The sequence below is a fragment of the Poecilia mexicana genome, unplaced genomic scaffold (assembly GCF_051168715.1).
Source record: "Poecilia mexicana isolate PSO_F unplaced genomic scaffold, ASM5116871v1 scaffold_13, whole genome shotgun sequence".
NCBI lineage: Eukaryota > Metazoa > Chordata > Actinopteri > Cyprinodontiformes > Poeciliidae > Poecilia > Poecilia mexicana.
Genome location: NW_028263382.1, coordinates 13,598,955 through 13,722,539, shown reverse-complemented (window position 1 = coordinate 13,722,539; position 123,585 = coordinate 13,598,955). Strand labels below are relative to the sequence as shown.

At 41.1% G+C, this 123,585-nt stretch overlaps 1 protein-coding gene and 1 long non-coding RNA gene across 2 annotated transcripts; both read left to right on the top strand.

The window, feature by feature from the left end:
* The first annotated feature begins 20,852 nt into the window (after positions 1–20,852).
* Positions 20,853–49,385, top strand: LOC148155774 (uncharacterized). Its single transcript, XR_015765148.1, has 3 exons — positions 20,853–21,496; positions 21,833–21,928; positions 46,842–49,385. It is a non-coding gene; the product is annotated as an uncharacterized LOC148155774 (long non-coding RNA).
* Positions 49,386–57,504: 8,119 nt separating this feature from the next.
* On the top strand, positions 57,505–123,181 carry epha4l (eph receptor A4, like). The gene is made up of 18 exons (XM_015009831.2): positions 57,505–57,751; positions 59,279–59,346; positions 62,404–63,067; positions 83,842–83,997; positions 91,508–91,843; positions 102,174–102,298; positions 102,388–102,547; positions 104,405–104,516; positions 107,391–107,449; positions 107,928–108,041; positions 108,474–108,659; positions 113,290–113,351; positions 114,511–114,720; positions 114,825–114,974; positions 115,273–115,469; positions 117,430–117,588; positions 118,217–119,433; positions 121,617–123,181. The coding sequence occupies exons 1-17, from the start codon at positions 57,655–57,657 to the stop codon at positions 118,329–118,331; spliced, it is 2,970 nt and encodes a 989-aa protein (XP_014865317.1). The 5' UTR covers positions 57,505–57,654; the 3' UTR covers positions 118,332–119,433; positions 121,617–123,181.
* Positions 123,182–123,585: the final 404 nt, after the last annotated feature.

The window sequence follows — 123,585 nt, the reverse complement described above, 5'->3', positions numbered from 1 at the left end:
GCCAAATGTTCAGCCTCATGTATGCGAGGAGTTTGCTGGTGGGTATAAAAAGTGTTTGGTTTCTCTGTACCTTGGCGTCATTAAGAGAAATATTCGCTTAATGACACGATTGAAAAAGAAAAAGAACGATTTAGCTGCATCACGGAAAAAAAACAAAACAAACTAACTAAAATGACATTCATGTCCTGATAAGTCGGTGCACATTTTTGAGCAGAGCTGTACATATCTATTGTTATTCCGTGGTGTGTGTCAGCAGTGTTATGGAAAACTATTCAACGCGGTCCAACAGAGTGGCGGCTTCAAAAGTACTTCACCCATAAAACTTCCAGAAGCGCTTTTGTTTTTGTCCTTCAGTCTGCACAGACTGACGCAGCCCTTTCATTCCCATGATATATAAATATTTTTTTTGTATTACTTGACAAAGCGATGTGACGTCACGTCACGTGTACAAGCGCATTATAATTTCTATTTATAATAAAAGAAAACCCCTGAAAATAGCTGATGTTTTGATCTCTTTTTTTTTTTTTTTTTTTTTTTTTTTTGCTAAATGGACTCTTTGTGCCATTTTCGTTTCGTGCTGCAGCAGAGGAAGAAGAAAGGCGAGCGAATGAGATTCCCCTGTAAGGACGACTGAAAGTGCACTCAGAGATAAATGTGTACTTTTCAAGGCGGCTCGTGTGAAGCTTTCAAACCAAAATAGGCCTGCGATCAGCAGACACATCAGAGTTGACGCTGAACACAGCAGGCTTTCTCGCGGATGCAGACATCTGCATTGGTGTTTATTAATACCCCTCTCCCCATACTTACTGTAACAAACTAACTTTTGTTTTGCAGCCTCTCGACGCAGAGAGCGAGCCTTAAAGCATATTGTACAAACAGCCGGCACCCTCCGAAACCCCCCCAAAAAACCCCATGCACCGTGCTCACATCCACAAGGCCCCCTCTGTGTGTGTTTGTGCTCCACATGCATTCATACTTTCTATTCACTTATATAGTGTTGTTTCTGTGAGCGCATGTGTTCATGCAGCCCGAGGGTGTTGAGCCTAATTATAACATTCTTCTGATTAATCGTGTCTGCTCGCCGGCCGGCCGGCCTCGGAGGGGCGGCGCCGCCGTGCGCAGCTTGTGCAGCAGGACCACACACTCTATAAATAAAGTCTGAGTCAATAACAACGCCGAGGATCACTCATAGTCTTGTCAGCTCTGTTTGCTGAGCCTGAGTAATTCAGCTAATGTGAGAACACTTGAGACACACACACACACACACACACGCACACACACACACACACACACACACACACACACACACACACTGTTTGCTTTCTTAATCAGTCCATACCATTAAAGATGAAGACAAATCACACCTGTTGGGTTCCTAAATTGAGACATTATTTTAATTAATGAACACTTCCCTGCACTGAGAAGCCCATTATTTCATTAATGCACCCCCGGGTGTAGTTGTAAGCAACTATTTTAATGACGTCTCAAACGGCCACATAATGATAAATATTTTAGACAGAAATCCAAATCAAACAAACTAAATTTCCCCTCTCATTAGATGTTAATATCAATATTGTGAAACAACACACACTCTATCCCAATGGCTGTTTCATACATTTGTGTGTAATTTTTTTTTTAGGAAATTCCAAAAAGGAAAAAAAAAATTGTAGTTGGCAAACTCTATGAGCTGTTTTCTGTTTGCTTGACTGATTTATCATCACAGTCTGAGTGTGTATGTCTGAGACATAAACAAACAGACAGATGTGTTGGCACCCCTTCTAACAATGTGTAAATGTCTTCTCAGTACATGGTATTCCAGTGCCATAATCTCACACTGAAAAAATGTTGAAAAATAAATCTTTTTGTTCGAGTTCATTTCATTCAGTTAGGAAACAATCCCAGGCTGAGAAAATAATCCTTGTTTTTGCTGCAGGCACACTTGTTGGTACCCCTTCTGCACTTCTGTTTTGGTATTAAGGCACACAGAGGGATCTGCAGACAATCTCTGCAATCTCCTGAGTCCCATGTTTTTTCTCTCCTCTCTTCAGCTCACCCAGAAGCTTTTTTCTATGGCCCTGTGAGGAGTGTTGGCAAGGTGTTTTGGGTCATTATCCTGTTGAAAGACCCAGAGGAAAATACTTTTTCATTTTCCTGGAATATTTGAAATCACCAGGAATTTGAAAAAAAAAAAAAAAAAAAAAAACTCACACACTCTCTCTGTCTATCCGTGGCTCCTCCACCACGCTCAGCAGCGATTTTCCAAAAGTCCTTTGGTTCAAACCAAACTCATTTGGAGCATTTGTTGCTTAAAGCTTAATCTTATTTTTATGTTTTTTTTATCTGACCGAAGAAGACAGTTCCAAGTTAAGAACCCAGCAGTTTAGCAAACTCCACATGTTTACATTTCTGTAACAGAAAAGTGACAAACTTCTCTGGGCCTTCCTGGGGTTAATTTTTACTTTAAAAAACTGATGAGACGCTGGAAAAGACTACTGTTGTTTGCTAAAAGGAGTTAGCCTATTAGTAAAGCCCTTGAAGCCTAAAATACCATCTCAACAATTAGCATCTTTGTTCTCATGTTCTTGTGCCTGTACATCTAATAATTTAGCTGTGTAAGGGATTTTTGAATTCAAAGCGTTGCTTACTTTGTCAATGTATGGTTTTAAGTTGCCATCGATTAATTACTGGAGATGCAATACACTTGATTAAAAATTTTAATCGCGTTCCACCGGTATTCAAAATATTTAGATCGTTTTTTTTTGACAACTTTGTCATTGAGCTCTTGAAGACAGATTTGAATCTGTAGAAACCCTCTGCAGAAATCAGAGAAACAAAATATTTGAAATGAAAAGCCCAACACACTCTTGCTTTTGCTCTAGTGAGGGAAGCTCTCACAGCCGCGTCGCACCGAGTGATCCAGCATTTCACATCGCAGCAGACAGGCCCCCGGGTTAAAGAATTTGTTTTTCTCTCAGTGTCGTGATCCGACGTGACCTCCAGAATGAGGCTAGCAGCTGCCTCTGTCATTCCCGCCGCTGTTGGACGTGTGTGAGGACCGGTTCTGATGGCCCAGGTTTCTCCATACGCTTCTGACCAGCTGCCACTTGGACGGTTTCTCTCTCTGCTTGTGTGGATTTAGCCCAGATGTTCTGGTCTCCTTTCCTGGGCACAGTGAGCATCTGATAGCAACTCTCACATGTAGATGGGAAAACCGTCATCATGCACCCTCCTCTTAAAGTGGCATCAAGATTAAATTTAATTTAAAACATACAGAATTAACTTATCTTCAAAAGAACATTAGCTGCACCTCTTCCCGTCTTTATTTAATTGTTCTCCTCAGCCCCGTTGAATCCTCATTCCTGCTCTGCTTCTGCACCAGGTGGAAGGAAGTACAGGGACACGTCCTCCAGCTTTACCCCTGTACACACACTTAACCCCTGACAGCCCCCCTGCATTCACACACTCTGTCATCGCAGGTCCCGGCTGCTGTTGACCTGAGCACTAACACATGCTGGGGACAACTTAACCTCTGGACCTCCAGACAGAAAAACAGATTGACAGAGGAGAGGGCAGGAGGAGGAGGAGACGGGATCAGGCAGAGACAGAGATGCTTGAGCAGAAGCTGAGTACTGGTATCCATATTATTGTCTGATTTCATTTCATGCATCAGTAGAAAATCTCAACATCTGTTCTCCAAACTCCTCACATACAAATGTACCAGTCAAAATCTTGAGTGTTTCTAACTTGTATTTTCTGTAACTGGTCAAAAGTCTTTTTTTGTCATTTTTGTAATTTTGTAGAAAGATTGTCATAGGAGTAGAACAAAAAAGAGGGCTGCACAATAAGTGATAATAAGTTTAGGAATGGGGAAATAATTACTTTTAGAAATGTAGAATTTTTGCCCCTCGCTGGATGAAGATAGATAAGGATGAGTTTCCTTCTCACATTTCATGACAAAACCCCGTGGCGTCTAATGCTCTCTTTCCCTGGTAGATGGAAGAACGAGATGGAAATTAGTCAGGAATTCAAGCTTTGGCCAAAAACGGTCAGAGCTGAAAAAAAAAAAAAAAAACCAACAAAAAAAAAAAAAACTAACAGCAGAAATCCAGAAGAATTGCAGCATAATGCAATAAAATAAGTCCAGCAGAGGTTGTTGTAGCTGAAATTCACCCATCATTATCTGGAGGACTTCAGAGAAATTGACTTAGTTCATCGTGAGGAGCAGGAAAATCAGCTGGTAGGTTACATCATCACATGTTTGTGCTGGTCTCTCTCTTGTCGAAACTCGTCATTCAGAGATAAAGACGAAAAAAAATAATTGACACTGTGAGGATGTTGACGTTAAATCAGGTTGTTTCAACTGAAATCTTAACTGAAACATCAGAAAGTGCAGGATGACCAGGGTGTAACCCTCCTCTCACCCAGTGACAGCTGAATAGGGGCACCGGCCCTTCACTTATTGAAATGTTTAACAACTGTAATGTTCGTACCAACTCTTTAAGAGTCTGATGTTTATGCCTTAAGAGAAAAAAAAAATCAGTTTTATTTATTGGTTTCTTATTGAAACTAGTGAATCCTTTTAAACTGGCAGCTTCTTGTATGAACCTTTACATCTGTTGTTGCTGTTTATATTCTATTCTATTCTATTCTATTCTATTCTATTCTATTCTATTCTATTCTATTCTATTCTATTCTATTCTATTCTATTCTGTCACCGGTCCAAAACCTAACTACCAGAATAATGTCAAATTCCATGATCCATTGGAGTATTGATGGTCCCTTCCTGCTTTAGAAATACTAAAACTATTTCTCCACCACAGATTTTCACTAAAAGTTCACTGACTTTCATGGTAGCTGGAAGATAGAAATTAGCGTTTTAACCTCTCCTTTAACGGTATATTATTATCTCAAAGCACCACTGAGCTTCACAGTTCTGATAAAATTCGAGGAGAAAGTCTCATTACCCCTTTTTACTGGGAATTCATCAAATATTTAGTGCTGGTGTTTTCCCTCTGGGCTTAAGCAAAGCTTCAGCATGAAATATGTTTAAAAGAAAAGAAGCAAAGAAAGCTTTTTTACAGGGATGACCAAAGCTGAGAGAGTCGACTTATTTGCACTTTTCCACTGTTGCTTTGTGTGCTTGGGATAACCTGCAGCTGTAAAAGTCCTCGTTTAACTTTCTGACTCCTCTGGTGAAAAGCGATCACACACTTTTTTTTTCTTTTTTGCTTTTTCGACAGGTCACCAAACAACATCACACAGAGGAAATTAATTCAGACTGGGCCAGTTTTCTTTTCTGCATGAATCAAACAACAACAAATCCACTATTTATTATTCTTTTCTTCATGAAAAAGCTCGATGCGTTACGCGACACATCTGTGCCACCGGCATCACAGAAGCGACCATGCAAGTTTCCTAAGCGACTCGCTTGAATCCAGTCCGGACCTGACGAACCTGCAGATTCTCTCGTTTACGACCCAGTCCAAAAGAAAAAGTGGTTCCATATCGGCTTGTTTAGGGCTGGTTTCTGGATTTACAACCTGCTAAACCTCAAAGGACTTCTTCCTCTTTTGGACTTTTTTCCTGTATTTTCTCTCCAAATTCATTCCCCAGATTTAAGTCACAGAGTGAATGTATGTACATATACATAAAGTCTGACAAGTCAAACATTTTCCATGCTCAACATTCGATTTTCCATGCTTATCCAGACTTGAACGATGATAATGTTCCTCATTTAACGTGGCATAGGAACCTGGTGCACCAAGCTGCCAGGCATGAGATATCAGACATGTTTTCCTACACATTATACAAATGATGCATTATGTTCGCAAACCTTAACTGGAACACAGTTTCTTTAACACATACTGCCCTTGATACACTGAAGTTGTCATCCAACATTTATGTCAGGAAGTAACTGGTCCAGGTTCACGTTCTGGACCAGAACTCCAATACTTTCTGACCTTATTCCTGAAGCGCCAACAGCTGGTGAATGTTGATAAGTATCGGTTACATAATGAATATCGATGCTCAATAATTGACCTCTCCTTGTTTTGTGAAAGGAAGACTGCCTTGATTCATTTTTTTATGGTCTCACATGATGCTGTGAGTCAATGAGAGAACAGGAAAAGAGGTTTGTGGACAATATGCACAGTGTTTTGTAACTGTCTCAGCGGAAGCTCAAATGCAACTTGCACGTGTTTCTCTGCAGAGGAAGGAGGCAATTTGGGGACGGTGACGCATATCGCGAGGAAGAGCTGGAGGAATGAAGTCAGCTCAGAAAGACAAGGAGATACTGGTTAGGACAGCAAGAGCCACGTGACTCGACGAACACAAACACGGAGTCGCTCTTCGGGTCCGGAGCAAACAGCTTTGACCCAGCTCAGATGAAACGTTATCGAGAGCTCCAGCCTCTTTTCTGCAACATCCTCCAACTTCCAGAGTGTTATCGTCGCGACACAATAACACGCCACCAGGCAAACAGAGTTTTGCCTGCGGGCCTGGACATTACAGCACTGAAAAGTTTCAACAGGCCTTGAATTCATATCTAATGTCTCCTGACAGTCATCTAGACCAACATGGAGGCATCTGTCGGCAGACCCGGCTCATGTGGGACTCTCTCATTTCAGACTTTTACTCGGCTTAAGCAAACATTGGCAATTATATTATTTCCCCTGCTTTTTTCTTTCTTTTTTTTTTTTTTAGAAAAAAAAAAATCACCATAAATTTTGTTCACTTTTGGCGATGAAACCAGCTCTGGTAGCAGCAAAAACAGCTGGATAGAGAATATATAAGTAAAACATACATACCTTACATAGATAAGCCAATTGGGTAATAGAAAAGTTTAAATCATAAAAGTGGAATAAAATAAATACACTCAACAAAATGAAAAATTAAAGTCACAATAGTAAAGCATTTCTCTCCCCTCCCCCTTCCAGACTCAACAGACTTGCTGCCTCCACCATCAATTATCCCCTCAGAAATTTTCTTTACAGAAAAAGTCGCATAACTTGCCTCCTTTCATTAACAGCAAAATAACAACCATTAGAAGCAATATTACTACATCACTGCTTTGACATCAAATAATAAATTCACAAACCACTTGTTCAGCAACACAGCCTCATGTATGTCTCATGCTGAGCCACTTAACCTTATCCAGCTGTCCAGATAGATAAGGTTTTCTTGTTACAATTTTCCAATGGTTGCGCTCCTTGGCAGCAACATTCGGGACTTTAACAGTTCTTATACAAACAGGGTGTGTTTAGTGGAGCGGACTCACTTCAGCTATTTCAAGCTCTTAAGACAAATCACTGTGACTCTTCTAAGATATGCGATCTTTACAATATAAATGTATAAATCCTCACCTAAAAGTTGACATGAAGGCTTCACTAGAAGAAGTAGAAAGCAGTTCAGTGGAGAAGAAATGTATAATTAACAACCACAACCTTGTGACATCATGCTTTACCCAATGAATCGCCGATAAATCAATTAAATTTATGTTTCCAAAAAAAGCGCGCCTGATTTAATTTCCGATTTTCACAGTGCAAAAGAAGCTGCAAAAACAAGACTTATATTTTAAAGTTACGCAAGTTTTGATGCCACAAATGCAGGTTTTACTGAAAAAAAAAAATCAGTAAATTAAAATCTTGCAAAAAAAAGATAAAGGATGCTGAAATAAGGAATATTATCTTGGAAGAGTTTAACTGGTTCCAATCAAGGAATCATAATGTTCCTTAAATTGTATTTTGCCTTTATAATGGGGAGAACTGATGTGGCTCTCTGCCCAGGGTGGCATGGTGCCTGGAGGGTCCACTGGCATAAAAAAAAAAAAAAAAACGCTTGTCAGTTGGAACCAAAATGTCTTTTTTTTATTTGTTGTCCAAACAGTAAAGGGTCCCTCCTTCCAACATTTGCACTGTGAGACAAAATGGATGAAAACAATTGTTTGGCAGTGATGCTGAAGTTAGTGTGTGATATGAAGATACCATGAAGGATTATTCCACTGTTTGTTTTTATTATCTCAAATTCAAAACTTCAAAATATCTAAGCAGGTCAAACCTAAGCTGGGTCTTTTAATAGTGGACAGAAGTTTCTAAAAAAAAAGAAAAGAAAAAAACAAAGCAAGTTAAAATGTATTCTAGGGAGCATTTATAATGACTCCTTTGCGTGTCATCTGTAGATTTCTTCTAGTAAAACACAAGACTTGCTTTGCCCCGATCAAATCCTTTTTAGTTCTTCGTGTTATAAAAAGTGACTGTTGTTTGTGGAGTGGAGTTCCTCATGGGAGTGTGTGTGTGTGTGTGTGTGCGTGTGTTTGCTTATATGTGGTGTGTAAAAAGATATTAGCACCCTGGGCGGGATTCATGGAAGAACCAACACTTCCTGCTTGAAGCCAGTCAAGGTAATTAAGTTCATAGGTCACTGTGTGATTACACTACCACATCAAGAGGGAAGATGAATCCAGTTGATGTCTGTTCATAATTTATGTAACTTATTTCCTTTTGTCTTTTCATGAGCTTTGTGGCATTGCTCTGTGACTGACAGCAGCGCTCCAACGAGTGCATATGTTGAACTTCATGAGCGCCTCGTGGCTCCGGATCGTGCAACAGAATCGCCCAAGCTCCACACAGCCAGCATTGTGAGGCTTGGCCTGCAGTATGAGAATAACGTTGCAGCGCTGCGATTGTGGTTACATCACGGTGATGAGTGTGAAAGCCGAAAAGACAGGGATAGAAAATGAGTAATGAAGATGCGGGGCGAATTAGGAAGGAGAGAAAGGCAAAACAACACACAGAGGGAAGGTGGTTGTGAGCGGCACTACGTCACAGAGGCGTATTTACAGCATGCGGGGGTAAATTGGTAATCCCTGAGAGAAAGGGGGGCGGTGGGTGCAAGAGAAAACCCCAAGATGGAAAACAGATTGACAGAGACAGATGTAAACAGCGGCCAACATTTTTTTTTTTTTCTTTAGGATTTTGCCCACTTAGAGAAATATTGTGTCTCTGCAGAGTTCGTGGAGCTGTGGGAGAGTGGAGAGAGCTGGGAGGTATGCCGAGTGTTTTTCTGGACAAGTATGGGATGTAAAACTCTGGAAGTGGGATAGCAGCTGAAGCTGTCCATCGAGCAATGAATCAGGATGAGGTACCGTGAAGCGGAGGCCCTTACAGGAGCCAGATGGGCCCCTGGCTCGACCCAGCTTAGGCTGAAACTCTACACACACACAAACAAGATGGAAACAATGGGCTCTTAAGTTTTAAAAACAGGCAAATACAAAAAGACTCCTATCGAATACTTTTATTAGGTGTACGGTGCACAACCAAAAGGAATGCAGCGGAAGTAAATACAAGAGGCCTAAATAATCTGTGTGAAAACTAAAAATGATTTAATATTTTAAAAAAGATTTATATTTTGTGCTCCATGTCTCATCAAAATCCTCTGGATTTTTGTATTTTACAGCTTTTATGCTCAGTTGAAAACACTGTAGATGGACTTATGATCAGTTTTTAAAGATCTCCGTTTGATCTTTTACGTTGTAGAATTTCTGTTTCTCCTTCCACAACCAAACTTTCATGTCTGCAGTTCTAGAATTTGAAACATTTCATTTGTCTCTGAAAACTGACTATGTGCAGTTTCCAACAGCAATGAGAATTCAACAAAATTACAACTACTCAAAATTTTTTTAGAGATGCTTCTTTTGTACGATGCTTAGTCTATTGTTTTAATGTGTAGAAGAAAAAGTTAAATTGGCAGAAACTGGCCTTAGAATAATATAAACATAGCTTAAAAATATTAAATGACATTCTGGAATGTTGTCTTTTCTGTTTTGTTTTTTATTTTAGATTTAAGAGTGAGGGAAAAAGAATAACTTTGTTGTATCTTCTCTTGTTACTTTGAGAGCCAGAATTCACTCATGAAAAATGATCTTGCTCGTCTTGCAACAGCAGCTAAGAGATCAGCTTCTCTTGGGTTTAAAATACCAAAAGAAGCACATTTTGTTGGATCCAGACTGACCCAATGACCCTTGTCATTTTCTTAAGATTATTTATGAGTTATTACACTTTTTCCTCATGTGGAAAATGCACAGTTATCCAGAATAATGATTGCATCATCTGCAAATAGCTTAATCATCATCATGCACCAAAGTATTATAAGATAAGATATAAAATGTAAGAAATGCGCTCATTTTCTCTAGTGGGAGTGACTTCCATCAGCCTTGCTCCTTTACCTGACCTGTAGTTCTAAATCTCTGATAAGTAAAGAGATTTGTAGGTCTTTTTTTAACCAGTCACCTTTTCATGGTTTTGTTGGGATGAGAATAAACAACCAATCCAGCGTCAACTCTCTCAAACAATGCAGGTTTGGGATTCATCCTATTTCCATTCAATCAAGGAAAAACACACACATGCACACGCGCACACATATTGAGTTGCATCTAATTTTCTTAATTGATCATTATGCGAGCAAACAGCCAAAGCCATTGCTCAGTCGTCGTGTTTTACAGATGCGGCTGGTGATTTTGACAGATGGCGTTGTGGCCACAAAACCAAGATATTGTCAGCAGGCTGGAAATATCTAGACAGCGACCACAGATTAATGCTCAGCTTTTATTGAGAATTGGAGTGTAATGAGATCCAGTGGCCTTACAAGGGAGAGCAGAGAGCAGAGAAAACAGAAAAGGGTTGACACGAATGAACTGCAGTATTACAACGCTGTTATTTTTTAATCTTAGTGGGCTATGTTATCCTAAGGCATAACGTAACCCACATATTATGCCTTGACAATATAGGAGTTACATATGTCAGGTTAAAATATGAAAGTATATACATAAAAATATAAAAAGTAAATAAATAAATAAATGAATAACACACATATCAATCTACATATTGACTTAAGCTTAAATGGGGGCATTGCAAGAATTTCAAAATTCATATAATTTTGAACTTGAAATGACAAAAAAAATACGTGAATTTATGGTGGCAACAATTTTATTTAATGACCTTTTTTTCTATGTTTTTAAGACAATTTAATATGAGTTTAATTTAATGATTTTAAAAACACATCAAGTGTTGAAGTGGTAGTTCCTTGATGAAACAATAATGTCTTCAAATAGAAGACAAACTAAAAACATTTTTCTAACTGATTCAGATAAATGACTATGTAAATGTGGCAGGTTTGGTTTTGATGGCCTCCAACACTCTTGCAGAAGGAAAACATTAATGTTCCAACTAATGATATGATTGCAGAGTTTAGCATCTGATGTGGCATTTGGTGTCTTTTAATTTGTCTTTTTTTTATATATGTGTATATGAATCCACTATTTTCACAAAATAAGTTAAATAAGTGGCTTTATTCATTTTCAGGGACATATAAAGAATCCTGATTTATATTTGAAATAAAGAAAAGACAAACAATATCCGCTGAAAAAGACATATTTGCAAATAATTCTAAGATAAAATCATGCTTGAAGTGCTTCTATGTTGAATATATTGAATATATTCAATTGAATATATTGAAGAATTTATTGTTAATAAATTCTTCTCGTGAATGTGTTGTTACAGTGAGCTCACAAATTCCCTACAGCCCCAGAGTAAAAATCCAAACCTGAAGAGGCAGCATTCAGTTTTTATGCTCCTCTAATCCGGAACACATTTTCAAAAAAACTGCAAAGCTGCTCAATCTATTTTTTTTCTTTTTTTTAAATCAAGACTAAAAACTCATTTGTTTAGCATTTCCTCTGATTAACAATAATTGAAACTTAGATTAATTCATCCCTGGATTACAACATTTTATTGTTTCTCTTTATTGTGTCCCTATAATGTAATTGTTTTATTTTTGTTATTTGTTGATTTTGTTATGATTTTTCGTTCATGTAAAGCCCTTAGAGCTGCCTTGTTGCTGAAATGTGCCGTGTACACATTCTTAACTTGACTGCTCAACACTCCCCTCTGCTGGATAAATGGTGTAATTCTTTTTATGTACAACAGAAAAATATGGAGACTAAGAGGAATTTTAGTTGACTTCTCCCCAGGAAGAAAGGTAATGTAAATGCTTTAAAAATTTGTTGTAAGTGTTGCAAGAAAAAGTAAGGAAAAAAATTCTATAAAAATATACATTTATTAAAAAATAACTGTAATAAATTCATGAAAGAATGAATGAAGCAAACAAACAGCCACATTGGACTTCTTTCAGCAGAATTGCACCGTGGTGACAGCGCCCTCTAGTGTAGATTAAAAAAAATAAAACATACACAAATTAGCGCAGTCGGTACTGCATTAACATTTCTATAAACAGACATCCTCTGTTCCGTCTGCTTTCTGCCATAAGATGAAAAAAATGATGCTGTACCTCCAGGATATCATCAGTTGTTCCAGATAAGTTTTAAATGCATTAAGTAACAACAAAATCCTTTTCTAACATCATCATCTATGAGGTTGAAGAAATCCCCCATGCTTTGATTTGATTATATTTTTGACGCACCTCTATTTCTAAAGAGACTTTGATTCCCTGGATATTTCTCACGCTTGGCATCTACAAAATACTTTGCTTCACCATCCCTCCCAGTTTTTCCTAATACGTCCACCAGATGGCAGTGCTAACATGCGGTTGATCTGGGCCGATGAACCCGTTAACCCATTTGCTCCCCCATGCCGCAGCCCCCCAGTTACAAAAATCCTCAGCCTCTCAGCGCTGCAACGGAAATATGAGCCTAGCCTATGCTGTTTCAAGCCTGACATGCTGAGCTGCCTGACTGACATGCTCAATGGTCATGGACGTGTGTGGATGTCTGTATTTCTGTGAATATTGCATACTCAGATTCCAAGATGGTTTGCTTTGCCCAATCTCCCTCCTTAAAGTATGCACAGACTCTCACCTGCTTTCTGCTTTGCGATGCATAGATGTGTGTGTTGCCTCTGTCTGGTGGGTGTCCAGACTGCTAATGCCTCACCTTCACCTGATTAATCTGAGTTCAGCCATCTGCCCCAGCTGGTCTGCAAACCCTCTGATGTCAGGGACTGCATCAGAGAACTGCAAAGCAGAAAGACCTTTTTGCTTTGAGGTTTAAAAAAAAAAAAAGAAATATGAGCAAAATTTTAGTTTTTATCTACTAGGCTGGCAGGGTTGGGATGGCATGAGGTGAGGGATGTTCTCATAGGTGAGAGAAATCTGAGCAGCCTGAGACATGGCTGATTTGTCCTGGCAGATGCTTCGACAGAAAGTGGAAGACTTTTCTGAGCTGGTGACAAACAGAGAGCCAAAATGTGCAGAATTTCTTCCTGCCAAGCAAAATCAGCATCTCCAAAACCTGTCTGGGTGTTGTCTAGAGAGCTAATGTGGATAGCCAACACAGAGAGAGTGAATTATAATTCAATGAGACCTGGCCGGTTTATCAAAAGACACAGTGGGATATAACCCTCCATGGTGAAGGAACACGGAGGAAGAGAATTATAATAGTTTTCTTCTTGCCACTGTTCCATAACATCCAGATTTGCGGACTGTATGACAAATCATTGTCCTGTTAGCAAATCCTCCCACATGAGCTGTAGTTCCACAAACTCCTCCAGAGTAACCATCGGCCTTTTTGCTGCTTTTCTGTTTAATGCCTTGTAGTCAGTTGTGCCTTACTGGGAGTCGATGGGAACCAATGCTTTTGTGAATTACCCATCACTATTCATTGTGTTGTGTGAACAATGTCACTCTACTCTGTATAAAAATCTGTTATAATCAGTCGTAACCTGCGGGACAAGTTGTATGGTGTTGCTTTTAGTTTTCAGTTAGTGGAATAAACGTGTTCAGAAAGACTGGACCAGCAGGAGCAGGCTGACTCACTGCTGAGCTAATCCCTCTTCTAAACTCTTCATCCATCTCTTGTTAAAAGCCTCCCCCTCCCTCAGATTCACGGCGTCATCATTTCCTAGTTTTAGCCAGACCTTCGTGAACTGTAAGCTTTAAACGAGAAGACAGGAGGACGATGAGGAGTGTTGGGATTCAGCTCTTTAAGCGCGGTAATGGCTGCTCCTCCATCATGCGGAGCCTCTCAGGGCCCTGCATCGGAACAACACGGTGTGCAAGTGGTCCACAGAAACACGAAGATAAATTAATCATCCGCTGTGTGCATCCATGCACCTCTTTATTCCTCCTTGCCTGCTTCTTCTCACAGTCTCGTGCAAAATCCCTGTTTCTTTGCGAGCATTCCTTTACTTTTGTGCCGTCTTGCAGCTCTGCTCGTCACCCCCCCAATCTGTCTGTCTCAGCTGCAACCCTCCCCTCCAGCGTGTTTTACTGATGTGTAACGCTGACCCACTTTAACTAAAGGCAAGCGAGGATGAAGGAAGCAGCGACTGGGGGAGGATGGAGAGACTTCACATCTCTCCTCCTCTCCCCCGCTGCTCACATCCCATAGTGCTATGTTTAAGGTAAATATTTTTACAGCATCGCTCATCACAAGGACTTCTGAGACGGGCCCCCGCCCTCGCCGCGAGTTCAAATATTCATCATCTCTCTCCTCATCTCCATGCTACTCGGTGTGTTTAACCCCCACGGGTTGTCGTCTTCAGTTGTGTCACTCCCACTCTTGCTGCCTTCGCCCCTGCTGCTCACGTTTCACGTCTCCCTTCCTCAGCTCCCGTATCCCCCTGCGTCCATATGCTCGTAGAGCGCCGTTCCGAGGGAAGCGGCGGCAGCATATGTGTGTCATGTTTGGGTCTCACTTCGCATGCAGTTAACACATCAGGTGGGAGCCATATGCGCAGCAGTGGCTCACTTGTATTTCAGTGGGATTAGAGAATAAAGGAGCAGCGCAACAATATATAGGCCCTCCATCAAGACACATGTGTGACGGCACTGAGGCTTCTTGCTGGAAGCTTAAGGAGTAAATCTTGTCTTCCACTCGATGTTTCATGGTGCTATAGTAGCTTAAGTTCAACCTACTGCCGGTTTTATTGAGAACTGAGCTGTTACATTAACAGAAAGTGTTCGGCCTCCTTTAATCTGATACCCTTCAATAAAATTCAGCGAGACAATATGGCTCCAGAAATGACCTATAGTACACAGAGTTCACATGTGAACCTAACAAGACTCCCACCTAGACTGAAAGCCGTCAAGAGGCCAGTGCAAACTCTGGAGGAGCTTCAGGAATTCACAGCTCAGGTGGAAGAATCTGTCTTCAGCCTTCCATAAATCTAATCTTTATGAAAGAGAAGAAGAAAACTTGAAAGAAAGCCAAAAAAAAAAGGCAGTTTTCTACACGCCAATCCAGGTGATGCACCTCTTAGAACGTGCTCTTGTTAGATGAATCCAACAGTGATCATCTTCCTTTTCTTCAGTAGGTAGAAGCAGGTTGGTCAGAAATGATGGAAAGATGGATGGAGCTGAATGCATAATATATCTGAAAAAAGAAAAGCATTTCTGATGAATTCTTAGGTCTCCGTTTGCAGGTACCTAAGCGTTTGCTCCCACAAATTTCTCCAAAGCTCCTCCTTGGAGCTGAAGTCAGATTAGAAAGTCAAGTTTCTTTGAAGTTATTTTCAACATTTTTATAATAACTCAACATAAAATAGTTACTTGATTGTGTAAAATGACTCTGTGTGTCTGGAACATACATAATACTCTCTGTTTAAGTGATTTTCTGTATTTGAGCAACAACTGAAGATCTCAGTAGTCCCCTAAAGAATCAGTGGACCTGAAATGAGAAGTCAAAACTTGCCTGAGTTTACATTAGTCAGTTCTTTGAACAAAGGCCTGCTTGGTAGCAGGTTCGCTTGACCCTCTTTGTGGCATTTGTTATAGCACTGCTGTTCTACAGCAAGATAAGCTCTCTTTTACCTACGTTATCTTGTTTATGGTAAAACCAGAGCATCACAATCACTGTGCAACGGCATTTCTGGCATATTTCAGGCATGCATTCCTTCCGTCTCGCCCCCTGTTAAGGAGCGTCCAACTCATGACAGATTCAAGTCCGCAGGTGGACAACAGCAGCTGATGACAACCAGATGAGAAAAAAAAAGATTAAAGGAAGCATCTGGAGAGATGGGTGGAATGAAAGTCACGTGGATGGAGGATAGAAGAGCACGTGGCAAACCTGCCTCTCCGGTCTCTCGCTCAATAAATATTTCATGCAGGGGACTAAAACCAGCGCTGTGAACTCTGAGGAAGTGTGACAGCTGGAAAAGCTCTGAAGACGGCGGCTTACAGCAGCCATCTAGGAGCAAAATGATTGGAGAGCTGCGACATGGGAGAGTTGTTTTGGGTGATGGGAAGGAGAAGACAGCGAGAGTTTGTAGATGACTGACAGATAAACGTGATGTGTACGGACAATAAGTTGGTTGTAACAGAACAAAATGATAGTTTTCTTTGAAAAATTCATCTAACAACTCCACTCTTTACATTTGCCATCAATCCTTATCTCAAAACCGAAATCTCAAGGATTTCTCAAGGATTTGTCTAAGATTTTTGTCACACACACGCACACACACACACACACACGTTTGTTTTGCTATCTTTGTGGGGACTTTCCATTGACTTCCATTCATTTCTACTCATTTCCACAGCCTAAACCTTACCTTTACCCTTTTCCTAACCCTAACCATCACATACCTAACCCTAACCCTAACCAAAACTCAATTCATACCTTAGCCCTAACTCTGACCCCTGACCCAAAAACAGGGTTTCCCCTCGTGGGGACCTGAGCCTGGTCCCCACGAGGAGCGATTGGTCCCCACAACGTAGTATATGTCAGGAAAATCGTCCCCACAAGGTATTACAAACAAACGCACGCACACACACACACACACACACACACACACACACACACACACACACACACACACACACACTCACACACACACACATCCCGTGGGCAGGAAGGAGTCCTGAAATATTGATGTGGGCCCTCCTGTTGCCGTAATGAAAAATCGTCATCCGATAAATGTTTCATCCCTCCAGATGCATCACCTACCCATTTTTAACAGATGAGGCAATTCGCCGCAGAAACACAAAGACTGGGGAAATGGGCCTTGTCACATTTGTTGCCCTCAGCACTCAGCTTGGAGGAGAGGCCTGGGGGAGATTTTGCTGCTGGAAGAAGCAGATCAGCTTCTGACTCATACATGTGGAGTTTCAGCTGTTTGATACAATAGTAACAGAAACAAAACCCTCCTTCTGTGTTCACACCGTCTGACTCCGATTTGGTCAACTGTCCCGGCAAGTTAACAATAGAGTGAGGATATTGTGGGACAAGGACACGACTCCCCCACTCAGCACCACATCCACTACATTTACAGCAATGTCGCCTACGAAGCTTATTCATGTCTTACCAGATTAGACCGGTTTTACACTTCTGCGGATTTTCTGTCAAGCTTTACATTTCACACAGGAGCTTGAGCGTTTTACCTTAGTCTTAACGGAACAACAAAAAACATTTTCTTCTAGTAGCTTTTAGACATTAACATTAAAACATTTATTTGAACAGATAGATGTAATATAATTTTTGGTGGAATTGAGAATCTACATCGAGGTTTCACAAATTACAAAATAGTTTAGAAAGCACCCATAATCAGAGTGGAATAATTCAGTTCAGGTTTGACCGAGCTAGGCAGCTAAACCCAGAATTAATGCCCATTTCTTATGACCGGAAACAATATTGACTGTTTGGAGTGACCCAGCCTGAGTCGAGGCTTGAATTCAATAGAGAATGTGTGGAGGGAGTTAAAAATGAGGGTGACGATAAAGAGACCTTCCACGTTTAAAGATTTTAACTCCAGTCCAGACTCTTCAAAAAACACAGAAACTGCCCTTTAAATAGACACAGAATCATAAACTACGATTCAGACACCATCTTCATTCTCCTCATGTACCTGTGGTGCACAGCACTGTCTCTGACAATCCTTTCAATCTGCAAAACCCAGACAGACACTAAGTGCCTATTGACTGGATATGCTGCAACAATGGAACAATGGGATCCTTGTTTGCACAATCAAAATATCTCTTCAGTTGTCACCAATAACAAAACCTCACAAAGCAAATTATTCATACATAAACGTAGCAACACAGCTTCAGCTTATCTGTTTTACTTTTAAAGTTTTTTAAATTATTTATATAACATTTGGAGCTACTATAGAGTTGCATGTTCCATGAATGGTTATAGAAACCATCTTGTTGGCAAACAAATGTTCTGTTTCATGACTCACCTTTCAAGCAACATTTGAAATGCTGCCATTGTTAGGAGTTGCACAATAAAATGGCACAGACATAACAAAGCAAATAGCAGATACCTGCAGTTAATTAATAACGACATCGATAAAGGATGCTGGTGAGTATAAAAACTTTATGTTTTGACTCGCAAACTCAAAGTTTACATCTGGTAACCGCTGAGACTAAGAGCCCGTCTATCGGAAAGCTTCATGATCTCTGCGCATCTTGGATGACACACGTCATGACTGCTAAAGTGCTCATTTAAAGTTTGCACACTCGAATGTTCCACCATTCCACCGTGGAGACATTAAAAATAAGAAGCATAACGGAGGAAATTAACGGAAAAACAGGAATCATTTTAGCGACGCCCTGTCTTGTTTTAAACAGGGACTTCTGCTGATATGGCAGTGATTTATCATCCCAGGCTTGTAAAACCATCCAAAGCATGAAAAACAACAAGAGTGTTTTGATTGTTTGCTAGGCGGGGCCGCTCCGGGTCAGATTACTGCAGACATGTGTTTGGAGCTTATTTTCCTCCTCAGTGACCATAATTAGACAAGCCTCTCTGCTCCCTCGCTTGCACAAGTGAACGTGTCCTGTAACTGGAACTCCACTGGGCTGTTTCCCCCCCTAAACTTTTTCCAGACTGTGAATGACCTAGAACCAGTTTGATTGGCAGTGCATGAAAGTTGAAATGCAAACGCAGTCTTACGTACACAGCATGCTCGTATTAAAATGCATCCAAACTTATTAAGATTCACAAAGGAAAGTCGGATTCTGCCTTTATGGTGTTCTCTGTCTCTCCATTGTTATTGAGTAGAAACCCATTAAAACCGGGCTAAGACTTGGCAAGCTTGCAGAATGATGCCAATACGACTCAGCTGACATTGTCTGTGCCCTTGGTGCCTCTGCTGTTTGTGAGTCTTGAAGGGCTGGAATATTGGAATTCAGCTGATTTCCTCTGGCAAAGACACCATGCTCCTCCAGCTGGAGTTTGACACAACGCGGGGGAGAAAGAGTAAAACTGAAATGATAAAATTAATTCAACTTGCATTCTTAGAAACAATAGTAGTAATCAGGATGGTCTGAAAGTTATGAATAGCAAAAAAATAAAAAATAAAAATACCAGTGGATTCAATCCTAAGAGGCTGAGAGCAGCGAAATGCCCTTACAGAACTCTCTCTCTCTCTCTCTTTTTTTTTTTTTTTCAACATGGTTAGCATAATAATCTGTCACTTCTGAAAGGTCAATATGACAAGCGCTCCAGGGAGCATCACATGGGCCTCTAGCCTCCAACGGGCTCTAAAGGCTAACTCTTTGCTATGGTGCATTAGCGATATTCTTGCCACATCTGTTTCTTTTTTTCATAGTAAAAAGGAATGAGCTGCTCTTTGGCTGATCTCTGTAGTTCTGCAGTTCATTTAGATCCTGGTTACCATCAGACAGGCTGAACCAAACAACTTCTGGAACCTCCTGGAAGGTGGGGACTGATGTCTCTATCTGAGAACCACATGACTGAAAAGATTTTTCATTGTTTCCTTCCAGCTGAAACACTTTTAGCCAAAAGAAGAGTCAGACTTGTAAATTTGGAAACAAAGCTGATGACGACCCAACGCTCGGTACCAGAGAGTCCTTCAGTCTTTTAAAGGTGAGTAAAGCAGCGGCTGGTTGGAGACTTTTGCCCGTTGCTTGCAAGGGTTAGCATGCAAGTCAAATACGCATTTCTTCTAGTATACACATAATGAAAGAGAATGCTTTGTGCAAGGCAAAGCACACCTTTTGCAAGGTGTGAATGCATTCATACCCTTTGAACATCCTCTCATATTGTTACATTACAGCCTAAAATCTCTGATGTATTTTGGGGGGACTTTAATATGATCACCAATACCATCCAAGTTTAGATTTTTTTTTTTTTTTTTTTTTTTACAACTTTTCACTGCCTCTACAGCTGCATCTCTTTGGATTACATCCCTCAAAGCTTTGCACATGTGGAGATACTTGCACAAAAGTTATGTCTGTATGTTTAGTGTCATGTCCAAACTGGTTTTCTTCTACGACTGCCCTGTTTTTTTGGATCCAAGTGCTTCTCCGTCAGCGGATCTGCCTTGCTGTCCGTGCTGATGATTTCAGTGTGGTCTGTCTTATTGATGCAGGTTTGTTGTGAAGAATCATCCTTCCAGTTTATTTATTTTTAATATTTGTTTATATATTTAAAGGTTTCAGAAATCTTGTGTTTGAATTTTTGTGGCTTATTCTCCAACACAATTGCTTCTGATCTGCTTTGAGAACTTGTTATGATTGTGCAAGTCACCACTAAGCCAGAGGTGCTGTACAGTGAATGGTCTATCATACCAATGGTAAACATATTGAATACATGAGATGGCTAAAGTGCAGTGAATTCAACATGGTCATTAACATGACTCCTTGAGTATATGAACTTTAAAGAAAAGATGATGCTTAAATGACTATGTTTCTGAAGGCATTTTATTTAATTAAGAAAAACAAACTTAGATGTATTACAAAAGGTCATGGCAAATCCATGTCATGTCACAAGCTGTAAATGAAAAAAATTCTCTCTATAAACATCAAAGTGTTCTTCAAAGCCCCATTAAATCTGAAAGGACAAGATACCTGGGCTGTGGCATGAGTGATTAATGTAGAACAGTTTGAAGCTGCCCTCAGGAGGAGACCAGGAGAGAGCTACCGAGACTAAACAGACCTGCTGAGCCACATTCCTATTTCTACCTGTACATCTGCAAACCTCTTTCAGTTTAAAATTAGTCCTTAGCCCAGTCCAGCGCTGATGAGGGAAATTATTCGAGGCAAACAGTGAGTTAAAAATGTTTCTTTCGGTGTAAGAATACAGAAAAAGGAAAGTAGCCCTCGAGAACTGTTAAGGTCATATACTTTTTAAGATATGTATTTGACATCCAACTATAAAACAATAGGCTAGAATAACTCAAGGCAGTGGTCATATCTTATTATGCATCCTAGAAATATGTAATAGTTTGGAGAAGCACAAAAGCCAATCTTTTACAGCACCTTTAGTATGTGCATCCTCATTAAACATTCCTCTTGCTTATTGCTTACTCTGAGTGCAAAACTGAGAGATCTTTTCAGACTCATTCTGTTTCTTGTCCAAACTGAGAATTTCCAGAAAACCAGTCAGTGTGTGAGCAGACCAAACAGGCCTCCAGAGGGTGACAGATGACCAGAACTGAGGGGGAAGTGAGACCCTGGGATGGGCATACAAACCGAATACGAGAGAGCTGGATACAAAACTAATTTCACAATGAAATGGATAAAATGGGTAAAACGATAGTGTTCTTTTGTTTTCATGGACTAAATGATGTACTTCTAGATGTGAATAAAGATTAAAATCTTTGGTTGTTCACATTGAGCTTAAACTGCCAAACAAACTACCGTAACATTGTCTTACACAATGACTTTCGAACAAGAAGAATATAGTAGAATCTTCCTGCAAAGTCTAAGTGAAGCTTAGAATGACAATAAAACATGCTGAATGGCTGGGGGTCACTGAAATGAGTTTCTATGAGCTGGTTCATGGTAGTAAAATATGTTTTTATGACACTTAGAATGTTGTGCTATAGCGTTAACATTTCCTCTTGATTGTACTGTAAAATAGGAGGCAACACTGACAGTGCTGTTCATCCCATGCGATTGGCTGATTTACATTTCCTGTCAAGAGGCAGTCGAATGAGTGTACCTAATAAAATGGCAGGTGAGTACATGTCATAAAGCGCAATGCTGGGACATTTTCCAACATGTTCAGAAAATGTATGGTTTGTGATGCAGCACCAGATGAATTCGGAGGTCATAATGGAGCGTTATTTACTTATAGCAGCAGATCTTCACTGAAACACAAGGCAGATACGTAAAGGGACGTATAAATGTCAGTGCTATGCATTGCATACAATAATGACAGTGGCAGAAGGTAAAGGCAGCTCAAACTTTATTTTGCTCCTCTCCCTTTAGAAACCATGTTGTGCTTTATGTCATTCCCTAGCCACCTGATTTTTCAGCATTTTTGTTTTGTTTATGTGATCAGCTGGTGTGATGAATCCTATCAGAAGGAGAAATGAAGCTTCCTGGTAAAAAAAAATATAAAAAAACAAATGTTTGTTTTTATCCAACAGTATAAAATTGATCTGGTGTCGATTTTACTTATGCATAAAATAAACCCCTTTGGAGACAAAAATGCCAATGATGTAAATCTGATTATATCTTGTCATTCTGTTTTGACAACAGAATGACAAGATATGCCCTTTTATGCAAGCCACTTGCTGGCAAACGAGTCGGAATGAATAATCACAAGTGGCTGTAACAGCCACCAGCGTTCCCAGAGGGCTCCTGCAGCCTGGCAGCACTGTTGTGTGACCGCATCAGACAGCAGCCATGCATCACAACAATATGGCGCTGGCACTCTCTGGACACATTGACACAACAGATAGCCAGGCTGGCAAAGTGGTAATCGTGCCCACCCTCTGGTATGCCTGGCAAAAACACGATCTGAAAGAGCAGCAGACCGGCGCTTCGGGCATGGCTGTTGGCTTGCTTTGGCGTTTTTAGCGACGGTGTAATGAGTATGTGATTGATTGGGACCACAATAGGGATTCATGTACTCAGAGCGGTATACAGAACACACCAGGCCCTCTCGGATTACAGGCCTCGTGGGTTCTCGCCAGATTAAACGGTTACATTAAACAGCATGAATAAAAGATTGAAATTATTCTCTTTAGAGCACAGCCACAGGAGAAAACACTGGTGTGTTTCCGGTGGGGATTGTTAGGAGGAATGCTTCATGCGTTCCTGTTTCCTCTCTAAAACCCACATGCTTGAAATAACAGTTTCTCCCTTGGACTATTTGTGCATCCCTGCACCGACAGAATCTAAATATATAATTAACAGCTACAAATTGTACAAATGGGACATCCGGAACATGATTATGCCAATGTTAAAGGTTGTCTTAGTCATTTGGATAATTGCATTTACATGCCTGAGGCGAGATTCTGCTTGATGTGGAGAGGGCACTGCCACCTGAGCTGATTCAGAGCATCCAGGAGTCCACTATTATCATGTTTTAATAAGGACGTTTGCAACCGTGGTCATCAAGCCTTCAAACAAAGGGTGACCTCAGACTGCTTTTATGGTTCTAATTTGTCTAATTGGGCCTAAAGTTCATGAGCTCATGGGTATGAGGCATCTTATTAAACTACACACAGGGATGGTGGGTAAAACTAGTGGGCAGCAGTGGTGCCAGGCAGGATCCCCTTCCCTCCCCCCCATTACATCTTCATCTGATCACTTAGCAAAATGAACTGGCTGCTCACATGGCATGGCGATATTTCACACGTTTTTACCAGCGTCATAAATTGTACGGCCATTTTACCAAACACTTCCTCTTGCTTTGCTTGTTTTTATTTATCAACATTACAGTTCAGGAAGGGTTTTACAATTTTCTGTTTTTTTTTATGCCAGTTTGTAGCCCAGCCTTGCCAAGATCCAAGACTCAAAGAGAAAAAAAAAAAGCCTGCAGCCTACAAAAGGTTATATTTATCGCTACATCAAGGAGAATTAGGAAATAAAATAAGCATCCGGTTGGTGGTATCCCTACTGGGGATTTATCAAACTGTCCCTATTGATCTTTAATTCATCACTTGATCCTGGCCAACAGGCTAACGCAAGCGGAACAAGAAGTTGGCTCGGGCCTCAGATGATGACTCGTACATAATCAGTGCCCGGCAATCAAGAGGCCGTCCTTAATATTGACAGTCACAGTAAAGCTTCCCTCTGCTCCCTTATTTATTTACACAAGGGTCAGTTAAAGCCAGCCCCGCCTCTGACTCAGGCTGGTCAGTTGGTTAGAGCGAGCTGTGGTCTCAGGAGACCGTAGAGGTGAAAGGGTCACAAGGTCAGGGATTTGGGGACTCTCACGGCACAGCAACACACAATTGTTCTTTTCTAAGCTGCGAGGGATACGACTGGGGAAAGATTTACTTATCAGTCAGTTCATCAGCCGACAGCCACAGAATCACAGGTGCAGCTTGGTGGGGGACTGGCTTAGAGCGAAGCAACTTAATCAACTTACGAGACGAGGCAAGGACATTGTCTCCTGTCTACATTTATTCTCGGATTCATTCAGTGTTTGGATACTCTTGGGTGTGATATGTACAGAATTGTAAACCTCGTGAAACGGAGGCGTCCGAGGCAATTTGTGAGGGAAAGGGACATTTTATGACTTATCACATGCATTTGACATTTCTTTGTCTCCTTTCTGAAAAACAACATGGAAAACAGAAACACACACATGGTCAGTTCAGTTTGTTTCTCTCTTGCACTAAAGACATGTAGGTGATGCTTGGTCCTAAGTTAGAAAATTTGCTTATTATCAGCAGACAATTTCACGTTCTTCTGGTGGTTTTTATTCTTTAACATATTTGTTTTCTGACATCCATCATGAGAAGCCAAAATCTTACTGGTTTTATGCAGAACTGCCGACACACCTGCTGCACTTCATTTGACTAAACCATGAGAAAACAGGTCAAACCAAACAACTAAATCTAAACAAAGAAGCATGATTAAGATTATTAATCTAATTTACAAACTCATCTGCATAACTAAATGGTCTGCAAAATGAAACATTTAACAGTAATCCTCCTGGATCACCTGGTTTTTTCAAAGTGGTTTGAAAAGTTTGTACCAAATAAAACCCAACAGATTGTTTGGAGTCATTACTTACGGCATTCACTCCGAACCAGCAGGGGGCGGCAGCAAATTGCTTGTGTTGAGTTGTTGACTTTACAGCAGTCTCTCATGTGGAGCATGCTGTGACAGTGGAGAGAAAGAACTCCCCTCTTACAGGAACAAACCAACAGCAGAACCGGAACCAGGCTCGGTACCAGCAGCCATTTGCCATGATCTGTTCTGGACTGCCAGAACAGCAGGAAGCCATTTTGAAGGTTGCTCTTTGTTTTTAAGGCCCAGTCCCCATGGGTTTCTCAATCACTTTGGATTAAATAAAAATATTTGTCTGTTGTGATATGTAGAGATGATGTTACAAGGAGTGTTGCATTATAGTACAGTTTTTAAGATAAATAAAACATTTTTATGCATGTAGCACAAAGTAAGTAAACGGCTAACTGTAGCAGAAAATAATTGTATTCAGCCTTCCCCCCCCCCATCTAATTAAAAGTTGCTTTCAATTACGGCAATTTATGTTTCCTCTTGGTTTTTGTGTTGATGGTGTTAAATCGATTAACTGGGATGTAATCCAGTTTTCTGACGGGTTGCATTTCCGTCCCAGTTTCAATGATTTATCCCAGCCCGAGCAATAATGTCACCTTTCACATTCGACCTGTCAACCACTAATTACCTCTCTGTGATACGAAGCGGAGGGCGCAGACAGAAAAGCAGCGATCAATCTCGCCTCTGCAGTCACACGTGTAAATGTTTAGATGTTCGGCCGTGTTACTTCTCACGTTAACTCGCATCCATTAGCGAAAGCCAGCATGTCTATCTATACTCCTGCTGACCTGATGGGCCTTTATCAGTGGGAGACTCTGCACCTGGTTGGTTGATTCTTGTGTGTGTGTGTGTGTTGGTGTGTGTGTGAGAACGGATCAACCTTATGTGTGAACATTCACATGCTTTTCAGACATGGATGTCGGAGTGCAAGTGTAACTTCCTGAAGGAGAGTTTGTGATTGTTTACATGCAACAGGTCAGAAAGGGAGACACTGAAACGCTGATGAGATCGTGACATAATAACCAAAACATAATCCCCCCACAAAACACACACTCCTGTCGCTGTGGAATGCCATTTTTCAGCCAGCATGACTCCTGTTTGAATGGGGGAAGGAAACATCAGTCTGCCTTGATAAATGATGTTGATCCAGGGCCAAAGGATCAAGGCGACTGTAATGTGATGTAAACTAATGAAGAAACAAAGACGGACACAAAAGAGAGTAGAAAAAAAGAGATAAAGTTGGCAGTAAAGTCACAATGGAAAAGGGGCAGGAGGGAAAGGACAAAGACTGGATGTGAAGTAGAAATAATGGGATTGATGGATTTTAAGATGGGCTAAAACAGAACAAGGCAGGAGGGGGAATCAAGAATGTCTGGAGGCCACACTTATCTCTTTGAATGAAAGGAATGCACACGCATACACACACAAACACCAGCTAAATTAAGATGTGCACCGAGGGAGAGCAACAGAAAATCAATGAGCAGTTTAACACCCGTCCTCCAGGAGGTGGAAGAACACCTTCAGGCTATGACGCAAGCATGTGTCCGTGTCGATCCGTGCTCGCATGTACATGTGTGGGGACTCCCGTGTGATTTTTAGCTCCGGGGTGTAACTTGAGTGTGGACATACACACCAACACACATCCTCAATCAACCTCCCCTCCTTCCTCCTTCCACTGCTGAACCCCCAGCAGGCATGATCACCCGGCTGCCTGGAACGTCAATTATTTAAAGAAAAAAAAACAAAAAACAAATGTGTTCTGTGGAAGGGCGGTCAATGACTGAGCAGTGGGGTGTGCGTACCTGAAAGAAGAAGAAGGAATGCACATTCTTGGAAAAGGCATAAAAAGAGGCACCAGCAGCAGATGCAGGTGTTTTGCATGGCCGGTAAATAAATGAGCTCATGTGGATGGACCGTTTTCACCAATTCTGTCTTTCTTTTCTTCTTTGTTTCATTGTCAGTCACAGATGAGGTATACTGCCCCACAAATTCTGATCTGCAATCTTCCTGATGATGGACTAAAATATGCTCAATGGTCCCAGATGATGGACAGAAAACACCATTCTTATGTGTCTGCATATCTACCATTCAGTGTAAATGGACCTTAATGGAGGCTGCGGAGGAGGCGGAGAGTGTCGATGTTGGCGTTTCTTTTTTCTGTTGGACGGATTTCCAGATTTTCCTTGTAGTGATGACCAGACAGATTGGTAAATGCAGATGAAAGAAGCAGACCATTCTTCTACAATTATGTCTCTGGTTTGGTGGCTTGGCTTCGGGTTTTCAGCGGGTTCCAGGTTTTCACCGGTGTTTGGTGGCAATCAGTGGAGAGGCTTTTCTTTGGCGGAGGAGGCTAACTGTCGGGTTGGTGGGACATTTATGATGTTGCACCAAGCTGGCGGGTGTACACTGTGTGTGTGTGTGTGGGTGTGTGTGTGTGTGTAGGGGTGAGAGTTTGGGGGTAGGGATATAAGTGTACTGCCAGGAAACACCAGGCACATGCTGGGTGCCTCCAGGCTCATGAACTGCTCATAAAGCATTATTTGATTCAGGTGTGTTGAACCAGCAGGTACACTACTGGCTATTGAAGACTGTCTTTTGACACCATGGATCTAGGCACACAGAGAGAAGCAGAATTGGTACCACATCAGATAATTGATGAACAAAGCAACCTGGAGGCTCGATTACTGCAGCTGAAACAATTGGGTAATGTTTAGAGCAGGAGCCTTCAACTCCTGTCCTCAGGGGTCACTGTCCTTCAACTTTTTGATGTGTTCCTGAATCAAACAGCTGAACTTCTTCCTCAGTCTGAAGAAAAGTTGTCTAGAGTCCTGAGAATGAGCTGATAATTTGATTCATGTCTACTGAAGAAGAGACGCATCTAAAAGTTGCAGGGCAGCAACTTTTAGCCCCTGAGGTCTGGATTTAAAGACCCCTGGTTTAGAGAGCACTGGTTTTCTCTACTCACAAAGCAAATGACTCAAATGGGAAACGACCCATTAAATAGTCAATAGAGGAACTCAGTGCTGTAAAAGATGCTCCGGAGTGCCCTGGAATGCTTCACCCTGTCACATCTTTATTTTTGAACTAAACACATTTTAGGTGCTGAGCTTCTAAACATTAAAAGCATGCTGACATTTTGTGGAAATCATTTGATAAATTGAAAAGTAAAGTGAGCATTTATTCCCTGCTTCTTTGTATCTTTTTCACATCTCCTGTACCTTCTCCGCCCTCCAACTACACACACACACACACACGCACACACACACACACACAGACTCCCTGGCTGACCTCAGTGTTTAATCATCATCCATTAGTAATTAGGAGCTGTTTCCTGAGTGTGTATCCAGAGGCTTGCTGAATAAAGACTTTAGAGGAAATAATAATAAATAATAATCAGACTGAACCAATTAAGACTGATTACCTTCTGTGTCACATTGGGTGCTACACACTGCTCTGGTCTCACACACACATGCTGCACTTGGAGCACTTTGTGCTGACTTGTGAATATTTATATACACCGTTCGTTTGCAGCACTCACACACACACAAACGCGCGTGCTGCTGGGTTTCGCCCTAAATATAGTCAATACTATGCTCCAGTAAATGGTGTAGTAGTAATTGGGATCCCGTGGAAAACTTCACTCCTCATGGAGGCTCAATCTGACTCCAGCAAAACCAGGTCTCTGTCTCTTAGGATTAGCCCCTTTCAGTCTCGGTCTTAGCCGGAGACAATGGCAATGTGGCATGGGATGGATTAGCAAAATGGGTGGAGCGGGCCGGCGTCCCAAAACGTGATTAAGTATTTGGTAAGTGACTCTGAGCGGGACTCAGGAGATTTGAAAGTATCCGCTGAGGACGCTGTCTCCTTTCTGATGGTAAATAAGGCTGAGAGATGCATCTTGGGGGGGAAAGGGGACGACAGTTGGGAGGAAGATGCACAAGATGTCAATAAGAAATATGTGGCTGCTTTTGTTTCAGCAGATCCCCTCAGGCTGACACTGGTGAAGGTATCAATCCGCAGATGCACTCATGAACTCACCGTTCAACACTTTCCCCCATGCAGAGCTCGAAATTCACGACGAACTCGGTCTTTTCTGCATATGGACACTTTCTGTGCAATTAAAGCAGAACTATGAGCTCATTTTTCCCTACTTCCTAAATAAAATTTAAAAAATTCAGTGTGTTATCACCTCTGCCATTCTGCCTGACTATTTTAATGGCTTTTTAATGGTGTGGCGATTGTCATCCGTCAGTAGCCCGTGGGGCTGTCCCCAGTGGCAGATTTGGCTCCAGCAGCCACAGCCAGTCCTCTAGAAAGCACCATATGGTGACAGTTAGCGCCGACATATAGAAATGTAACACATCCTCCTGGGAGGAGGGTGGCAGTTCCTGTGGATGTGAAGTGTGTTTTATGAGTGAGAGTGAACGAGAGCAATCTCAGAGTAACAGATTGGCTTCTGGAGATATCAGTCTCTGCATTATATGAGATGATTAGATGAGTGCCTCTGATTTGTCAAGATGAAACCCTTGTAAATTAGAGCGAGGCCGTGTAGATTTAAAGTGTTATGGTAATATGTTTGAAATTAGAGTAGAGAGGGGCTGGATGCAGTTGATGAGAGCAGTAAAGAACTGGTACAATTAAAAATTCTTGATGGGGGGGGAGAAAAAAAACCTAATCTCATAGATTTAAGTCAGAAGTTTTTGCTTTTACTCAGAAATAAAATTAGCTCTGATGTCAAACTCCTGCTTCTAATGAGTTTTGCACTTTGAGAAAATGTATGAAGTGATCAAACTTCAGATTTATAAAAACCTAAATTCTGTCTCAAAGGATTTGATGATTACACAAGATAATAAAACAAAAAACAAAAACATTAACACAGAAATATCAGGCTTCTAAAGAGTATGCTGCACACAACCCAGTAAGTGTTCCACTCACCACTTATTCAGTTGGGGCTCGTTTTGCATGAATTACTGCATCAATGTGGCATGGAAACAATCGCTGTGGTTCTGCTGAGGTGTGATGGAAACTCAGGTTTCTTTGATAACACCTCCGTTTTTTGATCTGGTCTCTTTCATCTTCCTCTCAATAACACTCCATACAGATTTCAGGCCTGTTTGGTGAGCAATTTAGCATCATCATTACTCCTTTTGCTGCTACACTCTTTCCTATCTCAATTTTTTTCTTCCACTCAACTTTCTACAGCACTCAGCTTCTTTAAAAATGATCTTTTTCACCTACCCTGCTTGTGGATGAGGTCAGTGATTCTCTTTTGGACATGTACGTCTTTTGTAGCTAACTGATCCAGACTGAGAGACAATATGAGCTTTTAAAATGTAACATTTTTACAATATTCTAATTTCTGAGACACTCAACTGCATTATCTGCAAGCTAGAATCAACAAAATGATGAGTAAAGGGTTAAAATAGGTGAGGTTGAAATGAATTTTCACTTTATGAAGTGAGTGTCAAAAGTTATTGAACTTTTGTACTTAATGAAGAATTTCAAACACTTCCTCTATAAACTTTTATGTACATTATTTTTTCAATTTACTAAGTTCACGTTGAACCTTATTTGAAATATGAACCATGATCTAAAGATATTCCTAATTTTATGTCAGAATTGTGAAAGTATCTGCTAGCATTGTGAAGTGAATATTTTTTTTGTTGCAGAATTTCGCAATCCAAATGTTTCTGCTCCAGCTTGAACATCTTCAAGGAGTCACTTTAAAGTCTTTATTTTGGGAGAAAAGTGTCTCTGAATTGCCATAGAAGTTTTCAATCTTAAAAGAAGTCTCAAAAGACACTTCTTCTTTTATATGGAGATAACCTACCTGTTATTCCACTCGAGCCTCTGTCATCAAAGCTGTCTTTCTTCTCCTCCCATCCCGGTCTCTCTATCCTCTTCTCCATCACTTTCTCTGGCCTGTCAATTTATTAAATAGGCTGAGGCACCGTAGCATTGATGTTGATTTCATACATGTCACGCGACACAATTACTTTAATAGTGCCATGAATAGATTTCATGGAGAGATGGTTGGATTTGTTTGAGAGGCAGTTGAGGGACAAAGGGAGGCTGTCATCTCTGTTTGGCCTTCAGCTCCAGAGCTCCTATTAGCCGATGCGACATTTTGACAGTCCTGCCATGAATAAAGAGATGATGTCTTTACAACTTTTTTTTTTCTTCCAAACTCTTTTCTTCCGTATTTAAGTTCATGTTTCATTGTATGCTTTTATTTTAACATTTTTTTTAGGCACTGTGTACGTGCTGTAGCTAGTGAAAAATCACAAGAATGAGCATGAATGAACGAAGACGGGCAGGTGGGAAACAGCTTCTTCAAATCTGCAGAAAATTCAAGTACAGACGGATTTATTGTTTGCTCAGACTGCCGTGATTTAAAGTGATCCTGGAGCTGCAGAGGTCGAGGTGTTCTTTTTCTAGCACATCATTCTGGCGCGTAGCAATTATCTATCTTGCTCTTTGCTCTGTTTTTGAATGTAGCAGCAGCGTAAACTTGCTGTGCTGCTGCCTGGCTCTCCGTCAGGATGTTGTTAACGGGGAGGATGGAGGATTTTTTCTTTTGCTTTCACTACCTGCCGTGGCAACCAGAAGCGGGTCTCTGCGCTTTGGGGAGTTTCACAGTGGACTGTTTTTTTTGGACGCCACAGTGCCCACTCTGGTGCTGAAGAACCTCTGTGTGAGGATAAAGAAAGAAAAAGAAACAACCTCTGCTGTGCTGACAGGATTAGAACAGTTGACACATGTAACCCTACGCTACTGCAATCACTCACTCATTCACCCTCTATTTCCGAAATGATAAGCGAGGGAACAAGTTGTGGTGATTAGAAAGTTGGGAATTTTCCTCCCTTTGTTCAACATATTACAACTATACGGTTTAAGAGAGTGTAGATTTTTGTAATATCTACTAAAACTTCAAACAATTAAATACGTCTTTCGATGTAATTTGATGGCTTTTTCATGTCTGATCTTGAAAACAGGTTTGAAACTAATTGAAGTCATGCTGGTTCTGTAACGGATGGCTGTGCATGTGTCTGCAGGTGACAAAGGTTGGTGTCCGTCCTCATTTTAGATCCCCTTTAATTACTCTCTTGTCCTGAAAGCCGTTCGCCTCCAAGCATTAACTCCAGCTGGGACGGTGAGCAGGAACGGGCTGGACCGAACTAGCTTAGCTTGATCCCAGGTATGTTAATCTAGGATGTGGTCGAGATATATATTTTTTTAAAGCAATCTGTCTATTAGTTCAGCATTTCTTGGTGGAGAGGTTATAGCTAATGCGTTACCTGAATGAATAACTTTTGATTTCGTCACTTTGTGTGAAAAAATAAATAAAATAGAACCCCTTCCACCCCCACACCCCCATAAACAATAACAACAACAACAACAACAACAAACTAGAAAACGTTAAAAGAACCATCAAACATTCAGAATTGGAATCCTTTGGGACAGAGTTCAAATAAAAAAAATAGCTTTTAGCTGAATGTACATGCTTACTTATACAAATAGCAGTAACATCTGATGTTAGTACTAACCACGTGTGGATGGACACCATGTTTTAAACGCTTCACCCATTCATTTCTACTGGAAAACATATTTACAGGAGTTGTAATATTTAAAACAGTAGCTAAATGAATAAACACCAGAAGTGGTAACTTGCATGTCCAGAATGAGCTGAATGTTGTTAAAATGTAGTTATATTATATTATTATGAGAAAGAAAAACAAAAAAAAAAAAAAAAACAACACAATACTTTGAATCCATTTAAGCCTTCAAGCAAATATCATTTGCATAATTCTTTAAGTAAATAAAATATAGTTATCAGCAATGCAGTAAAATGTCATGCAAATTAAATCAGCTCACATGCTGAATGAAATCCAAGAAGGAAGAGGCAGTGCAGACACGGAGTGGGGAGACTTTGGCGTTGGTTGGAATATTTGTCTCTCCGGTGACCCCACTCCCATCCGTCATGGTTGGTAAACAGACCTCTGACACGCACCGACACTCCACCAGGACCCTGATCATCCCCAACGTGCTGAGATACGGGTGGGCTTCTGTGGAAAAACCAAACGCTGATATTGAAGGTTTAAGCTCGATACTGATATCGCTTTGGTGGATTTGAACTTTATGTCAAGTTGTGCAAAAGAAAGGGAGTTAAGGTGGAGGCGTGAAAAGAAGCCACAATTTGTCAGAATAACACGCACGCATGAATGAAAAGATAAACGCACACTTCCTCCTCAGTGTGGGGTCAGTGTGGGGTGTGAGGTGACTGGCAGTTTGTTGTCACATTCATGACAACAGCAAAAGGGGGTTTTCCCACCACCTGGCTTAAATTAGCACAGATATATATGTCCTCAGAGGAGGAAGGGGGGGTAAAAAAAAACACAGCCGGAGGAGAGCAAGTCTGCATGCCACAGAGCAGTGGCAGCACAGAGGTTGCGCTCAGCAGTCGCGGAGCAGTCCGGTGCGTGACATGCATGATTAAATGAGCAAAGCATCTGCTCTCCTTCTTGGCCTCTTGCAATAACAAAAGCTGATTTGAAAATCCGTTGCCTGAGGCCGTGGTTCACGGCTCATATGTAGCTCAATGCGCCGGAGCTCCGCGCCCCGGACACTCCTCAAGTTTTCCTCAGTGATGAATATAAGGAAAACCAAACCATCTATGTGTTCTCCTGTAAAAATAATCCGTTGTTCAGGTCCTTTTGCTGATTTCTTTATTTAGATGATTTGGGAAGCAGTTTTTTTTTTTCGAGTCGTCTGACTTTGTCCATTTTGTTCAATGAGGTGAAGCCTTCAAATAGTGTATATTTTGTTGCTTTACTTTTTTTTTTTTACCTCAGTTTCGGTCTTCTTTTGTCATTTAATGTCCTTATAGCAATCAGCTGAAAGCAGACCCGGAGGTGGGACTGTTTAGTCAGCTGCTGTTTTTACAGTTAAGTTAACTGGAGTCATTTTTCTGTACTTGCAGGGTGAAAACAATCCCAAAGACTCATTTCCTGGGATTTGACTGTAATAACAAAACAAAATGTATATAAAAAAAAAAAAATCTATGAATTGAACACAAAAGCCAGTCAAGCATTGTGTGGCTGTCCTTTGTTGATGGGAAACAAAGACATAGGAAAACAATGTTCAGGCATCGCCGTACTATACGTTCAGCAGTGTAGCGTACACAATGTTATCGACACGTTACATGAATTTGCTGGAAATCAAACAGAATTGATGATACAATGACTCAGATATTGTGTCCTAATAATAAAATAACTCAATCTCACTATGCCATATAAATGCATCACTATGTGTACACCTGGGGACACATGCAGAGAACTGAAATATCATTCCTACATGATCAGTTTAGAAATGAATGAAAGAAATTGATAACATAAAATGCTAACGTCACAGACAAAGTTACATAGCCAGTGCTCACAAAGCAGAACACTGTGAATTCCACACACCTTGTCCCATTAAACACACATGCGGAGTGGGAATGCATCAGAAGCAACACACATACTTTAAAGCGGAGGCTCTTTACATCCCTTTTATTTTCTCTCTTACTTGGATTCATGTCGCACGTTTTTAATACGCCGGTACATATAGCAACATAAGGAACAATCTTACAGTAGCTTTAGGTTTAATCTTCTGCAGGACTTTAGACTGTGAAAACTCCACATCCCCCTTCTGTTTCAGTGCTCCAAGATTTGTGCATATTTAAAGCAGCATGTCACACACAGGCACAGACCAAACAAAGACGGCTCATGTTTCATGCATATATCTGCTCCGTTTGCATGCGCTTTCTCATTGAGGTCAGACAGTCAAATCATGGTAGCGAAGGGACAGAGATTTATAGCCAACCACATGTTTGTATGTGTTTGTTTACATGGTCATGCCAGCTCCCAGCACGGCGGCCACGCGTTGCACCGACACATTTAGTGGAATGCCCCAGTCTGGCCTGATAAACGCCTGAGTAAATAGAAAGGCGGGGATAAAAGGAAGTGTTGGAGTGAAGATAAAACATAAAGCAAATCATTGGTTCATCTCCCTGCATACCCAATCCTATTTTTACAATAAATCTTGAGTGGATGTTGTTTTTTTTTAATCAATCTGTTGAGCTGCTTTTTTTGTCTAAAGAAAATGGTCCTTTTTTTTACTCTAATATTTTCATCGTGATTTGATGGATGCAGATCTTTTAAACCAGTAGGCTGACTTCACATAAGTAAAAAAAAATGTTTCTCATGTCTTCCTTTGAAAAATGACGAGCTGTACACTCAACCACCAAAGCAGCTATTCCAAATCAGTTTCATGTTCAGTGGTGAACGTTGCAGCAGAAAAAGAATACATGCGCATTTTTTTGACACTTTAAATGTAAAATTTAAATTGGTACAAACAATGGATTAACTCTGAAGTTGATTTTTGTTTTTCTCTGAGCTGAGTTAGACGTCAGGAGCTTCACAGCAGGAACTTTACTCCAGAGATGGCTTCTTCCCAGCAGGTTCCAAACTAGCTTAATGCCCCCTCCCACCTGAGCTTTCTCACCCTCTCCAGTCTTTAAATCACGGCTCGTTATCAAGCCGTTAGTCCTCCTAATCCTTATCCACTCTAATAAACACCCCTGTGAATGCTTATTATATCTGTCAGTGAAGCTACAGTGCAGTGGTGTTAAAAAGCATTCCTCTCTGACATATTTCTTCTATTTTTGCCTTTTAATCACATAAATGTTTCAGCTGATTAAGCACTTTTCACTGGCAGTTCATAGTTTCTAAAAGTAGAATGGGTAGCAGGTCTTTTTGTTATCAGGCTCGTCTCCTGTGGAACCAGCTCCCAGTTTTAGTCCGTGTGAGGGGAGACACTCTGTCTACTTTTGAGACGAGGCTTAAAAGTTTCCTTTTTGATAAAGCTTGTAGTTAGAGCGGCTTAGGTTATCTTGAGCTATCTCTGTAGACTGCTGGAGGACACACTGACCACTTCTCTCCACTCTGCCTTATTTTCTTCATAACTTATACATTTGGCCCATGGTCTTGTTTAGCTTTGTCCCCCTCCCGGACAACGCCATCGGCTGAGCTGCTCCTGCCAGTAACTCAATGATCTGACACACTTGACTGTGTTTGTATGTTTCACTCCAAAATAAAGGAACTATTCTAATTGGTTCATTTTTCACTCCATAGATTTGTCTGCTGTCTCAGAGCTTATCTGCTTAACTGGGTTTCTTTCTTAGATAGTTACTGAAAGAGGTGCTGCTACATAGAAGGTACTCCTGGTTCAGTGTTTCTGTGCTTTTTATTTTATCTGTATGCTCTGTTTTCTCAGTCGCCCAGTTGGTGGCGGCAGACTGCTGCTCACGCTGAGCCGGGTTCTGCTGGAGGTTTTGTGCTTTTAAAACTTTTCTTTCTACTTTCGCCACATATATGAGGGACTTTGAATTCGTTTATATGACTAGATTCAATTGTAGATAAATTGGACATGCTTGTTTTGTGAGGAGTTGTTTTTATTTGTCCCCCTGGATGAGTCATCAATGCGCTCTTGGAGTAATTATGGTAGACCAGCCACTTCTGTGAAAGCTCACCCTCTCCTTTCCCAATATGTTGAACTGAATGTAAAATGAAGAAAAAATTTATTAATTAAAAATAAGGACAAAATACCTGAGAAATATCCAACAACTTGTGATATTTCTCACATTCTGGTCATGCAGCAGAAACCGAATACATGTAAATATGTAGCAGCTGCAATATTTCTGATATTTACACTAAACTGTTCAACTGATCTTGAAGGTTTTAAGTTGACGAGGACATGCTGCATGCATGTCACTGTAACACTTGAGTTCACTTAATAAACATCCATTTATTAAACAGAGAGGGATGCTAATGAGAGGCCGTTTGTAGCTCAGGAAGACAATGAAGGAGCAAACACTGACTGTCTAAGATAAAAGGGTTCTCAACGAGTGGGAACTAGCAGGATGGACCAGCAGTGTCACTCTCACCTCCCAAACCACGGTTCGAATACACTGTCTTGCCTGTCGTTATCTCCACATGAAGAGGAGATGGGTGGTCTGGGAAAAGGAGGGGAGGGCAATAAAGCACAGAGATCTTGTTGACAGGTAGTTGCACGATGGGCCAGACTCTGTCTGACAGGGCTGCCACAGAAGTGCTGTTGACGTGTCTTGTTCTTTGAAGAGACAGCTGGACTCCCATGTTGTAGTCGTCAGTCCAGGAAGCAAGTGAGCATCTCTCGTGGTGCCACGGCGCGCTACAGGAACTTCTTGACATGTTGTGATGTGGAACATTGCCTTCCTTTGGATCGACTCAGCAACGCCTGGATCACAGTTGGGGAAATAACATACCAAGCGATTTTTTCCCCCCAACTGTCAAAGGAGGACAAAGCTTGGATGCATGTTATGAGAAAACATTACCATATGGATCCTGCATTCATGTCCCAAACATCTGCTTTGAGACTGCTGTTTGGTAGGGGACACATTTTTTATTAGCATTAGCATACTCCATGTTTTTAAGACTAAGACTCCTTCAATGCTGAACATTTTTTAATCATGAAGCTGTTTCTGCACTGCTGCACACAGTCTTGGATCCTTCTGGACGTCTGTCTGCCTTGTTTTTGCGCAGGCCGACCTTGATGGCATGGCTGGCTGGCTCCTGCTGCAGTGACAAAGAGTCGGAGGTTTTCTTTGGGCCCGGGCACTGAAACCTAATCGGGGTTCCATATTAGCAGGCAATGAGTGAAACAGTCATCAGTAGCGTTTCAGAGAAGCACTGGAGCTTTAACACCTACTGTAACGCCCAGCGCCGCTTCCTGCCCTGGATTACACTGAGGCCTTGGGCATACAGTGGATGACAACACAAGCGAATGCTGAGACTTTGTTTTTCCCCACTGCGCTTTCAGTTTCCCACCCACTCAAATTCACACAGAGCTTATCCAAACTAAGGTGTACTTCCTGCTCACATGGACCTACACACACAATGATACTCAAGCAATTTCGTATCCCACTTAATAGGTACTTGCTATAATCTGTTTGTAAGTGTTGTTAATGGACAGGCAGCAGAAAGCCTAAAGTATTAGCGCTCAGTTCAACACATGCACAAACACAAGCCTGCTGATGGAGAGCCCCTGCTATGTGCTGGCCTTGTTTTAGTCATTACTGTGAGGAAAGTGTAATGGTAGCCCACAGACACGGACAGAAACACACACACGCACGCACGCACGCACGCATGCACGCACACACACACACTCTCAGTGTATACAGACACATTTAGCCTGTCGCTGTACATGGTCATGGCGACGGAGCTTTAAATTTTCCACATATGGTCATGTTGCAACCATACACTTTATTATACTTATAGTTATTTTTTATGATATAGGCCAACTTCATATGGAACAATTTTGAAACTGAAGGAAAAAGATGTATAGTTTTTCATTTATTCTACCAATAAAAAAAAAAAAGACAAAAGTGCAGCATGCATATGAGTTCAGCCTCCGTTGGTGGTGTCAGCAACATGCTGTGGGGAAGCGATGGCCTAGTGAAAATCCAAGTCAAAAAAATAATTGAGATTTTGTGGAAACACTTCGAAATTTGTGTTCACAGATACTCTTTGTCCAATCTGGCTCAGCTTGAGCTAATTTTCAAATAATGAGCAAAGATTTTAGTCTATAAACTAAAATCTTTGCTCTGGTAGAGATGTTCCCAAAAACATGCGGCTGGAATTGCAGCCAAATGTGGTTGATATTCATACTTGCTTGGTTGCTACACGATCCTGAAAACTCTGGAATGACATTGATGATTTAAATATTTTCCAGGCCTGGATAAATCCACAAAGAAAAAAAAGAGAGAATATGGAAAAATATTAGTACTTCCAGACTTTATTTCCATGTCACCATAAAGACTAATCCATCCATTAATCAGTTGGTTCCTCCATCAGTCAATACATCAATCCATCCATCCGTCTATCCATTCATCCATCCATGGCCAAATAAAAAACAACCTTTAATTCCTTTTGAATTTATGAAAAATGGCTCCAATTCCAATTGAAAAAATAAAAAATGTGACTCTGGAAAATACTTTCTTAAATATGGAAAATCACTTAAAATCTTAATAAGTCGTATGGCTGTCTTTTCCAGACCCTGCTGGATCGGTGAATTTGGAATTTTACTTTTTTTTTTTCTCTAGCCAGTGTGTCAGAAGCAAACACACACACACACACACACACACACATAAGACCACCTGTCAAACAGCTAGTCCTATCTGTTATCAGCATGTCTTGGCCTGTCATACCAGCCTGTCGTCTGCAGCCCGTGTCCCAGAATGCTGACAGATAAGCAGCGTGTGTATTTCTGCGTGCATGTGGCTGAGTGTGTGCCAGTCAAGCGTCAGTGTGCACTTTTTTAAAACTCATCCACCTTTAAGGGGTTCCCACGTTCTGCTGGGTTAATCTCAGGCCCTCTCCTTCTGATCCGACCAACTGGACAGCTATCTCTGTGCAGACGACACACACATAGGCAGACTTCCCCACCGCTGTCAGGCGCCTGCAAACACAACCGCATGCTTCCAAATCAGATCACGAAGACACGCGCTAAGATGACATATTGGTGTAGACATAGTTGTAGCAGAGAGACAAGATGCTAAACCATGACATCAGTTTGCTGCAGTACTTGATGGCAATAACTGAGCATGAAATAAGGCTCCGCAAGTGAAACGATTACTTATCAAAGGGCATACTGGTTTTATTTCATTATTCGTTTTTTCACTACATGCTTTTTGATGTTGCTTTAAGTTCATGGAAATACAGAGAACACTCTGCTTTACATAATCCCCAAAAATATATTCAATTCCAACTACACAGAAGTGTTCGGTTCTAAAGCCTTCCATGTTTAAAAAAAGAGAGAAGTGAATAACTGAAGAGGGAGTGGTGAGAAATGTTTCGTCATTCATTCTTAGTCCTGAACATTAAAAGCAAATTATATCAAAAATTCAAGCTGCCACATGTTTTTCTGTCCTTTCAAATGATTGATTTTAGATTTTTTTTTCTTTTTTTTTAAAAGGTGTTTGTCAATGCCAGACAAAGGCAGGAAAAAAAGCTGCCGCATTATCAATGTACATTCAGTCAGATTAAAATGCTGTGACAGTACCCGAAGAGAGCTTTCTAGAATGAACTGAAGGAAAGAAGAAGTTTCTCCACAAGTGTGAAAGACTTTGTGTCATTTGGTGCTATGCAATGAAACATACGGACATTCCTTGAATTAAAAGAAGCTTGTTTCTCTCTCAGGCGCAAAAATGATGAGGCACTCTTGCTAATTGTCAGGAAATTCAATTAGCCACATTCAAAGTTGGTTGGCTACGACCTGAATACAATGTTGGATGAAAAAAAAAAGAATCTTCGTCTGCTTTTAACTGGACTCAATTGTAATTTATAACAAGCTTAGCAAGAAATTAGAATAATTCTGCAGAATGAAACAATAAGCAGTTTAGTGCTGGTTGCAAAAGCAAAGTAATTATTTGAAAGTGCTTTAACCACAGGTAGTCAGATCCTGCTTCTCGCTTATTAGAAGTCAGGAAAACTGTTACTCAGATCCCTATTCCCTGATGTCACTGAGTAGAAGAAATCTCATTATCTACACAATATTTTGCCCCCTTTTCACAGGCTCTTCTTTGACTGCCTCTACTCTACCTTGCCCGCTTCACAAGCATTTTCACTACCATTCATTTTTCCCCAGTCGTGACTCTGTACTGGTAGCAACGCCTGTGGACACATGACAAGTCTGGAGATGAGTGGAGCAAGGCGGGGTGGGGCGGAGCAGCCAAAGTAGAGCTAGTGGAAGCTAAGCACAACTATTACATAAGGATAAAACCTTGTTTTTCTTCAAAGCGCTATTCTCCCGACAACAAATATATATTACACTGCAGGACCTCAGGGAGGAGGCAGCGCTGCACAATTTCTCACATTATTTGTGCTGTAACCACTAGTGACAGAGGTAACAAATAAGTAAAAGAAAAACATACTTTACCTAATGCTGCTTTAATGTGGATTTGGTTTCAAAACCCTTTTGTATATTTTTATACAACATTTTGGCTCACTTTTAGCATAGCCTGCCCCTCACTTTTAACTGTTACTGAGCAGTTCTAATTGCTTTCCAAGTGCACCTCATTACCTTACGAGCAGAGAGAATTAGCAACAAAAAGAATCCACCAGTAAAATAAAGGGGATGTACTTAATGTGTGTGTGACAGAAAAGGTTGCACATTACTTCTTTTTATAAGTGCTATAATATTCTTGTTCATTATATAAAATGTTTTTAATAAAGACAGGCAGTGTGTGCTACTCTTAAAGGAGATACACAAGATGGCTTTGGAATTATTTCATTAAATGATCTCAAAACACTTTCAATGAGTTAACTAGGCCTGATTTAATTTAACATCCCTACCTAAAGGCTGATGAAAGAGGGTGGTTTCAGATTGGCGGCATGGAAATATGCATTATACATTTTGAAAAGACGGTCATAATCACACACAAAGCATGAGTGCTTTTGCAAGGCACTGTCAAGTATATCATGTTTATATGGATTTGAGTAGAATCAGAATATGAAGAATGCATCATACTGATGATGTAATATTGATGGGTGAGACAGATTGGGCAGCCCGGGGGAATCTGGTGTTTCAGCGCACACAGTCACACTCCAACAGGGAGCCAGCAGAAGTGGAGGAGAAGGCTTCATGGTACTCTGAGGTGGGTGGCACTCCTCAGTGACTCTCAGTAATAAAAGTCCAGTGTGATTTGTAAAGGCCCCATTGTGGCTTCGTTCTGTTTCTCCATGAGGGGAGCATTCCTACCAAATTGGACAAAAGAATTTTAATGGGGCGGCTAATGGACTGTGATTAGATAGGAGAGAGAGGGAGAGAGAGAGAGGGGAATAGGTGGACCTCGCCGGGAGCGGCCAGGATGGGGGTGGAAAGGCTACGACGATGGGGATGGTGAAGGGTTGGGGGGTCTTGGGTTTCATCTATTCAGGGAGGGAAGGGGCGATGGGCCAGAAGATTATCCCATTTACCTGCAACCTTTAAGGGGGAACTGGAGCGGGGGTACAGAGAGCTTCATTGCAGAGTTTAGGTTGTGAGGGGGACACAGGGGACGCCACTACAAAGGTATATTGGAACATATAGTGGTGGGATGGATGGGAGCCCAGCTGCTTTTAGCTGTGAGTGGATTCAGTGTTGCTGAAGTGGCTTAATGCAACACTTACTCTTTTTGGTGCAGGTCCGTGCAGCAGGTATTACACAGGGAGATGGTAGAAACAAAATTCCTTTTGGAGTCTTATTTTCTCTGATCTGGTAAAAATGTAGTTTCTGGTCAATGTTTTTGTCTCTCTTTTTTTTAAGCAGTAAAAAAAATAAAAAATATGATTACAGTAAGCAGTTACTGTAATCATCTTGAAGGAGATCTCTGTGCTTTAACCTTCTTCAGCTTCTCTTTTGGATTAGCATGAACTGTCAACTGCTGTCACTTTCCATTAAATCCTAGGTGACATTTTTACAGTGCGGTTAATATAAAAGAAGCATGATCCACGTAGCTTTAGATCGTCACATAAACTGATTACACCATCATGGAAGGTGGAGTAAACAGACTTAGCCACAAAACACTGTTAGCCTATTTTACATTTCTTTGCAGAGATGGCACTGAATCGTGGTATCATGCTGGAATTCACTGAGCTCCTGAGAGACCCATTATGTCAAAACATATTTGAAGAAGTGGCCTGCATGTTTGTCTGGTGGATTGTACACATCTAAGGCCACAAAAGTAGATGGAGAACAAATCTGTTTTTGAATTAATGTGAAAGACCTTAAATGATAGAATCCAAATATAACGGTGGCAGCAAAATACGAAGAACTTTACAAAACCTAGAGCAAAGAATGAAATATTTCGTCATAAGCAGGATTGCTAACATTTTGTTATCTGTAGGTATTTACTGTTTTAGAGGTGGCCAGAAACAAAAATGCACACATGAAACTGAATCTCCACTATTTGCCCTATGCAACCAGCAGTTAGCTGCTAAAGGAAGTTAGAAACACAGCAGTTTATGAGTTTTTGCTAATTTTTCAAACAGGGAAGCCATATTTGAAGCTTGGGATAATGCGGTAGTATTTTGCTGACATAAAACATCCTCTTAGTATTAACTCCCAAGCCAGAAACACACTTGGACTGCTGTCTAGGCAGTCTGAAGATCACTGATAACAAAGTCAAGTATTGTTATTACCACCTGATTTTACCTTTGTGCTCACTGTTTTACTGGCTGACTTTAACCTCTCATTAGCTCCTCTTTATTTACTAAGACAGATTTTGCTTCATGGCATCTTCAGTTCAATTCTAAAATTGCTACAATTTGCTTCTAGTTTACTTTTTGAATAAATAAGAGTGAGGGATAAAATAATTTAGTCATTAAGTATGTGTAATTTCATTCTTTCACCTTATTTCACTTTTTTCCTTTCCCACATGAAAAGACAATGCGAGCGGCATTGTCTCTGAATAAATGGACTTTCTTGTTTCAGAGCAGCAGTTGTGTATGCGTCTTCTTTTCCCCGGTTCCTCCTGAGTGAAATGACTTAAAATGCCCTGCCGTCACAACAGCACACACAGCACCGCAGACAGAAAACACACACTCTGCTCTTACCGCCATGCAGGTAAAGCTCAGTGCTTTACCTAAACACACACATAGATGCACTGTCATTCCTTTTCAAATTGGATAGAGACACTGCCATGCGATATTTACATAAGTAATAACAGTCGGCTGCTTCGGAGGCCAGCGGCTGCTATCTCACAGCACAGAGTCGGTAATTGCTATTTTGGCAAAGAGGCGACTTGTGTGTGTGGCAAAGCATGACAGTGTATGCGCATGCAGGCATCAGCAGAATGAGAAGCACAGTCAGAGTGTCGAATTTGTCAGGAATTTTTACTTATGTGTGTGCACATGTTTGCCGTCTCACCAAATAGCTTCTTTTTCTTCTTCTTCTTGATTTGCAGCACATGCCTGAATGACTGTTTGTGTTATTTTGTGTCCAGTGGGAGACAGCGGGATGCCTGTGTAGGCCGCGGCTCCACAGTCAGATGTTTGGCGCTGGCCTGGCGCAGCTTGTTATCAGCACATGCTATCCCATGCTGGAAGTGAGCTGCTGTGTGTTTTAAATGGTTGCTGTGGCGGCTCCATTGTTTATCTGCGTGTTTGAATATTCTTATTCCATGCAAATATGTGTGCAGCTGTCAGTAGCATGGGATGACTTTGTCTCTTAGTGAATACATTTATTTAAACATACTTATAGGCTTTTTGAAAATCATATCGGGTGTTTTTCAGCAGGAAGTGCACCTTAATTATATATATACTGCTCAAAAAAATAAAGGGAACATTTCACTTTAATTTTGTGTGGCTCCAAATCCAGGCCTCCATTGGTTAATAAATTTGATTTCCATTGATGATTTTTGTGTGATTTTGTTGTCAGCACATTCAACTTTGTACAGAACAAAGTATTCAATGAGAATATTTCATTCATTCAGATCCAGGATGTGTTATTTGAGTGTTCCCTTTATTTTTTTGAGCAGTGTATTTTTTTCCCTTTATTTATTTCCAGTCACAGAAGAATCATTTCTTTATCCAGAACACCCATTTACTGATGTCACCAACTATACATGTATGTGTAGCATGCACAACTTAAGTCACGGCACAAACTTCTATATATTTGAAGTGACAGGCCAACATAAAGTAGAGTACAAATGTGAAACAGATTCAGAATTTTACAAGATGCTTTGGAATTAAGTATTTTGTGGCATATAATATTGTCATGTTTCAACAAACGCACCATCACATGGTAATGGTGTGTTCAGGGTAGTAGTGTCATGCATGTACATGGTATCATCTAAATAGAGCTCCTTCTTCCATGTTTTCTTTGCCTCCTACAGGCTCACTGCCAACCACATGCTGCTACTTTGTTAGTGGAAATGGGGAAAAAGAACAAACTTTTTATTCTATATGAAGAAATGTCTTTATGGGAGTAAATGGTATACAGTCATACTGATATGAACTTGAACCAGCAGATATTCATAATCGAGTGAAAACTACTTTCTAAACACGCAGCTGGAGCTATGCTCACATCAAAGCACATCTATATGGTGTGATGATGATGGTATGATGGTCAAAAGGTAAAAGCTAGAGATTTTCCTTTTTAGCAGTGAAATGGATCAAAATGTCCTTTAGATGGAATACAAATCCCAGAAGAATTGATGATGTATTTGTGGAAAGTTGGTTTGGGTTGAATAAAAAACATACACCGCACTTTTCAGATGAAATAAAAACTGTGTTCCTTTCCCCCTTTGCAATAATTAATCATAAAATCACAATAAAATACATTTCAATTTCTGGTTGAAACATTTCGGTAATTTGACAGGACGCTGAATTTGTGAGTAATCCTCCATGCGCTGACAGCATCCCCTCCTTTGCACAATTCAATAAGCTCTTGTAAGTGTCACTGTGCAACGGCGGAACGCCATAGCAACCAGTCCACCTTTCTGTGATTACCACGCTCAGCTCTGCCTCACACTCCCCTGCTATCATTGCACATCATCTAAAAACAGCCAGCGCCTTTGTGGACCAGCAGCATGAGACTGACAGAGACATATTCAATATTAAGATCTGTGTATATCTGTGCAGGGTTAGATAAACTCCTGCCGGGTGATTTTAGAGTGAATGATGCGCAGTTGCAATGTTGTGCATTTTCTCTAAACATTCAAAGAGGATACGAGGATAACATGAGCAGCAAAGGCAGATAAGCCACTGAGAAATCCTAGCAGGCTATAATTCATAAACTGGTTATGATTAAACAAACTTTGTTTTTCTAACCGTTCTTTGGTATTTATCTTACAACACTCATATTGCTTTTGGAGAAACCTTTCAGTTCAGTAAAATTATGTACCATGCACCTAAAAGCTAAAACCTAGATTTTGTTTTTTAAGAAATTGACTTTATTTCAAAACTCTTAACTCAGTCCTCTTGAGGTAGCTCATATTGGCATTTGTTGTGTTTTGGATGATTCTGCTGTTGCAGAAGCCTCACAGTCAGAGCTTGTATAGACTTTGCTGCTTGCTCCGGGATTTGTTTCCTGTATTTTTATCTGCACATTTTTCAGAATGTCAATTCTGAAAAATTCAACATATTTTTTTTATTTTAATTTCTTTTGTTTTGATTGTCAGAGAACTTCAGCTGGAAGTCACATTCATGGCGATGGAGCTGCCCCAAACCCCACTCCAGAACTTGTCTTTTAAACATTTTTAAGAGCAATTCTCTTGTTAACCACCTCGTCATAATTACATGACAAATGGAGACAAATGATTGTCTGAAAGTGTTTTGCTGCGTTCTTGCAGTCTAATTATCTCACTGATGGTTGACATCAGTTCATCTTCAGAAAGTGAGGCAGCTGTTTGAAAGGAGCTCATAGCTGCACATTTTTTCCTAAAGTTTAGAAATGTACAACAACTGAGTCTTATGTAACCTACAACATTAAAAAGCCAATTATGGGAAAGTGGGATATTTAAGACCCCTTAGTGAGCTTAAACATCTGCATGAAGTTTCTTTTGTTACTGCTTAATTAAATAACATCAGTGTGATTAAAGTGTTAGAGTAGATATTGTTGAGTTGTGTTTGTACCCTTGTTTTTGCCTTCTTAATTACATCTTTTTAATTCGCTTTGTTCTCATTTATTGTCTTTTTAATTTGCTGAAATTCCAATAAAGCTGTTCCGATTAACATGTTTTTCTGCTTTCGTTGTCAGAAAGCAAAATTAGTCTGGAGTCTTGACTGAAATCTAACTCTGACACTGTTTTTTTTTTTTTTTGGAACACTTAGAAATGATTGTGCCAAGAAGAATTCTCCATAAAATCAAGAAAAACCCCTGAACATCTTCTTCATGAGATTGTCATCCAACAACATAGAGTCTTCAGTTAGAGGCTTCATCAGATGCGTTCTAATACAGACTGCTACAGGAAATGGATTCAGCCCAGCCATAAGCATCTTCAACAACGTTTTGAAAAATAGAAAGTATTACGAGTTACAACATCAATGTCCCCCTGAAATAACTTTCAAACGATTCTAAACTTAACGTTCCTCTTTCACAAAAATCCAAACCTGTCAGCTGATAAAATTCTCTCTCAGGAATACAACATCTCTCGTTATTTTGGTCATAGATACCTACGAGGTGAATGGAGATGATTGTTATAAGTGACAGAATGAATGTAGCCTTTCCTCTGTCCCTCTCTACTGCACCTGCAAGACCATCTGGTCTTCATTCCTGCCTGCAGCAGGCTCAGCATAGTAACAACAAAACCACGGCGTAGAAACGACGTTCCACAATCTGTCGGTTTCAAATAGCCACCGGTTTTACCTGAAAGGTTTGATTTGTTACAGCTTTCGTTAAATTCCAACCAAGGCGCTGTCCAATAGCTCCGGGCAGAGCTGCAGTCAGTTCAAGTTTGTAATGTAAAATACAACCAGCACTTCTCTGAAGAGGAACACTCATTTGAACGCATTAATGCGCAACACTGGTTGAGCATTAATTTTCACCAAGATCTTTGAAGACTGAGTTACAATTTCAAATCCATCCCACCACAAATGCACACCCACAGAGTAATTTTTGGATTTTAATTAAAGACATATATATTTATGGTTTTCCAAAAACAATCAAACATGCAAACATGTTGAAGTATTTACTTTAGCCAAACAAGTAATTAAAAAAAATAATTCTCACATGGCTGTAAATTTCATCTACTTGGGTGCATTTTTCCGCTTTGTGTAACAATATGCAGATTTATAAATCCAACCAATTACAGGCTGTGTTGTAAGTGTCACCATGTAGCATGAGTCAATCACCAGATTGATCTGCTGGCCTGCTGCCAGTTTTACGTTACTGGACGGAAATAAATGATGGAGCTCAATTTGCCTGTTTTGCTGCTGAAAACAGGAAAAAAGAGGCAATTCATTTTCTTCGAGGAAGGGAATGTGATTTTAAATCAGTATAAAAATGTAATCGATCCCCAATAACTGTAATATGATCAAGGCTGTGATTCATTTAAGAATGCAAGATATGAAATACTGGATTGGTCGAAATTTCCCACAGTCAATTTCAGAAAAGACAGAAGTCGTTCTTTTTAAATTAACTAGAACCAATGAGGCTAGAAGCCACAGTGCAGACCAGAAACTGAGGTGACTCAGAAACTTTAAAGTCTTTTACCAAATCAGCCTACATCAGATTAAAAACATTGTCAAAATGAAAGGTTTCCTGACAAATCATGATAAAATCAAACTAGAGCATAGTGTTTTTATAAGTAGGGTATATCATTGAAACTTTGCCTTTATTGGTGTCTAATGTCAACCCTACAAATTCCCAAAAAAGGAGATTATATTACAAGTCACTGCACTAGATTCCTGTTTTTGTCATATATTTCAAAGTTGACTGTGAGGTATGATGCATCTCAACCACCCTTTAAGTCACTCCACCAGAAAATTTTGATAATTCTAATTTAATGTACTTTTTGCCTTGCGTATAATCTATTTTTTGTATTTTTCTGGAAATCACCTTAAGCTACCGAGATATGTAAATGTTGCAATCCAAATAAACTTGATTTGCCTTGTTTCCTTGTTAATACTGCCCTCCAGTCTGTTAGCAGTTGTCTTCTTTTTTTTTTACACAGGAATAGGAAGTTTGAACTTTCAGCATTTTAAATATCACAGATACATTTAGCAGTTGCACATTTAACAGGATGTTCTGTAACCTCTACATAGGCTTCAGCTTTCTCGTCTTTCTCCAAATGTGATGCATAAGAGCTCCTGACCCGAAACCGTTAAATGACTCAGACACCTAATTATCCCCCCTGCAGCACCCATTCCTTTTTTGAAGTTCCCAAATGTAATTTTGGTGCCGTTCTTCACATATAAAGTTGAAGGTGATTTGTTGCTGATGTTGGGACTTTAAGCTCTGACTGCACTGCCATGCACATCTAAACGTAAAAGCAGAATAATGTGGCGGGAACTATAGTTTCTTGGATTATGATCCAGGCCCGTAAAGCCCGAAAATGTTTCAACAACAAAACAGAAAGAGGGTTTTCATGGTATTACAAACAAGACACAGCAAGTTGTAAAGCGCATACCTCAGTCACACCTTGGAAAAAGGGATTTCTATGAAATGTGCTTTTCAGTTCCACCCAGCATTTATTTAAGCCTTTCTCGTGAAAGGAACGGGAACCAGACATGCTCTGATCAGAGGGGTTATATTGGAGCAGAAGTGCTCTGTAGGAACACATATATCCTGCTGTCACTTCACAAACCACTGGCATTTCTCACAACAACGATTCAGGACTGGAACATGAAGGGTAGCAAATAACACAGCGGCCTCAACAGCGGTCCACTTTAAAAACCCTCAGGTAAATTTGAAATGACACAAAGGATATCCCGCTGTTCGCTTGCTTTTCCACATCCACATAGAGAGCCTCCACCTGCTGAGCTAGTCTGCCGGACCTGCCGTGTGCTATTGATTGAAACACCGCTGCCAGGGAGTAAGGACCTGGGTTGCAGGGCAACGAATAGGTCACCAAACAGTGAGCAACCTGGCATGGGGCTTGGAGTGGATGTTGCATGCTGGATAGGAAGATGAATTTCAGAAGAGTTCTTTGTCAGATGTTGTTTGTTCATTTATTTCTGTCTGAAATTTGTCAGTAGCTGTTATTGGTTTCGTAACAAAGCTGAAGTAATTGGGAACGTCTCAGCCACAAAGTGGAGTCAGCAGATGCTGAGGGGCAAAATCCACAGAGGTCACTAACTTCTTGCAAAGTCGTTATCTGCAACCCACCAAACGTCCTGTGACCTTCAGATTATCTCAAGGACAGTGTTGAGAGCTTCATGGAATTGATTTTCATTATCGAGCTGGTACATGCAAACCCTGCCAGGAGAATGACACTTGCATACGTGCATTAGGTCAATTGTTCAGCTTAGTGCAGAGGAGATTATAAAGTGGGCCTGACTTGGGTTAGTTCCTGTGATTAGTTCTTTATTTGGACGATATAACGCAACTATTTACAAAAGATCCACAAGGAAATAAACAAAATGTGCAGGTGAGATGAAAAAACCCAAAGGGCTTATTATAAATCTCACCACAGGTAACTAAAAATTTCAGCTGCATAAGCTCAAACTGACACACTAAAAGTGAAAATACAAAGTCTATAACAATCAGAAGATGATTGTCACATAAGCTAACTGTAGTAAGCCAGTGTTAGATACATACGTACCTGTATTTTCTCAAACTTGGTAAAGAATAAAAAAGGAAAAGTATGGAAAAGAATATTTTAATGTTACATCTTCCAGTAATCATTACGTACAAAGAGACGATTTTCATCTTAATAGGCTGAATTGCTTTGGCTTGAAAACTGTTAATGAAAAATGTCTGCTAATTTAAGAGGAAACATGAAACATGTCATTTAAAACTCACCTGAATGGAAATGTTGAAGCTTAAAAAACTGTCCAGTTGCTTGCTTTTAGAAATGTTCAGACTAAAAATTATTTTGTTTGCTCTTAAAAAAAACAAAAAAACAAAACAAAACCCTAAACTAAAGCTGGAGACAAAGAAACTTAAGGAGGCGAAGCATAATGGCTGCTGTTGTTCACTTTTCTTTGTTTAACTGTGAATAGGATTGCTACCAAGGTCTTACTCAAATTTACCAGGATTAAAACACAAAGAAAATAGATACAAACACGGCATTGTCTCCGTTGGGTGTTTGGAAAACATGGTGGAGTTGTGGTACTTGTGAGTGTTGAAACTGTGAAACAGTTGGTGCTGGAGACCTGGAACAGCTGTGCTTACAGAGTGTACACGATGATGTCATGTATCCATGTATCTGTGTAAGCAATAATTCCAGCTCACTGGATTTATTTATTTATTTTTTTCTTTTAATCGCACTCCTGACATTTCGGCACGACACTCCTGCTACTTCTTTGATCTTTTCATCCCATTTTCACTTCTGAACTCTTGACTCCCACTCACTTGGACCTCTGGGGATTCTCAGTCCCTGATTGCAGGGCCCCAAGGAACACTGCATGAGGCTGGGGATTTGAAGGTGTTGGGAAGGGCTAGTTGCCTAGGGGGTTAGTGAACAGCAGGAGGAATCAAAGAGACCGCAGCTGGAACAAATGCCCAAACAGTTGTTAGGTGTAGAAAATAACAGGGGGTGGGGAACCCAGCAACCAATGTTGCGCTCCTGGATGATGAATGATAGTCAGGTTGAAGCTGATAATTCAATTTAATTTCCACTTAATGTTGGTTCAATTCCAAGGCGTAGTCAGAGGCCACAGAGGGTTCTTGTTTTGTTGCAACAAAAGCAGAACCACTAAGGGACGAGTTACGAAAATATTTATTGAAAAAAAAAAAAAACATGATTTTTTTTTTTTACCATTATTTTTTTTAATCTTATCTAGTTCTTTTTTTTTCTTCAGCTTTATGTCATCCTTTATGTTTTAGTTTTAGACATAATTTATGTTTTACAGCTTTTCTGACCTTGTGTAAAGTAAATTTACTCTCCAGGGTTCCCAAGGTCTGTATTCAGACAAACACGTGCAGACCAATTTTTTTTTTAGCTAGAGCGACAGTAAGACCCCCACTCCCACCCTCCTTATTTCCTTTATCTTTGCCAAAGAAAAATGAAATAAAAGTGTATCAAACACTGAGGAAACAGACTTCCTGTCTAAACAGACTTCTACTGTCTAATCCTAAAAAAAAATCCCATTGGGATTTTTATGAAGGCCATTTTGTGGTTATTCACAAAGAACCCGATAACTTATAACTTAAAGAGAGGTTTGCATACTTGGAACTGAATAAAGCATTCCAGTAACTACATGACATAATGGTAGAGTGATGTAAAAATCCAGAGCTAATATAGTAGGATATTCTTACATTGTTTTCTATCTGGTGGTCACTCAATTCATGTCTTCCATTCTCATTACTGGTTTCAAACAGGAAGATCATTGGTTACCACTGTTTCTGTTGTATGCAATTTCCAGCATCAGTATAACTGAGAATAATAGTAATATCTAATATTACACAAAGGCAGCTTAAAGGGTCCCTGGCGTTGTTTTGAGACAGTGGGTGACCACTAAGAAGAGCTTGATTGCTCTCCGACTAGCCGATAACTACAGACCATCTGGATATATACTGGATAAATGAAGATGACAAAGAGCAGATAAAATAACAGCTCCTACAACCTTTTACCTGAACCTCGCATCAAAACCCGGAAAGTGTCCCTTTAGATCCAAGATCTAAATCTTTACAAACAAAGCTGAGAAATTCCAAGCATATGATTTGCAGATCAGACTGGCAAATGACTGCCCCTTTGCATGTGAGTGAGTGTGTGTGTGTGTGTGTGTGGGGGGGGGGGGGTGTGTGTGCGTGTGCGTGCGTGTGCGTGTGTGTGTGTGTGTGCGTGTGTGAGAGAGATTCAAGCTAAAGCTTTGGAGTCGGTGCAGATGATTGGCACACAATGCAGATGTGTGGGCAGCAGATGCCATCTGGAGAAAGAGGAGTGGGTTTGCAATAGGAGGGAGACGGGAGGAGGGAGATGCCCCTCCAGAAAGAAAGAAAAAGCCGATGGTTTGACAGAGGAATAAAGGAAACGATGGGAGTGTAATCAATCAAAAAGACTCCGACTCAAATAACGGGAGACAAGAGACACCACCCTCCCACTGCCGCCCTGTTCCGACCACCATCGCCGGCTGTCATCACCAGTTGAGGCTTTGCTACCATTGATTGAACCAGATCAAAAGCCTCCCCTTGGTTGCGCCCTCTGGTTGTTTAGGTTGCCAGGCTCGCCTTCATGGGGAAAAGCGAGTGGAAATCCTTATTATCTGCACGTGGCTGTTAACAGCTGAGGTTTTGGGTCAGTTTTGACTGATTCCACTGAAGCACCAGATGCTTTGCTTGCTTCATTAAAAAGTGGACAGTCTCCGAAGAACCTTTCACCCAACAAAGACATGACATCACCGCCCCTGAAGACACACACCTCTGTTGATTAATCCTCATACTTGGATTGAACGCTGTATGTAAGGTGTGTCTGTGAAAAGCAAACAGAGACACATTTTAATACATTTCAGTTAAGGTTACTTTATTTGGATGGCTTCAATTCCCTCTGTATGGACTTGAGCTTGGTATAAAAGTAACAAAAGAGATGAGAAATAGACAGCTTGTGGTCTGACAAGTATGCAACTGTCTTGCAGAGTAGGTGTATTTTTAATACATTTTACCATATAGGTGTACAGTGGAAAGAAAATGCATAGTTTTTTCAACTGTTTTCACATAAAAACAGTTTTTTATTAATGTACAATCAACTTCATTTCATCTGACACCCTGAAAAAAAAATCCATTGGTCATAATTCCTATTTTTTTAAAAAGTCACCTAATTATTTCAATTTAATCTTGATATGAATCCATCTGTTTGGTGAAGGCATCTGTGGTTTCTCAGAGTATGCTAGTGAACAAAGCGTCATGAAGACCAATGAAAACAGCAAATAAGTCAGGGTGAACTTGTAGAAACGTTTAAAGCAGGGTTAGGTTGTAAAACAATATCCAAACTTTGAACACCTCACACACAACTACAAACCTACAAAGACATGGATATCAACCAAAGTTGGCATCTGGGCAAGCATAAATTGAATGGCAGAAGCAATTAAGATGATCACTGTTGCTCTGGAGGAGCTGCAGATACACTGCTGAAGGGGAAGAATCGGTTTACAGGACAACTATAAATTGAAGGAAAAGTGGTAAGAAAACGTCAAGAAAACTTCCATTCACAGTTTGCCACAAGCTTAATGTTCTCTGCGTTGGAAATATAACACTACACATGTCCATGCGCTCACCATTCCCAAGGAGAAACAAGGTGGTGGCAGCATCATGGTGTGGGGATGTTTTTTCTCTGCAGAGACTGGGAAGGTAGTCAGAGATTTTGGGAAGATGGATGCAGCATGTACAGCATAATCCTGAAAAAAAAAATTAGTGTGCAGAATACTTTAAGATTTAAAAAAATATATATATCTTCTTTCACAATGGATATATCAAAAGGAGAAAAACATCCAGCTGACTGAATGTTTGTGCACGGTGCAGTAAATGCTTCCGTCTACAGATACAATTTTCCAACACAGACACATTCAAACCTTTATATGACTATAATCACAGGTAGAGAGATTAAATTTTGTTTTGACTGTCCATCTTCACAGGAAGTAAGCAGCCAAACAACTGATATGGATACAATAATTTGCCCAAGGATAGTCAGGTGGGGCGCATGTTTCCCTGCTGAATCACCATGTCTGTAATCTATAAAAGGCCACATTCCAATTTAGCCGAGACACAATATTCAGGAGGTGCCAGTTGTGGTTTGCAGATCCTTCCTGTGCTCACCGGCAGCTGTGTGTGCTGACGCGGAACGCCCTGACCTGCCCACACAGAGGCAATCTCCTCTGCAGATCATTGAGAGGTTGCCTGCCAACGACAGCAACGTGCCCTTCTCATGGGAGCCACGGCCGACCTGTGTAGGAGGACATAAAAGTGAGAGAGCACCCTGAACTAAACCTCAGCCCTGGACACAGCTGGCTTCTCTGCAAACATGAACAAAGTGGCCTTTGTTAGAAGGAAAAGGCAGCGGTACCATCACTGCCTGCACACTACAACGCCAGGTCGGCTTTAAAACTTTAATGGCGAGGGGAATTAAGGAATTAGATCATTGATAGACACAGATCAAAAATTCAAAGGCTCAAAGAAAATGCGTTTACTGCCACACAAATTTAATAAAATAAAAAAGTGCTAAGACAAACTGCTTTGCGATTTATGTACATTTAACCAATAAATATTAGCAGTTAAATATTAGCAGGGATTTGGCAAAAGATAAAAAAATAAAAAAAAATTGCCAAATCCCAACAAAATGTTTTAATTTTAAATTCTTGAACTGAAACAAATAAAAATAAATTAGCTAAAATAAATTTTAGTGAATTGTTAAGAATATTTTGCTCCTATTATGAAAAGAAAGATAAAATATAAGAGTTAGTTTCTGAACAAAAGATAAAACTGAAATACTGAAACTTTAAAAATGCATAAACCGGGTGTAGTGTGAATGTGACTCAGGTTGCTAGCAAGTTTGATGCTAGCATGGCGGCTAAACTAGCCAAAGCTGAATAAAGATGGAAATTTTGCTCCAGTGCAGAAACTTTCTTAACCAAAAGTGTTTTACTAGTCTTTAACTTTTACTAAGTTGTTGTAGATTTTTTGGGTATTACATTATGACCACCTGCCTAATAACATATTGGTCTCCATTTTGCTGCCAACATAATGGTAGAGAATAGACTTAATTTGACCCCTAACGGCTTGCTATGGTATCTAGTAACAAGATGCTAGCATCAAACCGTTTAAGTCCTGTTTGTTGTAAGTTGGGGCCTCCATAGATAGGGCACATCCCACAGATGTCTGATTGGACGTCTCATTATCCTGCTAAAGGAGGTCACAAACATCAGGATATACTATTACTGCTAAAGAGTTTACATGATGAAGAGCTGATAGCAACACCTCAAACATCACTCCTTCGTTGTGTGCCATCATAAAAACATTAAATGAAATCAAGCAAAATGTCAGGAAGAGGATTGTGGACCTCCATCTTTGTGTACAGTTTCTGGACGCTTGAAGACGTCATCTCATCAACCAGTTATGCCCATGAAGGTCGATGGTGTCAGTAGGTTTTTCACTTTCTTCAGAATTAGTGCTTTAGCATTTGGTCTTATTTTTGATATTTTTAGCAAAACTGCTAAAAGACTATGTTTATCTGAAAATCAAAAGTAGATAAAGCTCATTTGTGGGTTAAAAAGAAAGAAAGAAAGAACGTTTTACAAGCTGGAATTCTGGGATTATTTATGTCTTTCAATTTATACTTAATCTTGTGAAAACCTGTGGCCCAAAATCACAAAAAATGCTGGATATTAGCTTTATAAAGAAATATAATAATTATCTACTTGAAAACAAAGACTAATGTTTAAAAGAAATCATACTACTCTTCAGGTTAACCAGACACAGTCCTGCCAGACCACAATTCAGCAGTAAGCCCTGGTTATGTTAACAGCAATGGGAAAAAAAATTGACATGTGATATTCTGGGTATGCTTACATAGCGTTAGCCTCGGAAATTCTTGAAATTGTCCCCCACGTTATTTAATAAAAGCTTGTTTATGAGGGTTTGTTGCAAGTGGAACACAACATAAACTAATAATAAAGTTTCAAGTATTGCCTTTGAATGTAATGACTTTCTCATTTTTGCTATTTACCAAATGAAATAATTCTTTTTATTATTATTTCATTATTTCATTAACCCACCCTAAAACAGGAAAATATTTTCACAATTTAATGGCATAGTGAAAGAAAGAAATGTTTTTCTTTTTTATGTAAGGAAATGTTACGTAGACTTTATATACCATCCACTAGTAGACACCATGATAACACAATCAACTATCAGAGGTTGTGTTGTTATATCAATACATTCACTCACTGTACTACCAATTTAAACATATCACTATGCAGTTTTCTGTTGACATACTGAAACATCTAATCCAAATGTTTAGATAGAATTTGTTACCAAAACTGATTTTCTGTTAAGGTTTTTATTTAGCCACTTTACAACCTGACATTAAGAAACTGATATTATTTTATTATTATCAATAAAATTAATTATTTAGATATGTTGCAGAATATTTGACGTCTTCTGCAGCGCACTGTTCCTTATAGTGCACCAAAAGACAAAGGGACAATAATCCATACAGGTTTACCACCGATCTCAGAGCTGCTCGTGTCAATTTTTACAAAGTGCTTTACCGTGTAATGCAAGGGAAGGTCACGATCCTGCTTGTTCTTTAATCCAATTCTGGAGCCAGAACAGGTGTCGATCTGTCCGCTAGGTGGCGACCTCGGGCCGATGAGGCTCACCTCGGACTGCAGACACGCAGGATCAGCACAGTGTGACTGTTGATGAGCGCAGAGGGCAAGAAGAGACGCACTCCTCCTCACCCATGAATCGACTGCTTTATTTGTAGCTTTGATTGCTCATGTAAAGTAAGAGATGAGCTGGTGTTCCCAAGCAGAACAAAACTAATTAAACTGCTTACAGTTTATTATTTGATTCCAATTGGCAACTCACAAAATCATGTTTAAAAAAAACAAAAAAAAAACACCCTGCAGTAAGCCCGCGGTGAATTCAGTGAGGGGGGTGGATGACACTTGGATAGGGGGGCAGTTAACGATTATTTGCACCCCGCTTTCTTGTCCCCGAAGTTTCCTCCTTGAATTGTCGGAGTGCGCGTCAGAGCGCACAGACACGCCTCCAGCCTGTGGATCGCTCGGTGCGTCTCTCTCCTGCTGTCCGCTTCAAACCCATATTCCGCTGGGGAAAGTCAGAGGACAAGAGAGAGGGAGAGTGGGAGTGTGTGTGTGTGTGTGTGTATGAGAGAGAAAGAGAGGGAGAGAGAGAGAGAGACAGAGAAAGAGAGAGTGAGAGAGAGAGAGAGAGAGAGAGAGGGAGAGAGAGAGAGAGAGCGGGACCAGAGAGAAGAGAAACGCAAGAAAAAGAAGAGAGGAAAAAAGCGGAGCCGCGTCGCAAATGGCACTCATGGCAGGGATTTTGTTCACGGTCACCGTTCTTATTTCTGGGATTTCTACGCTCGGTTCGTCGGCACGGATATACCCACCAAATGAAGGTAAGAAGACTACAGCAGACTTTAGACTTCATCCACCCTCCCAGCTCCGCACCGTCCCTGTGCTTGTGTTTGCGCCGCGGAGACCTCTCACTCCTTGGCCCCTCGTTGCGTTTGCACGGAGGCCCCTCAAAGAGTTCAACAAAGGAAAACACGGCGACGGTCACTTTTTTTTTTCTTCAAGATTCAGCGCATAAGGGATGTCCAAATGCGCATTGCTCGTTTTCGTCTCGGCTGCATGGAGACCCTGGGTGCATGAACAGATCTCGCTTGTGGTCCCAAGGCAGACTGTTTTGTCAAGAAGAAAACTGAGCTGATCAGTAGACAAAATGCGCTTAAATATTGTCAGGTTTATAACTACAGCAAATAAAATAAAAAATCAGGACAAAAACCCCAGAACGAGAAAGCAGCAAAGCAGCTCTGGACCCAACAGTGTGAGAGCTCATCGCTCCGTCTGTCACTTTGTGTTTGGATGGAAGACGGCGACAAATTCAAAAAGTTGAATTGCGCGACTCTGCGCGTGTAAGATATGGACCGAAATATAGGGGGAAAAAATAAATAAATAAATAATAATAATAATTATATATATATATATATATATATATATATATATATATATATATATATATATATATATATATATATATATATATATATATATATATATATATATATATATATATATATATATAGAATCAATATTAAATAGAATCAACGGAATAATGCAAAATGTCTACACCAAGAGAGCAGAAGATTTGGGCTTTAACTTTCTACTGACCGGCCTGGACAGTATTCTCTTCGCGCAGCGTCTCTTTTCCAGAATATTTTTCTCGTTCTGCAAACGGAGCGGGATTTTAAATAAACTGATCTGGTAGCAACACCCTGTGTGTCCCCATCGGAGGAGCAAATCTGCATTGGACTCACACAGACCGTTTACACTTACTTTAGTTTTATACATGAGAAATATTTAACATTTTGACATAAACTTTTGTTTCCATAGATTTCATTTCTGTTAATATGTGAAATCTGCATATCATATTTCATGAAATTAGCTTTTCAGTGCAGGAGATGAGACATTTTACGCACACCACTTGCTGCCGTTTTGTCTAGAAAACTCATTGCGATTAACGCTCTATTGAGCTATTATGTTATGTTTTCTCTGTTTTAATTTTAGACTCTTCATATTTGCATTCAGAACGTCTCCAAGCTTAAATGAAACACACAATAAATAAATAAATAAAATAAAAACAATTTGAGACCCATACACCAATCGCTATAAATCATTCTCCTCAACGAAAATCAATCAGCGGCCATCACAGCAGGGGAATTACGCAGAACACAACGCACGCAAGGACAACAGCAAATTTAATATTAATTCCCTGCCCGCAATGATATTTCTCATGTGCGGATATTTTTCCAGTTTGACTGTTATTTGGTTAAAAATTAGGAGGCCATTTTTCTTGCTATGCTGGTGTTGTGTGGACAGTCTGAGCCTTGCAAGATTGAACGTCTCCCATTCTTGTTTTCCAGTCACGTTATTGGACTCCAGGGCCGTACAGGGGGAGCTGGGATGGGTCGCCAATCCGACAGAAGGAGGGGTATGTATCGCAAAAAGCTGTTCCACCGAGAGAAGATATCCGTTATTTGCAGGAGGAGGCGGGGGTGATAAATAAACAGTCCTCCCTGATAAGAGTTTTTTTTTCTTGGTGAAACCATTTCAGGAATATCTGGGTTGGATATTTATTTTGTCATTTGTCGAACCTGTCAGGGTATTTAGTCTTGGGGTGAGGAGGCACGGGGCTTTTGAGATTCTCATATATGATAACCTTGAGTAAAAATGCCACAATACTAAAACAAAACAAAAAAATAAATAATTGAAAACCAATAAGACTCAAGTATATAGCAGGATCTATTAGCAGAAAAGTGTCAGTTATCCGAGCTATTGCATAAATAATCAAATATTAATGTCAAAGCAGTTAAAGCATATATTTATTTGGGATTTGGGATTTCTTTTTTACATAAACTTGAGGAAAACATGTTCAATAACCGGGGGCTACATTTAGAAGTAATTAAGTTATATCTAGTCATTCTATCCTTCATAGAGTAACACAAGTCTAACAGTCTGATATTTAGTGATAATTTAGTCAGGCTATCTACACTGGTAGCCAGCCTACAGTTTGAATTTAGTTATTTACTTATAGTAACTTTTCCTTAGTTCTAGATGGGGTTCCTTTGTCGTCCACTACATGACTATCCAGGTTGTTCATGTTTCTTGTAGGTGAGGGAAAATGTAGGTGCCATATTTCAGCCAGCTGACTGGCTGTGCACAGCAACAGGTGGAAGAGGGGCAATTCTGTGTTACCCACTGCTCCAGCCAGCCACAATAAAACTCCCTCTGGCACTTTTTCTGGCATCTCATTAAACAGACTTCAGTGGCGGTGAATTTGAGTGGATTTGAAAATGCAACTTTTAAACCCTGGCATACTTTGAGACGGTAACTAGGCCATGCCTTGGAGTGAGATCATTTCATTCAAGGTACACCAAAATTTTGATCAAATAAAATGTGATACTTTATTTTACATGTGGAGACACTTCAGAACACCTGGAGGGTCCCATGAGTTTCCACAGTCTGCTTCAGGAACCCACACAAAACCCCCCGCCTCCAATGCCAGGAACCCCTGCTCCCCTTTCTGCTTGCTCCCCTTGCCTCTAACCACTCCGTAATGGTCAGATGCAGGGGCTGATACTGCAGCGGGCGTCAGGTTTCCTGAATAGACGTTGGATTGAATTGGTCTTTGTGGAGAAACTTTATATCCCTGTCCACCATTCAGTCGAGGAGGGAGGGAAAGAGGAAGAGAGAAAGAGAGGGGGGAACTTGGCAGCTTAGAGAGGGTCCTCTGGAACTGATGAATAAGGCGGAAAGTGCCGTGGGCTTCAGCCCCAGCTCCGGCTACAAACCAGAGAGGAAAAGGGTCGACTAAATGCGTGATACCAAACTCTACCTGCCTCTGATATTAGATATCAGAGCACAAATAAAATTCGGACACCTCCTCCAGCTCTACAAAGGGTAACTTTTGATAATGTGTTTAATTTCCTCAAGAACCTGAATGAATAGTGGCTTTCATTAGACAAAGACTTTTCACTCCGGAATTTTAGTTGAATTGCACAAATAAAAAGAGAAACACATGTGAACCTTTTAAAGTAAAAAAAAACAAAAAAAACTATATCATTTACAACAATTTGGCCTGTTACTGAATCTAAAATCATCGACACAGATGTTAGATGCTATGCTTTTGACCCTGCACAAACAATCCTGCGCTGCGCTCGGGTCCTGCTATCGGCCATCTTATCACAAACCATTGATTGACAGGGTCCTGGCAGCTCCTGCGAGCCTGCGTTCACCCTCTCATTATGACCAATTGATCTCATTCTGCCTCTTTCCTGCTATCAGGGAAAGGGGCAGCCTTATCTCAGCGGCGCTAGATTTTCACAACAAAAGGGGAAGGGTGGGAGGGTGTGGGATGCAAAGGGAAGGGAGCAGAATGGAATAGAACAGCAGGGAATGATAGACGTTTTCTCAAATCATACAGCTGCAGCTGTATTTAGTATTATCCCTTCCACCTCCTGGGAAATAAGGTTTTAATCCGGAGTGTTTACGATTAGCCATTGAGTCATATCTGCCAGCATCGCTCTTATCTCCCATCGTCCCGGTTCTATTCGTTTCTGTATGGTTCTCCAAATGGCTAAAGCTACGCAAGCCAAAGGCTCGTCTGCTTCTGTTTACAGTCCGGCTCAGTCAAAGACTCTTTTTAAAACACACAGTTAAAAAACTTGAGGGAAGCATAGTGCTTTGAGCCTCTCAAGATGAGGTCCATATTTGCTCAACGGTGCTCTGTTGAGAGGGGGAACTATATCGTAAGTAAAACAAACACTCCCCTTTGGTAAAAATAAGCCAAATCGCACAGGGTAAAATAATCCATGCACCTCACATCAGTACCTCCCTTCTCTTTATGAGTTCATGCTAACCTCAGTGAACATGTGCGTCTCGGTCTGCAGGTCTCTCCTGATTATGCAGACACAAAGCAGACCAGGGCCCATTAGATCGTTAGCACTTGTTCAAAGACTTTCTGGATCTGTACAATGCGGTGATGGCATTCTTTCCTTTATAACTCCTCTAATGTTCTTAAACATCCACCTGAATGTTTGTGTGTGAGCTGGAAATGGATTTTTTTTTCTATATCACTCCCAAAGTAATTGTACTGAAGATCATTGAGGCATAAACCTCATTACATACTCTTTCTTTCTGATGCTTCAGCGAAGGCAGTGAATAAAAGTGGCTTTGTGATTCCATATTAAGGGCTAACAAGTCTATTAGGTGTAATTCATAAAACATGCATTAAGTTAAGCAGTCAGCTCAAATATTGACTAAAACAGTCAAATGCTCCTTTGAGGTTACATTACCTCATAGTCATGTTAAGCATTACACAGCCCGTTATGATTATGAGATGTTTTTCAGAAGTCCTTAAACCTTAACAGGTTTTTTTTTTTTTTTTTACTTTTTTCCTTATTGTTTGTGGCATACAACTTAAGCTGTAAGATCCATCAAGTCTAATTTCATTCTTGTTACATTTTTTTTTCTCTCGTCCTTTCCCCAGTGGGAGGAAGTGAGCATTATGGACGAAAAGAACATCCCTATCCGTACATACCAGGTGTGCAATGTCATGGAGCCAAATCAGAACAACTGGCTCCGTACTGACTGGATCCCCCGTGGAGGTGCCCAGCGTGTCTACATCGAGATCAAGTTCACCCTGCGGGACTGCAACAGCTTGCCGGGGGTCATGGGAACCTGCAAGGAAACCTTCAATCTTTACTACTACGAGTCCAACAACGACAAGGAGCGCTACATCCGGGAGAACCAGTTCACCAAGATAGACACCATTGCCGCAGATGAGAGCTTCACTCAGGTGGATATCGGGGATCGCATCATGAAGCTGAACACGGAGGTCCGGGATGTGGGTGCCCTGACACGGAAGGGTTTCTATTTGGCGTTCCAGGATGTTGGAGCGTGCATTGCCCTTGTTTCTGTTAGGGTCTTCTACAAGAAATGCCCTTTATCCGTGCGAAACCTAGCCCAGTTTCCTGATACTATCACTGGTGCCGACACGTCATCGCTGGTGGAAGTTCGTGGCTCGTGTGTGGATAATTCGGAAGAAAAGGAGGTTCCCAAGATGTACTGCGGAGCCGATGGAGAGTGGTTGGTGCCCATAGGGAACTGCCTGTGCAACCCTGGATACGAGGAACGCAATTCAGAATGCCAAGGTGAACAACTGCCATTTTATTTTTTTCTTCTTTCTTACTGTTTTCTTTTACCTAATTCTAAATGTTCACATCAAACTAACCCCTCAAATCCTGACCACACTCACCCTTTAGTAATGTTCCCTTCCCCCCACCTGTAATTCTTTGTTTCTATCCCCTTTGTTTTGTGTCTTTGTCCTGTGCTTTCCTTTCTCAATTTACCCACCTAGCACTCTGCTGGAAATTTTTATCTCCTCGCTCGCTTGCTTTCTCCAGTCTTTTCATGGTGTGCTTGCGTGATAGAAGTAATGACGACTGTAAGTGGAGTAATTAGCAGGCCCACTGGGAGGTGTTGTGCAAAGGGATGTATCCCAGGAGAATTGGTGAAACTGGGAGTGGAGCGCAGAGCTCCAACTGGTTCACACCACTGCTGTGTCTTTCACCCCACCTGTTCTTTCTGTTGCTCCCAATGGAGCCCAAAGCTTGAAAAGGAGATAGACAGCTTTGGGAAGAGTGGGAAAGAGTGAAATAGGCTTTACGATTCCAAGCATGTTTGGGAGGAGTGAAAATGCGGTGGTGAGACTGGGCTGAGGTGGCGATGTTTGTTTTGAAGGACTAGCCTTTTTAGATAATTATTCTAAATCAGATTGTTGTGATTCTAAACCTGGCCCTTCAGCAGAGATTAAAAAGTAATTCCAGAGTTCCCTCTTCTAGTTTCTTTTTCATTTCTATAATTTCTTAATATTTGCTCAGTCTTTTGTCTGTTTTATTATGCCCGGTGTAAAGTGAAGCACATGTGGCACAGCACTGTTTTTGTGGACCATGTTGAGTGTTTTACCAGTCTGACCCAGGGTTGTAAGCCGTCCTGTAGGGCGGATGCCAGTTTTGCTTCACTGCTTTATTGGTAGACACCTCCAACAAGCCCATCACCATCACATACAAAAAGCAGTGAGCTGCAGCAGCGAGGGGTCAGAGGCTGGGCACGGGTGATTAACAGGAGGGACGGACCACTACACCTCTCCTAATTTACGAGGGAGCCTTTATCTTGGAGAACTAATTGCATGACAAACAGGTCTGGTGATTTAGGGGTGCCAGTGGCTGCTTGGGGGTAGGGACGGGTAAAAGGGTTCAAGTAGTCACAGATGGGGCATAGGGGTTCGTTTTATGGCCTAAAAAGGCTTCCCTGTTACTGGTTTCAGACGATTCCCACCAGGTTTTCCTTCCTGAAGTAAGGAGATCAAAACATGCTTCGTTGCATAGCTGACGTAATGCTTTTTTTTGGCACACTGTAATGCAGTTTATGATCATACCACCTACATTTTTGGAAAAAGAAATGTCTTTGATCCTATTCACTTTACTGGATCTTATACAGGCTTTAGAAATTGAAGTAGTGTCCTTATCAGAGTAATTCTTGTTGAGAAAAGTAGCTGCTACAGACAGCTGTATGGATACGCAACCATAGGTTTTATGGGACTAATGCAGTCTTTTTATATTTTGCCAGCCCTATTCTGACACTACTTGTTTTTAAGCCAATGTATCCATTTAGCTCACGTATCACTGCAGCTCCTTGATTGTGTTTAAGTTAACAATGCCAGCCAATCCATTACCTTTTAGCTTCAGTTACAATGTTTATGTTTTAACATTTCACTTGCAGTCGTACTCTGGGTGACATGCCTCGAGTGCAGCCTGAGCAAATGAACTCTACTGACTCCAGGGTTAAAAGGTGCTGCCCACTATTGGTTCTCAAGTGCACTGATGAGCTGGTTAATATTCCCACAAGTGACAGGCTCTATGGGAGAAGGGCTCCACATCTCGAAGGACGTGTTGACCAAGAAACTCAGACAGAAGCTCATTTGGGGGCAGGGTGGTTTTCCAGGCCAACCTTAGGGTTTTGCTTTTCTTGATGTGTGTTTTGTGATTTGAAACAATTTTAACTAAACAGTGTGTCAATCTGCACTTAGACTAGGTAGCTGTGCACCGTCGTACTCAAAGGTGTTTTGTGCTTCACGTGGTATCGTTGTTAGAAGGTGTGGGTTTGTAGGCTTGTGTGTCTTTTCTCTTCCTGTGTATGCGTGAGGTTACAAGGGCACCTTGGCCCCTGGTTCCCAGCCTAAGATGAATGGAATCTCCTCCATCATTGTTTGGGTGACAGGAGAGCCGGCTGAGGAGGGTGATGTTTGGGGAGAAAAGGGAGCCGAGGGGGAGCTTATGGGGCACAGAAGACTTGCATTCTCCTCCCCTGGTTGAGGTCAGAGGTCGCCCCCTTCTGCATCCATCTTACTGCTCTGTCTGACAGGGTTGTGGATCCAGGATTGATTAAGACATCAGGATTTTGACAGCTGTGCCAGTAGTTTGTATGTGTGTCTGTACTCAACATAGACCTGGGGTGAGTATGGTGTAGCCCCAGGGCCAAGGCAAGAGGGACAACCAAGAGAAACCGAGGGCCAAGGGCCCCCCTGATCTAAGGAGAGGTCTCTGTCTGTTTGTGTTTGAGATCCCGTTCCCTGTTAACTATGCCCCTCACCCCCACTACCCTCATCCCACCCCATATGTTCTGTAGGGATGATGAAGGTCATGGAGGACTCTCGCTCCTCATCTGGTGAGGAGCGTTTTTACCGATGAAGGTGCTGCGGTGCAGATGAGGAAGACATTAGTAAGGATTCTGTAGGCCATTATGCAAACATGATTATTGCCTCTACAGCATTTTTGACACTGAAAGAAAAACTTTCTTCCAATAGCCACACATAGCAGGCATGTGTGCTTTCATTAAAATCAGCGGATTTAAAGTTGTGATTTATTTGCCTTCATGTTGTATAGGTTTGTGTATGTTGAGGATGCAGCCTTGTTGAGGCGTCAGCAGTTTCATGTGACACTGCAGATTGCTTGCTCGCTGAGCTGTGAACAGGTTTCCTGCATCTCAGTCAACACACAGCATGTCTTTTGTTTCCTTTGTGAGGTTCTTGTTGACAATTGCATTCCCTTCCCCTTCAGTATGTGTTTATTTTTATTTTTTTGGTGGGATTTTGCAACTTGTTTGGTCAGAAAAACGAGTCCCATGGAGAACACTGTCATGTTTGTATGACTGATTGCGCTCACAAGACGTCACCATGCATAATTCTCCTTTTCATGAGAACAAGACCAAGACATTTTTACTACTGTTTCTGTGGAAACAAAATATTAAAGTTTTTTCATTTTCACAAAAAGAGCGGAGATTATATCAATCACAAACTGTGTTTTAAAATTTTTCTTAGATCAGTTTACGATTCTTCAGTCCAGGTCGGACCAGTTTGTTTATTGTGGTTTTATGCTAGTCTTCATCTATGGCAGTGGTTCCCAAAGATTTTCTTCTGGGCCCCCCTATGGATTACAATAAAATCCCCCGAGCCACCACCACCAAAAAAAAAAAAAAAAAAAAAAAAAATCAACTGGGCACACACATCGTTTAATAGACATAAACCTACAGACATATTTTGTTTTCAAACTCCACTGAAGTTTATTTCACACTTCAGGTTGCAACAAAACAAACTACAAACCATCTTTATAGTGAAACACTTTTGTGTAACATTGTTTTTTTTTAGTTCTATACAGTGGAAGAGTTTTCTTTGCCGTTAGTGTTATTTCAAACACATTTCTTTTTTTATTTGTAACAATATTCAACTTTGCTATCATCAATACATTTTAAAAAAGCTTCTGTGCAAAATTGGGTTAAAACATGAATCTCCATGAGAGTTTTTTTTTTTTTTTCTCATTCATTGCGTCCCCCTTGCAATGGCACTGCGCCCCCCATAGGGGGCGCACCCCACACTTTAGGAACCACTGATATAGTTATACTTAGAAGAAAAACAACATAAATCCATTTTTTTAAAACAAATGAAATCAGTGTTTCACAACGGTAAAATTCTATTTTATATTCTGTTTCATTCAGGTATTTTAGATTGGAACTGTAGATGAACAAATGTTCTCCCAACTGATTAAAAACCGTAAAATTAAAACTAGTGTTTGGGATCAGTTGGAAGCTTTAAGATCAATGCTAGCTTTACCATAGTTAGAGACTATTGATTACCCAGTCATGGTATTCTTACACTGTTCACTATGGTGACCATATTATGATTTTCCAAAAAAAAAACAAAAAAAGGACCAGTCATGACAAACTTCTACTACACTTGGTCTACTTTCTTGTTGACATGCTACATATCTTCTTCTCTAATTTGGGCATATCTCTGTAGAGGACTTAGACCTTTGAAATCACGAGAAAATATAACAAACTATTTGACAACCCAATAAGTAGAAGCTCAAGAAGTATTTGGAGAGCAAAGTTGATTAGTTTTACAGAACTGCTTAAAAGCCTGACTCAGACCTTTTAACGCACATTTTCGATTGATTTAATGCAGTTAAAAAAAATTATATGGTCAGGAAGACAGCTTCTATTGATCCTGGAGTCTGGACATGACTTTGGCCTATAGTCAGTTTACTGAAGAATAATCCAAACCTAAACTTTAGCCAAGCATTGCTCTAATGTCAGATTCAAGTTTAAAATATTGTTTGTGCTTTTTCTTTTACACTTAGAGTGTTGATTACTCAAACATAATTAATGAAATTCTTTTAAAGATTACTGTAGCTTTTTTTTTCTGACTAGATGTTGCTTGATATTAATTTACTGCAAATTTTACATGAATACCACACTTCATTTTCTAGATCCATTCATTTTTTTGCTTGTATTACCTACATGAGTGGATCAAAACCTAAACTCAAACTGGGAAGTCAGTTTGGGTTGGGATTTCTTTCCTCACCTGATGTTCCCCTGCTCCCTTCCCTTCATTCCTGCACTATTCCCAGCTGTCTCTGTTGAGCTGGAAGCCCTCAGTGGTCCTGGATTAAGAGGTTTTAGGGATGAAGTTTCTCTGCTCATTGTGAGTGCGGATCTGGGTCTCCCATTCTCTCTCTCCCTCTGTTGACAGTTTTAAATATGCGCTTGGGAGCATCATTCTAAATTCACCACGTAATTCTATTTAGCCAGCCGGTCCCCGATGGCTTTAAATACACAGAATCACTCTCCCTCTCCCATTTCATCCCATGTTTCACCCCCCCGTCCCCCTTCTCTTCCTCTGCATATGCACAAATTAGGTATTTGCATCTTCTTTTACGCCGGCTTAGTCGCTTGCTTGTTCTCTTTCTCTTCCATGTCATCCGTCTCCTTAAATTTCCCTTTGCTTCAGTGATCCGTTATCTGCATTTATCTTTCTTTTACATCTCTTCCTCTTTTTATACTCCTTTATTTTTTTTCTCCCGAGCTCCTGTTAGTAATTTTCACCCATTGACACTGTCTTTATTCTCGCGCCTTCTCTCCCCCCCCCCCCCTCCCTCTGCGCCGGCCGTCGAGGTGGTTAGTGTTTGTCAGCCTGTCTGTGGTGGCGGCAGCAGGAAGTGGGCTGAATAATGAGATTATACCTTCAGCGGTGGGAGACTGGGAGGGGGGGCAGCACACTGAACATCATCACCCGTCATTCTTCTCTCAGACGTGCATTCACAAGTGACACTTGTGAGTGCTCACTCTAACTCCAATTATAAATGCTCAGTCTCATGAAGAGAGAGAGGGAAATCAATGTGCCCGCTCACACACATGCACGGCCCTATGCTCGAATATCCTGCCAGGTACATGTGCAAAATGACATGGTAAGCAGTAAACTCAGAGTACACTAACACATATGTACAGCAGATGCATGAACAGTCAGAGGCAAGCTGAGTGCGGGAGGATAGAGGTGGATGTACTCATCACTCTCTCTGCCACCAGAGACGCTCATTTTGTGCTGCTGAATAGAGGCGAGGAATCTATTACCGACTGAAAGCAGGATAGAACAACAGGTACAGACAGAGAGGACAGAATATCCCATGAGGTTTCCCCCCACCCCACTGCACTCGTCCTGAAATAATTATTTAAGCCATTTTTAATACTTTGTTCTCCTAAATGTTGAAGCTAAAATCCCCTCAATGCACAAATCTTCTCTTTAGTGGCCGGAGGAGGGGCTGCTGGTGGTAATTCAGACATCATTAGCTGAGGTGCTGAAAAGTTTTTCCTGCTCGGCCGGCCGTCCCGCCTCAGTGTTTGTTCCCTTTGCAGTTCTCGGCACTCAACACCCTTCTCCAGCCCCAAATCACCTCCCCACCTTCTCCCGTCGTGCCCCTGTTCAGGGCAGGAAGCCATCAGTGATAGAACGTGCTCCGCGCCGATAGTGCTGAGCATACCGCAGCGCGCGTGTGTGTTACCGCATTGCTGCAAAAGAAAAAAAAAAAAAAAAAAAACTGCTTTTACTTATTTATCCCCTAACGACTTTTTAAGCTCTCATTTATTAAAACCAAAGAAACTCAAAACCTTGTTTCGGATTCTTTTTTTTTTTTTTTATTTAACCACCCGTCCTCCGCTGCGGGAAAGTGCAAATATATGTAATATGTCAAACTTAGGTTTTAAATAAAGAACACTGGCCTGAGCTGCAGTTTAGAAATGATTCTTGGATATTAATATAGATGGCATCATTTTCAGCAAAGTGCTTTACTGGCAGATTCTAAATAGATCTTACACAATGAATTGAAAGGAAGCGGTTCAACAATAAATATAACTGACTAATAAAAGAGAGCACATCGTTCAGAACCACTCAGTCAGATCAGAAAGTCTGTTCAAAGAGGTGTTTTCTGAAGTTTTTAAAATAGATTGAAATCATAAATGGAGTGAGTTTGCATAGTGTTTTTCTTGTCGTACTTATTTCTCCAAACACCTTTTATGCTGGAGCCACATCCACCCAGAGAACCTCACAGACACACACACACACGCGCACACACACACGCACACACACACGCACGCACGCACGCACGCACATTTATACACTGATGCACAGTTCGACAGGCAACATTGGTTTTAGTGCCCTGCCTGAGGACATGTTGTCATGTGGCAGGGGAGAAAGCAGTACTCAAACTCACAACTTTATTTTTGCAAAACAGCTACTCAACTCTAAAACAATAAGCTGCATACAGATGCCTCTGCACTTTGCATTGAGTTTTATGGTTCAGTTTTATTCAACCTGATGCAACCACATAGTGTAAATTTCTAAATCAGGCCATTTTACGCTGCAAAATTGGAAAAATAGACTCAAAATAATTACTTGTTTATTAAATCTACAGCATCCAAACTTGCACAACCACCCACAACAAGCTCACCAAAATAAAATATATTTTTTAGTTTAGTATTTTGCTTTTGTTTAGTCAAAGCACCTTATGCACGACGGGGATAAATAATAAAAAGCAAAAATATGTATTTATTCATTATTTTTAAAAGAAGCACATCGTAATTTTATATTGCCTATCATCTGATAGTGTGTATTTTACAAAAAAATGAAATAAATAAACCATGGTACAGTGAAACGTATTAATCTGGATAAATAATCAGAAAGTGTTCAGCAGGTGCTTGTCCTCTTTTAATTTTAGTCTTTTTATGCCTAACTCTTCAGTGAAACCACATTTATTTTTTATATATATAATTTGAAAGGCATGGCTTAGCAGAAAGCATCCAGACCTTTTGTTCATTTTGTATGTTGGATGCTTAACAGTGCATAGATTCATAATACTATTAAAGTCACTGCTTAAAAATACTGATTATAGTGTCACAAACCGGCTGATAAAATGTCTTTGTGGTGTCTGTACTCAATTTAGATCACCTCTGAAGTTGTGCAAACTTAAACGTACTTATTGGACAATAAGTAAGCGATTCCCCTGACAGCGTCCTCTCTGTTTGTACGGAGGAGCTAGCACGGCTGTCGGATGGCATCAGCGCCATATGTGGCATAGAACTGAAAAAAATTGACAAACATTTCTGCTCTCCTCTCCTCCTCTCTCCTCTGCACTCATCCTTCTGAAAAGCATCCTCTCTTTGAAGCCTGCGTTGGGAAGAGGGAGCGATTAAAGCAGTCAGCAAGCAAATTAGCATGTCAAAAGGCCCTGAATCAATACCCCAGCTCTCTACCAACACAACCCCCTCCATCTCCCTCTAACCATCCCTGCCATTCTCCCCATTCCTCCGACTGCTTCCCCTGCTTCCCCCTCCATTTTCTCCCGCACTCCTGCGTGCTCTCGCTCTTGTTCCTTTGCCCCTTCCCTTTTCTGCTGATCTCAATTGAAAATCTTCCTCCCCGCTCTCTCAGCTGGCAGACGACTGAGAGAGAGGAGGCCGGGTTTGTAAAGGGAGATGGACGGATGTATAGGCAGAGAAAGACGGGTAGGGAGGGAGAAGTGGACAGGCATCGAGTGGGCATGGGTTGGACAGTTCTGGAGAGAGGGAGCCTGTGAAAGCGGGGAAAAAAAAAAGGGCCCCTGCCACCCTCTTTGTGCCGACAGACAGGCAGAACGGACCTCTCTCGCCAAGAGGAGCAGAGGAGATGGAGATGAGGAGGCAGGGAGAGAGAGAGAAAAATGGAGACAAAAAACATGGGCGGGAAGTGAAGTGGAAAGAGATTTAGTTCCAGTCTGGCAACTGTGCTTTTTCTGCACTTCATCCATCGGTTCACCATTGCACAGAAATCCTTTTGATCCGGGGCGATGTGCTGCTGTAGGTGTGTGAGCCATTATCTGCCCCGCATTTGTTCTTTGCATCTGTCTCAACAGGCATATCACATGCTGTATCATAAACCTCTATTAATGTCCCGATCTGGTTACACGATCTGAACCTGGAGACAAAGCGGCCCGCCGGCTCCTCAGGTGGACGAACCGCTCTCTGCTCGCTTTCTTACAATGGGAAGCTGATTGCAAACACCTTGAAAATGTTTTATCTCTCCCTGCCTCTTTCTCCCACTGATTTCTATCTTAAGCTCCCTCAGTCCCGCTGGGCCAATAGTAGGTGGTCTTTTCTTCTATTTCCCCCGTCATCCTTTTCTCTCGGGGCACAGGGTTCAGTGGCCAAATCAAAGAGCTTCTCTGCAGCAATCAGTTAAGGGTTATGACTAAAAAGGCTTGCAATAAAGAGCCGCTGTGCAATCTGATGGGCCCTGAGACTGGACACAGAGTCCATGTTAATGAGCTGAGATCCCCTCCCTTTCTAATCATGGTGGTGGAGGAAACCGAACACCTCGTTATGCTCTCCAGAATCACACTCACTCAATCAAAATATGTCGAATAAATCTCAGAGGTAGATCCAGAGGTAGATGCAAGCAAAACAGCTGCTGATGCAATTATGAGTTTTTAATCAGTTACACTAGGAGAGATGCACCACTTTGAATGATTTGATCTGTCAATACAGATATTAAATGATTCTGACCATAAGAACTGTATCCGGCACATTCTCCAAATACTTGTTTCTAGTTGTGACTGGTCCTTAATATGTGTATATTATAAGAGCAGAGGTGAAGTCACATCATGTGCAAGCAAGACATTGTAAAACAGGGTTTACAAATATTTTAAAACAAATACATTATTTCAGAGCTACCATGTCTTTAGCACCATAGTAGCATGGCTAGCATTACTAAAACTGAGGTTTTAGTTGTATGACCTTACTCTGAGATTCCCAACCTTTCCTAATGCAGCATACTCCAAGACAGGCAGAAATTTAATTCTGCTTTCTAGTAATTGCCGAAAGACTTGCTCTCTCTCGCACTCTCACAGCCTGAATGAGCTGTTAAGATGTGTAAAAAAAAAAAAAAAAAAAAAATCAAATTTAGCTCTGTGACCCATAACTCTTAATGCACTGTCACCTCCAGGATAGCAAGATGCATTGAGCATGGTGTGAAGGTCAGAGGTGATATATATATAAAGTTGCCTCTGTGATGTACTCTCAGAATTTTGTTTTTAAAAATACCCACCTTTTCTCTGAACAACATAAATCAAACGTTTCTTCGAGAAAATAAGCCAGTAGTTTTTTTTTTTTGTTCTTTTTTCTTGCGCTCATGTATAAATCTTTGGTCTCAGCCCAGAACTCTGAGATCAGCTGGCTGCCCTCCTGTGAATCGTCTGTGCCTCAAAATACAATCTTGTTTGTGTATCAAGCACACTGCGGGGTTTCTGGTGAGGTGCAACCTCCCTGTGGGAGAGCCAAAATGTAATTTGAGGATGTGGAGGTCTTGCAGCGCTGGAAGACCTGAAGCTGCAGCGCTCCAGCCAGAGGCAGAGGTGCATCCATGCCAGGGCATGTCTCTGGGATTAGAAATCTTGATCCTTTCTGATCCCAAGCCTGTTGCAGAATACTGCTGGAAGGGTGGGGAGGAAGAAAATGAGACGTGTTTCTCTTGAAGCTTCACGCCAAGGTGGTATATTAGAGGAAGAAGGAAACACGAGTGGATAGAAAACCGAAGGAAGAACATGATAGAGATTGAGAGAAGTTTATTTGATGACCTACAGTGTATACGTGACAGAAACGGTGTGTGTACAATAGAGAAGAAAGGATCATGAATCAGTTGCTGCCTTCTGGCTCTGATAAACGGCTGGAGATATAAAAGGTGAAGTGGGGGGTTAGGGGTACAGAGTGATGCGGCTCTTTGAACAAGCCCGTTGTGGTCAAAGCTTGACCTCCAGCAGCTGCGGTTGATATCAGAGCCAATATTGCTGGCGCTTGTAGTTGAGCTGTTTCACCTGACACTGAAATGGTTTCAGTAGGAACGTGGGCACCTTTGAAAAAATATTTTTATTTTATTGAAACACAGCCTGATACCCAACAACTCTTCTGTTTAACGGAAGAAAATACCTCCAGCAAACAACTTTGATTTTGTGTGGTGCAAGACCTGTTTTTGTTGTCATACATTATTGAAATGTGTTAGGCAATAACTATACAGTTATGAGTAAATCTCTGAAAAGCCTGGAGGCTCAAGGTGGCTTCAGTTGCTGATGAAGATTCCAAAATGTTGAGCATCACCCTACAGTGACTTACAAAACTATTCATACCTACAAAACCTTGTCCAGGGTAAAACCTCAAACTTCATTGGTGTTTCAGTCTACTTTAATCAACACCAAGTAGCTTGATTATGCACTACCTAACATATTTCAACACAAATATCTGACAATTTCAAGACATCTATAAACTGAAGTATGCATTTGTACTCAGGCCCATTTACTATAACATCCATAAAAAAAACCAAATCCATTTCAACCTTTAGAAGGAGAAGTTTGTTGTTAGTCGGGAAAAGCTGCGGAGCTCAGGCGAGAAATCAGTTGAGTGGCAAAAAAACAAAAAAAAAAGTTATGGAAACAAAACTACACAAAAACTCGTTTGAAGTTTGCCACAAACCAAATAGAAATCATTTATAGTGACCCGTTTACATAACAAAAGATAAGAAGGAGACTTTTGTGAGCTTTTAAGGGGAGAAACATTCCAACATAACACAGAATTCAGTTTCAGTGCTATCCGAACACCTGATGTTCATTTTCCACTCACACTGATTGGTCTCTCCTTATAATCACTCTGCCTGTGCATCTTTCGTCACATCAAAGCTACGTGCTAAAACACATTAGCATAGCAATCCTGTCTATGCAGCCATTAACCTGAGACATGCTGTAACCCCCCACTGCAAGGCCAGCCAGGTTCAAGCTGCCTGTGGTTAGAGAAGACTACACATTCAAACTATGAAACATTTATACATGCTGATTTGTCCGATTGGCTTAGGAATGCACACAGTTATCATGCCAAAGCATATCATGCTAACATGTGGCCAAACCACTTTTAGTCACAGGTCCCCTTTAAGGCCATTGCACTTCCATAAAGAAATGACCTCAGTCTTGTTTGGAACAAGAAAGAAAAAGTAGGGAAAGTAACTTGAAGGGGGCAACACCAAGATAAAGTAAAGGTCAATGCTTTGACACCTACAATGGAGACCATCGCTGACCTGACATGAGCTGCTGAAGAGCTACTGACCCGCGAAAATTTTATGTAGCCTCAGTGTGCACGCACAGACACAGCAGTCACAGCACTAGTGCTAGTCTCAGAGACTCACACACACACACATGCATGCACAATAGAAGGTGTTTTGAGGCCCCAGACAGGCTGTCGTCTGGGAGCTGCCTGTAGATTACCTAAACAAACAAACTAAAAATAATCTTTTCAGCCGTGAATCGACCCTTTCCGAGTCCTCCTCACGTACATCCAGAAAAACCGCAAGAGGCTAATGGCAAACCTGCCCTTGAGACTACCGACAACTAGGCAATTAAAGTTTTGCATGTGCCTCTATATGCTTAAGCGCTGACAGATGTGTGTATCACATAGTGTAGGTCACATGTGAATGTGAGGCGTGTTTACAATCTGACTCTCTACAGGGGATTGGATAGGATTACGTCTGAGCTTAATGTAAATTTACTGTTGTGGGGAAGTTTTCATAATGGAAAAATCTGATCATTTAAAAAACAGACCGATTTGCACAGGTTGACATATAGATTTAGAATGTGGTAATGACATCAGACAGAAGTAATTTTCCATGGTATAAAAGCCACCTGAAGGAAAACACGTAGGACATCTAGTTGAATTACTGGTAGCACATATTTACCCTAAATGACCAGATTATGATGATCAGAGAGTCCCGTCTTAGAACCCTCATTCCCCCCAGAAATGAACAAAAATGCCATTTTTCATCCAGTTCACTTTGCATAAAAAAAAAAAATGTTGGTAATAAAACCTGCACAGTTCTTTGAAAAGCTGTTCTCTGAACATTTTTACATGTTGTCATGTTTCAACTTCAAGGTTTTTCATAGGAAATATCTATAATAATAATAAAAAAGTGACATTTTAACTCCCAAGAGCCAGCTTCTGTTACCAAGAATCAAACTGCTAAAGTTCCTCCCGACCTCTTTGGGTCTTTGGTAAGAGGGATTCACCAGGAGTTCACCAGTGTGCACCACCTCCCTGAACACACCATACCTGTGGAAAAATGTTGTGGTGGCAGCATTATGCTGTCAGAATGGTTTTCTTGGATGAGACTAAATGCGGGGCAATCCTGGAAGAAAATCTGTTAGAAGCTGCAAAATCTTCCAGGATCTTTAAAGATATAGCCAGATCTGCATTGGAATGATTGAGATCAAAATATATTTTTGTGTTAGTATGGCCCAGTAAAAGATCAGACTCTAACCCTACTAATAATCTATGCCAAGACTAAAACTTTGATGTCCACAGTTTTTTTTCCATCTAATCTGACTCAATTTAGTCAATGTAGAACCGGGAGAAAAAAAATCACCGTCTAAATGTGCAAAAGACTTAAACATCCAATTGCAGTGAGAGGTGGTTCTGCAAAGTAAGGGCTCAGATGGAAACCATGTATTCTCTTCATGTTACAGTTTTGTGTTACATCACAGAACATTCCAAATAGAGCACTCAGTTTGTGGCTGTATTATGCACAGAGAAAAGATCCAAAGGGTCTGAATATTTTTATAAGACATTTAATATGCTATTAATATCTGATTCTGCTTTCTAAATTATTACTTCTGGTAGTGATCACACAGAATAATTTAACCAATGTAGATTAATTGTAAAGCTGCTAAAAATAAGAGGATGCTTACAGATGCAATTGCGGTTAAATAAATGTATAACACTGTTTAGCCAGCATGCTCTGGACTGATTTGTTATCGATTTGCACTAAAGAAAGACACGTGTTTCATACTTGTTTACAGAATTGGATGCGAGGCCCCTTTCAATCTGTTTCCTTATAGCTTCCTCTTCCTTTTCACCTATTCTTAGTGTGTGCTTGTTGTGTGTTCTCCTCACACATCCTCCATTTTCCTTTCCCATTCTCAACGGCTCACCATGAGCAGAATGGTTTAACTCTCCCGATTGTTTGCCGGTGTGTTCCGGCACAGCAACATTAGCATTCTCCCTTCCTCTCTCATCCTCCTGCCTATTTTTTTCTGTTATTATTTTGATAATAGAATCTAAATGAAGCTCTTTTCATTCTAACTAATGTCAGGAAAGGATGCTAAAAAAACACACATATGCAAATGTGCACTGTCCAACATGACACTCCACCCTTTGGAGACCTTGAGAAAATTGGTTTGACACAAAAACATGACTGTTTGTTTATTGAGCATTGTCCCCACTGTGCTGCTGTCCCCTTCATCCACCTGCTCTCAGAAAAACACGCCTGTTTAGTGGATGTGCGTGTGTCTGTTTATTTGCATGCATGGGTGGCGCTGCGGAGTGCCTCCGAAGCGCAGAGGGCTTTTCAAGGGCTTTTTTGTTCATACCTGACTGTGTGCAGGTGTGCAGAGGTTTGCACGCCTCTGTTTGTGGATGAGGTATAATTTCTGGTCTTGTTTGCCTTGAATCATGGTCAATTATCCACCTTCTGTGTGGATCTTAGGTCACAAAAGGCCCTCAATCTTTTGGCGTTATGCCCAGCTTTTGGTGGTGCCACCTCTGGCACAAAGGCTGCGTCTGAGCTGCACAAACCCAACATGTCCAAAGTCTAGCAGGATTTCATCAAGGAAGGATATTATTTTCTCCTTCTCTCATTTTAAACTGTTTGCTCACTTTACCCTCTGTGTTCATGCTTTCCTTCTTGGACCTTTCTTTAGTGTTTGATCCATTTCCTCACATTCACCTTCAGAAGCTTGTCCCTTATTTTTTAAGGAGTGGCGATGTACGTTCTGAAGAGGCTGGGTGGAATACGTTAGATTTTCATGATATAACCATTGTGCTGATATTCCTTTTTAAAGCCAGGCTGGACAAATTAAAGAGGAAGTCAAGGCCTACGTGTCAATAAGAACAAGGAGACCTTGCTGAACAGAAAGTCTAGAGAACAATATTTAATTTTTTTCCACTTATGCAACACAAGGATTAACAATAAAGGTGGTTCTACGTTGTAATTTTAGCAAACAGGACAATATTGAAGAAGAAATGGCTTATGAAAGCTTAAAATGTTAATTTAATGTACCTTTGCTCATATTCTTAATAAAAAAATGTCTCGTATTCCCATTGCTTTCAACCTTTAGAACCTCTGGTGGAAAATTTAGTGGATGTCCTCAACATTTGATTATTAGCAGGGCATTAATATGATAGCAATATTTGTTCTGTATGTCTTCCATTCAAATACCACAGCAACATGTTTAGAAGCAAAAGTTGTTAGGGACTGCGAATGGTACATACCAACTGAAGCATAAAGAGCTGAGTTCTCTGTCTTATGGTGACCATTTTGGATTATTCGTTTCAAATTAGTGAAAAGCATGCAAATTTTATTTATTTATTTATTTATTTATGTATTTTTTATTTATTTTTTTATTTTTTTATTTTTTATTTTTTTGCTACTTGGAACTTAAAAAGTTGGACATTTGGTTACCATTGCCAAGCACAACTAAACCAAAATGTTTCAATCACCCACCACCACAGAATAGCTTTCAGTTTGTTGTCATGTCATACCAATCGCTTAGAGACGATTAGATAATGTTGGTAGTTGGAAAACTTGTGTACAATCTAAGTTTTATTATGTTATAAACATTATTACATTTTTTTGAACCCCTGCCTGCGTGGAGTTTGGCTCTTGTACCTAATATCTGGGTAAAAAGCCAAGCGATCAGCACAAGATTGTTATTAAGTATACCCTGTTTTGTTCTCAGGGCTTAGCTTGGTGATAATTTTGATTGTCACAATGTGTTTTCCTCAGCTGGGGCCTTGGCTGATGCTCCTGTCTGCTGGATACATGTATTTTAATGAGGGCTACATTTCTGGTAGCACTCAGTTGATGGATTGGTGCTGCTAATATACAGTTATAAATCATCCGACATTTGACAGACAAACTGCTGCCAAGTCTCGTTCCCCCCGGTATTAGCCACCACTACCGAAGCCGCAGTGATTGTCAGCAATGCTGGCTCTTGTCTTCTTAATGTTGTTAGCCCTGTTGGCTTTTGTTTAAATCCTTCATTACCACTAGTAAGGATGTCAACCCAGATGTGACCATCCGACTTTACTATTTGCATGTTAAAGGATGATACAGCTAGTGTAGGACCTTATCCCCCAATCCAGGTCAAGGTCAAGATGTGTGTCGAGTGTACGTCATCAATCATGGTGATCAGTTTCGCTGGCCGTGTGTCCCTCATCCATCATGCTGATGTGTTTTGCTTGCCGCGTGGCTCCGCGTTGCTGTCGGGGCCGGAGGTAATTAATAACGCGGAGTGACAGAATTAATGAGTTAACCTGCTCCACTCTCCTGCTGTTCCAGTGACAGATGCTAGCGGTCAGTTGCTAGTGATCCTGTGCTTATATACCAGCCGCTCAGGTGACTTGATGTCTAAGCTTTTTTTCATTGTCTGCATTCAGCACAGTTAGAACAATTCAGCCTGCGACTGAAATGGGCAAGAAGATAAAGCACTGAAAAACATACAAATGGTTTCTAACAGGAGTCTCACAGTTATCATCAATCTGCAGAAAAACAACGACGCCATACTGCATAGAGATGGTTGGCTCTTCAAGGTGCAGAGAGGCATTTAGACTGAAGCAGAGACTCTCCTTTGCCTCGAGGCCTGAAAGTTGATCGCTTGGTTTTTCAAAGAGCTGCTTTGTGGGGATGCCTCTTCTAAAGAGTGCTTACTGTCTGTTTTGACTAAAAAAAAAAGGGTCTGACTTTTCATCACTTGAGGAAGATAAAGTGAAACCATGAAAGCAGTGAAAATGCCGTCGATTGAACTTAATTCTCTTCTTCTGATTAAAAGAGCAGCTGTCTGTCTGGAAAGGCCTAGCTATTGTGTTCTATGTGCTGGGTGTTACATTCCCATAGCTTTGAACCGCTGTTGTGGTATGTTATCATAGTTTCACTCCCCGGTGCATGGGATACTTTGTTGTGTAGGCTGCAGTATAGCTTGCCTATCGGGCTTTATATGTGGGTCGCACAAGGTGGGCTGCAGCGTGTGGGTAGATGTGGTCTTATTTGGCTGCAATATCAGGAACATGTATGCCTTTTCAAAGCCTGTTGTGTGGGTTGTTGCCACTCTGAAGAAAACTTCAGTTGGCATACATGTGGGCTGCGATCATAGCATCAGTATCTTTTTTAAACACTCCTATTTTTGTCGATGGTTGTGTTGATTGCTTTGTTGTGAACAGATTTTCCTGCCCCCATGCACACACTGCAACCAATTCAGCCAGAGGAATCCCCACCACACTTACAAAACTACTCATTAGCTCCCTCCCCTCCCCACCCTTGTCATCCCTCTCCTCTAAACGGGCTTTAGCTTGGAGACAACAGGAATGAGGATTGGGCAGGAGAAAGACTGACAAAAGGGGGGGAAAGACTAAAGCCAGAGAAGAGGACCGAATGAGAGAAGGATCTGCAGGGAGGGAATAAGTGAAGAATACGATGCCCCTGTCTATGAGGGATTCCATTTTTTTCCCGCTTTTCCAGAATAGAACAGTAAGTCACCAGTGTCTTTGTCTGCCTTTGATCTCTGAGCTCCAGGATTTGGCACCTGACAAACCCCTTTCTGTCTGAAAGGAGGCCTGCCGAGAGAATGCCAAGGAGAGCGGGAGAAAGAGATAGAAGGCGGAGGGAGAGTAAGAAAAAAAATAATAAAGAAGAGCAAGAGAGTGACAGGGGCAAAAAGGGAAACAGTATCGAAGACGGTGTGGAAAAATTGGTTTTGACTTTTGCAAGCTTTACAAAAGGGATACGATGAGGGATCTTATCCCAGATCCCGTATAAACTAAACACACGTGTTCAAGTGTGTCTGTATTTGCGGCTGAGTGAGGGTTTGCCATGGCTGGCCCGGACAGTGATAAATCCAGAGAGTCTTAAGGGGGAATCTCGGACCACCCACTGCTGTGGTTTCTCCCCTTAGACACACTCTCATGCTCCTAATAGGAAGCAAATTCCCCAGCTTTACTTGGATATCGACCTCTTTTTTTTCCTACGTCATTCCTTTCTTTAGGGCAGTCGGTGTTATAAACAAGTCCTCATGTTTTTCAGACATGCTCTAAAACTAAGATGTTTGAGTGCAGATGAAGATGCCAGCACATCTCTGTGGGTCTGGGTTTTCACATAAAACTTTGGGACGGCCTGTGGGGACTCTGAAGACAACCTGGGATGGCTTCATAATGGACATGCAAATGTCTTATGAATTGTGCACAGTTGGAGGTACCCCAATCATAGATTGTTTCTTAGGCTTTAAAGGCACTCTGCAATGAAGACCATGAAGTTTGGGACTCAATTAACTCTCCCTCCAGCTTTAAGCATCAAACACAACCAGTTGACCCCACTATAAACTCCAGACACTTTCCTGGTCAGCGAACAAGTACCTATCTCTAATGCAACTTTGCATTTTGCCTCTTGAGGTGGCTTAAAACAACACCACAAATCCTGCTGTTCTTCTGTCTCCAGAGGTTTTGAGAGATTCCCTCAAAGATACAGAGATAACTGAAAGCACCTCCTGACTAATCTGTACTCTCTTTGTTCGTGAAACTGTGAAGAAAAGAAGAGGCTTCACTCACCCCTGCAGGCTGCAGTCAATGAGGCCGTAGCTTAGCGTTAGTGAGTGAAGCGGCAGGGATTTAGCCCCGATTGAGTGAATGGAAACCGACAAAGAATGACTCAGCAGGTATCAGCTAGCCCCACTCGGTTGACGTTCTGGTACGCTAATCCAGCTGCTCCAGAGCAGAGTCTGCGAGGCAAAGAGTTTATTACGTTTACAATAGAGGGATTTTCCGGTATTTTAGTGGGGCTTGTGGAGGGTTTCCTCAGCTGTTTGTATATGTGAATGTGTTGGCTGCTTGGTGGAATGAGAGTTTTTCTTGGACTTTCTCATCGCTGTGGTGCACGTTTGCTGATTTGATTTCTGGTGTGGTTAACACATGGGGGAGTTACTTGAATTTATGTAGAAACCTCTGATGTATTTATGGCTGCGGTGTGGAAACCATCAGAAACATACTTTGAGATCTGGATTGGTTGTGAGCCATTTCAACTAAAGGGGTACACACAAACATCATTATGGCATAACATTATGACCAGTAAAAGGTGAGTTGATTACCTCAGAGTATCTAACCTTTTGGTAGGGTTACTTAAATTAGGCAGCTAGAAAACTTTTTGTCCTCAATTTGCTCTTAAAGCAAGAAACATGAGTGTCGCAGGCTTCTAGTTTCCAATAAACAATATTCTATTAACAGGTGGTTTGATTTGAACGCACTTCCGACTTAATTTGTTTGAAAAAATATATTCTTTATTTCTTGTAAAAAATTAGCAATAAAATAATTACCAAAAATATCTTACAACTTAGCCAAAAATGAAAGTAAATTTAATGTGACGTTTCAAGTACGAAAAAGTGAAAAGAGGTCAAAAAATCATTTACAAAAAACCTCCCGTCCAAACACCAAACATTTGCCTAACAATGCCTCCCCCAAGCACACGGTGTGTTTTTAATTACTCAAATTAATGGGAGGGTCTAACCAATTACCAACATAATCTAATCAATTCGAATATACAAATTAATTACAGATTTTGGATCTAAACTAACTTAAATAAATTCTAACTTCCCTAAATAGAAAACTAAATTAGTAGAAATTACAATTTGCAAACTTTACATAAATGGCCACAACAATGAGTGTAAGGATTTATATGAGCGTCACAAATGCTACATGGTGATGGCAAGACTTCTGAGTCCAAGCAGCTCCAAAACTACCATTAGTATCTAACAAATGGCCAGGGTAGTTCAGGGCTAAACAGTGACCAACTCAATATCAGTCAGGTGATTTTAAAGTTATTCTGGGTCATTGTACGTTTGTAATAACTGAAATTTAGCATGAATTCATTGGCTCTTTATGCACCACGATAAGACGGGTACTAGCACACACATGGCACCAGCTTTAACATGACGCTACCAACACCCCAGCTACCGTACCATTACTTTCCAACTGACAAGAACATGCCAACCTCCCTGAATGACAGCTTATTTGGTCCAATCGGTGTTGCCACTGTCTGGGCCGCGCCTCTTCCAGAATTGTTCCTTTTGTCCTCCTCTTCTGGTTCAGCGCTCAGGGGGTGAAATATAACCCTGCCAGGTTTCCCCCCGGCCATTACAGAAACAGATAGACAAAGGAGAAACTCCTTGAAAGACGAGACCTCCAATCAAACTGTCGCTCAAAAGAAAGCCAAGCACTGTCGCCAAAAGTAGGAAAAGTGTCACTTTGGTTACCGTTTTAGATGGAGGTGTATGTAGGTGTGTATTTGGACTCCAGCTGAATAAAAGCAGCCCTGTGAGAGTGACAGACCCCCTGCTGTGCCAAGAGTGGTGGCATTTGCTTGTTAAGTTGTCTGAAATGCCACAGTCTCGTGTTCCATTGCAGTGCCAAGTCTTGCCGTAGCTTCGTTTGGGGTTGTGCGAGAGTGACAAAAGATGGTTATTTGAGCTTCTATTTTCTGTCAGAGAATATTGCAACCAATACCGCAGTTCTCCTGTTTTCTGATACCAGAATAGAGATTAATGAGAAAGGTGAAAAGAGACCAGGCATGAGAGAGAAAAAAAGTTGTTAAATTGACAGAAAATGGCAAAGATCAGCATGTTCTCTACTTGTCCTTCATTGGAAAACAACTTCTGTCAGCCTCTCAGATTACATAGAGCAAAAACAATCACGTCTTTGGTGCCTCTTTTACGGTGAAATGCCAAATGCAGCAACTGACAGATGGCTTCAGTAAAGGATTTATTGGATTCTAGGTGATTTTTCTTACCCATTTGTGCTCCTCGTTTTGGGTATCCGTATCCCCAATATTCTTTTTGTATTCATCTTTTGTATAAAGAAAACTCAAATGTTTGCTGAACGTTCTGATGCAGATCACATTTAACACAAGCTTCCTTTCCTCCTTGTTATCTTGCAGCCTGTAAAATCGGTTACTACCGTGCTCTGGCCACTGACGGCTCCTGCTCTAAGTGTCCGCTACACAGTTACTCCGTGAGGGAGGGCTCCACATCCTGTGCCTGTGACAAGGGATTCTTCCGCTCGGAAACAGACCCGGCATCAATGCCCTGCACCCGTAAGTACACCCACATTCCATAATTTTACATTTCTTTATTACAGCTTTCAGCATCTTCCTAGCATGCACCGCTAAGCTGTATTATGAACCTTACCCTTTCATGGAAAAGCAGCCCCTTACATCCACACACTAATCATCCTGCACAAACATTAAACTGGCTGCTGATGGTTTAATAGGTGTCTACCGACTACAGGTGGCACATAATGATCAGTCATGGTGACATGAAGAACTAATTATGGCATAAACTGTTACACCTCACTGTAAAAGAGCAGCGGACAGTGAAAACACGAGAGGCTGAATGTTTCCAGGAGGTGGTAAAAATAAAGTTGGTGAATCAGTCAGATGGGGCAGTAAATGTGCTAAAAATTAAATACACGGGGAAAGAAATATGCTTAGTGTGAAATTTCTTACTATGTGTTCATTTTTCTCTTGTTTTTTTTTTAAGTTTGTAATTGTAAAAACATTAAAAAAAAGCAGAACAAATTGTGAAAACCGTATAATAAACAAGTCCCTATTTTTATGGGGGGAAAAAAGCAAGCTATATGCGTTTAACATACGAGGCATTTTATTATTTATTAGGTATGAGCAAAATGTGAATAAAATACCACAATTTCATGGTAGCCAGGCATTTACACAAAATAGGAAAAATTGTATAGCGTTGCTTTTACATTTAGATTTTCATGTTCATTTTGATACTTAAGGAACATAATCAAGAATGTAGTTTAGACACTCTTAAGTTAGCAGTTGTAACGCATCTGCTTTTGCTGTTCTTTTCTTTATTGATTAACACATTTATAACAAGACTCTATTAGCCCGTTAATTAGTGAGGCTATCAATTTGGAAAGAACCTTAGAAGCAATGTTTCCTGAATTAAACCATAATGTGGTGTTCCTCCAATAATGTCTTTTGAAGTGAAAGTATATCTAAGCAGCAGGATTAATGTTTCTTGTAAAGTAAGGGAAAGTGCAGTAGTCATCTTTTGGCCACTTGACTGGAAATGTGCAGCAGCAGGAGGGGGAGGGGCAGCGCCACGCCACTCGGTGTTCCCAGTTGTGAGAGAAAACTCTTTTGCACTCTTTCTGGTTTCTCATTAAAAGGCCTTCCAACCACAGAAACTCTATGTTGAAGAACTTATTTTGACCCTATAAACTGAAGAAGAAAAGCATGAAAAACAGTCTTAGGCATAGCAGAGTAACACTGATAGTTGTTTTTTATTGTTTAATCACACATATGACGATCCAGCTACACTAACAAACATAGGTTCTTCTCAGAATGGTAGCTTCTAAATAACTTCAGACTGTAATGAGAAGGAAAAGTTCTATGCTGTGATTTAGGTTGCTTCTCGCCTATTAAACAGCATTGTTATTCACGCAATATACCCAATTTGGTTAGCAGACGGCCTGTTTCTTTTACCAGACCAGTTAGAATGATTTATGGTTGGTATTTGTCTCTAAACCTATTAAAGCTGTTTCTTGTTTCCTGCTGAAAGAGGCCACTTTACAGCAGGCAATATTGTTTTCAACAGCTAAAGCTCCTTCTGGACATTCAGCTTCCTGTAATAGAAATAAGGACGTGCTGCTTATAAATTCCCTGAAGAAAACCTGAATTGTTCTCATTTTAAGTATCTGCTCTGAAAATGATGTCTTTACTTACAGATGTTAACCTGAGATTCTGTTTAGTTCTTTGATGCATTACATAGACTATTTTATTTTCCACGCTGGTAAAGATGTCTTGTTGCAGCAGCATAGTATCTCACACTAAAATGTTTAGGAAAATCCTAACTTTGATTTGAGTAGATTTATTCAGTGGTTAATATTGCATGTTATGAAATAATTCATATTGACATTCCTTTTAATCCCATTTTGCAACATGCTCATTAGTTAGAACATAGAGAGAGATCATCTGTCTTGGTTTGACCATATGTTTTGGATACTTACCCTTAGGAAAGATCAAATGATGGTCCACTTTTCAGAATGCTGGCAGAATCCCCCCAGTTTCTCTTTAAAATGTCCTGTTTTTTACTTAAAAAAAAAACAAAAACTATTTTTATTAGACTTTAAGAGCCATTGTAAGAAAAATTGTCTCACAGCAACACAGATCCTCCACTATGCTTGGCAGTGGACATAAAGGTGCTTTTTCTCACATTTATACGTTCCACTTGGAGTGTTGGTTGCTTATTCTTTCTCTAATCTGACTACAGCACACCGTTCCAGTTAAAGTCCGATTAGAGTCCAGAAAACTCCAAAAGAGTATGACAGTTAGTTTTTAATCAGGTTGTCACGTACAGCAGATAGGGTCCGATGTTTGTTGGGTGAGTTCTTACCTCCCTGTACTTGGCTATCACCGCTTTGGGTGGTGGCAAGATAAATACCGGTCCTGGTCCAGCCGAGTGACCAGCAGCTGTGTTTTGTAATACAATAATAACACCTCAGTGTAACAGAAAATCATGTATTACTGTTTTAAGGTTCCTAAAAGCTCTGACCACCCTAAAAAAACCAACCAGTAATTTAAAGGGATTGTTAAAAGGGATTAAATGTTGAATTTCTTTATAACTCGGTTTGAGATTATTCTATCAGAAGTATTTAATGCATTTTATATATATTTTTTTTATTATGGGCTGTCTGTGTCCACTGTATAGACTAGGCTTTAATAACAATGTGATATATAAATCCTAAATTCTCTCACTATTTTTACTTCGTTTAAACGGACGAGCTGGGAGGTCATCGTCATTGTCTTGTTAGTCAGGGTGGAATCTCGCGGTGACTGCTGCAAGCAACAGCTGTCGAACCTCATTACTTGGCTGATTTCATAAGACCCGGCTTCATCACCTCCGCGACATTCCTAACTCGGCGGATAGGAGCTGAACATTAGCCCGGCTCCCAGAGCGACCTTTGCCGCTCCCCGTTGCCCGGTCAACATTTGATCTCTGAACTTTCACCCTGTCTGTCGACTGCTGTTTTTTTTTTTTTTTCTCCACATTTCTTTTTTTCCTCTAACTTTTAACCCACATGTTAGAGCTCTGTAATTACGACTGTCACTCACGCAGCATCCATCGGGATCTTGTTTTCGTTCGGTTTTTCTTTCGCTCAAAATCTACTCAGAGTCACGAACAGAGCAGAAAAAAAAATCTATTGAAATGATCTCCCAGTTTGGTTTTCTGAAGGTCAGCCTGGAACATGAGCCAGCATCTCTGGTAAATGGGGAACACATATTTGTATGTGTGTGCATGTGTGTGTGTGAAAGAGAGGGGGGGGGGGGGAGTGAAAATGCTTTTCACAGGTCTTGGCTCTCAGTTTGTCACTGGAAGACGACTGTTAGGGTTGGATGCCGTGTAATTCTCTTAGAGTGAGATTGTTTGTGTTACCTCAGCTGTACTGTAGCTGTTAACACCCGTGTTGTTCCTTTTCGTGTCGGCTGTGACTGTTCGTTTGATAGGCCGGTAATGGCCGCTGTATGTGATCACAATTGTCTTCCAGATCAGATATAAATCTTCCTCCAGTTCTTTACCTCCCACTCTTCAGCCTGACCTGCGAAATCGCTGGCATGATGAAAAAAATTACACGACTTAATAGAACAGTGGAGCCTTTCTTTGACAGCAACATTGACTTGCTCTGGTATTCTTATTTTATTTTTGTTCTTTTGGTTCATCGTGATTCAGCGTTTTAGATCATTGTTCCGCTTCTTGTTTTAGTTTAGCTAAAACACATCAGGGCTTAAAATAATCTGGTGAAAGTTCAGTTGCTCTTTGAACCCTTAAACCTGTCCGTATTTGTCATGTTACAGCCACCTTCTACATATTTTATTGGTAATTTATGTGATAGACATAAACAGGAATGCTACACGTCTGGTGTACATTTGCATTAAGCTTTCCTGAGCCAACACTTTGTAGAGGAACCTTTTGCTGCAGTCTCTGCATTCTCTGGCTGTTGGTTTATGGTTCTGTCCTCAAGCCACCTTCAGCCTTTTACTGCTTTTCTTCCAGGATCAACCCATATTTAGTCCCATCTATCTTTCCATCGATGCTGACCAACATCCCCACATCATAATGCTGCTACCACCACCGTTTGCTGTTTATCAAACTCCCAAATTGAGACCCTTGGACTTTTTTTTTTCTATGCCGCTTTCCCAAAAAGCCAAAGTCTGTGGAGTGCATGTCCAATAGTTTCTAAGTTGACAAATTCTCCACACCTGAACAAGATTTGATTGTTTTACTGATACACTTCTTGCACTGCCTGTTCATTTTGGTGGATGGCATTGAACATTTTAAATACATGTCAGTCTTTCCATTTCAGATAGCATCTTTAAAGTCATTAAAATAGTGGGGGAAATGGTCATTCCTGGTGATTAACTGCAGCTGAGTGAGCAAACATGTGCTACACAATACTAATCATGCCCAGAGAAGAGCTAGCTGCTCGACCGTGTCCAGGTTAAAAATGGAGTGATTTTTTTTTCTGTTTCGGGATTCTTTGAAACCTTGATGTGTTTCTCAGATTTTTCCTCAGTTTTCTTAGTCACTGCTTTGTAGAGTAAGAGGGAGGAGTGGAGGGAGGAATGAACATGAGCTGGAAGGACTCAAGGGGGGCGGGAGGAGTGGGCGCTGGATGAACCCCAGCCGGATTGTAATAGCGGGGTCGATGCTCTGGCCAATTTAGCCGGCTCTCTAACTCAGCCCTGCTCAACACTCAACACACGCAACGCTAACAATTACTGATAAAGAGAAACAGAAAGACGGAGCGCTGCAAGAAGGTGGTGCGGCTGAGAGGATAGGGGTTTGAAGAGAGGATTTTAGATTGGAAGGGCAATTGAAAACACAACGTGACAGAGAAAAATCAAACACCTTAACCAGCCCATGGACGAGAAGGAAAATGCGTTTTCAGGATAAAACTTTGCGAACATTTAGAGGCACTTCGTGAAGGTTTTGGAAGCACAGTGGCCCCGTTCTCTCTCCCAGGATTAATTACCGGGTGTCAGTCACAGCCGACGGCTCTCCCACGCTCCCACTGGTGCATTCAGAGAGAGCGACAGGTACCGCCAAAGGTGCTGTGTCTGTGGGCATGCGTGTGCTTGCGAATGTGTGATGAAACGAGAAATTCTGACATGGTGTTTAAGACTTTATAGAGTCATGGAAGTTACACAACAGTGTTGTCATGTGTGCCATAGCAACAAACAATCTCTGTGATATGAATAAACACATCCCTACCAGTTTGCTCCCTGATTATAAGTTCCAAGCTTCTTCGCTGCTACGTTTCTGCACTGAGTTTTAACACATCCCTTCATTTATTCTGTCATTGACTTATTCAGTAGAGGATGAAGGAGTAAATGTTTGTTAATCACAGAAAAACACATTGGGACAGTGGGACGGTTTCTGTTGGAAACATCGTATGGAAGCCCCATGTGCAACTTGTTCTCATTGTCTGAGGCGCTTATGGGGGAAATGAGGTGAAAGAGTAACAGAGGGAAGGAGAGTCGGGAGCAGCAGACAAAAAAGGGGTCGCTCTGTCACAGTTTTTAATGGGAATTTATTAATAGACTTTCATTGTAGGCTGCAGTTGTGAGAGGGGAAATTGAATGTTGCTAATATTAACGGTCTACATCCTTCCATCTTACAGCTTGTGCAGCCGCTCTTCTCGGTCTATTTCCTGTTCCTCCTTGCTGTAATCCTTCCATCCATTCAGAGCTGCTCCTTTCAAGTTGCTAAGGCTCATTTCTTCTATTTAGACAAACAGACAGTGTTTGTCTTCTCCTTCTGTGCGTTTTCATCTCAATCTTCTCAGCTTTTCGCTCCATATTGCGCGCTCACCAGAAACACAATCGCAAAAATGTTGACATGATAGACGATTAACGTCCGTACATCTAGAGAATATTCTCTAAAAGTACATTTCTCAGATGTTGCTTCATGGATGAAGGCTTTCTCCTTTCATGCGACAAAACTTCATCATTAACGCCATCGATGATTATTCTTTCTCCAGTCATGCTTTTGTGAAGAGTTAATACGTCTTTTGTAATTTTACGAGACGGCTCAAATGTACGGTTTGCACTTTTAGACGGTGTCTGTACGTGCTCATCTGAACTTTGTGTCATTTGTTCTGTGTGAAATAGCTCAAGTTCAGTCAGATTGCATTTACAATTCAAGGATGTGAAAACCTTTACGAGATCTGTGCTCATAGGCCTATAAAGGCTAATTGAATATCTGCAACACTTAAATCAATAACTGTAGAAACCACCTAAGGGTTCTGTAATTTAAAAGTAATTGATAAATGTTATGTGCAAGAAAAAGATTCAACTTGGGAAACTAATGCAGCCTACAGAGTGAATACAGGAACCGAACTGTAAACCCATAACAGATGGGGTTCCTCCTAAATTTTAGTGTTCCTCCCTGGAGGTAAGGAAACAAGTAGATGGTGCCAAATGATATCAAAATCTAGAAGGAACTCACCTCCTTTTGCACCTTAACCTGCCTAATCTCTACACACTTTGCACTTTGCCTCATTTCCAGTTTTTGTTATATACAGCAGGGTTGAATAGATTTACTACTTAATGCTTATCCCAGGTTTCTACCTCTGCTGAACGAGAATGTTGTTTTTCTAGAACTAAAACAAGTCACTGTTTTCAGCGACTGAACGCGAGTGTGAACTCTTCTCCCCACAAAGGAGCTCCTCTTCCCGCACTTCCTGTCCTCTCCTCCGCTCCCAGTGTCTCTGTGAAATCACTCATCGCCGCGCCGCTCCTCCAAAAATAACACTGATAATTAATTTCCGTTGTGAAACGATTCATCAGCGAACTGACTAGCTTTCATATTTCACCCCGCATCGATCCCGAGCTCACTCGCGTGCGCTTCATTGGTTAAAGGGAGCGCGAGTCAGCCAGGGAAAACGGAGGCAGAGGCAGACGGAGAAAGGCAGAGCGAAGTCAATTACGGCTGTTTGATAGTGCTAAGGAAAAAAAAAAAAGAAACAGAAAACAAAACGCATTACTCACAACAGAGCTGACATGTAAAGTGGAAGTGATGAGCTGGAGAGTTTGCATCACTTAGAAACACTGTAGCTGTTTTTTACGAGGCTCAAACGCCACGTAGGCTTTTCATTAGAGTGTCAACTTTGACTTTGTCTAAAGTCACGGAGCAGGAGCAAAACCAAATAAATCCCAGGCACTCGCCGCCTTTCAGCTTTCGGATCTGAACGGGGCTCTGCTGCCCTATTGGATTTCAGTTAACATTCTAAACTAACTGAGGGGAAACTGGATCTTCTCCAGCTGTAATGGACAGGACATTAAAAGGGAATTCAAGAAGCCTGAGCTCCCATTAAAGGGACAACCCTGTCAATTATGCATTTACATCTCGGCCATATGTATATGTGTGGAGAGAATTGACTGACAAACCCAGAGGGGAATGAGATCTCTGAAGTCTTTACTGAAAGATATAACCGTTTTAATCTCCTAATCTCATCCACTGTTGATTCACAAGTTATTCTTCTCTCCCGCTGTTGCCAACGTGATTTCTATCCCTCCCCAGGCCCTCCGACCGCACCCCTCCACCTCATCTCGAATGTGAACGAGACCTCGGTAAACCTGGAGTGGAGCCCCCCTCGGAGCTCTGGGGGCCGCCAGGACCTGACGTACAACGTTGTGTGTAAGCGCTGCGGGCCCGACGGCCGCCGCTGCCAGCCCTGCGGCAACGGCGTTCACTTCAGCCCTCAGCAGCTGAGCCTGAAGGGGACCAGGGTGTCCATCAACGAGCTGCAGGCGCACACCAACTACACCTTCGAGGTGTGGGCGGTGAACGGCGTCTCGCCTCAGAGCCCGGGGCCGGAGCAGGCGGTGTCTGTGACCGTCACCACCAACCAGGCTGGTAAGAGGAGCAGTGATTGGCTGATTGTGGGCGACACAACACACAGAGTGTGCCTGGTTTCTGTTAAAGGAATTTGCAAAAAGATGATTGTGATTGGTAGGGTTTATTAAAAGTATGGTTTTCCCTATGGAAGAAAATGCAATATTAAAAAATATTTCTTTGTAAAGATAGAAATGAGTAATTAGGGATTTAACTCTTCTTATGTAACACCTTTCACGTTATCAGTACCTCTGATAAATATGTGCAAAACCCAGCTATTTAAAACTTATATTGCTTTTATTCGGACACAAAGAATATTTGTAATAATAAATAATTATTTATTTATTATAATTATTATTTATTATTTATCACTTAATTTATTTATTTTTTTAACAAATGACCATATTCTGTAAATTAAGAGCAACTAAAACATTTTTATTTTTAATTTTAAGTTGATCAGTGTTGAGGAGCTTTTACTTGTTATCCAAAACTTCCTGCTTCCCTGAAGAATAAATATGATGTTACTTAGTGGGTAATGGTTCAGCGGCACTCTGCAAAAGTGGGAAAGACAAGAGAACATACCAATTTAAGTAAGGCAGCTGTCTGTTGGTCTTCATATGCAATGAAATGACTACAAGATGATAGTGCACTTTTCCAAAAGTATTCATACTTCTTGATTTTTATTCACATTTTGTGATGTTACTACTGTAAACTTCACAGAATTACATGTGAAAGTCTGAGATGAAGCACCATCTAATTGTTAAGTGGAAATATAATGATTCATTTGGTTTTCATTAATTTTACAAAAAAATTAAATAAAAAAAGTTTGAAGCACTGCTATGTAGAATCCCCTCCGACTTTTCCTGCCATCACTCGAGCAAATGTTTTGGGGTACAGTGGACCCTCGCCTGTTCATGGATTTTAGTAAGGAAGGTAGCTCCTGTGGGAAACCCTTTTTTTGTTTGTTTGTTTGTTTATATTCATGGGAAAGCTCTGTTAGTATTCAAAAGTAAAATGCAAGCTTGGGAAGCTGAAATAACAAGTCTCCACGCTGCATGGCACGCAATTGTGTGGCATTTGCAAAACAACCAATCCAGGACCGCCATTTATTTTTCTTGCACACAGCCTAACTTTTGGTTGTCTGTTGAAAAGGAAGGATTGGATGATATATGGCCTTTCCCAGTTATCATAAAAAAACATATGTTGGTTATTTATGGTTCCTATATTTTAAACAAGGCCATTAGTTCATCTTTATTCCAAGCAGGGACGCAGCATTGGCTCACTCTGCAGCCGACCCTGCCAAGTCATTGGCTGTTTCCATGGGCCACCGCTGAGCGAGCAACGTTCCCTGCCTGGCCACACCTATGAAAATTTTCTGGTTCTGCCACTGCTTTATAGACAAAAAAAAAAAAAAACCTGCAGTTTTATTACCAACATGATGTTCTCTCAATTGACTTTTTTTTTAATGTAGGTCTGCTTCATGCAAACCCCAAAATCCACAGAGGTTTTTTTTTTTTTTTGTGGCTTTTCTGTGTGCGAGTGTGTTATAGAATTGAGATGCTGTCTGAGTCTTGCTTATTTTTATTTTTGCTTTCATGGTGACAATCTGCATGTGAAAATGTGTTTCCTGAAGTGGTGAGTAGCTTCGGCGGCACCCGGGTGATTACTGTGGGCTGATAGACTAAGCAGTTGGAAATGATTTTCTGCAGTATTTGACTGAAATTTTGCATAATTAGGCTTCAGAATCCTAGGCTGAACATAGGGGCACTGGGCTATATTTAGCTGTGGTGCTAATGAATTGGATGACTTCTATTGATCTGTAGGATTCATTACAAATGTTTGTGTATTTGCGTAAGTGTTTCTAGTTATTCCTGTAGAATAAAGCTATGAATACAGAGCTAAAGAGGAGTCCTTCAGCCTGAGGATGCATTCAGGGCCTTCTGTTGTTTTGTCATTTAGTCATTCTGTTACCTGTTGTTGTGCAAATGGATTTTTACAGCCTTTGATCTTTCCTCTTTGTCTCCGTTGCCAACCATTACCTTGGCTTGCTTTACTACTCTGCTCTTGGGTGGCAAACTCAGGGCCTTTTTGTGTCTTTTTTTTTATTTCTAATTTCCCTCCATGGGAAAAGTGAGTGCCTCCAATAGAGCCTGGTTCAGCAATTTAAGGACACAGTGGCTTGATTTATCAGTTGGGATCCAGAAGACAGCGTTGAATGGATGTGCAGCTTGTGGGAAGAGCAGCGAGTCCTGCCAGACAAGCATATGTGGGAGCCGTAATGGAGCGTACCCTAGAGTCCAGGGTCGAATGCACGTACTAGCATGTCAGTTTGGTCACACGGATTCCCCGTTGTGCCAAAAAAGCTCCTAAATGAGCTCTTTCAGACACAAATTCATACAAAGACACAGCAACACACAAAAACACACACCGAGCAGTGTCCCCCTGAGGTTGCTGGAGGCTAATCTCCTGACTCGACGCTGTAAGATATGGATGATGTTGCCTTTGGCTCCTCGCTTGTGCATATTTCACAAGAGTTCGAAGCTGCAGCTGGAAGCTCTGTCTGTGTGTTTGGTGTGTATTTGTTGAAAGGTGGACGTGCAACATCGAAATTTGGAGCCTACCCAAGTTACAGAAGAAACCTGCTGGGCCCCATAAGCTCTTAAATTTATGTAGAACAAGACTGCAAACGCAGCAGTTGTATAAAATCTTGAAGGTTGTTTAAAACGGAGGCTATAACAATTAAACACTTTCATAGTTGTTGATACCTGTTGGCAAAGTGAGATCTGTTTTCAAAATGCTTTTAGCATGTGTGCTGCTAGGCTATCTCGCTATAGCTATGTTTGAGACTCTTATTTTGAAGTAAAAAGGGAAGTCATTCTTGAGTTGTCCTGTTCAGGTGACAAAGTTGGCTAGTAGAGATATTCCCTAACGACATTCAGTGATAAAAGAGTGAAAGACAGAATAGTATAGCCAAAGGATCGTTTCACCATTTGAAAATATTTCATCATTTCGAGTTCAAAATCTAAAGAAATTCTTTACAACACAGTTTGAGATTCACCAAATCTTTTTTTTTTCTTTAGAAAACATGCAAATTGAGTTTTTACAAAGCAGAAAATCCCTGGAATTAAAGATGCGTGTACCAGTATCCATAGAGCAGTCAAACCTGAGCTAGAATGTTTTGCACAAACTACATTCCTTTAAAAACACATTGTGATTTAAATTCAAATTCTAAAATACTTTATTGATCTCAAAGCAAAATTAAATCATTTCTGTTACTGTTATTTTGCCTTTGCATATTCATGTGGACAGTGAAAACACCTTTAACATATTAAATATATCAACCCAACCTCTAACATGACCTATAACTCCAAACACATCATGCACATTATACATAACAAAAATGGCAGATGACGTTCGTCTTATAATGTATTAATGCACCAGTTGTGCTTTGTTTTATTGTTCTTGGTTTTTTTTTTGTGTGTGTGTGTGTGTGTGTATGTGTATGGAAGCTTTATGCACATGTTCCATACTCCATGTTTAGCTGTATTTACAAAATAGCATTTTGGCCCATTTTGTGTTTCTGTGTTGAATAAAAACCTTTCTGGAAATGGTCCCGTTTGGAAGCAGGTAATTTTGAAACCAAAACCCATTGTAGAAAACACTCTTCTGTGTGGACTGGTCCTAACTCTGATCTGGTCTGTATAACGTCACCCCAACAATGTTATTAATGATGCTTCAGTTTTTATATTTGATTAATTGATTGATTTATTTTTTATGTGTATTGTAACCACTTGCAGATCAACAAAACAAAATATTAAACTCTGTCTGCACCAGTTCCGATGGACTTAGCTGGAAGTTTGCCCCTGAAAGAATTTCAGCCTACGGCCTCATGCTGCCTTGGCTCAGTCGTGTCTCTATTGCTAAAGATGAACAATGTCTCCATCCATGTGCATCTTGTAATTTATGTGCTCATAAAAGTGAAGGGCTCAAGACTGATTGGATTTCTTCCTTCTACTGCTCAGTAGGGGCTTTGGTAGTTCTGGTTTCAGCCTCTATAATCCACCCAGTGATCTGCTGCCCCTCTCACCCAATTGGCTTTGCCTCATCCAGACATTGTGGATCACAGTTATTATGATGGATTTATTGGGATTTATATGTGCTGTGGAAAAGACACCCACGCCACCGCCTTCCTATAAAGGTTTAGGTTTCAGCTGGAAAAGAAAAAGCTTGGAAAGAGTGGGATCTCCTGTGGATTTGCAGAACGGTGGACTGGAAGAAGGTGCAGCCAATCTAGTCGAATGGAGTCGTAGATCTGTGATCAAGCTTGGATTTGTGTTGGAGGAGGTCAGATTCCGCGTGTCGCCATGAACAATTCCCCTGTCGTAAATCAAGCAGGATGTAACCCTTTCACTCAAACTGCATGGAGAACGGGAGGGGTCAGGGGGGGCCGTCTGCGCTTTGAACTGACCCCTGGCTGTAAATGAACGTTTTCTCCTGCTTTATGAGATCAAGCACTCTATGTGTGAGGGAAAAAAAGGAACAGAAAGAGTCAGAGAGAGACATGTTTATGTCTTAATACAAAATACTTGGCAGGCTGAGGTGCCTAAAAGTGAATTAGTACATGTGTGTGTGGGCAAGTCTTTCGGCCCACATGGACGAGAGTTTCCATCTCCACCAGTGCACCGGACAGACGTACATGTGGAAATGTGTTTTGGGAGGTGAAAGCAGACTCTATTCGTGCAGGATCGGAGCAGAGGGGAGGGGGAAGCGCTGCAAGCAGCAGCGGGCTTCTTTGCTCGCTAAAAAACGGCTCCCTGCTTGACTATTTCTCTTCGTTGGCAGTGAAATTGAGCGACTCGAATCTGGCGACCGGGCTCCAATCTGGCGGCCACATGTACAGCTTTGGCTGCGTGTGTCTTTTCATGTTGAACTGCTGTTATTGCAAATGCTCGGGTTCACCGCAGTTGCTCCGAGCAGGGCAAATACTTTGCATCAAACACAACTGCAAAGACAAACTCGTTCACGTAACAAGCCAAGACAAAACCTCAAAACCATAAAAAAAAAAAAAAGGACAGCTTTTCATTCAGATTCCTTTGGGAAGGTGTTCACACAAATCACACCCCGACTCAATGCACCTCTGTCAGGATTTTAGTCATTATTTTACGTTCATGGGTGGTCTGTATGAGTAATGATGCCCTTTTTTTGTTGCAGGTGTGTGCGTGCGCGTGTGTGTGTGGGTGTTTGTCTGTAGTGCTAGTGTTCCAATCCTGAAATGAGATGTGAATATTCATTATGTCTAACACTTATTATTAAACTGCCTCCGTTTGCCCACGCTTCCAGGAGGCTGTAACAAATTGCAGCCTTGGCCCACATATGTAAATTCACCTACTGGGTGCTTTAAAGTCTTATGTGGTCCTTCTGAAACACAGTCACAGGTAAAATGTTTATTCACATTCACAGTCCTAGTCAGATGTTTACAAACATTGGGTTTTTTAAGGTTTGAAAGACCCAATAATGTGTTGGTAAGGATGCAAGTTCAATGAATAAAAAACAAGAATTTGGTTTTATTGTGGGCTTTCTTAAATCTACACAGGATAGAAATTGAACGTAGATATATGAATTCTCACTAATATTTGGTTCAACGTCTCTTAAAAAGATGCAGAGAAACCATACAGACACATTTTGTAGCTGTTTAATAAGGTTCTGGCATTGATGTGGCTCGTAATTTCAGCTATTGCTTTATCAGAAAGAGCACAGCACAACCCAAGTTGCTAGTTTACTGAGAGGGAGTCTACTTTTAGTCACAGTCCATAAATACTCAATAAAATAAATGTCACGGACATTACTGAAGCTGTTTCACTGCTTTATTTATTCCACAGCCAGTTTGTATTTAAACTGTGGAGTAATTTTCATGTTTGAATACTCAACTGTGTCCAGGTCTCAGCGTTCTAGCTGATGAATTGATCTGAAGTTGAAAAATGAAGATGTTGTCTTCATTATTCCATCCATTTTGAGGAAATCGCCAGTATCACTGGCAGAAAAAAAAAAACCCAACCTGACATTGCCACTACCATTCCTGACAGGTGGTAGAGCGTCCCCAGATTTGGTCGCCTCACCTCGACTAATCCAAAGATACTTCTTGTCACTGGGGTCAGAAAGTTCAGTCTTTGTCTCCTGTGATCATGAAACCTTATTCTGGAAAGGATTTGCCTCATCAATAAGAGCAGCTGCAAACTTCTGGAGAGCATAGAGGTGCTGATTTTGGATCTGGATGTAGCATTTCAGTCCATGCTGATGCTTCAACAGCTTCAACGTTGACAATGATGATTTCCTTCTTACAATTTCCAGTTCCTGGCTTCCTTGCCTTAGTAGTTCTTTAGCTGATCCAGAACTTCCTGTCATCTAAGAGTAACATTTTGGGTCAGATGAGACTTAGACACAAATGAGTGTTTCAGGAGAACCATGATCTCAGGCAGATGTTGGAAGACTTAGATTAAGCTTCCCCAAGTCTTCTCAAAGCCCCGACCTTAACCCTGTTAAATATTTGTAGAGTAAATGTTTGAAAAGTTGGGGTTGTGCCAGAACAGTCTGTTTCAATGAACCCCACCAATTGTGCTAAGTAGCCTGGAGAAATATCCAGTTAGATTTAGGCCAGAAGCATTTTTATGAAAAGTGTGTGGAAGTATGTTTGTAGGAATCAATATGTAAGTAGGCTTGTGCATGTTTGAGCATAATTTTGACCCTGTCTGAATTTTAGAAAATTTTAAATATGCTAAAACTTGTGCAACTAATTCTAGTTTAGAACATTTCTAAGGTTGAATAATCTATTAAAAGGCCAAAACTAATGTGACATTTATATCCGTTTTGACCATAATTGTGTCTGTGTAGATGTTTTGTACAAGACTTCACAATAATTCAAATCTGACCTTATATCTCTTTCCTCTTCTGACATCTAATCTGTCTAATTCATCTCAACATGCTATAAAATTGAACCTTGATAGATTATTTTGTTTGCATCTGATCTGCAAAGTCAGATGAGGAGCCTGGAAGGGAAACCACTCAGGAAATCACTCATCTTTATCTTCACATTGGTCAGGGGAAAAATAAAAAGTGCAACAAGAGCAGCGGAACATGATTACGTCGCCATATCTGTCATCTTTGGAGGAAAGATTGATGCTGGGATGATCTTTGGGGAATTAAGCCCCCCGACCTCTCAGGTGTTTCCTTTCTGATTCAGTGGATTCTCGGTCAGCCCCATGAGGGCCTTTAAATTGCCTCTCGCTGCCGGGTAAGATTGATTGGGAGGGATACAAATGGCCGCCATCTAATTGTTTAACAGAGACGCCACACATTAGGCCAACAGGATGACACAACCTCGGGTTAATCCTTTTACCAAGTGATGTCTGCAATTCCATCCCTCTCCATCTCCATCAAGACGCCCACCCACCCCAAACCGTCTGCCCGACTCCTTCCCTCCTCCTGCTGCTGCTGCTTCTTCAGCTCAATGAAACCCAATCCATGGCTGGTGCTTGAATTCCAGGCCCGTTTGAACTCAATCCCTGACTAAAAGCAGGGGGTTTGTTAGGCTTAACTTGAAGGTTCTCCTCCCTGGAGTCCCCAGTCAAAGTGATGAGAATGTATATAGTGTCATAGATAATCCAATCATAATCGGTGGATCGGGGTCCCCTCATTAATCATCCCACTGTAATTTCTTAAAAGGCAGATGGTCTGGAATGAGTAAGGTTACAGTAATCGCAGAGGGGCAGAGGTCGAAGATTCCCTCCGTTTGGACCCTGAAGAACAGATGTCCGACATGAGGTTACCTGGGGGTTTGTGGACATGTTTTTGTTTTAGCTGCTGTGGAAAAATAAATTAGTTTTCCTCGAAAGTGCTGGAGACGTTTTCTTCTTTTTCTCACTGCAGATCATCTGTCATTCCTTCTTGTCTGATTCCAACTGAGTCCTTAAGAGTTCCTCTCGCTTTCAACACTATCTCTCCCATAGCCCTAAATTCTCCTTTGTAACAATGAGAGTGTGCATAACCCAATTTTGGCCCTGTCACACCTCCTGAAGATAAAGGTGTGATTTGTGTGCCGGTGATGCGCCGAGGGGAGGGAACAAGTGTAGGCCGTAATCTGTGCTTTAACCTTCACGTGTTAAAGGCATCTATGCGCAGACAGCGCTGCTGTTTGAAATATGGCCTCATTATCAGCTGCAGCAGAAAGAGCTTAAGATAAGATCACACACTGGAGCTTTAATGAAAACCAATTGATTTTCTCTGTTTAAAGCCAAGAAAAAAACATGAAGGTGTTGAGCTCATTTAACTTCATTCAATCTCTTTGTAGCTATGCAGGTTTTCTCAGGGTGACCTGGCAATCTGCAATGAATGAAGTTAGGAAAGTGTCTGAGGCGGTTTCATTGAATCACACCATTAGATCAGAAATACACTCCAACTTTGGCAATTCATGTGTTGCACGTCCAGTTCTGACTGGAAGTCAAATTCAGGGAGGCATTAAAACAATTGCATCATTGTCTGGCCCTGAACTTTGACTTTCTCAGCAGGAGAAATATAATAAGATTAAAAAGTGTTGTGCAAAGTAGACTTAAAGGGATAGATAAGACTTTTTTGTGTGTGTTTCTGTCAATTTATCATGAGTAATAAATTCCTCATCTGTAGTAAGTAGATGTCCTGTGAGATTGTTGAGAAGTTAAGAAGTCCTTTGCTGATTTTAGAGATTTAAAACTCAAGTGAAAATGTTTATATCCATAGGAAACTGTTGTCAAGGCTGTTGCAGTTTTATCAGTCAAAAACCAACCATGCTAACGTGGTAAAGTTAATTTGACGGACGCTAACGGCTGTATCAATCTGCCTGATCATCTGTGACTCATCAATCTACTCTAAATCTGCCATCTACTCTAAACAGTGGAGCAAATTGATTTCTCGTCAGGCTGTCATTTGTGCGGCGGTGTCAATGACAGAACATTCCTGTGTTTCTGTTGTTCTCATTCTGTAGCCAGGGGAGACTTTCTCATGAGCTCTCAAACAGGTGATGCAATTTACGTCCTACGCTCATGTGTGCAAATGCAAATACTGCTAAGCAGAAATAGCAACAAACTTAAATACAATTTCTTGCAAAAGCTGTAATGGCCACTATAGAATATTTTCACATTGACTTGTTTTAAATAGCTGATTGTACAAATCTCTCTGATTATTGGTGTGCTGGGATCATTCCAAAGCAACTTAAAGAGACTTAGAGTCTTTTCAGACTTAGAGAGGCCTGACAAGTAGCAGCTTATGAGGTAGCTCGACACAACTGGCTCCCTCGGCCAACATGACCTTTTTTGTAGGAACATTAACTCTCGTTGGTCAAGAAACCACTGACGGACTAAGCGTGTTTTCACATATGAGGTGTTTAGTTTATTTAAAATAAACTCTGGTTCACATATCCTCTTATTTCAGTTTGTTTATGTACTAGGGGGCAGACAGAAATAGCCGTACTGAGACTGTTTGCAGCAGGTGGTCTTGGTACGGTTCCAAACAGACTCTAGAGCCCTTTGCTTATGTTTGATTCAGAACAGCTACCAGGTGTACATGGCCAGGAAAACCCAAATGCTTTCCCAAAGCCAACTGTGTGTTGTATTGTGCCGTACAGTAAACAAACTAATAAACAAAGCATCTTTTTTGTAAGGAATAAAAATCAATTAGGTTTACTTGTCAAACCATTTTTTGATTAAATATTGAGAGAACCAAACTAATGACATGATGAAGTTCCTTGTGTTTTCTATGAACTCCAACATGTTTCCTGCCACCCCAGACACATCTTACCTGTAAACAGGTTGCATATTCTATGTTTTATTTTTATATATAGAATATGTAATATATATATATATATATATATATATATATATATATATATATATATATATATATATATATATATATATATATATATATATATATATATATATATATATATTTATTTTTTTATTATTATTATTTTTTTTTTTACATATTGGGTTTCATTTATATGTGAAAAGAAACCCAACTATTTAAAAGTTAACCTCATCAACTGACTAGAACAAAAGTAAAACTACACGTGGCAAACACACAAAACAACATTTGTGTTTTAGCGTAAAAGCAATACCTGTTATGGGTTTTCACAATATTTGACTGTGTGATGTTTTTATATTTTCATGACGTAAAGCACTTTGAATTGCATTGTTGCTATACAAATAAACTTGATTGACTGATACATTTTCTACTACTTTTTCTCCAAAATGCTCTCATAATAACTTTGCTAAACTAGTCAAAAATAGTAAACTATACTTCTTTTTTCTCTTTCTTTAATCAGCCCCTTCTCCAGTAACGTCCATCCAGGCAAAGGACATCACCAGACACACCATCTCACTGGCCTGGCAGCCACCAGAGAGGTCCAACGGTGTCATCCTGGAGTATGAGGTCAAGTATTACGAGAAGGTAAGTGGTGCTTATGAGATCGAAGGTCACAGATTGAAGTTTCAAAAAAGCAACTTTTGAGTAACTGATTGTCTCTTTGCCATCCTCAGGACCAGAACGAAAGAAGCTATCGTATCATTAAAACATCGTCCAGAAGCACGGACATCAAGGGCCTCACCCCTCTCACCTCTTATGTGTTCCATGTGCGTGCTCGGACTGCCGCCGGCTACGGTGAATTTAGCGGACCCTTTGAGTTCATGACTAACTCCGGTGAGTCTCATAACAGCACAGCCTCTCCTCAACTTGTCTTGATGACATCACTGTCACAGAGCAGAACAGGCAGGACGCCATGCCAGAGTTGCCACATCATTTTATGAACAATCTCACATTGATAGTATCTTTTATGAGGTTTTCTCCTCATCATATCAGAGTGATTAATCACAACCTGTTGTCTATAAAACATAAATTATGCTGCTCCCCAGAACCTGACTGGCAACTTATGTCTCAGCATCTGGGCCAGCCACGGTTCAGGCTGGAGGTTTTAAGATAGCGGGACCTAGTAACCTTATCGCCAGCTACAGTTCAGAACTTGGCATCAGCTTCTCAGATTGCACCGACCTGGCTGCTGTATCACCCGTTACAGCGTTCCTCAGTACAGCCACATAACTGGTTAGTCACGGAAAGTTATTTTTGAATTTTTGAGATTCCGGTTTCTGTAGATGTTTTAACGGAAAGATGTTGATGCTCTGAATATAACGTCAGCTTTTTAGCATTTTATATCTATTTACACAATGTTCTCTCGGTCTCGGTGCCATGAAGCCGTTACAGAAAACTCAGTGTTGTTGAAAACACAGTCGTCATTCTGTTGTAGATTTTCTACTGGGCTCTGCAATACTTTTGTAAACAGAGGAGTTTGTGGGTCTCCTGGAGGATTTCCCTCCTTGTCAGTTCTTACCCAGATTTCATTCCCACATGTTGCCATATTGTCTCTTCCATATCACTTAAACAGCCGACTTCATACTGATGTTTAGGCAGGGCAAATCTCTGTCTTGTAGTAAGTCATTTTTTATTGATGTAGGTAAAAGATCGTGAGAAAATACTCATATATGTCACTTAATATCATTTTTTTTAATGTTTGCAGATTGTATATTACATTTTATAGTGTTTTATTGTTGCTTTGAAACGGCATAGTCAAGTTAACTCTCATGAACTAAGACAGATTATGCTCCTTGAACAAAGCCAAAGATGGATTTCTGCTGGTGAATGCTGCATTTTCTGGAGTCACAAAAATACATTTCCTGACAGAGAACTATGGGCAGATTATAGATCATAACTTTAAGGAATCAGTTATCAAAGTACTTTGGGAGGTGAAGAAACTGCAAATGGATGGAAAGGTGGAGGGATGAATGACCCGCATCTGTTTGTCGTTCCCACACATTGAGGCAAGCATTTATTGACATTTATCAAATACATAATAAATATGTAATATGGCATTTTTTTAAAAAGTTGATTGATTTTTAGGACTAAGAAACTGATGATTTCATTATGCTCTAAATCAGCACTTAAAGTGGTTACATTTGCTTGCACTTCTCTGTACGACTATAAAATCAGTTTGACTTTGCTGCTGTTTTACCAAAGTGAGCCTTTTATTCCAGTAACTCTGCGTACTCAGTCCAACCAAATAACTGTCTATTATTCCCTAACATTCACCGTCACCTTGTAAAATTCATTGCATGTACATTAAATTAAAGTGACAGAGGTGCACTAAAAGACCCAGGTGTCCTCTTTGTGATGCAGAGGCACAGCGGCGCATGATAATGACACGGTCAAGCACACATCCTAATGGGTCATCATTGTCTCCCAATGAAGCATGCGGAGCAGCCAATTTTGCGGGAAGGACTGTAAAATGGAGGCAGGGGGAACAAACACTGTGCTGCATAGGGGAGGATGTAGGAGGAGATCAGTTACTTTGACAAACACACAATGCACAGCAGCTCTTTGATGCACGGCAGCTCGGTCAAGCATAATGATGTTGACTTTTCTCTTTGTCTCCCTCTAACATTCCTCACTTTCTACTTCTCTTTTCTTTCCCTTCGTTCCACTCCCTTCAAATCCTTTTCGCCGCAGTCCCAGCTCCCATTATAGGCGACGGGGCAAACTCCACCGTGCTGCTGGTGTCTGTGGTGGGCAGCGTGGTCCTTCTGATTATCCTCATCAGCGCTTTCGTCATCAGCCGAAGGTGAGTGTCGTCCCCTTCTTCCCCTCCGCTATCCCTCCTGCTTTCTGTCTCCTCCTCATTCCCTGCAGCTGAGGGATGTCTTCCTCGGGGGTCGGAAAAAGCAGCTGTCAGGAAAGTCATTCACAAATATGCGCACATCCGCACCGTCAGGCAGCTTGTAGAACTGGCTCACGTCAGATGAGTGATGACTTGCCACACCGGAGACGTGATTGACAGCCCCGACAGCTGAAGAGATGCAATCAGCGACCCCTCACTCCCTGTCTCCTGCATCCATCCCCCAACTCCTCTCCTTCCTTGTTGTCCGTCCCCCCCCCAACTCCCTCTATCTCCCTTCTAGCTGCGGTAATCACGGCTGCTGGTTATTTTCCCCTGTTGCGCTTTTCTGTCCGCCAGGAAAAAAAAAAAAAATATAAGAATGAGACAGAGACAAATAGAAGTGAGAAAGAAAAAGAAAAAGGAAGAGCAACAGGAGGGACAATGAGATAAATGGGCAAGAATACAGAGAGAGTTAGATGGAGAGGCATCAGGTGGATTTGCAGTGACCCAATCTCAGAGTGTTAACCGGGCAGCAGGACAAAGCGCCGTCACACAGATGGGATTACATGCAGATGGGCTGTCTCACCTCAGGGTGTTAACCACACTCCCAACGTGTGTGTGTTTGTGTATTGAAGGTGTAAATGTGTGTATTCTTATGCAGGAAGAAAAAAAAAGTTGTGCATGTGTGACTATAGAGAGGAAATATAAGTGTCACGTGTGTTGATTCCTGCCTTTGTGTGCCTTAATATGGACACTAGATCATTGCTTGCATGTGTGTGTTGGTGTTGAGAATGATGATGACTGAAAGGGGCAGTTGGTTGTGTGTGTGTGTGTGTGTGTGTGTGTGTGTGTGTGTGTGTGTCCTCTTTTTTTTCCATGTGATTGCCTCTCTCTCTCTCTCTCTCTCTCTCTCTCTCTCTCTGTCTCTCTCTCCAGCCAAGCAGGTGGTTCTCTCGGCCCTTTTTTATATGCATACGATGGCCGCTGTCATTGTGCTGCTGTGGCCAGCCTGTGATTGTAGGGAGGGACTGCAATCACGTTGCCGTTTACCATCATTGCACAACCATTGCTCGGGGACAATGTCTCACACATGTGGTCATTCCCACCACTGACCTGTGCATCAATATGAACACAGATGTCAGGCGTCCGGAGGGATTTTTAGAGCATTTTCTTTTTGTCATCCCTTTATCAAGTCCTTCAAGCTGTTCCATCTTTAATGTTCTTCCAGATCAGTTCCAGCCGAATATCACTATCAATCCTGTAAAAAACAAAAAGTACACCTTTTAATAATGATGCTCTGCCTGGTAACCCGAACAGGACAACTGACTGTGCTAAAAATCCAACTTTCAGTTATTGGTAAATGCAAGAAGGTAACCTCAGAATACAGAAGACTGAAAGATAGGTGTTTTCATTATCAGTATGGTGTTCAAACGTACCTTCATAGGAAGCAAAAAGATCTAAGCTAGGTTTATAGCTGACACATTGAACAGGGCACAAGGCTTCCTGCCAAATGGGCCGTCCCCTCCGCTGGCCTCGCTTACTGTTGCGGCACCGGGTCGGGTACCTCTGAACTTAAAAGCACGACTATAACTCAGCCTTATCTGGACTTCATTCAGACTGCAAGAGAGTCAGACTTTGACAGATAACAGGACGGCTAAGCAGAGCATAGCAAATAGCTCTGTTTTCTCTTTTCAAACGTTGAACCTCTGTTATTTATGGAACATACAGGACTGGAAGAGTCTGTAGCTTTTTGGAATCTAAATGTGGCAAAGATCTAAGTTATTCAGGGAGCATCACAAAATGCTCCCTTCTTTACTCTTAATATAAACACACTGGAAAAGCTAAAAACAAAAAACTATTTTAATGCTAGTTTTATACCTATATACATTATTATTTAGGTCAAAGATTTACAAAAACGGTGATCGAAAATCTGCTACATATTCTAATTGCTATATCTCTAACAATGATAGAAAATGTTTATATGTTACCAATATGCATTTACTTTGTCACTTCTGTGTGATTTTCAAGTTGTCAATACATATTTTAACCACTGCATAAATCAATTTGATCTAACAAAAAAAATAATAGTTATTATAATATTGACTTTCTTTACAAATAAAAAAAACTGCAAGGTTTATATTAAATCATAAAGAGATTCAGGTAAGACTTAAACCTGCAGTCATATTCAATACATTTGAAAATATGTTTCGGTGAGGATTGTCTGTCAGATTGCTTTTTGAAAATAACCTTTAAGCAGATGTTAAATATAGTCTTCATTAAGCCCAAAATCCTGTATTAAAATGTTTTATTGGTCTGATGTAATATTATAATTTATTGTTTTGATTTGTCAGAAGATCATCAGAAATAGCAGAAACAAAGGCTTCAAAACATCAGTCTTTATAGAATTTATTTATATGATGTGCTTCACTTAATGAATTGATTTATTGAAATATATTCTATTTCTTTTAATATTAGTCTGTATTGTTTATGGTATTTTCACAGAACATCAACCTAGGGTGAAAATGCTGTGGTTTACAGTATTTAGGCAAAGGTTTAAAACAAATAATCTTTTGTTTCCAATAATCAAATTAAGGCCAAATTTAGGCCTATTTTTTATTGGAAGATAAAATAAATAAAATTAGATTTACCTCATGCTCACTTGCGTGTTTATGTAGTGTAGCAAAAACTGTCAGGCATTCTGCCTTGCTTATAGTTTCTTCCAGGCTAACTGAGACACGTTGACTTCTAGTCTGACTGTAACTCTGAATATCAGATATATTGTGACATATTTTGAAAACCTAACATGACTGATTGTCCTGTTTTCCTTTTTGTCCCCAGAAGGAGTAAATACAGCAAGGCCAAGCAGGACTCTGACGAAGAGAAGCACTTACACCAAGGTAACTCATAGTTCGGCGTCCACCTACGCGCTCTGTAATTGAAAACCATTAGTGCTGTCAGGTGTGCTCATGTGCATGCACTCTAAACCGCAAACGAGTCCCATAAAATGGGGAGAAAAACAAACTATTTGGAAGTTAATGTACTTGCTTGCTAACATGTTTCAAACACCTCATTATCAAGTCATCAGCGTTGTTATTTGCGTGCCAGAAGAATTTCAAGTTAATGAGCTCCATCTTCATCAGAGTCCGCCACTATGACATGAAAAGCAATAGAGTCACAGTGTGAAGTGAGGTATGGAGGGAAGTGAGGAGGAAAAGGAGGAGGAGGAGAGGATCCAGAGAGGAAGGCAGTGTAGCCTGCAGCGTGATGGAAATAAAGAACAGATGGAGGGCGGAGAGCAGAGTTGCCTAAATGGATGAACCTCACCCTTTCTTTCTCTGTTTTTGCTTCTTTCCCTTCCATCCTTTCTTTTCTCAGGAGTCAGGATATACGTTGACCCCTTTACCTACGAGGACCCGAATCAAGCCGTCCGCGAGTTTGCCAAAGAGATTGACGCTTCCTGTATCAAGATCGAGAAAGTTATTGGTATCGGTAAGGAAAATAAAAGCTTCGTTTGGACTCTTTAAATGCTTTTTAGAGCAATATCACAACAATGCTAGAAGACATTTATTATACCTTAAGAGAAGTCACGAGGCAGAAAAAAAAAAAAAATCAACACAAGCTAAATATTCTGTCTGCGCTATTCCTGTGGCCAGAGAAAGTCATCCAATGACAAAATAATAAAGCGAAAGAATCAATATCCATTTCCTCTTCTTTTTCTGCTCCAATGGATAAGAGAACGAGGAGGCCAAAAGGGGATTAAAAAGACCCTGATCAATGTTAAAAGTGGAACCCTTCAAACCTGCAGACACGCACACACATACACATAGACACAAACACGTTTTGATTTGATTTATGGTATCTTGAATCAGAACGTTCATTTATCATTGCGCCACATCTTGAATTCAGCCTGTGTGTTCTCAGGAGAATTTGGTGAAGTCTGCAGCGGTCGCTTGAAAATGCCTGGCAAGAGGGAGATCTGCGTGGCCATAAAGACGCTGAAAGCTGGCTACACCGACAAGCAGAGGAGGGACTTCCTGTCGGAGGCCAGCATCATGGGCCAGTTTGACCACCCCAACATCATTCACCTGGAGGGTGTGGTCACCAAATGTACGTTCAGTATGTGGCTGTTTCCTTCTTCTAGCATTAAAATAGGACTCAGATGGGTGGGAGGGATTGTAATGAAACTCAGCTCCCACACTCGCAACATTTACACACACACACACACACACACACACACACACACACACACACACCCCCACACACACACACACACACACACACACACACACACACAGTTACTGTTATATCATTATTAGAGGCACAGAAAGGTCATTCATTTCTGCTGTCTCCAGTAAAAAAAAATCTAACAATAAATCATAATAAATTACATATTTCAGGGAAGGGAAGGTGTTCATGGGCACTAACCAGTCTCTGGCACCAGCCAATGGTGTACATTTCTGTGCTGATATTTGACAGCATGTACAATAATTGAGTATATGCAGTGCCTTGCAAATGTTGCAGTAGCCTTTTAAATTATTCACATTTTGTTTCTTACGAGCTCAAACTTAACAGCTAACTGATTACTGCGATGTCGTCCATCAAATCCAACAAGCTGGGCAAGAGTAACATTAATTAGAGAGGCAGCCATTGTTGAGATGAAGCAGAAGAAGCCCTGATAGCAGTTTGCTAAAACCCATGTAGAAAACGCAGCAAACATGGAAGGAAGTGCTCTGATGAGGTTAGACCAAAATGAAACGTTTTGGCCTACATGGAAAATGTTACGTGTGGCAGGAAACCAACACTACACCTCACTTTGAAAACTGGGTCCTCACCATGACACTTGATGCTGGCAGCATCTTGGATTTCTTTAGTAGGGACACAGAAGCTAGTCAGAAGTGATGCTAAGATGGATGGAGCAAAGTACAGGACAATCCTGGCAGAAAACCAGTTAGTCCGACAAGCACCTAGAGATATAGTGGGATTGTTTAGATCTGATTTGGTTTACATCATGTCTAAATTCAACTAGGAATCTGTGACAACTCTTGAAAATGTCCCCAAATGTTTTCTGTCCAATCTTTCTAAGATTGAGCTTCTTAGCACGAAAGACAAAAAGCCTCTAGCAGCAGAGCTGGTACAACCCTCAAAGACTTGCAGCCGCAATTGCAAGGAAAGGTAGTTCTGCAAACTGTTGGCATAGGGGGTTAAACACGATTTATCTCTTCAAACCATGCGTCATTTTTCTTGCTGTTTTGTACTGATTTATGTTGGTTTATCAAATGAAGGCCCACTAAAATGCATTGTTGTTTGTGGTTTAACATGATAAATGTGAGGGGGGAAAATACAGAGGTGTGAACACTTTCGGAAGACACAATATATGTGTGCTGTATGGTAGAGGTAGGTTTTGTCCATATGGATTGGGTCCTGCTTTGGGGCGGGGGAGGCAGTGTTAGAGGTAGCTGGGCATTAGGATGGGGTTGTGTTGGGGGGCTAATGGGTCCAGGAACAGGCCCTTCAGCACAGCTCCAGACTCATTAATCATGGTGTCAGCTGTAAATGTGTTTGGGGTTAGGGAGTGATACCCTATCCCTTCTCTATCTGCTTCTGCATGGTCACAGAACACCGGCCAAATTTCTCTCCCTCTGCCCTTGGCACTCTCCTCCTCTCTCTACTTCCCCATCAACCCCTTTTCCCCTTTCACACCTTCTCTTCATGGTATTTGTGAAGCTATAGGTGAGTGCGTGTGCAAGCATGTATGGAAGTCTTTTTGGCGGTTACCATAGCTGATGGCCGGCCTGGCATAGATGGATGGAGTGTCTGAATGCATTGCGACACAACAGCCCAGCCATATCTTAGCTAGATAACGCTGTCTCTACCCCTGTCATACTCGTTCGCCTTCACACACGCACGGCAATGGTGACATGCACGAACACAAGCACACTCTTTGTCCTGCTGGAGCTGAAAGTGCACAGTGGCACAGGCAGAATTACTTATCACCTATCACACCGCTCACCACGCAGAATGACCTCTCAGACCCAGACAAAGGGAGAAAGACAAAGTAAAGGGGGATAAGAGGGAGGAAGGAGAAGAAGCTGCAGAGGAGTGGTGGCCAAGAAAGGTGCAAACAGTTGCAGAGAGGGATAGGCAGGGAAGTAGTTAGGAGCTGAGAAAAGAGAGAAAGCAAAGAATGCAGGAGTGGACAGTGGTGGGACTACTAAACCGGCTGAGAGATGAAGAAGAAGCAGATGGTTTGCATGGCAGTGACAAAGGCCGACTCGAACGCCGAGGCAAAGAGAACATCCGATAACTCCCACTCTCTCCACCCATACTTTTGAGAGCTTGATACAAGGTTTGGGCAAATGAGTCCTTCACACTCGAGAGTGTCAGTGGAATCTATTAAAAATCCATTATTTGAATTGTATTCCACTCTCCATTACAATCAAGTTAAAAGGAATTCTCAATTTGGCCTCAGTTTGCTGGCATGTCCAACTGAGCCAATTAAGGCTTATTAATAATGGAGGAACTCCAAATAGGCACTAAACTCCATAAATGTGCAAAGATCTGTCACTGAAGACTGCTGGCTGTAGTCCACAATCCTGAAGCATGTGTATACTTAGTGTTTCTATCATGTCAGTGTGTAATTAAAATCTAGCCTCCATTAGAGCTTGAAATCAGATGTGATATGTTTCAAGGCTGATTTACATAAAGTTGGAGAATGCTAATTTCCAACCGATCTGCTCTTAAAAGCAGATTGTGGCGAGGTGCAGGCGTTAGAGAGCCAGCAACTCCCCCAGCGTTGCACCCCCTGTTGCGTTTTCCCCAAACTCCACGGTTTTGTTGGCAGGTGATAATTGGCCCTCTGATGCAGCCCCTCGCCCAGAGTTCATTGCCAAAGGCGGCAGGGCGTATTCAGTAAACAAGGAATTAGCATGCAAATGGGCTGGAGGGAAGAGGGCGGGGCTGGGAAGGCGAGAGTTTAAGGTCGCAGGTCAGACGCTCCTCAGAGTTTATTGCGCAGCTGTCAATCACCGGCAGCCCCAGGCCAGGGGCTTGCAACAAAGAGAACAAAGATGGCCGACAAAGAGGACCCCCACTTCTCCTCCAACTTTAGTTCCACTTCCTCTTTCTGGGCATCACTGGAGTCCCCCATAATTAAGAGAGTGCCAATCATGCAGCGTGTAAGGGGCTGACTGACGGCCTCTTGGTGTGGCTGGAAGCCTGCTTTGGGGCCGAAGAACTTCACCTTGAAGACCCTCGTTTCCAGTTGCTCATCTGGCTTTCTGCTCCTTTTCTCATTCTGTTGGGTCACAGAACTTGTCCAAGCAGCAAGATTTAGTCAGGGTTTTTCTTCAAATAAATAAGTTTTTTTTTTAGTGCGTTGATATCTCCTCAACTTTCTTTTTTTACATTTTGTCACTGTACAACGACAAACCTCAATTATCTTAGTGAGATTTTATGCGCTAGACTAATACAAATGGGGAGTCTTATGTTCTTTTTTTTTTTTTAGAAACTGGCTTTCCTCTTGCCATGTTTCCGTGTTGGGAACATTTGTGAGTAGTTGTCATTTTAAATGAGTCTACTTGATCTCTGAAGGTCTTCCAGAGGTACAATTGGCCTTTGGCACACATCTTTCTTATTATTAATGCCATTGGAGCTCTGGATGTATGTTTAGTGCCTTTGCCCTGCTGGAAGTTGAATCTTCACAGTCTTTCACATCTGAACAACATGATGCTTCCACCACCGTGTTCCAGCTGGGAGGTGGTGGACATAAAACATCATAGCAGTGTTCACCAGAGTTCATTAATTATCCTCAGCTCCTCACAGAACACTTGTATTTTTTATTTTTTTTACAGAGATTAAATCAATGTTTCCCAGTTATTGGTTTTATGAAGACAACTGCTTGCATTTGTTTTTATTTAGGGATTTTAGAGTAAAGGGGGCTGGAGGAAAATGGTGAATACACTGGTGCGGGTCTAGTTGAAAATGGATGACTGAAAACAGAATACATAGAGTGTGGAGTAGAAATTTGCAGCTTGCTGCCACTTTGCTGATGGACACAACCCCCTCCAAACACACACATACAATCATGTTTAGCTCCCCCGCCCTCCCTCCCGTCCGCCCTCATTTGTAGAGACCAACGTTAAGCAGGGACCCACCGGGAAACGTCCTCCTGTTCTGCCGTCTGCCTTGGCTCAGATAAAGAAGCAGCTCCCCGCCCCCTGCAGAAAAGAAAAGGTGAAAAGAGGTGTGGCCGGGTCCAAAGGGGAAAAGCGTCTGAGCGAAAAACGCGGAAGAAATAGGGGCGCTATCCGAAAGTGACAGATGCGTTGAAATTTGACAGAGAAGAGGGAGGGCAAGGGGGCAACGAGTGACATAAGTATGGAGTCTGGGGGGATTCTGGGTGTTTGACTGCAGTCAGACTTTGCACAGTGTGTCCAATGTCACTTCACATTTGCATAAACACAAGATGGTGTGAGTTTTAATGTGTGTGTGTGGCGGGGTTTTGTTTTATTGGGGAGATTTTTGAATGTGCAGGAGAGACATGATGGTCGGGGAGCGCTAATTAAGTCACTGAGGGACCAAGATGGACGGCCTGGCAGTCAAACATCCTCACACACTCACATGCATACACTCCCTCAACATTCCGCCTGCTGTGTGGAGCTGCGATGTGCATCGTTTGCCACCATAATCATCTGCCATTGCTTCTCCCTTCTCTCTCTCTTTCTCTTTCTTTCTCCAGGTAAGCCGGTGATGATTATCACGGAGTACATGGAGAACGGATCGCTGGATGCATTCCTGAGGGTCAGTCATGCGTTTCTGTCCGCACACACTTGTGCACGGGTGTCGGTGTGTGACACGACTGTAGCGATGCCATCTTATCTCTGTAATGTCATCCGCTGAAATAACAAGTGTTGGTTCACAAACACCGACCCTAATCCTTATCCGCTTTGATCAACTCATGCTTTTCCTGACAAGGAGGTTTCACCTCTGTTTTTCAGGTTCACTACACACGAGGTGCTCGCTGATCCTAGGCAATACACAGAACATGCTGGGAAAGTAGGCTGACATTTAAAAGAGGAAAATGCAAAGACTAGTGACTGCTGCAAATACCTTAATGCATTAGACATTTTAAACAAAAACACATAACATAATCTAAAAGTAGCTCCTTTTTCTGCAACATGTCGAGTATTAAAGTTGTAACATTGCCGTTTATGATTGTCATTTTTTTGGTATTTTTTATTCCTTCACGGAATAATTCATTCAGAAACACAAGTGTACTAATATGGCAAAGTCAGGGTATAGCAAGACTTTGTAAAATTAGGGTTACCAACACCCCTCAACGTCTCATCAAAACTTGAGATGCAAGAGAAAGTTACTAGAATTTTCTTCAGTTGTACGGAGCGTGCAGTAAAACAGTGATGCTGTTGCTGTTTACTAAGAGAAGGAATTCACAGTTTTCTCATTCGTACAAGAAACAAAAGAAAGACACAAGAAAAATGTACTTGTTGGGAATGTTTCCAGTTCCTAAAACATGTCAGTCAAGAATAGTTTGGAGAATATGGCTTAAAATTAGATTTGAAACCAAGTGCTGGAAATTTTCACACCACTTGTGCTGCACATTTTGGACAATGGACCAAACTCCTGATCGTTGTCATTGTGTCATCGTCATGTCCGATAGAGTAGATGGTCTCGTGTCGTGCCATCACAAGAACCTGCCCAGTAGACCTACCCAGCAGGGTGTTCTGTATATGTATGAGATAAAGCAGAAAAAGATGATATATGTGAGTACAACATGTTGCAGTTGTTACAATGACGCAAACCAGGTTTCCACAATTCTCAGATTTTCACATTTCAAAAACACACAAACGATCCATCTCCTCAGGTGGTTTTTGTTTCCTTTTTCTAGTGATTCAAAGTCCTGACATCTACAACAGTGGGAATTTCCTCTGTTTTTTTGCAGAAGAATGATGGTCGCTTCACAGTCATCCAGCTGGTTGGCATCCTGCGCGGCATTGCGTCAGGCATGAAGTACCTGTCAGACATGAGCTACGTTCACCGCGACTTAGCCGCTCGCAACATCCTGGTGAACAGCAACCTGGTGTGCAAGGTGTCTGACTTTGGCATGTCACGAGTGCTGGAAGACGACCCAGAGGCTGCGTACACCACCAGGGTGAGCGTGCGAGCGTGTGTCTTTTGCATCCGTGTGCCCAGCTGTGTATGCGCCGGTCACCTTATTTGTCAGCTTTAATTTATCAGCCCGGCATCCAATTACAGGGAGGCAAGATCCCCATTCGCTGGACGGCCCCAGAGGCCATCGCTTACAGGAAGTTCACCTCAGCCAGTGATGTGTGGAGTTACGGCATCGTCATGTGGGAGGTGATGTCATATGGCGAGCGACCGTACTGGGACATGAGTAATCAAGACGTAAGTCTGAGGAAACATGATTGTGTGTAACAGCTCGTAAATAACAGACAGTCTGTATTAGTTTTATCATTCCACCTTAAACATTAATTAAGATAAGAATGTGCAACACACAGCATGACCTGGTTTCTGTGACATTTGTATTCCATTTATGATAACACAGAGTTGAATTTCACTTAAACCAAAAGTTTTTTCAAGGAAAAATACATTACAAGTAATTACATTTTCTTAAAAAAAAAAAAAAAAAAAAACTACCAGAATCCTGGGAATTAACATCAGCATCCATCTACTGTTTTGCTAGGTGATCAAGGCTATTGATGAGGGCTATCGGCTGCCTCCACCCATGGACTGCCCTGTGGCTCTCCACCAGCTCATGCTGGACTGCTGGCAGCGAGAGAGAGCCGACCGGCCAAAGTTCGGACAGATCGTCAACATGCTGGATAAGCTGATCCGCAACCCCAACACCCTGAAGAGGACCGGGGGAGAGACCGCTGTCAGGTGATGGAGTGAGACCGCAGAAAACGTGATGCTGGGATGGCGGTTTTTATAAGACTGGCTCTTTGGTCATGTTGATGCTAAAACTGGTTGTGCACACTTAAGTTCTAGCTTTACAGACAAATGATCTAAAGAGAACCCGATTTAAAGCTACAGGTTGTTGATAAGACGGGAGTCCAATTTTTAATTTGCACTGACCCATGCGTGGGACACAATAGGAACAAAGTGCTGTGGTTGAACTAGGACAAATTTGAGATTTCTGTCCAACAAATAAAACGCACACTTCACACCACCTAGTCCGACTGAGCTTGAGCTTTGTCACAAAGAAGACTGATGAAAAGCCTTTATTTTCTGGACAGCACGTCAACCACGCAATGGGGAAGCACAGTTGTTTGAGATTAAAATATGTAATTAATTATGTACTAACCACTAAACTCACACAATGCACTCACAATATATTATGTAGTTAGTATCTGGCCACACACGCTCACATCTACGCTTTTTATTCACATCACCATTAAACATTATCTAGCAGCATTTTGCGGCTGTTTTCCGCACAGATACCCTCCCTAATGGATTTCTCTGCATACTCGCGTTAATGGCGCTGTACATTCAGGAATGCAGCCACTCTAATGGGGGGTGGGGGGGAGAGAGAATTACGATGTAACAGCGAGTTAGAAACAAACACGACCCTGCAGCTCCGCCGCCATTACTCTCCGGCGGCTAAAAGCGTTAAGAATGACCTGTGTGTGTTTACAGACTCGGCGCGGAGCAGCGGGAGTCTGTTTGACTTTAACGAGTGTGTGAGCGCACGCGAGCGGGTTGCGCAGACTCACAGTCACCTAAGGGGACGAGGGGAGAGCTAGGAGGGAGTCCTCATGGAATAATTAGCGGGGCTGGATCCTATAAATGAGGCCTTTTGCAGTTACGGACCTAGAAGCGTGTGCGGGTTTAAAGGGATCTCCGCACTCATTCTGTTCCCACCTAATGAGTGGAGGTGACTTAAGGGGTCCAACGTTACCTTACTTCACCTCAGCATAGTTTTTTTTTTTTTTTTTTTAATGGAAGAGAAGATCATAAAAAGGGTTAGAGAATATGGAACGGTGAGAAAGTTACCAGAGCGGGACGACAGTGAATAAGTCATTGCCTCCGTGTAGATTTTTCATGGTTGAGAGGACTGTTTCAACAGAAAGGAGAGAAGCAGCAAAAAAATAAAAAATACGGAAGGGGTGGGCAATTCGATGATGAATATGGGAAGGTGGCCGGGGACCCAGCTGTGCTGTAAAATGCACCTTCGTGAAGGGGTTATATGTTTTGTATAAAATAAGGATTAACTAACAGTGTCGGTCACTTCAGGGAGGAACTGTGTTGAACTTGGCCTGCGTTCCGGTAGCACCCACAAGGCAGGGACGCAAACCAGAGGCGACCCTGACAGATCTGCGTTTTCCCTCAAAGCAGAACAGCTAAAGAGAAATGTAGCGTGGTGATTTTCACAGCCTGTGGGTAGTTCTCCATCATCAGACAGGATGTAATATTCATCACACAGCAGAATGAGAGATATTTTTCATGTAGTGCTGATGTTGTACAGAGCTGAGGAGTATTTCCCCCTCACACACTTCTCTCTTTAGTTTCTCGCACACTAAAATGTTTCAGATCAGCAACGCAATCTTAGTGTCAGACAAAAATAAACTGAGTAAATAAAAATGTCAGTTTTCAAATCGTCATTGTCTTTATCATGGGAGTAATAATTCATCTCTGAAATACGTGTATCTTTATATTTCAAGTCAAAGTTTCAAGTCAGCTTGCAAACTCCTTTGTAAGTTATAGTTTGGATTTATGACTTGGGCAGAAGATTCAACACAGATAATAAGAACAGAGCTCGAGTGGAAGATGGTGGTATTTACTAAAATAAAAAAGGACAAAAATAAAAAGTCTTTTTTTTTCTGTCTTCCACCCACTTCAGGCCCAGCACCACCCTGCTGGAGCCAGGGAGCCCTGAGGCATCCTCCGCAGTGGGCACAGTGGAGGACTGGCTGCAGGCCATTGGCATGGAGAGATACAGTGACAACTTCACTGCAGCCGGCTACACCACTCCGGAAGCTGTGGTCCACATGACACAGGAGTGAGTACAAACGGGTGGTAACAGAGACAAAAAGGAAGGAAAAACTGGAAACAAAGAAGTAAAACTGTTTAATAATAATAACTTTTTAAGTTTCTATGACTTTAAAGAGCTAGAAAAATCCTTAAACATATCCCAGCAATGATCACACTTGTTGAGGAAAAAAATAATCCACACCTTTAAGACGTGAAAGAACTTGATGTTCCTCATAATCCGCCTCATGTCTATACCTGTGTTTTTAATACATGAAGACATGACAAAAATGTCACGAGCTGAAGATGTTAAATTCTGCATCTTTATTTGCTTCCTACAGTCTGCTAATTGGTGACCATATAAAAAATGTCTTTTTGCTTTGTATTTAAAATATATTAGTGCTTTATAATAAATGAAGCATTGATAATTCCAACACAATTCTATATGGACTTTAATCTTTTTCTTTTTTTTCTACCGTTAGAAAACGGTAGAAAAAAGCAAGCAAAACAAAACTAAGTTTTGCTTACTCGTAAGAAAAAAAACCTTATACAACAGAAAAACTGTTCGGCCAATTCCCAGTGATGTAAAATTCATCATCTATATATATTTTTTTAATTTTCTAAAAAAAAAAACATTTTTTTCCTCGTCTTTTTTTCAGGGACATGGCACGCATAGGCATCTCCTCTGCTGCGCATCAGAACAAGATCCTGACCAGCGTCCAGAGTATGCTGTCCCAAATGCAACAGATCCAAGGCAGAATGGTTCCTGTCTGAGAGGAGGAAGCAAAGGAATCAAAAAGACTTTTTTTTTCTTACAAAAAGAAAGAAAACATAATAAAAAAATGTTAAATATAAAGAAAAAAAGACAAATAAACTATGAAGAAATAGTTTACCTCATCAACGCACTTTAAATTGGATCTAAAAGAAAACAAGACCTTGATGATGAAGAAGAAAAAAAAAAGGTGTCTAAACTGGCACTTTTTCAAAAATCTGACCTTTACCTTCCCCCTTTTTTGTTGTTTTGGAGAATGGAACACTTCTGTCTGCAGCATTTTTTTGGATTCACAGGCGGGCGGCTGAAAAAGTGCTTCCAAGAGGCCAATCTGGAGTGCCTTTAAAGGTCTGGAAGGAAGGAGGGAGGTATTGGGATCTGACATTTCTTCCTCCTCTTGGGCAAACAGCTATCTCTTGGAACTTTCCCTCTGGAATAGTCCAAGGAACAGACTTTTTGAATTTCCTGTGACTGTGTTTATAGTACATGACTTGTTTCTGCGGGACTCAAAGGCTGCCCTGGCCACCGTTGTTCTCTTTCTCTCCGTCAGCTGGATCTGTTTGATATCTCTTGGAAAGTGGAGGATGCTACCTGCGAATATCTCAGAGGTTGAGGGCTGCAGTCTTTGGGGAGATGCTGTTGCAGTGAAAGCTTATTTCAAGGAGTTTTTTTTTTTTTTTGTGGTCTTGCCTCTCTTCTGACCTTGTTTTTCTCCCAGAATGCCAGATTTTGCTGCCCGCTGGGCGTTACTGAGAATGTCTTTGATCTTCCGAAGGAGACTTCCCACACCCCTGTCTTCCCAAAAACAATCCCTCCTACACCTTCGATAAAAACACACTTTGGATTCTTCCATTTGTCTCCCATCGGAATCAAAGCCCTCACCTCGCCGCTACAGACTATTCGTAACCACTCTGAACGGACGCTTGTTCGGAACGCCTGAATTGGTTGCATAAACCGGAGGCAAGATGATGGATTTTACTTTCTCTCAAAAGGACAATGTGGATATAAATGGAAACGCAGTCATCAGCTCCAAGAAAAGAAAAGAAAAAAAAGAAGAAAAAAAAAACTAGAAAATATTGGAGGATTACTGAAGCTGTCATCAAGGTGAGTACTTTTCCATTCTGCTGCCCAAACCAACAAACACATAAAGAAACTGAATTAGGCTTTCCTTTGTTGTGGTGTTGAGTTTCTAATGTCATGCATGTGCAGCTACAAAGTGAGAGTCACCAGATCTCCCCCGGACCTCCCCAACACTGGCCCCTGTGCTCCAGAAGCCGTGTTAATTAACACGCAGGTTGCACCACCTCAGGCAACCGGAGCAGATCAATAGGCACTGTTCTGTGATCAGTCTGCAGGCCTGTTGCCTCTGGCATCTTAATGAGAAGAATTAATCAGAAGCTGACACCCAGTCAGCCAAACGGAGCTTTTGGAAAAGGGTTTGGAAAATTTAAAGATCCCACTACGAGGTGCAGCTGCGGTCTCGGTGTATTTTGGTGAACATCGGTGATGTCACCGTTTCTCCTCTTGCCTGTGCTCTCTTGAGAAATGTGCATTTTTTAAAATGAGTTCAGTTAATTAGGATGGTAAAATACAGATTTAGCTTACACAGCCAGTTGATTCTCTACTGAGCTCCATAAGCACTTTTCTCAAGTCGGAGCTCCAATATTATTGGATGTGTGTAAAAGATTTTTTTTTTTTTTTAATGAAAACACCACTGTTAACCCAAAATGGCACTCTTTGCTTCATTTCTCTAGTGGTGAGCATTTGAGATTTACTCGATGCAGATGTGCATTTTTGCCCTATTAGAGTGAGATTTTTATACTTTTTTAAAATAGAAATCGTAAAGTCTTTGTTTATTTATTAGCTATTTAAAATGCCATTTTATTATTAGTGGGATCATGAACATCTGGTGACTTTTACCAGATAACAAACTTGGCCGATTTGCAAGCTTTTTGACAAAATGAGGGACTCCTATTCAGTTTTTGTTAAAAGAACTGACAGAACACATTGAGAATAGGGAAAAAACAATAAACCCATTAAAATGATACCTTAGGGAACAGCATGGTTTTGCTTTAAAGATGCACATGTTTGACATTTGTTCTATTTTTTTCTGTTTTGATCTACAAAAATTGACAGATGCCTCTTCTGTAAACATTTGAATCTATTGATTTTTCAATAATATATTGTATATTTATGCTGGGCAAGTAAAAGAAAACCAGATTGTTTCTAATTAAGGGAAAAAACATTACTCACAAGGGCTTTAAAATCGAACTGTAAGTATTATGAATATGGTCCGTGGTTTGGTGTCTCACTATTTTCTGGACCATGCAAGTTTGTATGTTATCTGTCCGTCACATCATTTCACCAGATCAGCAGATGATTGTGAGCTCACCAGGAAAATTCTCAAATGACGACGAGGCACAGAAAAGCACAGGAACGCACCATCTTCAATGATGTTGCGCAGCTTTTTTTAATCACCAGTGACCTTTATTTAAACGTAATCTGACAGGAAGGGAGCAGAGAGAGCAAAGGCTCAGAGGACGGGGCACTCGCTCCAACCTCTGCGCCACCCAACAACATGGAGGACAGCTCCATGTTGTTGACGGATAAAATCCCGACGGGTAACATCTAAAAGCTTTTACCAGTAACTTTTGGTGAACTTGGACCGACCTGCGGAGTGGCAGCTTAGTGAACCAACAGGACCTCAGTGCAGCAACATGCTCCTCATTTGGCTGAGAAAACAGCTGCAAATTTAACAACAATTTGAATCTTGTTCATCTGCTAGCATGGCGTCACACATATAAAGTTTGTCAATTTGACTCTTGTTTCAAGAATCGTCTCGAAAGCTTGTGTCTTAAATAGCTATTAGCTAACTGATTTATTTCTTCACTTTTCTCTGTGCGTATTCAAATATTTCTTCAAATTTCTTCATGAGAAACTGTTAACGACTGAACAAAAGAGTTATCACAGCTTGCCAACATATCCTGCTCCAACAGCACCGGCTCAAAGTCATCAAACACAGATGCTGTATAGCTGCCTATTTGTGTGCTTTTGATTTGTGCCAATAAATCAAGGACGCATATCGAATATCGCACACATATACTTTGCATTATCTCTGCCTGGCACTCTCTGACGCTGGACTTTTTTGGCCGGGGAGTCCAATGTGCCGTCGAGCTGCAGAGCAGCGTAGTTGGTTGGAATTAGGTGCAGAGTAGAAACAGTTTACATTGAAAACCGCCGTGACTGATGCAGCTTCTCAGAACCTTCTTTTCTTTCTTTCTCCCCAGATGCTGCCGTCCATCAATAACACGGGAATCTTGGCCTCGTTTGCCACGAGTGGATATTTCTTTTTTTGCCGCTCTTCCTCCTTCTTCCTTGTCGTCCTGCTTCCTTCTCAGCCTCTCCTTTCGGGGCGTCTCCTCCACCGATGAGAAGACAAATCAATTCACGCACGCCTGGGATGTTCACCGTAGCAGCATCTCGGCTTGACAGCGTAGCCACCCCTGTGGCCATCCGGCGACGAGTTGGAGTTGCTATGAATGAATTTAACAGCTTAAAAAAAAAAAAAAAAGACAAAAAAACAAGAAGAATGTAATATAACAGAGAAAACCTGCTTTGGTGGATAAAATACTTTTTTAATTCACTTCAATTGTGATTTTATTTGATCTCTTTGCATGTAGAGTAAATAGGGTTTAATTTGAGTGTGAGAATGAGATGTGTGCGTGTGCGTGTGTGTTCTCTGATTGACATTTGTAATTGTGTCTGTTTTCATGCCACTGTTGAGAAGGGAGGAGATAACAAAGCTGTATAGTTTTTGATATGAAAAAAAATGAAAAAGCCTGGACTATATTTTTTTCTTTTTGTGTCATCTGTAAAAAAAAAAAAAAGAGAGAGAGAGAGAGAGAGAGAGAACATAAGGTGTGTTGCTCACGTCATTTATGCTTTCCTCAGCAACAGCTTTTAATGAACAGCTTTTCTGGAGTGAAACCCATTTGGAGCGGCGTTGCAGTTGGACACAACCGAGACACTAAACGTCTCCAGCGCATACAAAAAGCAGATTGGAGTTTGGACTCTTCGTGCTCGTTATGAATCATGGAGGAAACACTTTCTGGATGTGAGAATGGGCGCGGTCAAAAGTGACGCACCTGGACAGAACAAAGGATCAGAGGGCGAGGGAGGGGGGCAGGGGGGGATGTCTAAAGAGGATTTGTTGTTTAATTTTCCGGAGTACATCATAAAGCTACAGGTTGACCACAATGGACTATATTCGTTTTCTTCCTTTTCTCTACAAACTATATACTCATGTGAATGTTTCTGAACTCTTGAGAGACGATTCATATACAGTAATAGAACACCTCCATCCTTAATAGAGCTCTGCAATCCTTTCTAATTGTTTTCCTTTTTTTGGGGGGGGGGGTTGGGGAGTTACTTCTTGAAAATGGACCTGCTTGGATATATGCAAGATATGCTTGGAAGGAGAAGGAAACCAGAATGTACTGTAAAATACTTTTTTCCTTTACTTAAATGTCAGATAAGTTTAAAAACAAAAAAAAAAAAGAAAGAAAAAATTACCATAACGCAAGGGTTAATGTTTGTTATTGTATGCCTTCCGATGCCATAATGATCTAGACATGTAGATCTAACATCCTCTTGATCCTTTTTGTATTTTTTTTTCTTTTTTCGGACATTATATTTTTTTGTTTTGTTTTTGTTTTTCGGTTAAGGAGCTATAGGTACATGTAACTTATGTCATTTATTTATGTCCTTTTATATCTAGTTTGTAAAATAATAGCCTAAAGTGAAGTAAATAAACGGGGTGCCAAGGTGCATTCTTATTAAAGTAGAAACTATGTGACTGACTCTGTGCCTTTTCTCTGCACACGGCCTCCGGTTCCTCGTGCATTTTCATCCAAACACTAGAAACACTAGTAGTACTGTAGAGACACAATGATCAGCTAAAGATTTCCAACTTTTAGTTTTTAGAAAGTTATGTTGCACTATAGCAGTTAGCATGGAAGGCATTACTAAAACAACAGCCTCCATTTAGTAAAGAAAGAAGACACTTACCTTAAGGTGTTAGTTGGGATTTTTTGAACTTCACTTTTAAGTGAGGTGGTTTTAAGCTGCACAGTGGTGCAGTTGGTAGAGCTGTTGTCTTGCAGCAAGAAGGTCCTGGGTTCGATTCCTGGCTACAGGTCTTTCTGCATGGAGTTTGCATGTTCATGCATGGGTTCTCTCTGGGTACTCCAGCTTCCA

Bases quoted from the DNA above. Each gene is read 5' to 3' on its own strand.
- epha4l (XM_015009831.2), top strand. From the start codon at position 57,655: ATGGCACTCATGGCAGGGATTTTGTTCACGGTCACCGTTCTTATTTCT. The intron at 108,660-113,289 runs GTACGTTCAGTA...TTCTTTCTCCAG, and splicing joins GGAGGGTGTGGTCACCAAAT to GTAAGCCGGTGATGATTATC. The intron at 114,721-114,824 runs GTGAGCGTGCGA...ATCCAATTACAG, and splicing joins AGGCTGCGTACACCACCAGG to GGAGGCAAGATCCCCATTCG.